At 36.2% G+C, this 144,179-nt stretch overlaps 7 protein-coding genes across 10 annotated transcripts; 3 read left to right on the top strand and 4 right to left on the bottom strand.

The window, feature by feature from the left end:
- Positions 1-5,452: 5,452 nt before the first annotated feature.
- Positions 5,453-28,424, bottom strand: LOC129258235 (peroxisome proliferator-activated receptor gamma-like). Its single transcript, XM_064097076.1, has 9 exons — positions 27,763-28,424; positions 20,201-20,639; positions 14,779-14,921; positions 13,266-13,342; positions 12,325-12,478; positions 10,502-10,701; positions 9,888-10,162; positions 9,086-9,252; positions 5,453-8,555 (listed from the first exon to the last, which is right to left on the bottom strand). Exons 2-9 carry the CDS (start codon positions 20,515-20,517, stop codon positions 8,233-8,235), a joined length of 1,656 nt encoding a protein of 551 aa, XP_063953146.1. The 5' UTR covers positions 20,518-20,639; positions 27,763-28,424; the 3' UTR covers positions 5,453-8,232.
- A 1,881-nt stretch (positions 28,425-30,305) lies between these two features.
- Positions 30,306-38,382, bottom strand: LOC129262912 (demethylmenaquinone methyltransferase-like). 3 transcript variants are annotated; one of them, XR_010293081.1, is made up of 6 exons: positions 38,017-38,382; positions 37,252-37,374; positions 36,226-36,364; positions 35,253-35,345; positions 31,316-34,257; positions 30,306-31,191 (listed from the first exon to the last, which is right to left on the bottom strand). XR_010293081.1 is itself a non-coding variant. In XM_054900918.2 (5 exons), exons 1-5 carry the CDS (start codon positions 38,146-38,148, stop codon positions 34,028-34,030), a joined length of 717 nt encoding a protein of 238 aa, XP_054756893.2. In that variant the 5' UTR covers positions 38,149-38,382; the 3' UTR covers positions 30,306-34,027. The 3 variants fall into 3 exon arrangements, 1 of the variants encoding a protein (XP_054756893.2); XR_010293082.1 differs by having other exon boundaries at positions 30,306-31,315; positions 31,440-34,257; XM_054900918.2 differs by having other exon boundaries at positions 30,306-34,257.
- A 3,466-nt stretch (positions 38,383-41,848) lies between these two features.
- Positions 41,849-49,804, bottom strand: LOC129262802 (uncharacterized). The gene is made up of 4 exons (XM_054900829.2): positions 49,541-49,804; positions 45,636-45,784; positions 44,609-44,806; positions 41,849-43,650 (listed from the first exon to the last, which is right to left on the bottom strand). Exons 1-4 carry the CDS (start codon positions 49,611-49,613, stop codon positions 43,423-43,425), a joined length of 648 nt encoding a protein of 215 aa, XP_054756804.2. The 5' UTR covers positions 49,614-49,804; the 3' UTR covers positions 41,849-43,422.
- A 3,093-nt stretch (positions 49,805-52,897) lies between these two features.
- Positions 52,898-66,400, bottom strand: LOC129263821 (COP9 signalosome complex subunit 8-like). The gene is made up of 7 exons (XM_064097057.1): positions 65,965-66,400; positions 58,592-58,662; positions 58,027-58,075; positions 56,852-56,987; positions 56,300-56,407; positions 55,157-55,219; positions 52,898-54,447 (listed from the first exon to the last, which is right to left on the bottom strand). The coding sequence occupies exons 1-7, from the start codon at positions 66,019-66,021 to the stop codon at positions 54,368-54,370; spliced, it is 564 nt and encodes a 187-aa protein (XP_063953127.1). The 5' UTR covers positions 66,022-66,400; the 3' UTR covers positions 52,898-54,367.
- Positions 66,335-90,767, top strand: LOC129258222 (MPN domain-containing protein-like). The gene is made up of 13 exons (XM_054896537.2): positions 66,335-66,479; positions 73,695-73,882; positions 74,508-74,654; positions 74,960-75,031; positions 75,574-75,760; positions 77,743-77,827; positions 79,696-79,792; positions 80,824-80,896; positions 81,860-82,105; positions 82,702-82,772; positions 83,692-83,781; positions 84,777-84,869; positions 85,740-90,767. Exons 1-13 carry the CDS (start codon positions 66,476-66,478, stop codon positions 85,815-85,817), a joined length of 1,431 nt encoding a protein of 476 aa, XP_054752512.2. The 5' UTR covers positions 66,335-66,475; the 3' UTR covers positions 85,818-90,767.
- A 20,311-nt stretch (positions 90,768-111,078) lies between these two features.
- Positions 111,079-130,083, top strand: LOC129258209 (cell division cycle protein 27 homolog). The gene is made up of 19 exons (XM_064097042.1): positions 111,079-111,154; positions 112,593-112,740; positions 113,202-113,327; positions 114,421-114,518; positions 114,942-115,114; positions 115,747-115,955; positions 116,456-116,558; positions 117,109-117,227; positions 117,858-117,939; positions 118,711-118,945; positions 119,170-119,342; positions 119,688-119,840; positions 120,422-120,502; positions 121,525-121,652; positions 122,073-122,190; positions 124,243-124,371; positions 124,809-124,883; positions 125,273-125,447; positions 127,024-130,083. Exons 2-19 carry the CDS (start codon positions 112,652-112,654, stop codon positions 127,125-127,127), a joined length of 2,370 nt encoding a protein of 789 aa, XP_063953112.1. The 5' UTR covers positions 111,079-111,154; positions 112,593-112,651; the 3' UTR covers positions 127,128-130,083.
- Positions 130,084-132,618: 2,535 nt separating this feature from the next.
- LOC129258194 (E3 SUMO-protein ligase ZBED1-like) lies at positions 132,619-143,347 on the top strand. Of its 2 annotated transcripts, none has more exons than XM_054896528.2 (5): positions 132,619-132,997; positions 136,719-137,093; positions 137,778-138,320; positions 138,980-139,243; positions 140,156-143,347. In XM_054896528.2, exons 1-5 carry the CDS (start codon positions 132,788-132,790, stop codon positions 140,672-140,674), a joined length of 1,911 nt encoding a protein of 636 aa, XP_054752503.2. In that variant the 5' UTR covers positions 132,619-132,787; the 3' UTR covers positions 140,675-143,347. The 2 variants fall into 2 exon arrangements, with proteins under 2 accessions (XP_054752503.2, XP_063953110.1); XM_064097040.1 differs by lacking the exon at positions 132,619-132,997 and adding an exon at positions 133,059-133,157.
- The last annotated feature ends 832 nt before the right edge of the window (positions 143,348-144,179 follow it).

The following is a 144,179-nucleotide window of genomic DNA, read 5'->3' as shown; positions in this document are numbered from 1 at the left end:
ATTTGTTATGCATATAGACTTTTCTTATTTAGCATAAATTTATCAGCAAAACAAGACCAGGAAGGATGTTCTTGGTCTTAAGAACACATAGGCCCAAGATGATTTTTCATACAATCATAAATCTCAGTTTTTCACATTAATTAAGCCTTTATAATCAAGCAAATATTGAATATAATACTAAATCACAACAAATTCAATTGACTGAATATGGGTAGAAAACTCAACTAATTCACAAGAATGGTCACATCAAAATAAATCCGAATAAATTGTAAACACAATATCATTCATGTAATCATTTATAGATTTTTGCTGATTATAGATTTATTTTGTTTTCGAAAGATTTATATATATATAAATATATATGTATATATATATATATATATATATATATATATATATATATATATATATATATTGATCTAGCGGTATATTTTTCAAAAAATCGGTCATTGGCGGTTGTAGAATAGGGGAAAAGCATCAAGATCAACAAATGAAAAGAGATTAAAGAAGACGGAAAAGAGATAAAATCCGATCGATGTTGAATGAATACCAATCCCTTCATGTAAGATGTAATTAGTGCTATGGCGAGTAAGTTTTCACCTGTTAGTGGTTGATGTGGTATATACGATTGTCTGGAGTTAACATAGGCGCTATAGAGATTGGAGAAGTGATGCGAAAAAAGCTGACCCATCATCACACCTTTGTTTTTTTTATCTTATGGAGTAGGTCAACACCAACGTGAAAGCATACTTCTCTATCTTTCTTTCACCCTTTCTATCTTCCCTTCTTTTTCTCTCTTTCTCATACTCTCTCCTGATCTAATTCGTCTTTTTGTCTCCCTCCAGCTTCCAAACACCCCCATCGCCTTCTTTTAGCCCCAACTTCTCCTTCTCTCAGTCTTTGATATCGCTCGGTTTCCCTTTTTCTATTCTATTCTCCATTTTCCTATCTATCTCCTCCACGCATATTTTCTTTTTCCCAATGTTAAACTGTTGAGCTTTATTTTGCAGGTTATATCGCCACTCCCTTAACTATGCTTTCTTAATGTTTATATTTTATTTCTTATGACTGATTTTCCTACATTTGTAAAACGATTCCTGGAATAATATCTAAAAATCGGTTGTATTCCTTTTGTATTATAAGGTTTTTTTTCAATTATTTTTTAGGTTTTGCTATTTTATTTTCTTTTTTCATTTCTGTTTCATTCATACATTCGACTGCTAAAATACGTAAATATACACTCTTAAAATTATAATGGGAAACAACGAATAATGTAAAAGCGCCTTTGATGTAGGTGCTCCCATAAAAAAATTATTATGAATGATACGTTGTTGGGGGAAAAAGGTAATTCCCAATCACCGGCCAACTTCTGAGTGGTGTGTAGGTTATTTTTCTCCCTTGTTTAAGATAAGGAGCTGGTCTTTCGAAGCACATTTCGAATTTCTAAAATAAATTTGGGTAGAAAAGAGATATTTAGGGATATCGTAATCATTAATGAGGACCTGCCTCTTATACATCGCTAATCTTTTGGTTAAACATGTTTAACGTTTATATTATTGGTATGATGAATGTTCTTCTCTAATATAACGATGAAAGAAAGTAAAAAAAAAATACCATCGTCTCCATCTCATGAGGGACTCTTGCAAATTGCATTAAGGCGAGTCAGGTACGGGTCATGTGACTCACCCTTTGTGTCATGTGACACGACCTTTAGGTGTCACCTGACAATTTATGCCGAAAGTCTTGAAGTAAACTCCAGGCAATGCGCGATGTCCTGGAATTTCTGTTGACATTCTGATTTCTTGTAGCGTGAAATGTCAGACTGACAGGAACAATATTTACATCTTCAGGTCATGACAATCGATCTGCTAACATGAAATATTCGGGATATTTGCCCCATCTCACAAAGGAGTGTCATTGATCCAATCAATCTCAAATATGAGCGGCTGGCGACAATATCATCTAAAAATGCACATAATTATTATGCCCTTTCAAATTAGGTTCTCTGAATAGAAATACCAATGCATGTGTCATTGTTTAGGTCCATCAGCTAGATCCCTTCGTTTAAACGCTTATAGAAAAATGATTATGGCTGTGCAAGCTTTCCATATTTGAAATTGATCAGATCCATCACATCCCTGATGTGTAAGACGGGGCTTATGACGTCTTCGTTGGTATAATCACACAACAATAAGGAGGAAAGTGATTGAAGTTCCACAACACAAATGTTCCTGATAAGAATATTAAATGGCTAGAATGTTCGCAATAACATCTTGCTCCGTCCAGATGCCCAAGTGTTGATTTCTTTTTTTACACCCACAGGGGTAAAAACAGGGGACATACTTAAGGAAAAGCATCCAAAACGTATATGGTAATACATATATTCAAATGATTGTCTGAAAAGGATAAAAATAAACCAAGTCAAAAACAATTCTAAGTAATTCAATTATAAAAACAAATGACACATTTGTGATGCTTTAATTCGAAGTTGATCAAGCCATAGGCATTTTTCTGTGATCAAATTACATGGATAGACCTAATCTCATCTCATTCCCAGATGGCGTCTTATTTCTTCACACGTTTGTTTTTTAGAGCAAACATTGATATATCTATAAAACAATGCCAAGTGTTTTTTAACTTGAGATTACGCACTTTGGGGTTAAAATTCCTTCATGAAAAATGCTGTTTACTTGTATATTTACGTAATAAATTTTTGTTTTTGTTTTACTTTTAATCGAATATTAGGTATTTTAGGGTAGTAATGACGACTTGATGGAAGAATACCTGAATGATACTGGGCGCAATGTAGCGTGCACCTGTAATCCAAGTTACATGTAGCAGTTTCGAATTGATGTAGTAATGTAGAGGTTCGAGGTTCGAGCTCTGGACTCAAGTAATTTGGGTGGTGACGTTATAAAGGTCGGTCCCATGCGTAAATAATCATATCTGATTGATAAATAACTAAATAACTCGCACCATTTTATTGACTGAATACATGTCATTTCTAATAAACGCACAACACACACACACACACACACTTACACCCAACCTGTTCGTGCGAACCGAGTCGAGGTTCGGACCTGAACACACTTAAAGAAGCCCATTTTTTCTTTGACCAGGGACAGCGATACATTGACATACGGATGAGTGCATTTAAACAAATATTTCTGGTTAATCTGCATCTTTATATATTTCCGACTATTTGCCACTGTCACATGGTATCGTCTAAAGATAAATACCGTCTGAAGAGCGGGAAAATGAATCCTTACGCTAATTTGGACTTTTTATTTCACGATGACAGACGGTAGGTATCATTTAGCGGCAGTATTTGACAAAGCATTCCATATAGGCTCCTGTATCGTGCTAAGAAAAAAAAACCACTACGCATCCCAGTCATGATTCCGAAGGTAAGACCGGAAATATTGCGTTAAGGTTCTCAAGAAGTGGATTATAAAAGTATACCTACCTCTGAAGTTAATACTTGATCTGTCGTTATTAGCTGTGTAACGCCCCATACCAATCTTTCCGTGATCTTCAGGTGACGAGATGTTCCCTAGCACCACAGGAATTTTGTGCACCGCGCAGAGTCCTTCCCGTAGGCGTAATTCGGTGGTGTTTTCGTTCTTTATTGTTGCGGCGCCATTTAGTGTGTTTAGTGATTAGTTCTGATCTACGGTTGATCGCTTTTCTTTGTTTGTGGAAGTGATAATCTTTTGCCTTTCGTCCATGACCGTACACAGGATTTTTTTGGGGGGCGGGGGCAAGGCGTATATAAACAAATTTTCCAAGAAAAATGAAAGTGTCATAGAGGCGTTTTCGCACTATCGAAAGTGAAATTTTGTGTTTTCGTGCACACGTTTGGTGATTTTTTTGGTGAAACTTATCAGTAACGTAGTGATAGGTTTCAAAATTTATGGGTAGCAACTGCCGCCCTCCCCCCGCTACGTACGCCATTGTACTTTTTATCTTTAAGAATCATACTCATACCCCATTTTCAAAATACCATAACTGTTTGACGTAACGAGTATGTGCAAAATGATTTTTTTACAGGAGTATACCTGCCGTCAACTATATTATATAAACTTCTGCGTGAAAATGTGAGCGACCCGTCAAGTCATGCATGGGTGAACATATTTTTACGTCACATTTAATTTGCCTAAACAATATATAGTAAATTAATCGAATTCTTATATCTTACAATTCTTATATTCGTTCAACAAGTGAGGATAATTTTGGAAATATTTTATTTTATTGAATGTATCATGATGACGAATTTAATGTCACTGACTACTACAACTGTTTGAGTGTCTGCAGGGGTGGCATCGGGAAATGATATTGGGGAGGGGGCTAGACATACTGAAGGTAATGTCTTGTTTTTTTTTGGGGGGGGGGTTCTCAATTGAACTAGGGGTATTATAGAAGGGCAAGACGATCTTGATGTGACGTCATATCATTTTTTATCATTTTAGTTAAAGTTATTATAGTAACATTGCCCTGACCTAATGTTCCATACTCGTCTTATCTTTCTTCCTTCCAATTGCTCTTGTTTCCCATCTATACTTGAAAAATCATGTGATAATTAATTATGAAGTGTTTTGAAGTCATCAAAGTTGGCAAGTAAACGAGACCGGATCCCAGATGATCAGGATTACAATTTATCAGTTTCATTCCAATTGTCATCCTCACTACAGAACCCTTTTAACGACAATCGAACGGTTCCTACTACCCGATAATTCAGCTTCAAGACTATGTAGTATGTACATTGAGATGTTACTTCGCTATTCAATCGCCTTAAATTCATTTTCTCCGATCTTATAGAAAATTGCAGGATCATTTCAAATAACACAACCGTACAAAGAAGCTGGATTAAATTATCGAATTATGCTGGATTTTTGTCTCAAGACTTGTAAATTTTAGGGGGAAAAACGCCAACAAGAGGGCGCACTGCAATAAAAAGAATTAGATGAGACTGAGCAAGAGAATGTGTATTGATTGTCCATTTCCTTTTGCTGCAATAATATTCCTTCATTTTCTCCTCTTTTATCATTCTATTTCGACATATTTCATATTGTTTGGCACTGTGTGTTCTTTTTGCATTTGTGCATATTTTACGTTGTATGCGAATATGCTTTTTATCATAATACGTAACAACACTGCAACTTAATGAACAAAGAAAATAGAAAATGGCATAAATGTGTGTACACGTAAAATAAAAACGCAAAATTAACTATGTTATCGGTAATTCCACGTTATATATTTATGTATTGATTTATTGTCATATTGTATGTTCCATATTTTTGTTCTATTGGATGTTGCCTTTGTAAGCCAGCCTAGCACCATAATAAGTTGGTGCTGTCTATGACTAAATGGAAAAAAAAAACAAATCTAAATGAGAAAAAAAACGTTTTTGTACGACTCCCTTCATAAATAACAAACTAAATAAACTCAATCATAATTTGCAGCATATCTTTAATTCAGTATTCCACTCTTGTTTAAAATGTTCGCAATAATTTGCATTGTAATCAAATAATAAAATATCAAGATTTGTAGTAAGAAAGCCTTTCGTATTTACAATTACAGAGAAATTCGAAATTGCATTTGAATGAAACAGTTCATATATACTAGACAAGAAAATATAGTACAATTTAGAAATTCAGATTCAGAAAACTGAATTATTTATGATTTATTTTTCCGTTAGGAGTGAGTCCCTTGTAAGAAAATAATAAATAATAGGAACTTTGACTTTCAAAAAGTAATAAAAATGTATGTAATATAGATAAGTCTTCCAGTAGATATATTTATTTCTCCCCCCCCCCCTCTCCCTCTCTTTCTTTATTTCTTTCTTTCTCCCCCTCTGCAAAAAAGGTAAATTTCTTTCTAAAGAAAATGAAAATTCTTAAAACATTGTGCAAATCATCCTCCTTTGAAATTTTAATTGTTTTTAAAAGAGAGCACACTATGTGCTTTTTTTAATACTTTGGTCTGTTTTGTTAGCCATGCAATGGTGTACCTTCCAACAGCTCATCTTTTCACACATTTATTTGCCCATATGGTATTCAATAAACATCCAAATTATATTGGGGTATTAGTAGAACTATAAAATACTTCAAACTGTGAAATGCTGGGAGGATTTTTGTGCGTTGTTGCTTTTATGTGTGCTTAATATTGAAACACGAATTGTGTAATTGGTACGTCATAACACATAAAAATTTAAAAGATAAATTAAATAGAATAGAACTCCAAATAACCCAAGAAAACGCCAACGCAGACAAAACTTTATACATCAATTATCCTCATAATAAAGTGAGGATGGAATGTCATAATTGTAAAATGTTTGTTCTTCATGAATATGATAACGATGATATTACAAAAAAACATATAAAATATTTCGAAAAGGAACTGACCTAAGTAACCGATGTGTAGGCAAGGAACAAATAGTAAAAAAATCTATAAATTTTAATGGTTAAATTATAGGTTGATTTTGATTAGGTTTTTTTTATTTTTTTTTTTTATTTTTTTTGGGGGGGGGTCGGACACAATCTCACCAACGTATTGGTTATTTCACAAACCCCTATTAAGGAATTATCTGTAATGAATCTTTCTATAGACAATGCATCATTATATAATATCATTACAATTTCAGCATAAAGCTGAAATAGAAAATGTGTAATCACTCAAATTGCTCTGTGTATTATTTCTTATGAAGCCATTTCAATTTGCAATGATGAACTTCACGCACACACTAAAATGATGATTTCTTCATGCATTACTAGGGTTCGTCTCACAAAGGGGTGTGATTGATCGATCCAATCAATTCCATTTATGGAAAGCCAGCAACGTCATCATTCAAAAGGTATACACTCATCCCATTGTATAAGGGTCATACTGCGATACTGATGGACCAAAACAATCACAATGCACAAGCATTCGGTCATATTTCAAGGACATGACTTAACAGAGCATGTATCTGAATCTGAACAAGTGAGTCAAGAAAATGTCTCTTGATGACACATCAACGCTAACTTGATGGACCAAGTCTTGCAACGTGTGTCTGTAGAATGACTGATTGAAGCTGTTTTAGTCTTGAATTGAATGTGTTTCCAGAAAATGGCTACTACCAATTGAGAAGGGGAGGTTGTTCCAGTTCCTTACAGTGTTCACGAACAAAGAATCCTGAAAAAACGCTCGTGGCGAACCGGGTTGCAAGTTTGATTGTCTCCCCCTTGTAGATCCTGTATTCTGTTATTGACCAGTCCGCTATTCATCTTATACAGCATTCAGAGTCACTGGTTTCTTCTTCTGGTCTGACCAAGAACTCTTAGTGCTTTAGTGAGTGACAGAGCCCTCTTCCCTACGATAGTCACCGGTACAAAATCTGGCGGCTAGTCGTTGAACTCTTTCTCATGATTGGATGTTTACCTCGGTGGATTGGTCCCAAGCTGCTGATGCGTACTCAAGCAGTGGTCTCACCAGCATTAGGTACATTCTAGATGTTGGTATCACTGGCTTTCCATATTTGAGACTGATTGGATTAATCAAACTTCTTTGTAGAAAGAATCCCCGGTCATTCATGCTCTCACTTTACGAGAGGAATTATTTCAGTCACAGGTAAGTCTTTTGATTGCACGTGTCTTTTGACCCAGCATGTAACGTGAGATACAGTGAAGGCATCAATATGTATCTCTATAAAGGTAGACGAAAGACTAAAGGTGACGTTGTACGTGCAAATTATGAGACAGGGCACATAATTTATGGTCATACAAATTTAACAAACGTTAAAATGTTGGTCATTTTTGTCAAATCTATTACAACATAATGAAAAATACCAAACGATTTGGCTCTGTCCTTTCACTCGCTGGAGTATCCAATGGTTTCCATATCTGCACGCCACCCATATCATCAATTCTATTATTGAACAGACAGCAAGGAATTATAATGTCTAAACTGTTAAATTCGTTATATCAAGTGGCATTTCTATGGGGGCAGGGTGCTATATGCCTCTGGCGCAACGGAATCTTGAGGTGAGGAATAATAAGGAAGAAGGGGGAAAGGAAAGACCACTTAAAAGTGTAATATCTAGCTAGTACTGGCGTCAAAACTTGGAACTGGTGCAATATCACTGCTAACCACCTTGTCAGAAATTGGAAGGGGCGCTGTTTGGGTGTCAAGTATCTTCACTCTACATTTAATATTACGTCAGTGTAAATCTAGAAAGTATCAAAGTCTCAATGATCACAGTGGGTTGCCTGTTCCGGTTGTTCCTGCTGGCATGGAATTCGAAGGCATTTCTTCGTCTGTCTGCAGCCATACTATACTCCCGTAAACCTCGTTAAGCAGTGGACTAAGCTCTGCCGGCAGGTGACCATTGCATCGCATCTTGATCTGTTTCAACCGCTCAACGTGGTCTGGGACCAAGGAGCGGAGGGCTACAGCAACATCCATGAGCTTGGCATAGACGTTACCTTGATGGTTCTTCTTGACCTCCCGGTATAGGGTTTGTGCAAGGTGTTCCTGATGATGCTCCACTACCTCTCTGTCTACGAGACCTTCTCGATCTGTACAGGAAATGAAAGGATTCAAGAAATGTGTCATGAAGAACTATAGAATAGAGAAGATCTTTCATGCACCATACAGAAAGAGACAAATCACCCCCTTTAAATCGGTGCCAGAGTATTATCCTGCATGATTCACAACAAAGCGAGTCAGAACAAAGGAAGACCTTCAATTGAATAAGAGCTAGAATATGTAATTTACAATATGACTATCTTTTCACTGCTGTTTAAAGACTACGACCGTCTTGAACTATCGCATAAAATCTCCCTATTCTTGTACATTTTTACCTTGCGCTTGACTCCTATGTTTTGTTTTGCACCTCACACGGTCAAATCACTTAAAGATTAAATAACTTGTCATCAATAAGGTAGATAAAGGATCATACTTTTTTAAAGAAAATACAAAGATACAAATAAACCATTGGATACTAGAGCAAATTGCAGTGGGTTAACCTTTCTTCAGAAATTGACAGATCTTCCTAGAAAATTTGTCATGTTTGTGGCTAGAGCAGGTTAGACCTATAGCTTATTACCTGGAGTGTAAAGAAGGAATGTGCAGAATATAGCCTTCTCTTTGTCCGTCAAGCCGAGATCGTTGAACATCTCATAGAACACCATCTCTGTCGTGTATGGGGTCACCTTCCCAAAGGGGGAATTCTCCGCCACGTCTCTTCGAATGTACGTGTTGATCTCTGGGAACCTAATATTAAAAAAAAAAACAATGACAAGCGTTAATAATGTACTGTGTATCAAAGTTGTACATCGGTTGTGAAAGCATGTATAGAACGATACCGTTGCTGAAAAAAAATGTTTGGCTTGCTATGACCTACAAGTTCAAGGGCTTACTTTTTCAGAATTGAATAAGGTAATATTGCTAGGCCTAAGCATCGACAAATGCCATGTTATGCCGATCTTAATTGACAACTGTGATTATTTACGGAAATACAGTTTGGTCAGTATTATCATTGCCGAAATTGTTGCCACTTTCTGTCAATAGTCAATGATTACTTTTGGGTCGGCATGTTGGAAGGACGATAAGCGTGAGGACTGCAGAATCAATCAAGTCACTTTTGAAACAATCGTACAAATTATATTTTCCTTTTTATATAGCTATAATTCATCGGGACGATGTCTCTAACCGATCTTAGATTCATTGGATTCTGGTATGATAATAGGCAACTCAAGTGCAACGATGCCCCATTGTTGAAGGGCTTTCTCAGGTATTAATAAGTAAACACCCTTTGGCGCACTCTCAAGAGGCCTACCGATCCGGCTCACCAACACTAACCCGGAATCGCCGTCGGACGTAACAAACTTTTAGCACGAAATTCTCACCTGTAGACACCATGGTAGTACCTACTGGAGTTTAAAGTGGCGCACACCTCCAAGGCAGCCCCCTTGAACAGTGTCAGTTGGTCCGCGGAGGACAGCCGTCGGAACTCGGGAAGCTGTTTGGAAAATGTAGCGAACTTCTCGATGATGACTTCCATACTGACGAAGCACTGCTGAGCCATTTCAGCCCGGCTGGTGATCTCCCGAGGTGGGCCGTCTTTGTCCAGTTGCATCCCTTCAATAACATAGGTACCCGAAGGCATGTGAGCAGTAAAAGGCTAATGGGAAATAAAAGCAGAAATACACGAGAATCATATCTTAGTTATGGACTAGAGATTTGTTTCATGTGAACCCCGATCAACATATTCATGATATTGGTACGAACATGAAGTTAAAGAAGAACATTTCTATCGATTGACTCAATATCCATTCTGTAACCATTCAACATGGATCAGAACAAGTGTTTATTTCTTGTGCATATACAATAATCGATGGAAAGACTACCATCGTTTCCCGATCTTTGTTCATCAGAAGGTTTCTTACGCTGCAAAATGGTATCATTTTGCCCAGAGTCAAATTTCCAGGACAAAAAAAATATCCAGTAGCTTTCAACTTACCCTTGAACATCGCTTCCAGAATTTATCCAGGTCCTGCTGTGTCGTACCACAGACGATAGCATTGAACTGCTCCGTAAGCGAATCGACGAATGTCCGATGTGCCTTCTGATCTTCTGTTTCATGTAAGACATTGTCCTTTTCGTCCAGCTCCTCTTTGAGTTTCAGGACTTCTTGCTTCGGAACACGTCCCATCCGAACGGCTGATTAACATTAAAAAGAAAATGGATTTGTCAACTTGGTTATTTCGGCGAAAAGATTGGTGTGGGCTTTTTTTTTGAGGGGGTAAAACTTTGTTTAAATCATCCAGGATACTGCGTATTAACCGTTAGAAAATTGAGATTTAGCATGTTTGGATTCTAATTTAATGAATGGCGGAAATATATCCTGTGACTCGTCTTTTCATGTACTGTCATCTTCCGATTACTGGTATTCAATGGATCCAAAATGGATCCACATCATTATTTTGTTCGGGCACGCCTGTTACAACTGAAAGAGTACAAACGTGTAAAAACTGTTCAAATACGGGCGCGTAATTCTGACTAATGCCATCGACGATGTGTATTATTTGTATAATCATAATCTCGGTATACTGGGAAGTTATTACTTTTAGATGAACTTCGTTTTTTCATTATTTTGGTAATTGGGAAAATAAAACCAACACTATTGATTTATCGAGCATTTTAGTGTCAACCCAAGGGGGTGACACGGTCTTTGCTTCGGCAACGATCGCTCTAGGTTTTATTTCGTCTAAGATACAGGTTTAGGGTAAGGATTACAATGGGGTTCTATTGTAGGTTTAGGGTATGGCGTTAAATCCAGGGTTAAAGTTGGTAAATCCATTAATGTGTGGAATTTGCAGCGGAGCAATTGTCGCCGGAGCAAATGTCATGGAACCGAAAAAACTAACTGGAATACTACACAGGGAGTATAGAAAGTCCAAGAACCGACCAATGTTTAAGATAAAGTATTATTGCATCTTAAGCCCATAATAAACAATTAATATCACTATTTGTTTATAAATGCCTGAAAAATGTTCAAAGGCACTTATATTATAATCCACAAACTAAATAAATTGGAATTAATGTGTGGAATTTAAATTCGTTTCAGTATTTCAAATTTCATTTAATGTTATTATCCATGTATGATTTTTTTTCCTGACAATAAAACGAACTAGTAGCTTCGGCTCAATAGCTCCAAAAATTATCTTACATCCCTCCAAAGTTACCACTTCATTTAAAATCAGGGAGGGTGCAATTTTTCGCTCCTCCCAACCCCGCCCACTGCACTTTGGGCACCTTTGACCAAGCTGCTATCTATAGGTTAGCGGCAATGGTCAAGCCCAGCTTTTCCATACACACTGAGAAATATGGGTTAAAATTTGAACCCTAGGGATTGGTACAATAGCAGTACTACAATGAGTGCTAATAAAGTGTTCTTATGTTCATTTCAAGGTGCATTTAGCGACATTAAGCACCTAAATAGGGTGCAAAGATGAACCTTTTAATAAAGGTGCATATTACAACCGTTCTTAACATGTGAACTACTATCAACCTTAAGAGGAGAAAAGATGCACCTTATAAGGATAATTTCTTGGTGCAGATAATAAAAAGGTAAAATTTTGCACCTATTTCCCATTTAGGGTTCAAAATAACACCCCCAAAGGTGCTATCAGTTTTATATTTCATTTAGGGTGCAAATGTAGTGTGTACTGTGATTTAAAAACTCTTACCCCATGATAAATAATCACATCATGGACACGTCTAAAAATACCAACCACCCCCCCCCTTGGCCCTTGTGTGGAACACAATTTCCCAGGGTCTTACCTGCAGAGGACATCCCAAGTACAAGACATTTTTGGTATCTGCAGTATTGGCACTTGTTCCTTGTACCTATGTTGACGATACAACCATCGGGTTGCCCCCAGTATGGACAAGGTTTATAGTCAATCTTCAATCGCTGCGTTCGCCTGAAAAATCCCTATAAGAAATATGACGAAATATAGATGAGTATGACAGTATCGGTCAATCACTACCTTAAACACTCAGATTGAATTGAATCAATATTTGGTCAAGGTCAATTGAAATTGTATTTGGACAAAGCTATCGTAGCAATGGAAAATAGGCAAAGTTCCAAAAGTTAATTATCATCACTTGACTTTCTTGAACTTTGTTAGGTTTGGATTAAATAAGAAATTTTGCAGCTGTGGGTCGTCCAAAGTTTGCCCGCAAGATTTGTGTTTAAGATCTCTTATATATGGTCCAACTGTATTATGAAATTCAGTAATTTTCACACTCATATATTATCTAATATGAAATCTTTAATTAAAATATCATTTAATAATCATTTTAGAAATTATCAACTTTTTGATAAGGAGCTTATCAACACTAACAACACTTTTTCCGATTTATACACTTTACGAATATAAGTTCAAGACGGTATATATATATATATATATATGATATATATGTAGATATGATTATTTTTTCAATTAAAAAAACGAGGAGAAAGGCGGGGGAAAAAACTATAAACAAAATTCTGAGTCGTCCGTCCCCCCTATCCCCTTAAAAATACCTTATTTCGGCGACGCCCATGATTGTAGAGAATATGTCTGGATATTCAGGCCTACAAGTAAGTATTCCATAGCTTGTAGGGATAAATCGATATTAAGACTTGGAGTAAATCTTGAAAGAGTTTTTTTGATGATTTATAAAACAAATTATGATAATCAGGGATTAACTAAAAGTGGCATTGACAAGTTGCTCACCTTACATCCTTCACACGAATAGACACCATAATGCATGCCGGATGCTTTATCGCCACAGATCTGACATCGGATTATATCTAGTCATGAAAAGAGTAATCAATACTTTACAACGTTACCAATCCTTTGATTTTTATCATCCTAATATCTAGTTTCATGCGATGGAAAAAAATGGCAATCAATAGCTGCAATTGTGAGAAATATGAAATAAGCGTGTGTTTTTACCGGTACATTCGTTGATGATGGGATCGCGTTTGAAAACCAAGTAATTTTCAAAAAGAAGTATAATCTTTGAAGAATCACTGAGTTGAAAATTTAAGCCCACAATGTGAATCGAATTTCGTCAAAGAGCAAACTGATTTGACCCTTTGACACCCCAGAGCTATGACAAAATATTACTGAAAATATTACTCGCTCGTTTTATCATCTCGCAAATTTTCATAAATCCAAAACTCAACCCTATAATTATGTGCACTGTTGTGGCACTGTGTACCTTTTAGATGAGAAAGGAGTCCCACTAAATTTGATTTAATTTGATTTTATTTCATTCTATTTAATTACTGCATTCACATCAGAGTTGAGTATGCAACATGACATAAACAAATTAAATGAATAACAGAACTTTGCTTCAATGGTCCTACAATAAGCAATGATAAATAAATATCAACAAAATGGATTATTTATTCAGCAAAGTTATAATTAAGATTTAGATAAATGCAGGAGACCACCATCGTGAGCGATTGTATTTGATAATGATAGCGGCCTCATAAAATGGTACGTGTATTTCTTCATTGATCAAGTGGGTGCAATGGAGTTGGTTATTAAAGCTATAGTCGGAATGTTACCAGCAACTCTCCAAATTAATGTAATTTGAGGTCCACTTTAAAGTGCGATACCTGAAGTGCCAAGTGATGTTAATCCAAATTATCCGCTGACATTTGACCTAATTTTTGATCAAATTTCAAATAATGTCGTTAAAAAATCATAAAATTATAAAATGGACGCATGTTTACAACACGAACATCAAATGCCAATGCATATTTCATCGTAAGTTAATGCATCTATTTCCACATTCCTATTTTCCAGACGTTTCCTATTAAAAAGTTTTCCGTAACTTCACAAACAGCTTTGAGAAACACGAACCCACAGAGAACTGAATGAGCCCCTTCCCCTCCCATAAAGAGGGGGCACAGCACGGCCGATGAAGCAAAATGTATGAAAATTCGAGAGCGATAGAAATTCCGGACATTTTTTAAAACTAAAATCTTATTTTGTGATAGATTTTGACATAACAATCAGCAAATTATATAATATTTCCCACTTTATCTTTCCTCCTTTTTTATTGCCATGGTCGTGAGACTCACGGGGGTTAAGTGCCCCCAAGCCGCCCCTATCTATACGCCCGTTACAGTAATCATGCTTGCTCAGTGGGATAGCATACTGTAAGACTGCCCGGTTTTCCCCATATTATTTGTATCCTTGACCTTTTTTTATACTGAATATAGTTGTTATATACCTGAATACACCGGGTTATCTCCCTTGTTTCTTTCCTTTCTCGGTTTTCTTCTACACGTCGGCTTTGTTTCGTCACAAGAAGATGTGCATTTTAATCTCTTTGTACGAATTGGCTCTTTCTTACACTTGCATCTAACATCTTCCCTACAAAAGAAAAACAACAACAATGGGATGTTGGCATAGTTCGTAGTTACTTAAAAGGGTTTAGTGTGATAAAGAATAGAAGAATGAATAGACAACATACCAAAGGCAAACTACAAGAAAAAAAAATCATCGAATATGAAAGTAATAACGGTTGTGGGGTTTTGTATTTTTCCACTATCTCATAAACCAGTGCTATGTTTTCAAAGGGATGGTCCGGGCTGAAAATATATATATCTTAATACATAGAGTAGAATTCACTGAGCAAAATGCCGAAAATTTCATCAAAATCGGATAACAAATGATAAAGTTATTGGAGTTTAAAGTTTAGCAATATTTTGTAAAAACAGTCGTCATGAATATTCATTAAGTAGGCTAATGATGTCACATCTCCACTTTCCGTTTTCTTATGTTATTACATAAAATCATAATTTTTTCATTATTTCATACGTGTGTTAATAATATGTTTTGATTGATTGATTTTATTTGGCAAGTCACCATAACATATATACAGTAGCATTAAAACAACAGGCTTGCACAGGATGACCCACGAAAGCTCGAAAGCTTATTTCCAGTGGGGTCCTCAATATACAGAATTAAGATAATAAAATGTTAAAATTATACTATTTACATATTAAAAATGAAGAAAAAAAATCAGAATTTACTATTACCAATAAATAAGATATATACAAGAATATAACGAAGAAGAAAAGAAGGAGAAGGAAGAGGAGGAACAGAAGAAGAGAGGGGACGAGGAGTAGAAGGAGACGGAAGAAACTGATAACGAAGGGAAATAAATAAGGAGAAGAACAACAGCATAAACGTGACGACAATAACAACAAGAATAGGAGAATAGGAAGAGATAAAAGAAATAGAAAGAATAGAAGAAAGGACATATCGAAGCTTCAATCAAACTATGTAAAATACATAATATCTAGTAGAGAAGAGAAAAGAACTAGGTCAGTATTCAGGCTAAATCAACCGTACAACATATCATTTGCATCTTCTTTTTGACTCTCAAGTGAAAGATATTCTTTCAATTTCCTCTTAAAATGCAAAAAGTTTCCTATTTCTTTTATATCATTGGGAAGGGAATTCCAATGTTTTATAGCATTGTAATAAAATGAGTTACCAATACTACCTACCCTTTCTGGTAAGCAAAAATTGAAATGGCTGTTTCTTGTATTATAGTTATGTATTTCGGTAACTAGATTAAAGTTTGATCCAATGTAATGATTCGATCTATTGTGATAGATTTTATGCACGTGGTGCAAAATAAGCTGTTTTGATCTTTTGTTGACTTCAAGAAAACCTGCTCCAGAGAGTTCGGTGTAGCCAACATGGGTTCTGGGACCAGAACAGCTAATGAATCTAACCATTTTATTCTGTATAATTTTCAACTTCTTTTTATCGAGTTCGCTTATGCCACTAAACCAAGCAGGGTTGGCATAGTCAAATAAACTCTGAATAAGAGCAAAACAGAGAATACGCCTTGCTTTTTGATCCATACAACTTTGATACCTGTACAAAAATTTCAAACGGGCATTCGCCCTTTTTACGATTGATTCTACTAAAGATGAAAATGAAAGGGAGCTAGTCAACTCAATGCCTAAATACTTTACAGATTCTTTCCTATGAATTATCTTATTATTGTATGATACTTCAAATTCAAATGAAGTTTTATGATTACTTTTAGAACAAAACAGAATGCTTTCGGTTTTGCCTAAGTGTAACGATAATCTATTATCAGTCATCCAATCGACACATGTAGACAGCTGTTCGCTAAGTTTTTCCTCAACAAATTTTGGGTTGGCATTTGAACAAAGTAGTACGCTATCATCTGCATACAATAATAATTTACAGTCAGCTTTTAAACAAATAGACATGTCATTGATATAAGTTGAAAATAGGATTGGGCCTAAAATACTTCCCTGTGGAACTCCACACGTTATAGGCATAATTTTGGAACAAATATCGCGAATAGCCACTACTTGATGTCGATTCGACAAGTAGGATTTGAACCATGCTACAGTAGCCTGGTTAAAACCCATTATTTGTAATTTTTTCAATAAGATGCCGTGATTAACTGTATCAAATGCTTTTTGAAGATCTAGGAGTACCATCCCAACGAATTGTCCCTTAGACATATTTATTCTCAGATAATCAGTCAAGTGAATAAGGCATGTCTCAGTCGAATAGTCATGTCGAAAACCTGACTGATATTCGTAAATCATATCATTTTCTTTAAAATATTTTTCGATCTGAACACATACCGCCTTTTCTAGAATTTTGGATACTATGCTTAAAACACTGATAGGTCTATAGTTTTCAACAGCAGTTTTATCTTTCTTCTTATGAATAGGAGTTACTTTTGCAATTTTCATATCCTCTGGGAAAGTGCTAGTAAAGATAGATAGATTTATTAAGAAATTCAATGGTTTGTACAAACTCTTTGCTCCTTCTTTTAGAAATTTAGCAGGTATCAAATCTAACCCAGTGCTTTTTGATACATTTAATTTACGCAACTCATTAAAAATGAATTGATCACTAACAGGTAATAATTCAAATTTATCTTGGCTTATACCCTTTTTTTCATAAAATTTACGAATGTTTTCACTGTCTGCACTGAAAATGTCTTTGCAAGATGGAAGTTTATCTACCAACGTAGCTGCGACATTTGTAAAATAGGAATTGAATTCATTGGAAATAGTTATCTTATCATGACATAATTCTCCGTCAATTGAAACGACTAATTCTTGGTCCTTTCCATTTTTCTTTTTTAATCCCAAACTTTTTAGATTCTGCCAAAGTCTTTTAGAATCATTTTTATTTTCTTCTATTTTATTTTGTAGGTATTCTAATTTGGCCTTTTTCACCTCTCTTTGAACCATATTTCTTAATTTCTTGTATCTTTTGGAAAGCGTGTCATAATCCTGATCGCTTAGATTTTTCTTCATTTTTTTATACGCCACATTTCTTTCTCGAATAAGAGAAATAATATCTTTAGTCATCCAGTTTTCTGATCTCTGTTTAATTCTAATCCGTTTTTGAGGCGCTATCATATTCAACGTTGAAATAAAAGTATTTTGAAAAACTGACCAAGCCTTATTTACGTCAGTGCATTGGGTTAAATCTGACCAATCAACGGCAGACAGTTTAAGATTGAAAGATTCTTCGCTATATTTTTTCAACGATCTGATATCAGTGGTTCTGTGAACACCTATAGCCAGCCTAATTTTCTTTCGTGTACAGAAAGTAAAAGAATGGTCACTTATACCAAGATCAATAACACCACTTTGACTTATTTTTTGTTCGTTATTACAAATCACATGGTCCAATAAAGAAGAACATGTGTGAGTGACACGGGTTGCATCTTTGATGAGTTGGCTAAATCCATGAAGACTCAATAAGTCAGTATATTTTTTAGCCAGTGGAGATTTCTGAAAAAGACAAACATTCATATCGCCTAAAAGTATAATTTCATCATCTTTCTTTAATATATCGAGAATATTTGACATCTTCTCAATAAATTGATTGCTTTTCGGAGGCCTATAAATGACGCCAGCAATAATTGGTTTTGATCTTGGTAGAAGCAAATTAATCCACAGTGATTCAGAATCACCTGTACTTAAAACATCTATGATATTGAATGCAATATCATTTCGGACATAAAAACATACACCACCCCCAGAGCCTGATAATCTATCATAATCTATGTCTCCCTTATAATCAAATAAGTTGCAGCAATAAATATCTAATGCACTAAATCAGTTGTCAATCCAATTTTTCTAGTTACATTTACACTCTCTTAAAGGGAAGGTCCGGGCTGAAAATATTAATATTTTGATACATAGAGTAGAATTCACTGAGCAAAATGCCAAAAATTTCATCAAAATCGGATAACAAATAATAAAGTTATTGGAGTTTAAAGTTTAGCAATATTTTGTGAAAACAGTCGTCATGAATATTCATTAAGTAGGCTGATGATGTCACATTTCCACTTTCCGTTTTCTTATGTTATTACATAAAATCATAATTTTTTCATTATTTCATACGTGTGTTAATAATATGTCTCCCTTATAATGAAATAAGTTGCAGCAATAAATATCTAATGCACTAAATCAGTTGTCAATCCAATTTTTCTAGTTCTTGGAGGAAAAAATTGAATAAACCTAATTTCATATAATAAAATACAAAAGAATAAGTGGAAAAGAAAAATAATCATAATCTGTCAAGAAAGCAAATTTTGAAGAAAAAAATTTGAACATGAAAAGAGTTTTACTTTTTTTTTATATCAACAGGTAAACTGTTCCATTCTTTAATACAGGATATTATGAAAGCTCGGGGATCCAATTTCTGCGATTCAATCCCATTGTGCAGTTTCTTAATTGGATGGGATATCGTATCATGCTCTTGATTAATTAATATTGGATAGAAAGTGGTGGGTCTTCACATTACCATGGTAACACATATTTACATCGATCTATCTATATTGTCTCCCCTCTGCCCTCGCCCCCTCCCTATCTCTCTCTCTTTGTCTATTTCTATATCTCCCTCTCCCTTTTGTCCATTCTGTGTCTCTTTCCCTCCCACTATCTCGAACTCTGACCGTATCCCACCCCTATCTGAAACACTTGAATATTGTTAAGCAAATTCATAAATAATAGTTATTGCTATTGCCATAATAATTGTGACGTCATTATTTACAAATTATGGAATTATATTCACCATCTATATACTCCAATAAATATATCTCCTTTTAAAACCATTGTTATCATAAATCTGTATGAATCTACAAGAATTGTAACTTTCTGAAATGCTTTCAGAAGTGGATTAGTTATTGTCAATAAATTTACCAAAAAGGCCCCCATACGACTCTTATTTCACAAAGGAGTTTTAGAAAACCCACAGTTGAGTCCATGGTTTATGCAGATTTGAAGAGTGGACTCATAAATAAAAACAGTGGACTCATGAATAAAATAGTGTATCTAACCATGGTAACAGGCGTCAATTTGGCGCACAGTGACAAAAGCGCGCATGAGAATTGGACATTTTTTATACACGCGCCAGATACGCGCTAAATTAAGCGTAATTTATACAGGAAATCTGCATAAACCATGGACTCAAGCGTGGGTTTTTAAAACCACTTTTGCGAATTCGGGTCACGATCCCAGCGTAACCAATGAAGGTCATGACAGAGGTCATTAAAAGCACCAGACCATTTATTCTAATCAAAATTAATAATTTACGGAATCCCCACCTCGACACAAGTATACATGTACCTATTTGGCGATTCCCCTCTCGAGCTTGAAACATTCCAAGTCTGCGACGGCAGTTCAGCCTTCTCCGTCATCATCGTCGTTGTCGTCGTCATCGTCGTCACTCTATCAGACACAATTTCCTTTGTGATCGAGTCATCCGAACTTGACGACGAAGCATCCATGTCTTCGACATCATTGTCCACTTCGATGCAGTGGTGCTCTGGTTTGACGTCTACGAAGAAGTCATTGGCGGTTTCAATGTTATTCATGTCGGATTTTCCGATTCGGTCTTCTTTACTTATCCGGAGACCGTCACACTGTATCGTAATGGCGTCCATGGGTGTGTCAGTTTATATTGTGAACTATCAGTCGTAGCTAATGACAATATTTATTATCCCTGCGAAGTCATCAAATTAAATTTAATATTCTCGTTTCCTATACGATCACCTGTCATCGGGTCCTGAAATTAAGAAAAGAAGAAAAAATGAATAAATAAGTCATTCTGACACTCTTGTATTCATGAATTTTTCGAGGTAAGCAAAGCTATTCCTACAATTCATTGGAAATGGAAGTTTGACATTTGACGCAATGTGCTAACCTAGGTCATTGTTAAATCATTATGACCAAAAAATGAAACAAAATCACTTTGCAATACTACGGTCACCTATCAGTCAAGCTACTGATATATTACTTGAAGCGATTATACAAATTATAGATTTATACTTTGGGAAGTTAATGACATTCATTTATATCTTTAATTAGCAGGCTGAAACTCTGCTTCTGAACTGCTGGAAGGGAGTATTATGGAAGGTTAGCAGCGTTTCAGGAATTTTACCTGATTTGAAACTGATGAAGTTTCTGAATAGCAAGATAATTATTTCAATTTATTCCCGGATTTCCACATGTTTTCGTGGACTCCCATCGAAATAACCCAAGCCACGGTTCTCAGAATTGCCTCATTTGCCCGTCACACTCGCGGTCTTGTTTCCACTTGCCGTCTACAAGCTAGCCAATTAAAAGCCTCCCGACTTTCCCCTGGTTTGGGGCATTTCATCAAATTCCCTGGTTTACCCTGTAACTGAAAAAACGCGAATTAATTTTCCCTGATTTTCCTGATGGTCTGGGAACCCCTTACATGGTCGGCCACGCAAGCGTTTCAAGCAAATGTAGAGAAAAGGGTGTCAAACTGCTACTTCACGTTTGCACCAGATTCTCTTAAATAGCGCTAAACCTGCGCAGATGGTCGAAGCATCGCCAGTTGTCACTCGGGTCAGGGGAACGACCGCCTTCCCCCCTATGGTTTTTTTTTTTTCAAGAAGTGATAATAGAGACAGGGGACGAAAAAATGGACAAGTGGGAGAAAAATTAGAAACAAAAAAGAAGAGTATCAAAAAGAGTGGAATAATTCATGGGACTTTCTATCAACCCTGTTATTCAAGTGAGAATTACGCCACCTTTAAGGCCCCCATCTCACTAGGAAGGCGATTATGGCGACCATGGCGATCTGTGTAAATCCCGCAAAGCGTAGCAGAATCTTCCTCGAATTCTATTTTTAGCCTGCGAGGCGATTGCACTGCAACTTCTCTGCGACCGACCTGCGCTGAAGAAGATGGTAATACGCTGATAGTACGACGATGCCACCCTCTTGCCGCGATTCAAGGCAGATGTGATGCGCTGCTTCTGCGACCAAAGCAACCGTACAACGAGGCTCATACGCTAATTAGGACCTCGGTACGGTGGTGCTACGAATGGAGCGATTGTGTTACGTTCATGATGGGCTCTTGAAACGATTTCAAGCAATCGGCGTATTAATCGCGGCACATGAGACATTCTTCAGTCGATTGCCAACCTCCGACCAAGATGGATGTCCAGAATTTGGTTGGACTTATACATCTTAGCATTCTACAACAACATCAGTTAGAAGTTGAATCATTAACAAAATTTGATATTGTCTACTGTCACTGTGGTTAGAATTCAATCTATTTTTAAAACATAGTCATTTCATATATTTTTGCAGAGGTAACCCATTTCGTCATCAAAACATGTCAGCGTCGCTTTTTCTATTTCCAGCTGGCTCAGCAGTAATATTTTCATCCTCCTCCTGTACCCCCTCCTCCTCCTCCTCTACCACCACCATAACCTCTTGTTCTTCCTCTTGGACCGCCGACATGACATGGGTAGCTTGGGCAGCTTTCCCTTTTTTGGTCCTTTTTCTGGGAGGTATGTTTGAAAACGTCGTGGTGTCGCCTCGAAATCTGTTGCAAATGTGATAATCCGCCATCATCGGCACGGCGTTTTATAGCAGCGCGGACGGTCGTTGCGCAATCGCTGCCCAGTCATCAGCGGCGCAGCAAAAGCGCAACGCGAATGCCTGCAGCGGGCTAAGATCGTGTGCCACATGCCACCCGAAGAAGAAAGCGTCGCTGTGGAAACGCTGTGAAGCGTGTCGAGCGCAAGGCAGTCGCCTTGTAAACGGAAGCAGCGTAGCAGTATTGTCTTGGGAACGGGCCTGAAAACACGGGCGATCGGTGCCGATTTTAATGCGCTTCTACTACGCTTTATGCGTTGGAGCTCCGTTACAGCTACGAATATGTCGTTTGTAATACGCTCATGACTCGATTGTGATGCGCTTTAGAACCTCCGCGCTCTCGCTACGTAAGTTTTGAACATGTTCAAAATTTTGTGGCGACCAGGAAGATGGTGACGATTCTTGCCGCTTCAGAAAAGATCACGGTACGACGGAGAAGATTCAAAAGATCAAGCCACGATCAAGCTACGTTATACCACGCTTTGTCGATTTTTGACGATCGCAGCGGAATCGCCATCTAGTGAGATGGGGGTATAAGATCACATTGCCCCTCCACACCTTCTTTGGCACATCCCCTGTCAAACGGAAACCAATATCAATATGACCTTTAACTTTGACCTGCGAACTCTGAACTTGACCTGCATTTTCTTTTTAAGTTATCTACCAAGCCTACACATCAAAAATATTCCAAATTCGCCAATCATTTTTCGTCTAATTTGAGTACGTTTTTTGAGTACCTTTAACTTTGACCTGCGAACTCTGAACTTGACCTGCATTTTCTTTTTAAGTTATCTACCAAGCCTACACATCAAAAATATTCCAAATTCGCCAATCATTTTTCGTCTAATTTGAATACGTTTTAAGCCGACCGACCTGCGGATTCCGAATTCAAACTAGACTTATATTTGCGTGATTTACAACTTTATTATCAGCAAACCATAGTTTCAAAACTCTTGGTGGGGCAATGCCCCCCCCCCCCCCCCGCTGCATACGGCCATTTGTGAAGGATTTGTATAGAGCTGTGGTTATTAAAGGGTATTTGTAACTTTGTCATGCATTGATGATTATTTCTTAACAATTCTTTTTATGATTGTGACACTGACATATGATTATGTTCGGGTGGATAGACAATGAAGAATGTGAAGGGTTTTTTAAGGAAAAGAATATATCATTATCAAAATATCGATTTTTAATACTGTAATTCATGTTATGTTCACTGGGTGGCATTTCCTTTGAATAACAGTGCATTCGATGTGCAACGTGATAAGGGGAAGATAATCTGGAAATTATGGGCACCATTTCATGCACATTTCATGCATGAAAGTTGTCTGCAATGACAAATCGTCTGATAGTTGCCATAGTAATTGTCAGATTTAAGTGTTTCTCAGCCAATCGGCAATAGCGAATCTAATCAGCACTGACGGCCAGCAGATGTCTTTTAAGTAAAACAGTGTCAGACCAATATCTTGAAGCACTGAATAGCATTATAAATTGTGTATTCATATGAGAACTCGTGCGTTTTATTCCAACCAAGCCTACACATCAAAAATATTCCAAATTCGCCAATCATTTTTCGTCTAATTTGAGTACGCTTTAAGCCGACCGACCTGCGGATTCCGAATTCAAACTAGACTTATATTTGCGTGATTTACCCGGGCCTTGCTCCCTAAATACTTATTATCACATAAAAAATAACAATTCCTATTACAACTTTATTATCAGCAAACCATAGTTTCAAAACTCTTGGTGGGGCAATGCCCCCCCCCCCCCGCTGCATACGGCCATGATTTGTTACTGTAATAAGTTTGTTACTGTGTGTATACGTTATAAACAACATTTTTTGTGTAATCCCGAGGAAAACAATTTCAATATATAATGAGATGTGGCTCTTGAATTTTGATTACGATGGGCTCGACAGTGTAAGTTGAAATTACTGGCGTCCCCTCTTCTGAAAATACATAAACAAATTATGCTGAAACAATATTGAATTAAGCGATGCAAGCTAGATATAGATACGAGACCACAATGGCCATTCCATTTGTCATTTCCTCCTTGAAAATGATTTGATGCTGGCAATCTTATTACTTTTAAGCCCACTTACTTGTCATTGTTTCTCGACATCGTGCAGAACAAAAATATTAATTTCAGTCATTCAGCTGAACAGATATGGTTATTTAGACCACTTCGCACAAAAACAGCTAATAAAATCCCTATTGGAGTAATGATGACTATTGACTTTGGATGGACCCAATACAATTGTCATCAAGTCTACTTTTAAGCATGAAAAACAAATTTTATTACAGGAAATGTGTAAGTTCTCATATCCCATAAACCATGTTTCTGTAATTTTACACAATATTTGTGCACTAAGGTTAAAGGTGTTCTCGAGACGCTTCCACGGGAACTTTTTGCGTATTTCTGGGAGGTGTTTTTACGGAGAAATTTTGTAACAGTGTGGATAAATGAAATACATAATAAGTACCAGATCATTCTATAGTAAAGTGAGTTAGAATAACCTTTTCATTGCATTTCAGGTTGATATACTTGTGATGACTTGCCTTCTGACTGTATGCCTATATAGGGAAGAGCAAGATGAAGTGGGAGAGATTTGCTTCAATAAAATAAACACTAGATTATTAAACATAAAAAGGGATGGTTTTAAAAAATTGTTCCAAAGAAAAGGAGTAAAAATATCTACATAGATCAAAATCGCAATAGGGCTGTGGATGCACTTGTGAACATTGATGACGAAAACGTATTGTAGTATACTAACTAATAAATGGCTCATTATTTATTAAGTTTGAGGTGATGTCCTTGCTCCCCTGCCACAGTTCAATTACTTAAAATTGCAAGTAATTTCTGATTAGCCGAAATAAGCACTGGATTCAAGTGCTCTCATGTGCGTGAATTGTTGACGATTTTCAATGTTTAATTTTCCTTTTATTCATGTTAGTCGCGGGTGGTGGTGGTGGTGGTGGTGGTTGTTGTTGTTTTATGGTTGTCGGAACTGATAGAATAATGCACCCATATTTTAAATACCCGTTCTCAAAATAGGCCTACTATTCAACTTGCCTGTAAGAGAATCAGTACATATACATAATCAACACAAGTCATGACTTTGTTTGAAGGGATATCTATCATCTCAAGACAGAGTTCACACCATTTGAACAATATTTTAAATCACCGCAATTAATTTGTATAATTAATCAATATCAAAAATTACTAGAATTTGTCGATATAATGGAATACAAAATCATTATCTGTGTTGCTTTCGTTACAGATTCTTCACACTACAGTTGCGCTATGATCTTGGGAAACAACAGTTCTTTCATTTGAGTAGCATAGCAAGTCGGCGCAGCATATAAATACAATATACCTTCGTGGATTCGGGTTATGTTTACATCTGACCTTGAACGCAAACGCAATTCATATTTGCTCAAACGTCATAGACGCCACATTGTGAAGGATTTGTATAGAGCTGTGGTTATTAAAGGGTATTTGTAACTTTGTCATGCATTGGTGATTATTTCTTAACAATTCTTTTTATGATTGTGACGCTGACATATGATTATGTTCGGGTGGATAGACAATGGAGAATGTGAAGGGTTTTTTAAGGAAAAGAATATATCATTATCAAAATATCGATTTTTAATACTGTAATTCATGTTATGTTCACTGAGTGGCATTTCCTTTGAATAACAGTGCATTCGATGTGCAACGTGATAAGGGGAAGATAATCTGGTAATTATGGGCACCATTTCATGCACATTTCATGCATGAAAGTTGTTTGCAATGACAAATCGTCTGATAGTTGCCATAGTAATTGTCAGAGATAAGTGTTTCTCAGCCAATCGGCAATAGCGAATCTAATCAGCACTGACGGTCAGCAGATGTCTTTTAAGTAAAACAGTGTATGAATCAGACCAATATCTTGAAGCACTGAATAGCATTATAAATGGTGTATTCATATGAGAACTCGTGCGTTTTATTCCAACCATTAATAAAGATCATCCTATATGGAATACATTTTTACTGCTCCTTACAGTCAAGAATCTAGTTTCGAGTTGAAGAGCGTGCATGTGATATCATCATCATTATCATCATGGGTAATAATGGTCGTACATCATGTACATTGTACAGTATAACTCTACCCAATTAACATTGGTAGAACTGCACATGACCTGCGTTGCGGCAATGATAAGCGCAATGGGAACTTGCGTACCAGTCCTCATAATAGGACGTAAATTTGTCTGTCCTCTTGCTGACCAGAAAATGGTCACATTGAATTCCTATCCATTATGGTTTGCTTTTTTAAAAACACTTTTGTGGCAGAACATACCCATTCATCAACACATGTTTTGGCCAATCCTTCGTAAAATTGAACAAGTCATGTTAAAAATCATATAACTTTACCTTCAATTCTGGTCTCATGTCATGCATGGTATAATCCTAATTCGTCTGCAGTTCGTCTATATACTACTGCTGGCAATATGGTCTAATTGCCATTTGATCAATATTACCTCTTTTTTATCATTTCTAATTAGGCTTTTCCCTCCATCATCCTCTTGGTCTTACGCTACTTAGTTTATTCGGTTAAGTGAATTGTTTATCAACTTAATTTTTATTTGATAAAGTAAAATGGGTGCATTCCGATAGCCATTGTTTAGTTAAACCAGGTTTAACTTGGGCCACACTCCATCGATTTATAATACATAAACCTGAACTACAATAAAAAACGAATATAAATGAACAAAATGAAATTATATCAAATCAAACTGAAACATACAATAAAAAAAAAAGTTTAGTCGAATCGAATCGAAATGAACTAAACTGACTTGGCATGAATCGAGGTTGATAGATCTAAATTGAATTAAATTGGATGAATTGCAGTTTTGCCTATCTGGGCTGAATTTTACAACACAGTGATGCACTGCTGTCCTTGTAACTAGCTATAGCTAAGTATGTTTGCTTCATGCAAACATAATGAACAAACATGGATCTTCTTGTAGCCGCGGAGCAACGTCACCAATCAATGTTTTGAAAAAGCCTTGCCTCGTATAGGCCTTAGGAATATACACCTTGTTGTTAGAAATGAATATATAGAAATGAGAGAACCCATACGTGCATGACAACTATATGCATTTACATGAATGATGAATGTCCAAGTTGGTGGCAAATGTTTTTTATACCAACGTATGTGGACAGTTGATACACGTTAATTTCCTCGTTATGATAATATTTAAAACACGGAAACGATTAGTAATATTATACTTACAGCTTGCATGCGATGGATGCGAACAGGCCTATAGTCATCCTCGGGTATAGATCCGTGTCATATAGTCTCCGTGCATAAAGATCAATGAATGTCCATGATTTTAATATAGCATGAAAATGATACCAGCGCCAATCCTAACGAGTTCATCTCATTGCCGTTTGTGTGCTTATGAAACAAGCCCTGTCGTTGGCTACTGTTGGTGGTTTCATTCTCGCTTTCCTTTATTGAGCATCCGAAAATAATGTATTTCTAATTAGTACGGACATCGCTTTAGTACCAATGACTAGGATAGTTTTTGCCCTGGCAACCTCTCCCTAGTGTTGTCTGAAAAGCAAGTCCAATGCCGTAAAACGGTGAAAGCCTGGAGCCATATACGCAAACATGACACTCACCGGGGAGAGTCACGACAATGATATAGCAAATGAAGAACTATTTTTAGATCACCATTAAATTACAATGTTGCAAATTGCATGCGATGGTTATATTATATCAAATACTAATACATTTCAGCAGTGGTTCATCGTTTATAGGTGACAGTTAGTAGGACCAAGGAGATATCTCCTTGGTAGGACTGCACTGAGATGTAGGTCTACGCTTGATTAAGTTTAGCAAAGAAATACACCGGGTGGGTGCCTTCGGATATATTAATGACGACTTGTCTTGTACTATGGGGGAGGGGTGGTCGGGAAGAGAGATCTTTGGCGAACAGCGTACACAGGGAAACAAAAATTGGGAGAAAATATGCAATTAGTGATTCCCTAATTGCAAATAAAACAAAATCTCATGACTGTTTGTGGTGATATACATCAGATTCAGCAAAACAACAATATTTAAAGGGGTGCATTGTCATCATTTTTTAATACATTTTAATGGTAAAATATACAAGTGAAATAAAAGAGAGGGATTACTAATAAAAGAACAGGGGAATAATTATGTTTATATGTTAAAGAAAGAACTAAGAGATGGGGATATGAGTGGAAGGGGGAGAGGGTGAAAGAATGATGATCGATATGTATGAACGTGAAGAGAAAAAATATAGGGAGGCAGAAATCTGGAAACAGAAAAGGAGAGACACAGAAAGACATTAGTATACCATAATACAGTATACTGCATTATAAGAGAAGAGAGGGAGTATGGAATATGAATGAGTTATTGTGTTGGGTTTGTTATTGACATTATAAAGCAAACGAGAGATCAAAGTGCTTGTTTGGGTGCGAACAAGCGACATTGAATTACTGAAAGACACGGTGATGATACAGCAAAAAAGGGAACTTGCCATGCTTACAGAGCCCTGATGTATGCATTAAAAGTCATTTTCATCACAATGTTTAAAAAGTACGGTATGGCTTTGCGGCTTTGCGGTAATTATCATTTCTAACCTCTGAAAATATGATGTACGATTAAAGGTTGGCCAGATAATATGTAAATTGGGAACACTCCTCTCAAACTACATGCAGAGGCTGCTAACACGGGCGCAAGATGGGAATAGCCCCCCCCCCCCCCCACAAAAAAAAAAAAAAAATACACCACAAAAATGATTTGTGTAAAATAAGATATATTTACAATAATAATTTTCATCGAATTCCATTGATTTCAATTAGCTGTTTCGAATTTTAACGAAAAGAAATAACTATTAAGCCCGGGTGTTTATATGCCTAGGCCATATTTTCAGTTTTAAACCTTTGCAATACCATAAGATAAGAACTGGTCAACAAATTGTTGTTGGTGGTGATGGGGGTGGAAAGTGAGTGAGATATACGGGGGTTGTAGACACCTTGAAATGTTTTAATTCAAAACAAAATTCGTATTAACACCCCCTCCCAAAATAATAATAATAATAATATCAAATGGTGGAACTTGCACCAGCTACAAAGTATTACAGATATTCGGATAACAACCTGGCGATTTCACGGTTCTATGAAATCAATAGAGGATTAAGTGGAGAGGATCTAAGGCGCCCTCTACATGTGTACTCCATTTGTAGTTGTTGAACCTGTCGGACCTGCTGAAATGGGATGTTCACCCTGACGTTTTTAGTAAAAATAGCACAAAAAAAACATATTTTAAATATTGGTGCAAGTTTGAGGAAAATCCATTAAGCATTAAGAAAGTTATTAGAATTGCATTTTTTATTTTTTACGTCATAAACGAGCAGCTGCCTCATATGCTATGTAATTATAATACATAAACTTATCTTTTTAATGGTGCGAGATGACTTCTCTTTCTATTTTCTTTTTAGGAGCGCGTGTGAAATGATTTGTGTATTGATATACTGAAGGTACAATAAAAACTTTTTTTTTCAATTTTCTTAGTAAATGACATTTCATTGATTTTTTACCATACGATGTGTAAAACAGCTGCTACGTCACAGGTCAAATTATCAGAATTCTAATAACTTTTCTATTCTCTCATGGATTTTCCTCAAACCTTCGTCAATATTTGTTTTGCTATTTTCACAATATTTTGTTGTTGTCAGGGTGAACTTCCCTTTTTAATAGAAGACAGTACAATATTACCTAGAATCAGTAATGTCAGAAGGAGTATTAGTATTAATAAAATGTATTTATTTAATAAACATCACATGGTATCCCAAAGGCAGATGATTTACATGAACTTAACATTTATCTTAAATTGAATAAAATGTGATTACACATTTACATTGAGGGTCGATCAATTGTTAAAATTCACACAATATGAAGTATTGTTACCCGCATAAGACATCTGGGGATTGCAGTGGCGGATCCAGGGGATGGCGCAGGGGGCGCGCGCCCCCCCCCCCCTAATATTTGAGCGGCGCCGAAGGCGCCGCTCAAAAAAAATAAAAGAAAAGTAAAAGAAAGAAAAGGCGCTGCTTGAAAAAAATAAAGGAAAGAAAGGAAAAAGCGCCGCTTAAAAAAATTATACACTGATATAATATTAGCAACAGTAAGGAATGACTATCCCCCAGCAAAACACAATCATATCATCTTCCTTATCTTTCCTTTTAAGTACCCTTTTCCCAACAACTTCGCCGGTTAAAAATAATCAGCAGTGCGCTGCCTGCATATAACTGGCACCAATCAAGAATAATCAGCGCCACCTTAATCTAAATCGGCGCCGGACAAGAATAATCAGCGCCATTTGGTTATAAATCGGCGCCAGTCGAGAAAAATCGGCACTGCTAGAGTCTTAACCAGCGCCGACCAAGGATAATCTGCTCCACCTAAATCTAAATCGGCACCAGATAAAAATAATCGGCGCCATCTGGTTATAAATCGGCGCCGGTACAGAAAAATCGACGCTGCCTGAGTTCTTAACCGGCGCCGATCAACGTGAATCAGCGCCACCTAAATCTAAATCGGGGCCGGACAAGAATAATCAGCGCCATCTGGTTATAAATCGGCGCTGCCAGAGTCTTAACTGGCGCCGATCAAGAATAATCAGCTCCACCTAAATCTAAATCGGCGCCGGGCAAGAATAAACGGCGCCATCTGGTTATAAATCGGCGCCGGTAAAGAAAAATCGGCGCTGCCTGAGTTCGTAACCGGCGCCGATCAAGAATAATCAGCTCCACCTAAATCTAAATCGGCGCCGGGCAAGAATAAACGGCGCCATCTGGTTATAAATCGGCGCCGGTAAAGAAAAATCGGCGCTGCCTGAGTTCGTAACCGGCGCCGATCAAGGATAATCAGCGCCACCTATATCTAAATCGGGGCTGGTCAAGAATAATCAGCGCCATCTGGTTATAAATCGGCGCTGCCTGAGTCTTAACCGGCGCCGATCAAGAATAATCAGCTCCACCTAAATCTAAATCGGCGCCGGACAAGAATAATCAGCTCCACCTAAATCTTAATCGGCGCCGGACAATAATAATCAGCACCACCTGGTTAAAAATCGGCGCCAGTCAAGAATAATCGGCGCCTCCTGGTTCTAAATCGGCGCCAGTCAATTATGAATTGCCGCTGCCTGAATCTTACGTGACGTCAGTAAAAATAATCAGCACTACTTGTTCTAAATCGGCGCCGGTCAAGAATAATCAGCGTCCCCTAGTTCCAATAAATAGGCGCCGGTAGAATAATGAAGAAGGGCCTATTGCCAACCAAATCTAGATCGGCGCCGGTCAAGAATGATCAGCGGCACCTGGTTATACATTTTATTGTTGAATGGTCATAACAAAGCTTATCGCATGCCCTTACAGAGTGGACTGGGGCGGGGCAGTTGCCCACAGAATGACAGATGTCATGAAATCTTTAAAAAAAAATTTAATCCCAGAATCATACAAAAGCGTAGAGCAAATCCTTTAATTTTGATCTTGTTTTCCAAAGCTTTAATAAAAAGAAGTTCAGTCACTTTTCTTCTTTACACATTTCTACATTGTGCCACCTCTATGGCCTTTAGTTTAAGACAGCTACTATAGTGTTTTATGAAGATGATTCGATATTTTAGCCCAAAACTTTGCTAAAAACCCGTTGCTAGTACCGGGAGTGTATAATTACGCAACCAGTCGTATATTGAGATTGAGCTACACAACTCGTTCTTTATTTAAAATCGTGCTTAAATTATCCGCTCCTCAGATTGGAATATAAAAATTTTCAGCTCGCGCTTCGCGCTCGCATCATTTCTGAAGCAAAACCCCATACTTTTCATGATTAAATAGGTGAATAGAATGTCCCTTTTTCAGGACTAAACGTCAAAAGAACTCCCGCTTCGATTTGCAATAATCTTTAGCTGGATATAATCTTGTTCTTTATTACAAACGTCCATTAAACTGTCATTCTTTTTCAGATCGAAATATCAAAAGTTTAAGCTCGCGCTTCGCGCTCGCATCTATTGTTTTTTTAGATACCCATCTTAATCATTGGTACCAAAAATTGATAGAATATCAAGCATTCTGGTCAGAATATAAAGAAAATTCAGCTCGCCCTCGGAACTCGCATTGTCTGTGTAGTGAGATATGTATCCTCCTCATGAGTTACTACAAACAGTCCTAAACAGGCACCTTTTTTCCTGTTCTCAGGTCAGTATACTAAAAAATTTCAGCTCGCGCTTCGCGCTCGCATTAATTTGTTGGTGAGATATGTGTATCTATCTCATGAGTCATATAAATATATATATATATATGTGTGTGTGTGTTTGTGTGAGTTTGTTCGTTTTGTGTGATATCGAGCGCCTTTGGAAAGTTGATTCATGATGTTGCCCCCCAAATCTTAAAATAAGGATCGACGCCCCTGTATATATATATATATACATATAGTAAAAAAAACTTGTATCTCTATTAATATACAAAAGTATTGGCCTCATCGCAATAAAAGGGTTAATACACGATATTTTGAAATCGCACATAACATGCACTGATAATTTGTGTTACTTTTTGCTTGTTTCTTTCTTTAATAAGTTTTTCAATCTCTCTCTATATATGTTTTAGAAAGATTATATGTTTAAATTGATGTATATTTCTGTTATAATGAGATATGTTTAAGTGGACTTCAGGGAATAGTCGTAGGCAGCAAGGGGGAAGGGGGGGCACATTCGCGATCTGCTGTTGTGAAAAACAATTTTTTTTCCCCTTAACATTTCATGAAAACTATGAAAAATGTGCAAATGTGAGATGTGCACCAAATTTTCGAGTCTTCCCCCCCCCCCGGAAATATTATCTGCGAGCGGTCATGCAAAATGGCATGACTGGAAATCCTACATTTTGAAAAGAGCATTTGACAGGGTCAGACTTTACCCCTTTTTCAACATTTTCTTTTATGGCGCCGGTGAAGTGCAAAAATATGTGCGCCACTCGGCAGTGCGCCCCCCCCCCCTTTCGCCAAAAGCTGGATCCGCCTATGGATTGTAACTGTAGGATAAAACGGGACTTGTCGGATAAAACGTCCGACAAATCCTTTCATGAAACGCTCCCCAGAGCTGGTCATTTACAAAACCTTATTTTCCTAGATTTAATATCGGGAAGGGATATTTGTATTTTTGACAAACCTGATACAATAAAACTCTATTCTTAAAAGAAATAGCTCTATTTTCATAATTTTGCTCTAGATATCTGATTTGGTGATAAAAATATGATAATAAAAATATTGACTGGCTCTTCTTTCGGGGAACATCAAATATTGTTGCCCTTAAAAAAGCCATATTGCCCTCGTCTAAAGACTCGGGCCAATATGATTCTTTTTCGGGCAATATATTTGATGTTACCCTCAAGACCAGGCAATAATTATATCAAGAATTAAATCTTAATCTGGATGTGAATACAATGTCACATGGGCCAATTAATCAATCAATGTCAATGTTTTAATAGTTTCTTCATGGTAACGACAACGCCATCTCCCTCAACGGCTTCGTCACCCTCTGCCACTGGCACGCCGTTCGGTTGAGTATAGTAGAGTCCACTGCTGTCCGGCAGACGCTCCCACCGTCCACTGGTTAACAAGTCGTCTAAAACAGCCTTAACGTTAAAGTTTTCTCGTTCCATGTCGAGTCGAGATCGGCGGATGAATATCATCAAGTATCCACCTGATCAAAAATTTGATTTTAAAAGGGAGGATACAATGCATATGGACTGATTACTTTCATGAGCAAGGACGATTAAATGAAAAATACATGAGGTTGAATATAAGAGATAACCAGTCTTGAATAGAAAAAAGTAATTATTCAGTCATACTATCAGTGATAGTGTCATGACCCTAAAATATCCAAGAAGCTGTCAATTGGATGAACACAAATCTAATGGTTTTAATTGGACTGAAAATAACTGTTTCTATAGTAGTGGCGAACTATAGGACAATAATGACAAAGGTGAACTTCAACCCTTCATTTTCACTGATGGCTCATAAGGACAAAGGTGAACTTTAACCCCTCTCCATATAGGGTACAAGCGTTACCCATGCGAAGTGATGACGGAATATGTGCATGTTAATGACCTCATTTGCATTATGGCTCATAAGGACAAGGTAATCTTCAATCCCTCATTTGCATGTGGCTCATAAGAACAAAGGTGAACTTTAATCCCTTTCTATATAGGGTACAAGCGTTACCCATGCAAAGTGATGACGGAATATGTGCATGTTAATTACCTCAATTGTATATGGCTCATAAGGACAAAGGTGAACTTTAACCCCTTTCCAAATAGGGTACAATTAGTGTTAACCATGCAAAGCGATGTCGGAATATATGCATGTAATTGTTAATGACCTCATTTGCATATGGCTCATTAGGAAAAGGTGAACTTCAACCCCTTTCCACAATCCGATTTCGATGCAGGACTGCAGCCCATGGGTTTATATTATCTGAATATAGTAAGCGCGAAACCCATGAATCGCAAAACTCTAGTGTTTGATCTGATTTTTATTGCTTTGAGTAGCCTATAACTTTGTGAAATAACATTTACATTGAAAATGGAAAAGAAAAAAGATACTAGCCCAAATTCCTGAATTACTGAACAAGCTGGGAAAAATGTCTTTTTTATATTGATATAATATAATTTTATAATGTTATTGAATTGTTATTACCTGGTGATAAAAGTCCGTCTAGCTCGTATAGTGCAGTGGGGTTGATGGTATTAGGACCAAGTATAGATACCGCCATGATGACATCAAATGAATCTGAAATATGATATATCAACATGCTGATAAATAATATATCGCGGCTAGACTGATCAAACCTCCGTATCTCAAACTTTAAATATTTTGATGACAGCTCTGAATAAGCTAGTTTTAGAGTAATGACATGGGTAGCATCTTCCTTTGGCCTCAAACGAGTTCTTCACAGGTTCAGGAGACTGTTTTCAGACAATATGAGACTGCCACCATTGCTATATTTTTTTAAATACAGCCTTTTCTAAGCTGTTTTTATCAGCCCAGCCAGGATATATCAAAACAATCTTGTCAAAGTGTAGCAGATGATTTCCCCAAAAAATCATTTACCCTTTAGCCCCGTAAAATTAGGCCTGCTCTCACCTTTTACATTTTTACACAATTATAATGAACATGGTTTCAAAACCCCCGATATATTATTGTCTAAAAGAAAAACAACGAGATTCGTTGGAGGCCGATGTGTGCTTGTTTTTTTATTGGAGCCTAGTACGAAACACATATCCAATCCATGGCCATGTGAAGCGCCCCAGCACCCCAAAGATTTTCCTGGGGGCGGGAGTGCTGCGTGTGTTATCCTCCCTAGGCAGCAACCCTGGAAATCTGGTAGGTGTGGTCAAATGTTAAAAACGAGCTACATTTTGTAATGAAAACCCTATTTGGGGGGGGGGGGGGGCTTGTCATTTTGCTTCTCAAATTTACATCAGCACCCCCTGTAAGAAAATCGATCTAATCTTTTATCTCGTAATCCTCATAAAGTCATTTTTACCACTGAAAGTTTGATAATTTATACTTGTACCCAAGATCTGTGCTTCAACAGGCAGACGTCAAAGCCCTCCCACAAAATATTCACACACAAAATTATCATAGAAATTGATATTTTGGTACGTACTGTCACTGTAGGGTAACTTGAGACCATTACCGAATCTATGCTCTTCAAGTTCCAGATATACTCCTTTCTCACGACTTTTCTCTAAGAAAGAATCACTTGCGTCCACGCCAAATATGTTCATGTATCCCAAAGACCTAAGCTAAAAAGCGAAGATTCAAGAAGAACCACGTACAAAATTCACCGAGTATCAAAACACGAAAAACATCGGAATCCCTTTGCGTTAAAGGTTGATACTGTTGAGAATTCAGGGGATAATACGAAAAATACTTGCTTGTGTTTTACAAACTTTCTTAGGTGATTATATCACACAAAACATTACAGCGGAATGCCATCGACAATTTTTTTTTTAATCGGAGAGTAGGAAGTGTTCGCACTTCGCACTGTGACGTACGTAGGATTCAAGAATATAATGTATAATGCACCTCAAAGCCTTCATGGCAAAGAATAACCTAGAAATTTTTTTTTTTTCGAAAGTTGATGAATCAAAACAGCATTCTAGTCCTTGACTTTGGACAAACTACATTTTTTTGGAGGGGAGGTTGCAATTTTTTGTCAACTCCTACATTATGACGAAACAGCTCGTCCGGTTCACCAATTTTCGACAAAGAGCTATTCCTTGTCAATGGCGGCCATGTTCAGTACATTTACTGGGTTCACGAATCCTACGTAGGGTAGTACCTTCTCAAAACCTCTCCCTAGCTTCTACAAAATATAGCTACCATATTTTTTTTTTCAATTGCCCCTTCTCTTTGAAATAAGTTATACCTTCTGTGTAATGCTAGGACCATCCAAGGCCCTGTTTAAAATTTACTTTATTAACATTAATGATACAGAACTTTTCAATTACCCAAGTTTGGGTCGGTGCACTCAACCTTTTCTTTAGAATTGTTTCATGATATTCTTTTTACTATTTTTCAATATGATTTTTGGATTACTACGTCTAAACATTTTGTTAACATGTTTTAAGTTATTTGTAGAAAACAGTACACTAAGAAACGCCCGTATTATTTGCCCTATATATATTACCTTTTCGCCAAACAGGCCGGTGCCACATCCGACATCCAAGATCTTAGCATTCTTGTTTGTTACAAACTTAATGACGTTTTTTCCCATTACATCGTATCCTCCGTAACCTAAGGTAATCATGTCCTTAAAAAGAATGACAAAGAAAAAACAAAAAATTACAAATAAAAGAAAGAGAAAAGAACAACTATTTTCAAAGTGGAAAGAAAAAAAGGAACAAAGAAATGAAATGAAAAATTAATAACGAAATAAAGAAAGAAAGAAAGAAAGAAAGAAAGAAAAGGAAAGGAAAGAAAAGTAAAGTAAAGAAAAGGAAAGGAAGGGAAAGAAAAGAAAAGAATGATTGGCTGTGTGAAGAATGGTGTACTTGGAAGGGGGTTATGGAGGGTGTGTGTGTGTGTGTGTGTGTACGTACGCGTACCAGAGTGTTTTGCAAATGAAATATTTTGGGGAAAAGTACAATGAAATCGTAAATTCAATAAAATGGCAATAATTTTGGATCAGATAATTGGTAGGGCAGTGAACCGGAAAAGAACGAGGGACAAACTGATATTTACACCAAAATCATGGATGATATGTGAAATGGACCCTAACATACATTTTTAATGCTCAAGATTTGTACTCACTTTTTCCGGTGGCGCGCACACCCCTCAGCTCGAACCCTTATTAGTTTGTACGTTCCCGTTTTTTGTAACAGCAAATTATATCGAACTATGATTAATACGATATATAAGTATCAAAATGTAGCTTACCCGTATATAAGCTTACCTCGTCAAAATATTGTGCCCATGCGTCATAAGCTCTCTCTGTATCCTCGCCTCGAGAAGCAATAATATCATTTATTCTTCCCCTAGCAGGGCAGACGGGGTCGTCAATTCCAAGATGACTACTGCCGGACATTATGGTTGCGATAATATGGTGTAAGATCAAGGAGGTATCACCTCTATCTCCTTAGTAAGATCGACTTTTTAACGATAATAGTGTTGGTTGTGGTGATTAGATATGTGTAGGTAATTTCAGCAACGCAACGGGGATTCGAGAATAGAGTATAACCAATTCACCAATTTTCGACGAGACATACCGACGTTCTTTGTATTTTGAAGGTTATTTAACAATGCATTTATTTCGTTCTTTAGTCCTCTGTTATGCTGCTATTATACACTACGAATTTTTGTTCCCGATTTCATTCGATCGTGCAAATTCGTGACCGCTCGGGGCACCAAGCGCCTCAGTATAGTTCGCGTTAGTCCAGGATAGAAGAGGCATAACCTTGTTTTTTCATATAAACGATAACTTTTGACGGTTTCTTGTCAATTCGAGGGTGCTGATTACGAATCTGAATGATGCCACTCGTGAAACCTTGTGAGCGTTTTCCGCAAAATTTGCAAAATCCAATATGGCCGCCAAAATATGCATAATACCCATGAAAATCATAGAATTGCCAGCAAATTGGCTAGAAAATGTGTGTAATTGTGTTGCAGGAGTGAAATACTCTCTGAAAAAAAAAATTGACAAAATATTTATTTCTTGATATTCAAAATGGCCGCCACAGACCTCTGTATGCCCTATTATGTACATTATAAATAGGGAAAATTAGTTTTTCACAAAAATGATCACTAGACTGCAAGTTATTGTGACCTATGGACGAAGTGATATATGAAAATCATCAATGCTAACATGATATATAATTTATTATGTCATGTGATTATTGTTGTATTTAATATTCAAAATAGCTGCCACTGGCACAAATAGTATTATTTTCTATGGCAAAGTGGCCAACAAAATCGCAAGAGTGAGCACTAAAATGCATATTATTAAGAGAAACGAGTGGAATACTGACTAAAAACACAATTGCTAACGAAATATTTTATTAACATGCCATGTATGTGATATTCAAAACGGCCGCCAAAGGCCCTAACAGTATTATGTACAATGAGAAAGAGGACCAAATAATTCACAAGACTGAGCACTGAAATGCATTTATTTGTGATGAATAAATGGGATACTGTCTAAACAACATAATTTTTAACGAAATATATCATTCAGGTTTAAAGTTTGTGTTTAATATTGTATTTTGACTTTCAAAATGGCCGCCATAGACATTGATTGCATTTTGTACAATGCGAACTAGGAAATGACACGAGTATAAGCACCATAAATACACGTAATTGTGATCTATGAGTGAAATATTGTCTGAAAGCATAATTTCTAACAAGATATATCAGTTCTTCTGCCTGGTAGGTGATAAATACTGTATTTTGAAAGTCAAAATGGCCGCTACAGGCCCCTACAGTATTGTGAATGGGAATAAATGATTTTAACAGATTTTGGCTTTGCTTGACTAAATGGTGTGGTATGAGTGAAAATATTGAGAGAAAGGGTTACTGAAAACATGATTAGTAACGAAATATATCATATCATCTAAAATTTAGGTGATAAATGTTCTATTTCAAAATTCAAAATGGCCGCCATATGCCCTTTTGTGAAAATTATTTGTCCTCATTCAAATTGTACATAATACAATAAGGGCCCATGGCGGCCATTTTTCATTTAAGAATGCAGCATTTATCACCTTAAATGCACCAGATACGACATACCTCGCTAGGAATCATGGTTTTAGACAATATTTCACTCTTACATCATAATTATATGCAATACTTATAGTCAAGCAAAGCCAAATTCTGTCAAAATTATATGTCTCAAATTACAATCTACATAATACTTTTAGGACTTATGACAAACATTTTGAATTTTAAAGTACAACATTTATTACCTCCATGACAAAATTTATGTGATGTATTTATTTAGAAATCATATTTAAGACAATATTTTTACTCATACATCACAGTTACATGCATTTTATGATTCTCACTCTTGTGAAAAGTAGATTCCCTATACGCATATGACATAATTTAGTTAGGGCTTGTATCAGCCTTTTTGAATGTCAACATACAGTATTTATCACTAACATGGCAGAAGAAATGCTATATTTCATAAAATTCATGTTTTCATATAATGTTTTATCATACAACAGGATTTTATGGATTTCATAGTCAAGTATATCCCAATTCTTACAAAATTACATGTCCCCATGGCCTATAGTGCCATTTTGAATTTCACAATAAGGCATTTATCTCATGCATGACAAAAGAAATGATATGTTTCGCTAGAAAACATGTTTTCAGACATTATTTACTCGCTGATCACAATTACATGCATTTTATAGTTCTTACTCTTGTGAAAATTAATTTCTCCAATCGCATTGTACATAATGTATAATGGGCCTATGGCGGCCATTTTGAATGTCAAAATACAGCATTTATCACATTAATTGCATTCATATTTCGTAAAAAAATATGTTTTTAGCCAGTATTCCACTTGCTTATCTTAATATTAGTAATATTCATTTTAGTACTCACTCTTGTGATTTTCTTTTGTCCCCATTAACATTGTACATAATACTGTCAGGGCATTTGGTGGCTGTTTGAATATTGAAATGCTTCATTTATTACATACATGACATAACAAATGATACATTTCATTAGCAATCATTTATTTTATCCATTATTTCACTAAAAATCACAATTACTTGCATCTAGTGCTCACTTTTGTAAAATTTAGTTTTCCACATTCATATTGTACATAATATAGAATACAGGGGTCTATGGCGGCTATTTTGAATATCTAGAAAATAATTTTTGTCAAAAATCGTTTTTTCAGAGAGCATTTCACTCCTGCAACACAAATACATACATTTTATAACCAACGTGCGGGCAATTTTATGATTTTCATGGGTAATTTGCATATTTTGGCGGCCATATTGGATTTTGCCAATTTGCAGAAAATGCTCAAGGTTTCAAGAGTGGCATCATTCAGATTCGTAATCAGCACCCTCGAATTGACAAGAAACCATCAACATATATTGTATATATGAAAAAAACAAGGTTTGGTCCATTTCTATGGGGCCTATCCTGGACTACGTGGGCGGATATCCCAGGAGGGACAGTTTTGGAAAGGGTGGGGGCACAATATTAAATGCCCCCCCCCCCTCGCACACACACACACACCCTCACACACACCACCTCACACACTATGTGTGGTCATTTATGATGAAAAAAATACCGTATGATTCAAAATCAAAATAACGAAGTCAAAGTGCTTACATTCGCCAAATTTTGCATTATAAAAATGCATAAAAACAAATCTCGCGCGGTCGTTCCACTCCCGCGCTCCATTCTAATCTTACAAGATTTTGGCCATGATAAATCCATACGTTAAGCGTATTGCAAAGGTTTTATCCTCTGCACCGTGAAAGTGTGGTTGTAATACTTCCATTTATGAATTGTATGATACCAAGGACTTTTAAATGTGGTTATAAATTTGATCATAAAGCAATCAAAACGTCCTTCGAATAAACTAGCGTAATTTGGGGGCACATCCTAGAATCTTTGTTGAAGTGGGGGATATAGACATACCCTATACTTCAAGTTAAGCGTACGATGAGTTACTGATGACAATGACCAAGTCAATGCCGTTAATGAAACACTGAGTCAGGTGAAGACAACAAAATTTCTCACACCGTTTACAATTTCATCCTTTTACCATACTTATAGAACACTTTAAATCACATTTATTCCATAACAATCTAATAAACATTTCATATTAATTTTGTTCGAAATTTTGAATGTTACATCGTCTCCCAATATAATCTTAAATATTATTCATAATCTTTTCTTTCTGTAATATTTTCATTTTAATTTGCATCACTGTAATATTTTCATTGTTGTTGTTTTTTTTAGTTTATATTGTGGCCTGTAATGGCCTATAATCATTTCATATGCTCCCTTAATCCCGATAATAATGATCCCATTTTTTTATCATTCATATCTCACCTTTAACTAGTGAGTAAACGAGTTTTTAATTGAAGAAAATCTGGACTGTTTAATTTTCCTTAAGTTTAAGATATTGATAATTTACCGTTATCATTCTCTGTAATATGTGCAAAAAAATCTTAAATCGTACTTCCGATCGACCTTCCGCAAATACAGCGGGGGTATTTTCATAAAATATTTTGAGCTATCCCGATCTACCGATCCGATAATGAAAAAGCATTAGTTGATAAATTCAAAGAGAGATATATAAAATATTGGAAAGGAAGTCTTGAATAAAATAGTAATGAATGAAATAAAAAAAACTCAGTGTACACACTCTAAAAATTATTAGGTAAAAATGCTCCATTGGGGTAATTATGTGTCTAACCAACATTGGGCATATTTATTTATCCAGTGTGATGAAAATTTTGCCCATTCTAAAGTAATTGCTGCATTATTTTTAACCTTACTGGACAATATGCTTCCAGCATTGGTAAAATACTGTCCAAAATTGGTTGGACACAATCATGATTACCCTCGTGCTGGTTAAAGTTTTACCCAATATTTTTTACAGTGCAGTAAATTAAAATATAATTATGAAAAAAGGGATATTACAACGTTCATCAAACTCAGAATAAGCGATAATAAATTAATGATCGAACAAGAGAGATACAGATAGATTCCAGTAGAAATAGGCTCTGTCCTCTTTGTCATCTTGATGTTGAAGATGAATATCACTTTATTACCAAATGCAGAAATCTCGATAATACCCGTACCAATTTGATTGACAAGATAAAAGACGTAATACCAGATTTCATTAAATACAATGATGTTGAAAATTTTAAGAATCGGATAAAATTGAAATATGCATCACTGGAATGAATGAAATGTATGATTTGCGATCAAAGTATATCAATAGCATGGCCTCTAATTAACGCAGTTATAATATTTCACAAATTATATAATATGCAGTTGAAAAATTAGAACGACATAATAGTACCTGATGATTATTGTTTTGTTATGAATAATTATGCCCTGTAAATTGACAGATAGTCGAGCCAAACAGTTTCTGACAGCATATAGCTTATGTTTTTATGTTTTAGTTTTGTTACGTTTTTCCTTTTTTACGTTTTGTTTAATTTGTGACTCTGTTTATTTTTAGAAATGTTAATTTATCTATGTAACTTTGTTTGATAATTTGTAAAATTGTTTATTTTATTTAATTGTAATTCTTTATGTTTGAATTTGAAATCAATTGAATAAACTTGAAACTTATTTAATAAAAAAAAAATGGCTAGTAATGTCATCTCAAATCAATTATCCATTCGTCTGCTCGTTCTGTTTGTGTAACAGTCGTTATAGAGGAAGAGCTAAAGTAGTGATGATATTGTTCCACTTCGCAATTACTTGTGGTAGTGAATACTAATTTTGTTGACTTGGTCAATACGTCACTGCAGTCAAGTTGTACAATTTGAGGAGTTGTTGTTATACTTGTAACAGACACGCTGCTTCTTATCTTCCAAGGTGTGATCTGATGTGGAAACAAAAACAGAAAGAGATATAGCATAAACTTGGGAAAGTTGCAGAGACAAACAAACACATAACATAACGACATGAAAGGGTTCGTTCGATAGAACGATAGAATGAAGGTTGTGGCGTACAGGAACCCCCCCCCCCCCCCCACCCCCCATCAAAAACAAGGAGAAAATGGAGTTAAGAATCGAACGAAACATAGGAGGTTGGGCCCCGACGTTTTCTATTGTGACGATAGTAGCTATTTAAGAAGAAGGAACCATCGGAGTTTTACAGATTAAACATTATTTCCCCGTTTGGGAGTTATTTCAAGGTTGTATACAACTTGAAATTTAGCGAATTCCGCACCCATCTCCTGGTATCGTTTTTGTCAAAATTTAATAGAATCATAGCAATATACTTTAAAATCGGGCAGAGTGCTTCTTTTGTCCGAATATCTAGTCATTATAGTTGAATAGAACAGTCATTTGACTAAACTAAAGACGATTCTCGCGAAAAATGACAATACTTCTCAGGGATTCTTGTCATCTTAGGTTAAGATTCTTAACCACAATCGTATGAATTTTGTTTTTTCTTCCAACATGATATTTGTTGACTATAATTCCTTGTTCTAACATTCACATGAGAATATTGGGAAATGGAAATCTGGGGCCCGTCTTATAAAGAATTGCGATTGATCCGATCAATCACAACTATGGAAAGCCAGCAAAGTCAACATATAAAATGCATACATTTGTTCCCAAACCTTTTCTAGATATGATTTACATTCATAACTTCATCGATTTCTTGACAATTTGGTGTGTTCTCCTTTGTTTACAGAGGAATTTTTTGCAAATTTCTTGTAGAAAAAATTATGGCACTGATGGATTTCCATAGAGTTACCATTGATTGGATCAATGGTAATAACTCTTTGTAAGACGGGGCCCTGAAGTTTGATCATATTCGTACAACTTTACCAGGAATACTTTGCTAAGGGTACCGTCCCCTTCCACGAATACGTCTAGATTTACGGCATGTGTTGCTACAACGAATGCGATTTCCAAAGGAGATGAATGGTAACTTGTTCTAATGGTAGCCGTCATTACGCCAGTACCCTCCGCAAGAGCTAGATCGTTACGTTTGTGTATTGTCTCATCCACTTCGAAAACATGGAGCTGAAATATAAAAAATATGAAAAATAAATAAACTTTATTTCTTTAGAAATGGTAATACTGATTGCCTGGTGTTTCATAAATGAACACGAGAACTTTTTTCTAAAGGTATAGGCCAAAGAGGATAAAAGGATCCAGGAATGTAATATTTCAAGGTGTCAAGATAAAGGCAATGGTGATTTTTTTCCAAAAGAATAACTGTTTCTATCATTAGGTAGGAAGAAAAATAGATTTTAGTATTTGCCTATTTGTGACATAAAATACATAGTTCTTAAATAATGATGAAAAATGTTCATACATCAGCCGCGGGTCCATGATTTAAAGTCGGATGGGCATGATGGGGTCAACTTATCCTTCTAAATCCCCCCCCCCAAAAAAAAGGTTATCCCTACTCAGGGGATATATTCTAATCATTAAAAGATAAAAGAAGAATAATTACTTGTATGAAATATTCAAATAGGTCTAGTGACAAGCAACCCCCCCCCCCCCCGATCAGCGACAGCATACACAAATTACTCATGTTATATTTGTAAAGAGGATGTGAAGATCCGTGGAAATAGGGAATCCATAAAATAATATATGACGATGGTGATTATGTTAATGGTCGTGAATGATGGAGATTGCGTTGATGAAGTACTTGTTAACAGGATAAACGATGATAATGACGATTATGATGATGGTGGGGTGGTGGTGGTGGTGATGATGATGATGACGGTGGTGGTGGTGGTGATGATGATGATGATGATGATGATGATGATGATGTGAGAAGTTAGTACTAAAATCCAGAAAATAGAAAAAGAATCATAAAAATACATTCCAAACCCAACCATACCTTATTTTTATTCAATATTTCTTCGATTGTTCTTTCATGACATATCGTCAGTGGTTGTTCCTCCTCATTATAATACGCCGTCGTCGTCGTAGTCGTCGACGTTCGGCCTTGATGGGAATCACACATAAGCGCCTCAACTCCAAGACATGCTAGAGAAGGAAATACATCAGAAAGTACATGGATGAAGGAACAGTTTTGAAATTACCAATCAATTCCGCAAATTATTAACAATTCATCGCTTACTACATTTTATTTCATTTCATTTTCTTCCTCATTAAAAACCGTATAAATCACAGAAATAAAAAGCTGTTACATATAAGAACTGAACATACAGAACATAACACAAACAGGTCAGAAATTTGGCCGGGTCTTCCAAGGATTTAAAGGAAAAGTCCACCCCAACACATAGTTGATTTGAATAAAAAGAGAAAAATCCAACAAGCATAACACTGGCAATTTCATCAAAATCGGATGTAAAATAAGAAAGTTATGGCATTTTTAAGTTTCGCTTTATTTCACAAAATAGTTATATGCACACCCTGGCCGGTATGCAAATAAGGGAACTGATTGTGTCATCCACTATATCTTTTGTATTTCATTATATGAAATGTGAAATATTCTAAATTTCTCCTCACTGCCCTGTAAAACAAAGTTTTGTTTCTTCCTTAAATGTGGAAGTACCATTGTTTGAACATTTTATGGTTCAGTCAAGTTGATCCTTACTGCCAAATCTGTAAAATAGAAAATATTGTGCAATTCAAACAATAAAGAACCGAAAAAATAGTGAGTGGGGGACATCATCGACTCTCTCATTTGCATGTTGCTGAGTTGTGCATATAACTGTTTTGTGAAAAATAAGCGAAATTTCAAACTGTCATAACTTTCTTATTTTACATCCAATTTTGATGAAATTTCCAGCACTTTGCTCGTTTGATTTTTCTCTATTGATTGAAATCAACACTTTTCTGGGGTGGACTTGACCTTTAAATACATTTAGAGGTATGTTGGTACCATTTTAGACTGTTGTTCCTATTTTAAATGAACTGTTTAAACTAAGAATAAAATCACAGGAAATAAAGGCCTATAGCAAAAAAAATTGTCCATAACATTCTGTTTTCAATATTTTGGTATGGATATAACCAAAAATATCAAAATTAAAATAAACGAAATAAACATGTCCGAACTAAATATCAAAAGGAGATTAGGACGAAATCCTATACCAGTAACTGCTGAATGTACAATCAACTGTCATGGAACGCCAGTGCAAGGTCTTTCTCAGAATTCATTTCATTTCATGGGGGAGATGGAAATGGGTAAATGTTCAAGAAAATGTCATCTAATGTATGAGGCGATCGAACTGACAGATCACACTGATGTTTGTGGAGGGGGGATTGAAGAGGGGAGTATTTGAAAGATAATTCCAGAATTCAACTGTTTTAGTGGTTGCTTTGAAACGTTCCCACGGAAAATGAGGTTTAAAGTTCCATTCACCACATTCATGGCATATGACCAAACCTACCAAACTTAAGATAAGTGGGTCAAAACAATATTTTTTATAATACTGTATAATGTTATATTATTATGATATTGATGATGCAGAAAATAAAGCTTCTCCCTCGGATAATAGATTGATTAAATCATGAAATAATAGATTGACACATACTCCCAACATAATCATATGTAAATAGAGAAATTCATTCTACTAGGAATAATTAAGACGGATTGCTCCTTTTATAATAAAAACATAATCTTGGTAGATTTTTTCCAAATCAGGCCGGGGCCTACGCAAAAATTAAAAAAAGATTGCCTCATTTTTGTATGTTTGTCATAGTTTTGAAAAGGAAATTCTAAACACAATTTAGGGAACCAACTTTTTTTGATTTCACGATTATTTTGGGGAGGGGAAAATACAAAAAAAGCAAGATAAAAACGATTTTCTGCCTCTCCTCAAATATCAAGTTCTGGATCAGATCCCGAGGAAACTGCTCAACCCAAATTAAATAATGAACAACAAAGAAATAAAGATTGCAGAGGAAAAGGTGGGGATTAAAAAAAAAATTATAGATAAAAAAATTGCAACACTTCGTTCATATTATTTTCTCAATAATCCTCGATAGCTCCAAGCTGCCTGGCTTTGCTGAGAGTCTGCTCAGGACCTGCGCTCCATAATGACATAAAGTATATCGAGATAGAAATTTTCCATAATAAAACAGAATCATTTGAAGAATCAAACATTTGTCATTTTCGAGGGCGTTGTTAAATATCGCCAAATGGTTGACAAATATTTGCATTTATCAGGCTTTTCCCAAAACTGTGCAGCCTCAATGAAATGAGTCTGGATAGCATGTCTGTGTGAACGTGAATGGGATATTTTATAATTGTTATATGTGTATTATGGTGACAATTGTAAATATTATAATGTTGGTCATTAATGATATTCATTTTTAAAAATGGGAGAGGAAATTTATTTTAGAGCCAGCGGCGTTATAAACATTGCATGGTTACATAATATACCACCACACATATGTAATTCTTTTTTGTTGTTGCTATTTATGATTATTATACAAACAAAATATCTCACCAACGAGTCTTCGTTATCAAAATATGATGTCTTGATTTTATATATTGTTAGTACTCTCTTCATGTTTTTCTCTTTCTATTCAGTTCTCTCTTTCCCACTCTGTTTTTCAACCCTTACTCTATCTCTCGTGTTCTTCTTTTACCTCTTATTTGATGTTCGCATCATTGAATGTATTCTCTTAGCAAATGTATAATTTTGTATCATGTGTATGTATTTTTTTCTTGGAACATCGTTCTCTGGCTCATAGAGCTTATGATGCTCCAATCATGTATATATATATATATATATATGAATGATAATACTAGTATGAATATTATGTAATGTTGAAAATGATGTATATATGTATATGAATAAATAAATCAATAGAGCGGCTACTCACATGAGATGTAACAAAACATAGACTTTGAAACTTCATCATTTATCTCTAGTTTTTCCTCACTGAACGTCAGTCTATGATTGTTTTCCTTTATATCTTACTGCGTTAATCAAAACCAATTTGCTGCCATAGACTTCCTCTTATACATTTCAGTGACATACATGACAAAGGCGTTTTGATGAGAATGTGTAAACTTTCAAAATGTTGGGCAACATACTGTCCACACAACAACTGATTAAAAAAATTATCCGACTTTGGGTAGTTTTCAACCAATACTGTGTAGTTTTTACCAAAAGCACACATAATTGGTTTAAAACTACCCAGAATTAGATACATTTTTAACCAATTATTGCTGTGTGGACAGTATATGTTGCCAAACATTTTTAAGAGTGTAAGCAAGATACAATTTTGATTTAATTTGATTTGAATCCATTGAACTCATCACTCAATCCAATTGAAACTAGGTGGATTTTTTTAGGGGGCGGGGTATCATTCTGACAAATTATTGACTAAGTGATCATGACTAGCATCGTTGAATATACAAAGCTTAAATAAGATAAAACTTAAAAAAATGTTAAGTCAAAGCAAGGACAAATATAAGCCCTTTGTACTTAATATTCAAATATAAATAAACATTAAATCATCATTCCTAGTTCGATACAAATGGGTTTTTTCCTGTAAAATATTAAAGCCACTGATTACTTTGGACACGGTAAGAGTAAAAGGGAGGGGGTGGATAAGTGGAGAGCGTATAGTTGAGTTTTGAGAGAAAATTATGCCATGAATTAAATATACTTTTGCCATGGAAAAACAGTAATAAGCCGGTTTAATCATACTAACAGGTATCCGCGGTAGGTCTCTATATGTGGTTGGAACTTTTTTTAATATATTAGAGACGGCACATTTATCTTTCTACTATTAATGAAAAATGATTGATCATATACTTACAGTTTGTAGCAAACCTGATGATGGTGAATATTGTAGTGTAAACATAGCATGCGTGCAGGCTTAACGGTGACATGATGGTTCTTCATGTATGACACCATTTATATCTTTACGACTTTCTAACATGATATACCAAGTGCATGAAGCCGACCAATACTTATTGCGCGAATAATAATATACAAAACGACTATCTGCAACGTGTGCTTATAGTGGATATTCACTCAACTGAAAGATCTCCTTGTATGCCGTTTGGCATGTTTGTTGGTTAGATTAATATGCAAAATATTAATATCTCGTGTGACGACAGCTGTAGTGAAAAAAAAATTGATTTTCATGGGATTCATGGCATGAACACAATCATGACAACGGGACAGAGGGTTTATCAGTGCTTGGCACAGAGTAAAATAATAGTCACGGTTGTGGTTTATGCTCTTGTTTCAAGGTGCGCGGGTGGGGTCGTATCATTATAGGGGGGATGGATGTTGTAACTTCCTCGATGTACATTGCTTATAATAACGTACATCAAATGTTACTGTGACCTTTGGCTGTTTTCAAGTGCAAACCTGTTTCCTTTATAATGACATCACTGTTGACTGGTCAACATGTATGTAATAGAGCAAACTGGGAAGCGATTTGCAAATATCTTTTTTTTTTAATTGTAAGGCCACGGGCAATATAACAAATACTTAATTTAACAATTGGATAGGAAATCTATGACGTAGGCTTATTCTAAAGATTGTGTTTCCAAGACAAGATGAGGGTGTGGATGAGTCCTATGAAGAATGACATTGCGGTTACATTCTTGGATCAGAAATAGACAGAGTAGACAAAACGGTGACCTAAGCTATAGTGGCAACATCATCTCATGAAAATATGCCGTTACTTTATTTCACATTATTTTGATAATTTTGTTCTATTTTATGCTGGTGTAATTCAACTTAAATTGCTGCTGGTAGGAGTTTGCGTTTTACAACTGCCTGTATACGCGATATATAAAAAACTAAGTGAATAGCCACTGATCATCAACTTGATCGCTATAATATTTCTTTCCTATTCATTCCTTTTATTATATACCTATCTATTATTTATTGGCCAATATCATCATTAAGCTGGTACTTCACACTCCCACACCTCAAAAGTTATCACTGCCGTACGAAACCCACTTTTTTATGTTGAGTCAGTCAACCGATGTATTGACCTTCCAAATAATTCTCACTATGATATTTTCTCTTCTTTTTTTTTAATGGAGAAACGTACGGTGTATAGGTTCATTTACGTCTGTTTCTCATACAATATTGATATAATATAATGCATCAAGGTAGCCGAAGTTTACACCGAGGTAAATAGTGAATGAATTTATCCCGGGGGCACTTCCACTAGCTGACGAGTGGATACCATGCGTGACCCCCCCCCCCCCCCAAAAAAAAAAAAAACACGTTTTTCAAGATAGGGCACGTTACGTAGTACGTAACGTAATAACTAATAAGGGTGTCAAAGACACTAAAATATGGAAAAATGGTATATATTTCGCCAGGAAAATTACGTGTTTACGGTCAAATTTACGAGGGTAAAAAAACTAAACAATAAAGGATGTACATTTTGCCCCAACACTACGTGTTTAGGGTCCGATTTGAGCGAGGTGTGGGAGGTGGGGTACGGGTACTAAACCCGAAAGTAAAGGTAAAACCGACGCCCGTGACATAACAATTATCGCTGTACTTGTTTAGCATGTTTAGGGGGTCAGTTCAGGGAATACTTGTCACCTACCGTTTTGTTTCCAATACTTGTTAAGGGTAGGGTTTCACACATTGGCGGCGGAAGCCAAACAATTTAGGGGGGACCACCAAAACAAATTTGACATGCAAAAAAAAAAGGTTATATATCAACCAAAATTTTAGGGGGGACCGACAAAAACTTTTGACAAGCAAAAAAAAAAAAGGTCATCAACGAAAAATTTAGGGGGGTATCGTCCCCCCCCCACCTCAAATTTAGGGGGGGGGACACGTCCCCCCGCTTCCGCCGCCTATGGTTTCACACGCCAATACTTGTTAAGGGGTGTATTTTCAGAACATGGAAAATACGTGTTAAGGGTGCTTTTCGAAACCGGCCCATGGTCACGCATGGTATCCACTCGTCAATGGAAGTGCCCCCCTCCTCCCCCTGGGGAATTAATGAAGCATATTCACAACGGTAAAACACACGGCCATGTGAAGCAGGGATGCTGGCTTCAGCACCCCAAGATTTTTCTTGGGGGGTGGGAGGGGTACGTTATACACAATAGGTATCACCTCCTGGAATCTAGGTCAGTAGGTTATTTGACCACATTATTCATATCCCTCTACCCCTCCTAGGAAAAGTTCCGGTATAGGCTATATAGTGTATAGCCCTAGATTCCCCAAAGAATTTGTAACATGAGCCCCATGGGAAAATCCCCCCCCCCCCTTCCCCATCCAGATTTGCTTCCGACACACCGGTATAGAAAAACTATAATAATGGGAGGGATATTTTGAGTGAGTTTTTCACGTCCCTGTGAAGCGGGGGTGTTGAAGCACCTCCACGATTTTTCAGGGGGGGGGGTGCTGCGTGTTTTATTCTCCATATAGGCAGCGCGCCCCAAAATTTTGGTAGGTGTGAACAAATTGATAAATGTAATAAATATGGCCTTCATTTCTTAAGTGAAACCTTATTCGCTTGTCAAATTCCTCGGGACCAAAGTTACCTTCATTTTTTTATGACCCCCCAGAGGGGGGGGGGGGCTTGTCAGATTTATAGGGACCAAAATGACCGTCTATTTTTAGTGAAACCCGTGCCCCCCCCCCCTTTTGAGAGGCACAATTAAAATTTGTAATGTAAATATGCCGTTAAAACAGAAGTGTGACCCCCCTTTCGAAAGTGAAGACCTTTTTCTTTTTTTTTGCTTGTCAAGTTTTTCCTTGGGGAAAATGTGTGCCCTACCTTTCAAAAAATCCTGGATCCGCCCCTGACTAGGTTTCTAGGCGCAAGAGATATAACATACAATTTTAGAGTGCATGTTACCTTGCCTTGCTGCACAATTTTGCACTCAGATAAAAGTGCAAAAATAAAGAGCACATATTCAACTCATTTAAGTGCACCTATTTGGCTACATTCTTTGTTTTATCATAGCAAGAGTTTTCCATGATCTATGATACTGATGTTCTCAAAGGATGTACCACAGACTGCAACGCATTATCAATTCCTCTAATCTTCCTTACAAACACAATTACCTCCCAATGATCAAATGGCCCTTATCATGCACAATGTAGTTTCTGAAAGTTATCGGCTTACCAAAAATATCAGCGTACAAAATAATGGAACCATTTACAATTACAAGTTTAAACATATGTTTAACATATTTTAATAAATTTCAATAACATAAAATATATTTACAACTCCATTTCTTCAGAGTACATAATAATGTCTGAAAATAATTCTCTTAGCAGTCAAAGGATTAGGAACATGTCCATAACAATTCTGATTCTTTAGCCAATACAATGGGTGATTTCAAGTCCAGCCTTGGTGCTTTTATTGGTTGGATGCAAAATTTTAATTGCCTTCCAAACTCACTCACCTAATATGAGTTTACAAAAATGGTCCAAATTACATTATTGATAGCTCAACACCAAGTAAGACTTGTTTCAAGACCAGTCTTTTATTTAAATTGGTGCTAAGCTGATACAAAAATCTTTCCAACACCAAAGGGTCAACGCAGAAAGAACTTAAAATCACCAGATAAACATTGAGCTTAAAATCATCAGATAACGTTGATGAAGTGAGAAAAAGATCACTGATTATCAGTTCTAAGGTAACAGTACATTCCCAAACAGTCTTGATCATTATTCAAAAATCCATTCTTTGATCCTTCTGATGCAAGAGATGAGTAAAATCTTATAGTCTATCATTGCTTATGAGTAAACACCTAAACCACACATTAAAATCCTTTCACTGAAAAATGAAGATGATTCAGCTCAAAAGTTCTGCTAGCAAATGAGGTTTTCTGTTTCTATCAGCCTTCAAAAAATGATTACATGTGCAATTTACTTACATTACTGACTTTTTTCTTAGAGAATTCAGGGCAAACTTATGAATGAGCGAATACCAACCAGTTCAGAAATCACCAAATGAATTAAATTTACTATGGCATTTAGATACTGCATGCGGTGGTGCCGGAACACTTTGGCCAAAGGTTTGGTAGGTGAGCCATTGTGGGCCATTGATTACTCGCACATTCACTGAAAATGACGCTGTCAGAGCTTTGACATTTGACTTGTCAAATAATATTGAATCAACTGACTGAATTTGCTTAAGCAGGTAGCACAATTTATTGAAAAATATTAGAAAAAAAAACTATTGGGGGTGGGAGACATTTCATATAAAGCATCTTGCAAGCAGATCACTGACAGCTTTTATAATGTACTGAAATCCTAGCACCTGAATGGATCAAGTGCAAATCTTTAGATGCTTCATAAAACTATCACCAGGTTCCTGTTTCCATAAAGACATACAAATTATGGTAATATTTTAATTACAGTATTGAACACAGCTACCTTGATATTGATTGGCTGCTGAGTTCTGTTATCATTGTAGTTAGCACAATAGCCTCCGGGTCTCCTCGGTTTGGTTACTGGATGAAGGGCATGTCTTCCAGGAACATCAAAGCACATCTCCAAGCAGATATTGGCTGACTTTGAAGTCTATTAGTCTTTAAATTCAGTACATCCAATGAGTGGAACACTGGGCAAGCCTACCATGCATCCACATGATATGTGTAGGCATCCGATTCTTGCCTCTGGTGTATCCATCTAGGTCCTTTCAATTTTCTAAGAAGGCTACAAACTCTGTTAGTTGAGCTATCTGTTGTTCACTGGGTATTGGGGCTTCTTTTGAGGAAACTGCATGTCAGCCAGGGAAAGAGAAGCAAAGGAAAAGGAGAATTAACACAGTGAGCACTATGCCAAGGGCAAGGGCTAGGGATTATGGAAAAAAAGTTTGGATCAATCAGATTTCCTGAGAATCAAAACAAACACTTCCATCGGACTTTAACTTGGGAAAATTGTTACAGTTTGAATTAAGAGTTAGTGCAAGGAGCTGTGCATCTTCTATTACAGAAAAGACTTTCTATTGCAATCATTACAAGATCAATCAACAAAGCCATTTTTAACAGTCATAAATATTTATATAAAAGAAATCGCTCAGTGAAATTTCTTTTCCAGACCCAGACTTAAGATTACAATCTGTCACTGAACTCATGACAGAGACCTGATTTGAAAAGAAGTTATTTTTTGTAATAGCCTGGGGCTTATTTTTCTACATTACAATTCCTATAACACCCAGCAGCAATCTATGGAGGGGGAAAGTCTTGAAAAATGCTGGGACATTTAAGGGGCAGTTGGTAACAAATCAGCCCTACATATTACATATTTTAAATAATAAAAACAAGAATGTATTATTTTGTCAATATTTTTGGGTCCTCTTGTCATTTTTTTTTTTTTGGGGGGGGGGTTAAATTATGTCCCTAAAGTGCCAAGATAATCACAAAATGATAGATACAAAAGGCTATTATTCATTAATTCCAATTACTGTTCACCATTAACAACTTACCTGGTTTAATGGGTAAAATCATTTGAGCAGTAGAGTTGTATGACCAACCTTCTTCTTGGACAGCTGTTGAAAGTTAATTATTAATCAAAATATAAAGAGGTATTCAACAACAGTTTCACTGAGAATTTTCCTTGGATAAATTAATTTAAAACAGACTTTTACAATTCAATATTGATCATCTTTCATAAGTCAGCCAAATTAAAATAAAAAAAATCTTACCGAGCATATGTTGCACTGTTATTAAAAAACTATTATGTTGCATATAAAGTATGCATAATTCTGTGCAAACCAATGAACGAAAGTCAAGACCTATGAAAATTTTGGCTTAAATCTCCATGGGGTGTCTTATTTTTCCAATAAGATGAAATCATAAGCAAGTACCATATGTAGCTAGAGGATTTACAGATATTTTTTAGAATAGATATTTTTACATGAAAAGTTGCTGCATAGATTTGATATCAATTTCGTACACACTCTCGGCAAGTTCTCATTAAAGATACATCCCCACTTTGTAGGTCACTATCACTATGCATAACGGGCATGCACACACAGATTGGTCATAAGAAACAAACTCGTGCATTCTCTTAACCCTTGACGAATTTCGTCACTACTCCACCGCATGAAATTTTTTCGACCGCAGCGCTTGGTGACTGTTTACTTTAAATTCTTGCTCATCTTTTCAGACCAGATTTGCGGCGCACAGGTTCTTGGTTCCGAAGTTACAAAATAATTTGTAAGTGCATGTCAGACCCAAAGTTGCTCCATAAACGTGATTCTTTGTACAAAGTAAATGCAAATTGTGTTTTCAACCAGAAAATCCAAGATTATTTTCACTTTTGTTGGTTTAAACATGAATCCCAAAAGAGGGATCAATGTCTTGAAGCAGTATCATAAAAAAAAGAACAAGTCAATCAACAAATACATCTGGGAGACTAAAAATATTTTCCGATGTAAAATTATCATTGTTCAGAATTTGTGTAGGACGTCAGTGTATTGATGTAGACTGACCACATCAAGAAAGATTGGCCATAATTACTTTTACTGAACTGAACCAGGAATAATTGTGAAACTTCTTGGCTGGACAATCAAGAAAACTTAGGCAGTGTCCCCAACTGGCCTTCTGAACTACATACACATGCTTACCATTAATGGCTTGCTCCTTGGACATTCCTAGATACGATGCAAACTGATCGGCTTCTATTGAGGTGTATGCATTCCCTACAAGTTGGAATAGTCTCTGTTTGACAGAATCTGGGATCATACAATAAATTGCAGACACAAATGTAATCAGGTTTTGCATTTCATTGATTTTTGTTGTGATTTTAAAAAAAAATTGTATTGTACACTCTTTCTTCTACTCAGACTATGTATCACTCAAAATGTTGATTTTGAAACATATCCCTCTTTAATAGACCAAAAGGGCTAAAAGATAATTCTACAGGACTTCTTGCAACAGAGAGTCACTTTTGAGTGATGATAATTCTTTAAGAAAAACAAGACATGTGTACCATCTCCAAACACAGGTGGGCCTGCGACATAAGTGGTTGCGAGAAAGACTTTTATGAAGAAGTACCAGTAATCATAAATGCTCCTTGTTATTCAAAAATTTGTTTTTTTTTCTCAAATGCAGGTTTGCTTACATTGCATCCTACCCAGACTTCATGTCAGAAACTAAAGGGGGAAAAAAGGTCTTACCTGAAAGTGCAGAAACTATTTCCTTGATGCCATCAGACCATTCTCTGTTGAGAGCACTGTACAGTTTGGACGATGAGAAATCCCTCTGCCACATGTTCTGACCAATATCCCATATAAATCCAAGCTCTGGGTCACCCTAGTTGGGAATAAATAATAAAAATCATATTATGAATTACCCAGAGTAAGTCGTATATTGCTAGGCTCCTCTTATTAACTAATTCAGGGCAGATCAAACTAGTTTTGACCTGGTCGGTCTAGCTCAGTAAGTTCAATCAGCTTCAAACTACCTTGATAGAGGTCAGTCTACAATACCTTGATCAAAATTGCTTAGGAATATCCAGTATTATCTACATGTAGGAAACTAATCAAGGGAGACAGACCCTTATTATATAGCTAAGCTAGACCAATACTACATATATAGCTTGATCTGGCCAGATAAAGTCAAAGTATTAGCATATTTCCCATATTCTGGATTTATCATTTTGTCCAGCATGACCAGTACAAATTTCTTCTAGAAGTAACAACCATAACTTCAATCTGAATTTGAAAGCAACTAAAATTTATATCAATCATTGTTTGGAATAAATACAATGAAAGAAATAAAACTCTAAGTAGAATCACATGGATGTCGTCTGTTCATTTTTTAACTTTAATGGGCATTTACACGGTAACTGACGTTACACGGAACAATTTTACACACTTTTCATTGTGTGTATGATTATCTCTAAAACGACAAATGATTGGAGTTTGCTTTTTAAGCAAACTCCCATCATTTGTTGTTTCAGAGATAATCATACACACAATGAAAGCAAACTCCAATCATTTGTCGTTTTAGAGATAATCATACACACAATGAAAAGTGTGTAAAATTGTGCCATGTAACGTTAGTTACCGTGAAAATGCCCTAATGTATATCATCTTCAGGAATAAAGTTTGAACAAGAAAACAGATTATAAAAAAAAACGCACATTTCAGTTAGTTACTTATAACCAGTTTTCTAGAACAAACTGAGTTCTCGAAGATGATCTAACTCAAACACACACACAAAAAAAAGGTTAAATGGACTCCAGCAAAATTTCTCTACTTGGACTACTTCATTACATGTGGTAATAATGGATTTTGACATATAAATGTACTGCATGAAAGAACAAGAAAAAAACAGAAGACTGACTTACTGTTTTAACTGAGGCTGGAATTCTCTTCCACAAGAATTTGGCATTGTTTCTGAAGGAATCAAAGCAAAGATATCAGGAAGAATTGGTAACAACTAGGTTGTGTACATTAAGCAATAATAACATGTCTTCAGATGCAATGTTGGTCTGTAGCATGATCCAATGCCATTGGTAAACTGAAAAAGAACATCAATAGGCAAAGTTCTTTTCATGTTCCCAGCCTATGTGGATATGGCAGGTGATTCAATTATTGTTAATAATCAAAATATTTATATTCAGTGTAATAATGGATGTTCCTTCCAGCCAAAGAGATAGAAGTAAAATGAGGAGAACTTACAGTTAAAACAACAAGCAAAATCATATTTTAAAAAAAAATTCACCAATTTGAATTAGAGGTTAATTTGAGTACAAATGCTACCTGAATTAGGTATCACTAGCAATATTTCCTGACAAAAATAAAACAAAAAATACATTGATTCTAAAGACTAAAGAGGAATTTACATAACACAATGAAAATTTGAACACCATAAGTATTTGGGCATAAAGCTGTAAGAATAGGCATACTCACAGATCATTTTGCAAAAGGTAAAGAGCAAGCAACTTCTTGTAGAGCTCTGAAGTAGCAACACCTCCTGGGGCCTAAACATGTAAAGTTTAGAATTCAGATTGATGAGGAAGGAAGAAAAAGGAAAAAGCAGACAGAAGAAAGGAGTGAGAAAATTGACAACAATATCAATCATATGTATTGCCAGATTGAGGAGTTGAAAATCACCTTCAGCTGTGAATGTACATGTATTTTGCACAGAATGTTACAGAAGCCAACTGAACAATGCTACAATACAATATCATATAAAATAATCTGGCTTTTGCATATTTTGGGGTTTTGGGGAAAATAATAAATGTGCACATGCCATAAAAGTAAAGTAAAACATAATCAAGTTCACATTTTATTTATACATTCATGAATACTAGATTGAGATTACAACAAATTGGAGAAAAATAAATCATAATTTCAAATCTCAAGATCAAGATTAATTTGTTTGCTTACTTTGTTTGGGTAAGAGATATATCACATCTTAACATCTGAACAGCTCACATCTTAAACTGGTAATTGTGCACTTGACTGCAATTTAGTTTCCTAAACAGGAGACTTTCATTCCTTAGAAATTGTGTCTTAAGTCATAGTCAATCTCTCAAATGGGAGGTATAATGGTGGGCCCCTAGTCTGCGCACCTAACAATTTGAGTTAAGATTTAACATGAATTTCTTCTTATTTCACAAAATATTTCAGTTAATAATGTTCCTTATATTATTGTTAGTAAGTGTACCAAATTTCTCATTAAAAAATGAAAAAAAATATAGGATTTTCTTGAAAAAATCTCGGGCTGTCATTTTCAGATTGAAGAAAAAAATGGTACCCCATGTCTGCACACTCATTCACTTTGCACACGATTCAGGGATTTTGTTGAGAAAGGCTGCATTTTGAGGCCGTCACATGAAATGCCCTAAAATTATTATTTTCCCATCATTTTGAGTCGGATTTTTTTTGTGAATACCTGTCTATGTATTGCATGTGTAGAGTTCGTGCTCGTTGCGTATTTTCTTTTACTAGAATCGCGCAGATACGCGTGTGCGCAGACAAGGGGGACTGCGCAGACTTGGGGGAACTTGCCATAGTACCTGTACCTGATGAAACTCTCTTGTAAAGTGTTGACAGTTATGTGCACGATAATTGACTTGACATAAATAGTTCAGGAAGCGTTAATGCTTCCTGAAACCACATGTCAACCCCATTCAGTACATGATTAGCACAATAACACACATATTTTCTAATATCATTAATATCATTACTTTGGGTGGAAAATAATATGATTTGGCAAACACCTGAAACAGAACACAATACACATGGACATCCGACATGTAATAACAAAGTTATCAACATCTTAAAATGTTTGAATTATTTTGGTGAAATATTTTTTTCAGATTTGTCACCTCCATTATAACGTTATACCATATAACCAATTACAAATGTCATGTCTGGAAATAATTGTTGAAAAAAAGAATGGAATTGAAATTTGAATTTTGTATTGTGATTCGACAGCCCCAGCCCAGCCTGCTCAACATTACACTCTCACACCATGACCCAAGTGAAAGCTTGAATCTTTAGCATCCACATCAAGTTCATAACTTCCTCCATATCTAGTTATACTTCAGGCACACGCACGCCCGCATATGGAAGCAGGAGACCGTCAAAAACACGGATATACGTCGTGTCGTAATTCAATTTACTACACGACGTAAATAATTACGTCGTGTAGCAATTTGAATTACTACACGACGTAAATAATTACGTAGTGTAGTAATTCGACTTACTTCACGACGCAATTCCGTATTACTGCCCAACGAATTAATGTCATGACGTTAAATGAATTAGTGTCGCTACATCAAATAATAAAGGTCGTGTAGTTATTCGAATTACTACACGACGTAAATAATTACGTAGTGTAGTAATTCCAATTACTACACTACCTAAAGAATTACGTCGTGTAGTAAATAATTACTACACGACGTAATTCCGAATTACTGCTCAACGATTTAATGTCATGACGTTAAATGAATTAGTGTAGTGACGTTAAATCAACCAATGAGATCGTTCGTTATATGAGCGCAATGCGAAGAGCTGAGACTACTACAGAGTATTGTACCGGAACGTACCGGCAGGAAGTTAGTTGGATGTTCAATATTCAAACTGTGAAGTTGGTTTAATATACAGGTTCGATATTCAAACGCCTGTGAAGCTGGACCAATATTCGTTATTCAAATATTATGGGTTATGAAAGCTAACAGGTTTTACAGGTGGAGCACGTCTCGGGCAACCATAACAACACTGGCTTGCCCAAGTACGAGGACATTTAGGGGAAAAACGTCAGTGAATAAAAGGGCATGACATTTTTACTTTTTTATTTTATTTTCGAGGGGCCCCCTGGGATATCCCGACGGCCTGCGCAGGATGCGCGTTTCCGTTTTACACCCTGGCGAAGGCATTTTCCGCAAAATTAGCCACGAAGCGACTAGTGAAGAGTCTACACACGTCGCTGGTTGCAGCGGGTATACCGTTGCAGCGTGCGACACAGGCGAGTCCCACACCACCGCATGCAATCTGCACAGTTTACTGATCAGAGCATAGAGTTCCTCGGCACTTCATGTACAGAGAGCAGTCATATGAGTGAAATCCGAACATGCCTTTGCAGCTACGATTTTTTATGAAAAGTTATGAAAAAGTTTTTTTTCTAAATATAAATTATTAACTAAATGAATAGAATGACAGACAAAATAAAAATAAACAGATACATATAATAGAAAGAAAATTGAAGTTTGATGGATTGATACACTTAGATGCCGAAAGATAGATATAGAAGACTGATAAATAGATAGAGACATACATAGATAGATAGATAGAAGTAGAGAGAGAGAGAGAAAGACAGAGAGATGTATAGATAGATAGATGGGGGGAGAGAACTCAGAGATGGAGAGGGGGAGAGAGAGAGAGAGGGAGAGAGAGAATTTGAGAGAGAGGTAGATGTTAGATGGATAGATAGATAAAGAATGAGAGAGACAGAGAAGATTAACAGATAGATAGATACTGCAGTTACATAGATAGATAGAGATAGATATAGATATAATTTGAGAGATAGATATATAGACGGATAGAGAGAAAAAGACAGACAGATGGATGGAGAGAGAGAGAGAATTTGAGAGACAGACAGACAGATGAATAGAGAGAATTCGAGAGATAGATAGACGGATAGAGAGAAACAGAGAGAGAGAGAAAAAGACAGACAGATGGATAGATAAAGAGAATTTGAGAGAGAGATATATATATATATATATATATATTTATATATTGGATTTTATTGCAATAAAAACTATCAAAATACAATCACAAGCAGTCAAAGACTGAAATAAGTGAATGTTTACATACAAATAGAATCATAACAAAATATAAAGTAAACATTATAAATAAATATCAAATACAATACAAATTCATACAGATGAAAAAGAAATGTATCATAAATAAATACAAAAGGCTAAAAGTACTACAAAGTGTCACCAAAGAAGAAAAAAGCGGAATGAAAGATTAAGAAGAAAGAGGTGAGAGAAGGGAAAGAAATTGGGATAAGACAAAGAGAAGGGAAAACAAGAGGTGGAATTTGAAAGAGAATAGGAGGCAACCTTCAGAAAAAAAACTCATTATGCAATACAAGACATTTAACAATGGTAACAAGTAAATAAAGTAGTAGTTGAATCGAATCGAGCACAAAAAAGGGAAAAGTAGAGCTGAGGAAATAGACTCCCGAAGGAAGTCGAAGCAGTGTTGATATTGCACATGAGTAGATTAATAGATGGATAGAGAGAAATAAAAGAGAGACAGATGGATAGATAGATAATTTGAGAGATAGATGTTAGATGGATAGATTGATAGACAGATAGATAGAGAATGAGAGAGACAGAGTAGATAGACAAATTAACAGATAGATATATCATGTAGTTCCATAGATTGATTTATAACATAGATAGTAGTGGATAGATATAAGGATAGATATAATATGAAAAAAAGTACTTATGTGTTTTATTTTTCAATATTTTAGCTATTATTCGTTTTCATTCATATAAACGATCATGTGCGATAAAGTAAAAAAAAAAATCATGAAGCCAACGTATATAGTTCAGCGGAACAACCAAAATACAGAGACTGAAGCTTTTGGTCTATAAGCTCAGCTGCATTAGCACGTATGTTCTAGGGATATCTTCAGTGCTGACTTTTGGATCGCGCGCCCAGCTGATTATGTAAACAAACGTACACGTAGACTCTTCACTAGTCGCTTTGTGGCTATTTTTCCGGAAAATGCCTTCGCCAGGGTGTAAAACGGAAACGCGCTTCCGGTACAATACTCTGTAGTCTCAGCTCATCGCATTGCGCTCATATAACGAACGATCTCATTGGTTGATTTAACGTCACTACACTAATTCATTTAACGTCATGACATTAAATCGTTAAACAGTAATTCGGAATTACGTCGTGTAGTAATTATTTACTACACGACGTAATTCTTTAGGTAGTGTAGTAATTGGAATTACTACACTACGTAATTATTTACGTCGTGTAGTAATTCGAATAACTACACGACCTTAATTATTTGATGTAGCGACACTAATTCATTTAACGTCATGACATTAATTCGTTGGGCAGTAATACGGAATTGCGTCGTGTAGTAAGTCGAATTACTACACTACGTAATTATTTACGTCGTGTAGTAATTCGAATTGCTACACGACGTAATTATTTACGTCGTGTAGTAAATTGAATTACGACACGACGTATATCCGTGTTTTTGACGGTCTCCTGCTTCCATACCCGCACTCGCACAACGCCCAGTTGGGAAGCAATTTTTTTTTTGTAATCCTGAGTTTTAGGGGACTAAATTTATGTGACCGCGTTCTTCATTAGAATTTTAAAACTGCCATTAATTAAAGGGACCTCTGTCCCTTTCCAGGACAGCGTGTATGCTTGTTGGGAGAGTACTTCTTCAAGTTTCAAATTGATAGCCGTTTCCCCGACTCCACCCCCCTACCCAGACTCCTGAGAGGCAGTAGACTAGAGGCACCCATGGAAACATTACATGCACTGTGCACATGGAAATCACAGGCACAACACATTTAATTTCATCATGGGATGGGCTGGCAATTATTCACATTAATCGTTTGCTAAATGACTTTAACTTCAAATACCAGTACTGCTATAGAACTTATTGAATGATTTGAAGCCACATTACTTATTCTTTCTTGAAATTCTACAGATTATCTTTCTTAATGTTTATGAGAGTTGGATTCCACTCAAGGAATACCAATTTCTTGCCTAAAGATTGCATGCAATTTATATTCATATCAAAGACACTACAAGGGAAAAACTAAGCACTGAAACAATTTTACATGCAAATTGATGCAAAGCATTACGAATATGAACCTTCTCCATGTTTTTATTTTCAATTATAGTGGGGGGTGCATATGAAACTCTTGCCCGAGCATCAAGAAAAATAATTTGGAGAAATCAAGAGAAAGATTAAAAAAAGCAGGAAATTGACTTCATATCATTTGGTAAGTTTTATGCAGTAGCCTAGTTTGAACCTACTAACAAAGTGATTTATAGAGAATAGGCATAAGAATGTCACGCAATCTCAGTCATAGAAGCGTTGCATGCATTGTGCCTGTGATTTTCTATGCACAGTGCATCCATGGGCAGTCTTTTCATTGTATAGACCTTGGTGTAGATCTACAGTTTGTTGACAAACGAACAAAGGCTTTATCAGCTGGTTTCGTTCAAGCCTCAAGGCACGTAGAATTTATATAGGCAATATATATATTTTTTTTAATTTATGAGTATGACTGCTATAGTGCTAGCCTAGACCGGTAAGACCCTGTCATAAATTTTGTCATATCTTTTGCTTGCATATTAGGATTATCATTATGCGCATTAAGGACGTTCCACAGTTATGTTTGTGCGCATTATGATCTGCGCATAGTTTACACTCTACGCGCTGACGTCACAATGGATGAACAGGTGATTAATTAGCTGCGGGTATGTGCTGATTTTTCTCATCTTCTGCACTTTAACTGCAGATCCGATGCGTTATTTCATGAAGCTAAAAAATGGAATTATTCCATGGACCATTCAAAAAAAGATTTTCTACAATTTCAAAATACTTTACTCTGCAGTGCTGCCAAGAATCACGAATATTACCCCGAGTTTGAATAAATGGTAGAGTGGTTTTGATTTTTTCTTCACATAGATACAAAGCATTCGGCGCATTTTTGGTGTTTTAAAAAGCACAATTGCTCTAATAAAAATACTGATAGTTTAAAAACAAGCATATGAACCCCTATTTTTTAATGCTGTTCCTCTTAGGTATACCTTCCTCTACAACTCTACAAATTTTGGTGAAAATGACATGGATTTTGAATAAGGTGCAGCATTTATTGTACTTTTGTAGTTTGTTACTGAAATTTCACATTTTTTAGATTGGGATTTTGTTATCTTTTACGCCATTTTTAAGAACTGACAGTGCTGTTAAACTTAAAATTGCAAACAAATAGCACTATAAATATATTCTCCATTCTAACGATACAATTATTAACTCTCTTGCGAAATTTGATGACTTTTTCATGTATTTTGACTGAGTAATACAGGTTTAAACTCATTGTAGTAATCTTGGGCGGTCTAAAAATGCCAAATTCTTTTGAATGCGCAATTCTTAAGAACATCAATTTGGGTGAACTTTGAAGTTCTATAGCAAAAAATCAAGCACATGGACCTATGTTAATTTTTGCATATTTCGAATATTAAGGTTCTAAAGTATCTATGTGTAAAGTTTGGTGAAAATGACATGGATTTCACTTTAACTGTGGAACGTCCTTAAGAGCCACATTTTTCGGGTTCACACAATAAAAGAGAAGCCAGAAGGGAGGAGAGAGAATAACTTAGATCGATTTGAGACGAGACAAAAGTCAAAATTATTTTTTATGAAAATGACAAAAGTTCATCAACATACCAATTTTGTCATAGATCTCTGAGAAAAGACAAAATATGGAGAAAAGACAATGTTCAGAATACTGCCCAACAATTAATACTGTTCTTTTTTTTCTTTTATTGTGCCTAATAGGCTGCCTATAGCCCTAAAAAAGTTACTTGCATCTAAATCCAGGCGAGGGCTTACACAATTTTCAATAATGTGGGACCACACTCACGACTATGCCGGTACCATTCACACAAGTCAACAAGGTTAAATAAAACTTAAACTAAAGAACCTAGCAACCCAGAAAGGTTTTTTTATTTCATTATTCTACTCTACAGTCTTATCTGGAAATTAAATAGTGGAAACCTACCTCTAATTCTTGCTGCTCGCACTGTTCAACTAGCGAAATCGCATCAAAAGAAGCCATTTTTGGTAGATGGACTAGGGATATCAGATTAAATCAGATACCCGGTACGTTGATTTAGCACAGAGGGTAACTAGACTCGGCTCAGGGACGGGACCTCCTTGGAAACTCTACACTCCCCTCTAAATAATATATTAACATGATTAAAAAGGTAGTCAACAAATGATATCATATGACTTAATCGAAAATATATCGTAATATTATATATTGTTTTTATCGATTTCATGTGTTTTAAACATTCTTTATATTCACTTTTATATTCTTCAATTAAAACTGAACCCCCAACCCTAAGCGATTGAAAAAAATGGAATGAGCCAGTTCACATGAAAGAAAAACAAAGAGAAGAGATAGCATGCGGCTCATCATCCATTCCTGTCTCCACAGAATTAAAACGGCCACTTGAGTTGACTCTCATTGATTTGATTTGGTGATACATATCCTTATTCGGAATTAATTCATGGGTAACTTGAATTATTTAACGATCATGACTTTAATGCAATTACAATTTTCTGACAATGTCAATCAATGATAATGATTTTTTGTACTTGAAACTTAGTTAGGTAAAGTTACGTTCCACAAATATTGCGTGCGATTCTCACACACATATATCGAACGTTAATTTCACGTTTCTGTGTGAGAGAGTATATGAATTGCACAGGAGCTGAATCGCCTGGTGTACGTTCAGTACATGCCCGTGTAATTGGTATGAATGTTCATACTTGGCCATTTTGTGTTCTGCCGGGGGGGGGGGGTGTAAGCTCAGTATAAATGTATGATATATTAGACCAAAAGCTTCGGTCTCTGTTCTTATGTTGGTTGTTCCGCTGAACAACACTGTTTTTTCCCACCCAAGGGTTCATTACATGCCGCCGCGCACAGAAAAATCAAGCCATTGAAGTCGTGTGTTGTGGACCCAAGAAGTGAGATCCCAGCAGGCGCGACCCACTAGTTAGAAATCCACTGCCAAACGCGGTTCGTGGTGCGAGGTTAGTATACTAATGCTAACCTCGCAATACGTGGGAGTGGTTTTTTCCCCTTATAACAGTAGAGGCGCACGGCCAATATGGGAGACTCTCTCCAATAGGGGAGACAATCTCCCACATTGGAGACTTGCTTTGCAAAAGGACAAAAGAAACAACACCAACAAAAGCATGATTTTTTCCACCCAAAATTTTGTCTCACTGAGGTCAGAAGCCCATTTGTTTTGTGTGTGATTGACAACAAAAATCCTTATCAAAACAAAAGTAGACGGTGAATATTTAAAGTAGACGGTGAAAAGGGGTAATTTTTCATGAGGAATCTGCTTATCACATTTTTATTTGCCGCCAAGGTAATCCTTTTGCAGCAAATGTAAACAAAGGAAATTCGACTCCAAAACTGGAGACCGTCTCTGAAATTGGATACCCAAATTCTTTACAAAAGTCTCTGATATTGGAGATAATCTCCCACATTGGAGACAGTCTCCAATATTGGCCGTGCGCCTCTACTGTATAATAAGTTTATTTTTCCCCGTTTTGGTGCATTTCAGGCCAAAACGGAATAGCAATATTTATTTTGGTCCAGTTCTTTTTATATATTTTTATGAAATAAAGACAAAAAACCTATGAGCCCCATCGGGGGGATTTTTCATTGTTTACCCCCTAATGGTGGCTGCACGATAGCGAGCCGTCTGTGTATGAGGAGAAAAAAAATGTTAAAAAACTCCTCGAAACAGACGGCTGCCAGCTGTCTAGATATGTGTGTCAGTGCCGCGGTTGAGACCCCAATTTTTAGCCTAAATTTCAGTTCCATAGCATCACCAATACACCATAACAACTTAAGCAAGGTTTAGTCTTTAGAGATCAAGTCTAGTATAGCTATCGTTAATCAGAACCGCAGTGCATTATTTATGGGATAGAAAAGGGGGCAAGTTAGCTAGCTCTGCAGACAGCTTGCTTGCCCCTTTTCCACCCCATAACGCATTGCGGTTCTGATTAGCGATAAAATAAACCTTATTCATTAGAGGCGCACGGCTAATTGGGAGTCTCCCATGATGAGTCATGACATTGTCATTGGGAGATTATCTCCAATATCAGAGACTTATGTAAAGAATTTGGGTATGCCCCTATCCAATGTCAGAGACAGTCTCCAGTTTGGGAGACCAATATCCTTTGTTTACATTTGCTGCTAAAGGATTACGGCAAATTAAAATGTGATAAGCAGATTCCGCCGGGGGGGCCACTTACAATTGACAAGTGGATACCATGCGCGACCAAAAAAACACGTAAAAAGGATGTCTTTTTCAAGATGGGGCACGTTACGTACGTAACGTAATAAGGGTGTCAAAAACACTAAAATGATGAAAAAAGGTATCTATTTTCGCTAGTAAAGCTGCGTGTTTAGGGTCAAATTTGCGAGGGTATAAAAAAATTAAGACACAAATGTTTTATAAAGGATGTACTTTTTGCCCCAAGAGTCAACATTACGTGTTTAGAGTTTACGTGTGGGGAGGAGGGGCTGTACACCCAATTATGTAGGTAAAGAGAAAACCGACGACCGACGTCGTCCGTGACATAACAATTGAAATATCGCTGTACTTGTCCGGGGTTCAATTCAGGGAATACTTGACAAGAGTATCGTTTTGTTAAATTTGTTTCCAATACTTGTTAAAGGTAGTTTCATACGTCAATACTCGTTAAGGGGTGCATTTTTGTCTCGCCTGCATAGCAGAGCGAGACTATAGGCGCCGCTTTTCCGATGGCGGCGGCGGCGTCAACATCAAATCTTAACCGAAGGTTAAGTTTTTGAAATGACATCATAACTTAGAAAGTATATGGACCTTGTTCATGAAACTTGGGCATAAGGTTAATCAAGTATTAGTGAACATCCTGCTCGAGTTTCAGGTCACATGACCAAGGTCAAAGGTCATTTAGGGTCAATGAACTTTGGTCAAGTTGGGGGTATTTGTTGAATTACTTTCATAACTTTGAAAATTTATGGATCTAGTCCATGAAACTTGGACACAAGGTTAATCAAGTATTAGTGAACATCCTGCCTGAGTTTCAGGTCACATGACCAAGGTCAAAGGTCATTTAGGGTCAATGAACTTTGGCCAAGTTGGGGGTATTTGTTGAATTACCATCATACATGTAACTTTAAAAATTTATGGATTTAGTTCATGAAACTTGGACATTAGGTAAATCAAGTACCACTGAATATCCTGTGCGAGTTTCAGGTCACATGACCATGGTCAATGGTCATTTGAGGTCAATGAACTTTGGCCGTGTTGGGGGTATGTTAAATTACCATTCTAGCTCTGAAAGTTTATGAATCTAGTTCATAAAACTTGGACATAAGAGTAATCAAGTATCACTGAACATCCCCTGTGAGTTTCAGGTCACAAAACCAAGTCAAAGGTCAGTTAAGGTCAATAAACTTAGGCCATGTTGGGGTAATTGTTGAAGTGCCATCATAACTTTGAAAGTTTATGGATATTAGAGTGAATGAAATGTGGACATGGGTGTAGTTGACAGTCTTAAGTCTCCGTTCAAATGTCATTTATGGTCAATGAACGTGGTATTATGTCATTATATGAATGATGTTTTTGTGAATGATTATTTTATAGTAGTTTTCAAAGTTAGCACTGCTGCTATATTAAATTGCGTAATGCAGGCGAGACTGCCAGAGGCGTTCCACTTGTTAGAATATGGAAAATATGTGTTTAGGGTGCTTTTCAAGACCCCATGGTCGCGCATGGTATTCACTCGTCAATGGAAGTGGCCCCCCGGGCAGATTCCTCATGAAAAATATAACCCCTTTTCACCGTCTATAAAAATTCACTGTCTACTTTTGAACGATTTTGTTGTCATCCACACTTAAAACAAATGGGCTTCTGTCTTCTGACATCAGTAGGGCCGTCTGCACCATGCAGCCCGAGTTTTCAAAATGGCGCGCTATTTCTGATCCGGCAAACTATCCCGATCTGAACAATCTCGATGAATTCTCAAGATTATTTGTAATGGAGACGCAATTATCACGCTAGTTTGCTATCCTGAGATTGCAATCCCAAGTCAACTTATTATTTGCAAAATGCAACTTAATGTTTGCAAAATAGCGCACTATTCACAAATTATCCTGCTAATTCGCAGGTGCAGACGCACTCAGGATTATTTATGCACGGCGTCAGACCATGATGCCTCACTCGAGCAGGAATCGCTCTTCTTGCGACGGTGGATTTCTTGAATCTCGAGATTAATCGCGAAGAGGGCCGATCGGGCTAAAATCTTGAGATTGAACAAACTCGGGCTGGTGCAGCACTGCCTAGTGAGAACATATTTTGGGTGGAAAAAATTATGCTTTTGTTGGTCTTGTTTCTTTTATTTTTTGCAAAGCAAGTCTTCAATATAGGAGGTTGTCTCCCATATTGGAGAGAGTCTCCCATGTTGGCCGTGCGCCTCTACTGCCAATTCAGAAAGCCAGGCCATACATGTAGATAGAAATTCCCATTTTTCCCGTTCCGAATTCCGGAGACCCTCAAATTCGTGATTTCTCGCTCCAGAGAGCGCCTGTCATGATTTACTCAGCCAGTCAGAGTGGCGAGCTCTATCGGCGCGGAGCCATTATGCCGGCCCGCTGAAGCTCCCCGCACCGGCCGCAGCTTGCTTGTGCTGGCTCAATACGAATCTAGCAAGACGCCCGCACGTTTTTTTACATACATGTAGCTGCTACCCAATTACGTCCGCCTACGATCTAATGAGTTCCAGAGACCCCTGTTTTAAGCTCATCCGGCCCGAAGGGCCAGATGAGCTTATGCCGTGGCGTCCATCGTCTGGCTTCTGTCTGTCGTCCGTCCACATTTTCAAAATGATGCTTCTTCGCCATTTCAATTCTGTTTGCTTTATATGAATAGCACTAGGTGGGGGATTCAAAACTTCTACACAGAATTTTGAAACTCATTAAATATTCTAAGTTATGCGCATTTTTCAAAATTCACAAAAAATGCTTCTTTATTTATTGACCGATTTTGAATTTTTTGCTTCCATCTGGTAGAGCTTTATCAGGTTCACCAAACTTCTACACAGAATTTAGAAATTTTGACTAGAACAATTTTTATGCTAATTTATGCAAAATTAATTTATGCATGTTTTTAAAAATTCACATAAAATGCTTCTTCTCTATTTGTTGACCGATTTTGATTTTTTTTCCTTCCATCTGGTAGAGCTTCATGAGGTTCACCAAACTTCTTCACAGAATTTTTAAATTTGGAGTAGAAAATTATTTATGCTAATTTATGCAAAATTCATAAATCACAGAAAATGCCTCTTCTTTATTTGTTGACTGAATTTCAAAATGCTTCTTCTTCGTCATGACAAAAACCTCCATTTGAGAATACTATACCCCAGTTTCTTTTTCACCAATTCTCTTCTCCAAGTACTATAAGCCCGGACTGTTCCAAGCAAGCCATTTAAGTATCAAAACACCTGTTTCTTGACCTCGGTCCGAAGATAACAAGTGCAACTTTTTTCTTCTTTCTTCTTTTCTTTCTTCCTTCCTTCCTTCCTTCCTTCCTTCCTTCCTTCCTTCCTTCCTTCCTTCCTTCCTTCCTTCTTTCCTTCTTTCTTTCTTTCTTTCTTTCTTTCTTTCTTTCTTTCTTTCTTTCTTTCTTTCTTTCTTTCTTTCTTTCTTTCTTTCTTTCTTTCTTTCTTTCTTTCTTTCTTTCTTTCTTTCTTTCCTTCCTTCTTTCCTTCTTTCCTTCCTTCTTTCCTTCTTTCCTTCTTTCCTTCCTTCTTTCCTTCTTTCCTTCTTTCCTTCTTTCTTTCTTTCTTTCTTTCCTTCTTTCTTTCTGTCTGGCTGTTTTTTTTTTCCAACGTTAGGACTGTATCAATGCGCGAGTGAACGGCATGCATCCCATATTTTCTTGCTGGACGGACAGAAACTATGGGATGCATCGCAGCGCTGAGGGCGGTCCCTGCATGCAAAGCATACCGTAATTTTTATTCGCTTATTTTCCTTATTTCGAGGTCGATTTTCTTCGTTCGAAATTGAAAAAGGACTAATATTGGATGTCTGAATACAATATGCCTTTGGAAACGTGATTAAATATCGAATACAATAATTTCATTCCGAAGGTCCTTCTACAGGCAGAGAAGTCTTACGTAATAGCACAGCTGTTGTTTATCATTTCGTCCTTGGCTTTACTGGCCTGTGGAGGTGAAATTGAGACAACGGGGATTACCTGGCCAAGATGGGTTTATCGGGGCTTGGAAATGTTCAAATGAAAAATGAGAGTTTCAAATGAAAAATGGGGTCTAAAACCGCAGTTTGCGATCCGAACTGCGGTGACGCCTCAAATGGGGTATTTTCGTAATGGTCATTTCAAGTCTGATTTCAATTCTGTTTGCTTTATATGATAGCATTAGGTGGGGGATTCAAAAATTCTACACAGAATTTTGAAACTCATTAAATATGCTAATTTATGCGTCTTTAAAAATTCACATAAAATGCTTCTTCTTTAATTGTTGACCGATTTTGATTCTTTTTTCTTCCATCTGGTAGAACTTCATGAGGTTCAACAAACTTTTACACAGAATTTTGAAATTTTCAGTAGAAAATTATTTATGCTAATTTATGCAAAATTTATTAATAAATCACAGAAAATGCCTCTTCTTAATTTGTTTTCTTTCATCTGGTAGAGCTGCATGAGGTTCACCAAACTTGTACACAAAAGTTTGAAATTTTGTCTAGAAAATTATTTATGCTAATTTATGCAAAGTTTATTCATAAATCACAAAAAACGTGTTTTCTTCTTCATTTATTGATCAATTTCAATTTTGTTGCTTTATATGATAGCTCAAGGTGGAGATACAAAATTTCAACACAGAATTTTGAAACTTACTCATTAAATATGCAAATTTATTCATATATTTTCAAAACTCACAAAAAATACTTATTTAATTTGTAGATTGATTTTGATTATTTTTGTTTCATCTGAGAGCTACATGAGGTTCAACAAGGTTCTACACAGAGTTTAGAAATTTTGACTAGAAAATTATTTATGCTTAATATATATGAAATTTATTCATAGATCACAAAAAATGCTTCTATGTCATTTCTTCATCAATTTCAATTCTATATTCTCAATTTATGTCACCAATGTAATTCACTACAGTGTAACTGGGCTGAAATTAAAATTGTGTTAAATTTCGTTGCGAGATGCCGGATGAGCTCCACATCATTGATGTGCTAGTTTATGTAGTCCGCTCCAGAGCATTGGCATACATGTACTTTAGTCCTGCCTAGTACAATGACGAGCAGTGACTAGATAGTGAATACCTCAATATATAATTTTTGTTCAGGTTGCATTTGAGTGTAGATATAACTAATGTTTATTTGAATAAGTCACCGTAAAATATTATCTGAAGAGGTTTCAGCTCAGTTTGAATCATGTACTAAGTTTTAGAAAAAAAAATGCATGGGGTATTCAGGTAAGTCTTCCATGTTACATGAAAGATAGAAGAAATTGGTAAACAGACAAATCTAGCTTTTTAAATACCAATCAAATCTACCACACTTTGCAGAAATTTGTGATAGTAATGATACATGCACCAGCGTCCTCTAATAGGAGAGTCTCCAATATTGAGTGTTCACCCGAAGGGACTAAGTATGATCATTAAATCCTGATATTTCTTTGTTCAAAGACCGCAGGGATGTGCTGAAGGATGATGAGGCCGCAGAGACCATGTCTGAAGCTGAGAGTCTAGACTCTTCTACTACAAGTCCACCCAAGAAAGAGAAAATACTGACAGGGAGAGGGGTCACACTGAGTATGCTCATGAGTGATGGGGTAGTTGAGGCTGGCAAAGATTGTCTCTCCATTGAATACCTTGTAAGTATATAGCCTAAAGTGGATACTCTGAAATTCCTTTATCCAAGGCAACACAATATGATTTTGTTTCTTTTTATCTCATTAAATTTTTAGACACTAGCTTTTTTGGAGGCATCATAGTCTAGTGGTTAGACTCTTGTCTTTCAATCTGAGGGACGCGGGTTCGATTCCCAAGAAATTTACCCACATTGTGCTGCACTCAGCTCAGCCCAGGTGAGGTGAATGGGTACCCGGTAGGAAGAAATTCCTTGAATGCTTGAGCGCCTATATGGTGGCTCGGCTACAGCCAGGGTAATAATATTATGATACCAAATGTAAAGCGCAGTAGAGTATATTAATATAGTTGCTGCGCTATATAATTGGTCCATATTATTAATTTTTTTAAAATAATTTACAATGAATTGGTGGGATTGCATGCAAGGCTCCTGTGAAAGAGCTTAGAAATGATAATCCACTACCATTTTATTTGTGAATAGTGTGACAAGCTAAAATATTAATTCATTTTATTTGGAGAAAAAAAATTAATTAATGATATAGATGAATAGTAACTGAATCATGATTACCATTAGTTCTAGTCACTCATACCTGGTTTCCACTTCTTTCCTCCATCCCCTTTGAATATCAGGGGAGTAAGTTTACTGCGGACCTGATGACTGATGGTAGAATATTCTGGAGCAAAGAAAAACAGATCTTTAACTCGCCAAGTGCTTGGGCAATTCACATCAAATCTATCCTCAATCCTGGCAAGAGATCTGGATGTGGTTGGGCTTCGGTAAGCTAATTTACAAAATACTGCATGGACAATTGCACCACATTATATAATCATGATTATAAAAAGCATTTCTGTAGCTCTTATTGAAAATAGATAAATGCTTTACATATAAAAACTTCATTATTTAATTGAAATTAAAGATGCATGGTATCCACGAACTTACATGTAGTCTATGATAATCAGTTAAAAGTGTTGCAAAAAAAAAAAATTACTCAGTGTAATGAGAATGTACCCACTTGTTGGTAACAATCAATTTGTCTCAGATGTTATTAATTTTCAATTTTTTTATCTATTCATTTGAACAGGTTAAATACAATGGCAAGAAACTTGATGTTGTCAAGTCACAATGGTTTAGAAACATGAAGATTCCTTACTTGGTAAGAATAATATTTACTCAGTGAGTACATCAAATATTTATTGGATAAGTCTCTGTATAGTATGTTCAGTAGCCTTTGTAATTGATTGGATGATTAATGTGTTCAGTTTCTTTCTAAAGTTTGAGACTATGATAATTATTTTCCCCATTTCTTGATGAGTTTTGTTCACAATCGGTCAAGTGAATTTGCTCAAGTTAAAGACGAGCTTTCTTCTTCTTTTCTCCAAACTGAAATACTGACAAATAGCTAGTGCAATAAAGTTCATTTAAGTCTGTCAAACACTTCCTGTAACAATAGTGCAATAAAGAAAGCAGGACTGACCGAAAAAATATATATATAAAAAGAAAAACAATCTTATTGATCCCTTCAGAATTTCTTCAGCAAAACAAAGAGTTCATTTTGTGTGTACGATCCCAAGGATGTTTATTTAAATTGAGTTATTGTGTTGTATACATCTATTGGTTAGATAACAATTTATTCACCTCTCCAAGGCAATGTACATGTATGGTTTATGTATTTAATTTGTTAATTTTTATAAATAGGATGATGACAATGGATCCAATGACAACTCGAGCTTGCTGGAAAATGGTAACCAATCTCCTGGTCGGCCAGGTGATAGTGACGTCGATGAGGAGGTTTCAGAAGACAACAAACCCTGTCCACCGATGTCAAAGGTCACCAAAAATCGTAAGAGGAAACTTGGGGATGAAAATGATAATCATAGAATAGGTGGGTATTGTAACGTCCCTTGGATTTCCTTTTTTATTCATTCATAACTTTACCAAAGCTTTATGAAACGGCTTACCTTTGCCATTATTTCCATTCAATAATTGCATTGAGTAAAACCGATTGTTTTTTTCGTTAAGAAACTTCTAAATGTCATTTACAATTAAGAAATTACATTTTAATAAGTATACCAAATCAAATGGGATTTCTCATAGGGAATAATTTGATTGTTACTTGTCACTGAAGTAAAACTCCAAAAAAATTGTTTATTTTGCTGAAGTATTGATTTGAAACAATTTGGGGGCAGATCTCCCTTTGTTCTCTCCACACTCTTTTGCGAATTTGTGGGGGAAAAACTCAGGTAAAAATCGCGTAAAAATCTTGGGGTTTGAGCTACTATGAAATTTGACTCACACATTGGTATTGGGGTAAAGAAGGGCAAGACATATTTTTTTAGCATTTGTCAGAAATTGTGTTGCAATGGTAACCACATATTATGACCAAAAATCAAGGAAAAAACATTGTGGATCTAACTACTTTCCCAGGTTTTAGCCAGTGCTCATGGAAGTTGGCACAAATATTCATCTTGTGGTAAAGACATGCAAGATTCATTTTCTACATGTGTTGGAAATTGCATTACCATTGTAACAGCATAGGGTGGGAGGAATTAATCATTGTAGTGGAGTACTCCAGGCTGAAAATAATATGATCACAACAGATAAAGAAAAATCAGACAAATAAAAAACAGTGAAAATTTGATCAAAATCAGACAAGGAATAACGAAGTTATGACAACGATTTTTATTATATCAGTGAATTAGTTATATGCATGTCTTCATGAATATTCAATGGGCAAACTGATGATGTCATATCACCTCTTGTTCTTTTGTATTTTATATTACATGAAATTATCCTCCAAGAACTTTTAAAGAATATGGATTGACAACTGATTTAAAGCATTATTCATTGCTGCAACTTATTTTATTATAAGGGAGACATACACATGCATGTATGAAAATTTGAAATAAATATGATTTCATGTAATAACATAAGAAAAAAGAAAAGGAGGATGCGTCAGTCCACCTGCAATTAAAGGAGAATGAAATCTTTGGAACAAAATAGCTTGTGTGAGAACAGAAAAATCAAAGAAACAGATCAACGAAAGTTTGAGAAAAATCTGACAAATAATAAGAAAGTTATGAGCATTTGAATATTGCGATCACTAATGCTATGGAGATCCTCATATTGGCAATGCGACAAAGATGTGTGATGTCACTTGTGAACAACTCTCCCCATTACTTTAGTGTATATTTCACTTAAACTGCCTCTTTTTTCACATCTATCAGTAGAGCATATATTCTTTCTATAGGAGGGCACGTAATACAGATCTTTAAAGAATACATCATGGATAAAGAGTTTGTATCACCATAAGAAAAAGCAAAAAGAGACATTTTGGGGGTATTTTATAGTCCATCAAAGGGAAAGTTGTTCACATGTGACATCACACATCCTTGTTGCATTGCCAATGGGAGGATCTCCATAGCATTAGTGATTGCAATATTCAAATGCTCATAACTTTCTTATTATTTGTCAGATTTTTCTCAAACTTTCTTTGTTCTTATTCTTTGATTTTTCTGTTTCGACACAAGCCTACTATTTCCAAAGGTTTCATTCCCTTTTAATATTTATGACGATGTGCATATAACTATTTTCACAAAATATTGCTACACTTTGAAATTTGTTATTTGTTATCAGATTTTGATGAAATTATCAGCATTTTGCTCAGTGAAATTTACTCTATTTAAATACAATTATTTTCAGCCTGGAGTATCCCTTTCACTGATATTTTTAGTTTCTTTTACAAGTATTTTGTGGCTGCTATACATTAAAAAATATTACCTTAAAACTTGAATGAATTATTTGAGATAAATATGGGAAATTATATCATTCATATAATGTGCTTTCTTTCACATATTTTTCTTGAAGATCTTCAGAGGATGAAACTTGGCAGCAGCCCTCCTAATACCAAAGCCATTCCATATTCATCATTAGGAAAGAAAAGTGCAAATAAGTAAGTATATATGGTTATTGCCTTTGTGACAATTTGACCTGTAACATAGTCGTATCACACTCATTCATCATCCATTTGTATACTATTTATCTTGTTCATGACCATGAATTAAATGTCTCCATGACGATACATACAGTGTAGAGCACTATAACAGTAATTGCATATCTAGGCAACGTGCTGATATAAATGTCCCAATTTTCTGCATTAATCTTTACTTATATAATTGAATAACTCATCTATATAAATACTCTGTACTTTTGGGGTTAGTCATAATCCAAGCATCTGTTTCATGTTTGTTTTTATTATTATTATTGAAAACTAGAACAAGTTTGCTGCAATAATGAAATAAATAGATTGTAATTTTAGCTAATCTTGGGAGCTGGGCTGGGCTGGAACTTGGAGACCGGTGAACTGTGGGTATTTCCCCCTGGCCAAGCAGATCCAAGTTGCTTAAACAACAAAAATCAGAAGCTGTCATGTCTTAGAAAAACTACAAATAAACAACAAGATAATGTGAACCATTTACCTCCATGTGTGAACTGAGCTCAGACGTATTCCCAAATATTTTAAACTTAATCCTTAACCTGGATTTCAGCCACATCGAGCATCTGATACTGCTGTAATTTAGCTTTGATCTCAATGTCATTGTTTGAATTCTCAGTCACACTTCACTTTTGCTGTAATTTTGATATGATTTGAAGTAAGCGACTGAATTTATGCGAACAGGCGGGCAGGACTTTTAGTCGATAGTGTCAGCCCATATCAAAACTAGTATACGGCAGAGCGGAGTGAGGGTGTCTGATTGAGAATTTGAACGATGATATCGTTAAAGGTAAATTCCAGTTCTGGTAACGATCTCAAAATGACTTTTTACAGAATCTAATATAATGACCACCCAAGTGTCTGTTTGTATGAATAAAAAATATGTGCCAAAGGATTCTGGAAGAAATTGTGTAATTGCTGAGAAATAAGCAAAATAAGCGTGGATTCGGTCACTTCCGTCGGGTCTTTATTCCAGCAATAATAATACACTGTCCCACGTGTGCCTATCTGTGTTGGCGATCTTCAGTGTGATCGTATTTCAGCTTAGATTTTATGATTTCACAAAGTTCAGTTTATGTAACTGTACCAGATCTAGATCCACGATGATATAGTCATACTTAACCTTGGTTTTACAGACTTTCTCACGAAATTAGTGTTTTACTGCAACTACTGTAATTTAGCTTTAAGATCAAAGCCAAAATAAAGCCGTTCCTTATGCTTGATGTGGCTGGAAATCAGGTTTAGGATGGATTAGATGCTTGGGAATAAATTGGGACAAAAATTGAGGTAAAGTTAGTTTGCTAATATCACCAAGTGCGAAAGTGCCCTAGCACTGCAGATCGAAGGGTAGATAAAGGCAGCATAGCTACTGTAGCATGCGCCAAGCAAGGTCAGACTGTGATGCATCACTAGTGCTAGGAACAGTTGCAGCCGCAGTGTTTTGCTGTGACCCCAAAATCCAGGCCGTTCCAGAACCCGACAACAAATTTTGTTAAACCTTCCTGTTCGGATTCAAGCCGTGTTTTCCTTCCGAGCCCTAACATTGATATTAGCATCAGAAATTGATTTTTGTCTGTTTATAACTGGTATGCACTGTCCTAGGACACACATTTGAGCACAAATATCTTCTGTGCTTTGCAGAATTTAGCTACGGTGTGCCCATCTTGTTAATAGGTAATATCTGATGAACTATATTCACAAATGGAAAGACATTGATTTACAGAAATTTACTGTAACAAAATAGATGTAATACATTTTCTAAATGAGAATGGTAATGAATTTGTAAAGATTATCAGCAAGTCATTTCTTTATCTTGTGTTTTTCAGAGATCCACATAAATTGGTCAGATGTCTGTCTTTCAAAGAAATGGGCAAGCTCCAGCCTTTTACAGTCTCCATCACTACAAACTGTCTTCTTATTGTTGTAAGTTCTTTTTCTAAAACTGGAATTTTGTGAGATTTTTTTTTTTTTTTTTGGGGGGGGGGATAATAAGCCCAGTAACTCAAATACTAGCAATCAATTTTAAATTTCAACCAGTGACTCGGGTTATTTTATAGTGAGTATGTGAAACCACACATTCATGGAACTGCAAATTTTATTAGCTGTTCCAAATTTTTGGATCTATAGTCATTTTTGTGTTACACGTCATATGCAGTCCTACATTTGCCCCTGGGTTATTTCCTAACAGCTCTTCATCCAAAGATTTTAGGATAGGAGTTACCACGAGTTGTTGTTTTGTTTTTGTTTGTTTGGGGGGGGGGGGGTTTGGGGGGAGTTGTAGCATCTCTAGCGATTAGCTTCATTGTGTTTGAACTGCAGTTGAGTCAATGGCCCATATTCTGAACTAGGGTTTGATTTAAACTCTGGTCTAAAGTTGTAGAGAGCCAATTGTGTGACAGGTATCTCTAACAGTACAGGTTCAGTTTGTTAGCTCATTTGACACTCAAATCATTCATAACTGAGTTGAATAATTACTGATATAGTTATCCTCATTGTCAAAACATGAGGAAAGAGCCAAGTAAAGATGGGGAAAATATAATATAAATGCAACTTTGATATTTTGGCTTCCCATAATTTTAGCACGTAGATAGACAATGGCCTACTAGAGTTAAAGTGGACTTCAGAATACAAGCCAATATGTTTCGTCCAACTGGTAACCCTATGAGAGCCGACAAATCGTCTTGGTTAGGTAAATTATGTCCCTTTTATGTGGGGTTTGTATTCATAAAAAAGGATTCACCTTCAGTCATTGACAGTCTTTTGTTGCTGTAGGTAAATTCAATTCATTAAGCAATAAAAATGCATTTGGAGTCAGATATGTAGGATTTCAAAGTTATCTTAATACAAGATGTTTTGTAAATACTTTCAATGCTGTCACCTTTTCTCTTGACATCATCATATTGTTTGTGACATTGTTGTGTTTATTTTGTTTCTTTCGTCTCTCTATTTGGCAGGACTTCCATTGTCATCTCACCACTAGTGAGGTCATAGGTTATTTAGCTGGAAAGTGGGATCCAGAAACACAGCGTAAGTCTTATAACCGTGAAGGGTGTCGGAACAAGGGGCTATGTATTCTATATTCTGAACTTGCATTAGGAGGATGACAGCTATGGACCCAGGTTTATAAAAACTTGATTTTGCACCAAAATCAGTAATAAAGTAATTTACCAAGCTCTTGCATCTGCTCTGCAGAGTGCTCAATATGCTAATAATTATCAATATTTATATGACACCCAGATAGATCTTTGTGATTTGATTGGTTGTTTGATATCGTTCATTCAGCCCATTTTGCAATGACGTCATCATCCGTGCAATTTTGGATCCATTCATCGTGCAATTTTGGATCCATACGATTTTGTCCATTGCACTCACACAACGAGACTGCAGCTGCAGGCACCAGCAGTGCGCATGTTGTATACGTAACAATCGACAGACCGAACTCGCACTGCATGAGCATGTTTTGCATCAAAATTCATAAATTTCATATGAAAAAAAAATTGATTTTTAGGTGTCATGTAAACCAAATAATGAATGTTTGTTCATTCGTGCAATGGACAGAATACTTCATTCGGTGAAAGATGAAATAATGATCCATTCAACTCGGCTACGCCTCGTTGAATGGATCTTTTCATCTTTCACCTCATGAAGTATTCTGTCCATTGCACTCATAAACATTCATTATTTGTATATCTTTACCCGAATTTTACCCCAGCCACCATCCTGGTGCACAAGCATGGTAAGAGTGAATATCTTTTCCAGGTACTTTTACTTCACCTATTTTGAGTGAATGAAAATCCGGATGAATTTCTTACTGAATGAATTTAATGCCATGGCTTGCATTAGAACCTGAAACCCACTGATTGAGACAAAAAGCGAGAGTATATAACCACTGTACCACAATTCGTATTAATTTATTTGTGGTTTACTTGGGTCACTTTTTCTCCCTTTCTTTTTTTCATATGGAAATTTGAATTTTTCATGATTTCATAGATATGACCATTCTGCAGGCTTTCCCTTGCCGTTGTCGACTGGGTGAGAAGCAGAATGGTGCTAGCGTTGAGATGGAGATCCGTCAGTCGATGAACAGTAGAGGGCTCCAGCTCGTTGGTTGGTATCACAGTCATCCATGTAGCCCCGCCCACCCGTCACTAAGTGATATAGAATGTCAGATGAACTATCAACTCAAATTGAAAGGAGATGGGATGTCGTATCAACCTTGCCTGGCTTTTATCTGTGGTAGGTTCATCTCTCCTTGATGGTGATTTCAACATTTGTTACCATATTCATCACCAAGTTTGTACCATCACCACCATACTACCTACAGTTGGCAGTTAAGTAGTGAGATTAAATCATAAAAGTGAGCTCTTGATTGGCCTTCTAGAAACAATACATTACCCTTCAAGACAGAGACCATGACCTGGATGATATCAAGACACCCATGCTTCAAGTATCCCTAAATTACTGTTTTATTTATTTTATTTATGCATGTCCCATTGTCTAACTTGAACTTCTCTAAAAAAAATCGAAAGCTGAGTTGGAGTCACTTATTTATTTTCGGATGTCACTGGCTGAGAAATTAAGAAATTGTGAACATAGACTTTACTATTTTATACTTTACTTGTTGAACATGAGAATGGCCCTGCTTTTTAATACTGAACATACCTGGAAATTTAGTTGTCCACCAAAATTGGAACTTCCTTAAGCCATTGATAATTGAATGAATTTATTCAAATAGGCTATGTACAGGGAACCCCCAGGGTGTAGTATACAGTAACATGTTACTTTTTTTTAAAGAAGTGTTAATGTCGCATGTCTGTGTTTTGTTGCCACAGCTCCATATAACACACACAAGGCCATTAAAGACTCACAGTTGAAAGCTGTATGGGTTATGCCACCCGAAGAGGTAAGCACTAAGCGGGACCATCAGAAGTCATTGATTCAGTTGATTCAGCCAAAACTGTGTCAGTTCTCATGCCACGGTACACCATACAATGTATTCTTTTGTGGGCATATTTTGGTCTTGGAAAGGACCACCCAAACCTGATGTTTAGACAAGCGTGATCTTCGCTGATGTGGTTTACGGTACACCATGTGGAGTGTTATAGAAACAGTGGATAGAAGAAGAGAAGAAATGGATGGGCGAGAAAGTGGAGATTTGAGAGTAGAGTATTCTTTCTTGAAAGTAGTCCTGAAGAGGACTGTAAACCAGGAAAGATTGATGAGTTGAGAACAGCTTGAGTAGTAAAGCTGATGAGGAGATGCTGGCTTGAGTCGGGGAGTAGAGATGATGAGTAGTAGAGAGACTCGACGTTTCGGACAGGTTGACTGTCCGTCTTCAGGAGTGATCTTGTCGTCGCCAGGAATACATGATGTACAGGGAAACCCACTACACTCTTCTTCTTTACCATGGAAACCTTCAGAAGTTACATCAATTCTCATTTATAATGCCTATGTCACTTCAAAATGTTTTCTGAATTTATAAACTCTTGTACATACAATATTATTAAGTTAAATAATTAGTATGCTCTTCTGATTTTAACCACATCACAAAAATGTGTTGGTTTCCTGTAATATATTAAATTTCTCTAAAGTCAAAATACAATTTATGTTGTTCCTGTGCCTTAGTACTTGGGCAAATTTACTTGTTTTTATGGATTACTATCGGGCGTTTGCAAGAAACCTACATTCAGTTTTAAGTCAAGTTCAAGGAAAGAAGTCAAGTTCAAGGAAAGAAGTCAAGCAGTGTTGACATATACTTTTCTCAATCTGGTATTCAGTATTGACAATTTAGCAACCTTTTTCTCACTTGTTATTCCTACCAGGAGAAAGCCAGTCTGTACGGTATGCCGATGGACATGACTTTCACAAGACAACAGGATATATTCCTCACTCAAGAAGTATTAGCTGAGATGGTAAGATTGCCAAGGGCAGTGCTCAGTATATCATTTTATTTGAAATTGACTATTTTTGTGTGTTTCCCATTAGCTGCTTAAATACTGAGTCCAGCTTTTATGAGACTTCAAAATGAATGAACACAGTTCTTTAGTTTTAGTCAGTGAGTAGAAAAAAATATAAGGTAGAACTAACATACTTTAAACTGTTTTATCAAGATGAATTAATAAACAAAGGAGAGGTGAGAATTGGATAAACCTATGACAAGTTTTCAGACTAACATTGTCCAGGAGAATCCAAATTAATTCTATTTAATTTCTTGTTCTATTTCCTTTCAGTTATTGTTCATCTGTATATTCCTTTCATTGAAGGGCCATGAGTACTGAAAGGTGAACCTGTGTGCTATATAAGTAGCCACTATTATGAAAGACATGGACACACCAAAATTCCTTTTTGTTTGTAATTCATGTATTAAAAAAAGTTTTAAACATTGTTAATGGCTAGGGTTCAATTTCCATAGTTAAAGTACAATTTGACAGTTTCGAATTGCTTCTAAAATAAAGTGAAAATAACTTGAAATCATGTGTTAAATATCTGATGATCTCACACACATGTCTTTATATTGAAGGCAGATTTTCAGATCATTGATTTTGTTGTTTGGTATTTGTTTTGCTGTCAACTATTTAATGATTAGCTTAAAAATAGAGTGTGTAGTCTCTTTGTATCAGTGTTACTATTTTTGTACAGGTTTGATCTTCTATCCAATGTTAACTTCATAAAGAATATCCTAAACTTATCAAAAGAGAGTTTTGAAATATCCATATCCAGCATGCTTATTCATATCAAATAGTTAAAACCCCCCAAATGTAATCATAAGACCAGCAGTAGAAAAAAAAACTTTGCTGTATGACTTGGGTGTGCTGCTTGATCAAAAGGGTATGACATTTCCTACTTCTTACTTTTCCTTTGTAAAATTGTATTGTATTTTGCTTTCAAAACACCCCTCCGTTTTCAGAAATACCTAGTGGAATATTATAAGGACAGTTCTGATATGGTGCTTTTGAATGAAACATGGTTTGAGACAGACACCTTTCTGGACAAAATGAAGGTTAGTATATGAATGTGACTGCCCAGCTTTACCCTAAAGCCGCTGGGGGGGGGGGGCAACCATTCTGCTGTGCTAAATTTTTTGAATGCGCTGCTAGCTGAATTTTTACTTTGAAGTCTTGCCCATCTTTTGAGACCAAATTTACGATGCCTGGGTATATGGTTCGAAAATTACGCAACATTACGTACATGTAAGTGCATGTCGGACCCAAAATTGCTCTAAAACGTGATTTTGTGTACAAAGTCAATGTAAATTGACTTTTCTCATCTTATTCATAAAGATATTATTATTTTTACCTTCACCAGCTGAAATTAATTGATTGTAGCATAATTATGCTTTAAAAAGGCTCTGCAATAAATTTAGTAAAAAAAACAAGGAAAAACAAAAGTTCAAAAAGCATAGAAATACATAAGAAATTCATAAAACAATAAATTATATAAGAAATTCATTTTCAAACCAGGATTTTTCATTTGTAATTGGTATAAAGAATATGTACACCCAGAATTAGCATTCTATGAGTTTTTATACTGAATTATAGCAAAAAGTATGATTTACGCATAAATTAGCATGATTAATTCATATACAAAAAATTTTGACGATTTCGGAAAAAAAGATAACATCCCACAAAATTATCATGCCAATTTTCATGGCGTTTGCGCCATGGTAGAGTCAAGAGATTCTGTTGCTCTCCTGGTCCACCAACTTTCGACAAAAGCCTCTCAGCTCTCCATTGTGATTTGACTTGCATTTTCAAACGAATTGGTGCATTGTAGAGAGTTTCTCCGTAGTAAATGTAAAAAGTTCGGAATAGTTGAATTCAGTAGCCAATGAGTTGATTGTCTTGTGTTTTTCCCTACCTTGCCTCTTTAGGGATCACTCTCCAAGAAGTTTCCCAAGGACAGATCAGACAAGAGGTTGCTGGATTTCATTGACAGCATTCTCACATAGCAAATCTGGACAGGATACAATACAATCTTTCTCTACACAGTCCAAGTCAGTATAGTGTATGAATCATAAGAGTACTATTTTTGATGAAATGTATATTTCAGGTTTGTCAAAGGAATATTTGAGAAAAGGGTTGATAAAGCAAAAGCCAAGGCATGTTTGGGTCTGGGGGTTCATATGTAAGCTTTAATCCCATCCTCGATGTTATGTCAAGTGTAGAGCTATCAGACTGAGTTCATCTGTAGAAGAATTTGTCAAGTCCTATCTGCATGTGATGTGTAAGACCTTTGACTACTCTCATGATTGTATGTTTCAAGACAATTGATATACCATCAGAAACATGCTTGAATTTTATTTTCTATCTCAGCTATTAATAAAACAATATAAAATCTGCACTAAAATAGGGAATAGGAATGTTTCAAGAAACAGGCATTTCCATATTTTTTTGTGTGTGGTATAATGAGTGCACAAATATAAATCCATACAAAACATGCAGCTGATTTTGCATGTGAATATGTCGTTCTGATTGAGGATGATTACTAAGAGTTTATTGCATTGCAATGATGTGTAAGGTAGCTGGGTAAGATAAATTAATTACATGAAAGTTGCTTGGTCTTGATGAAAGGCAGTGCGGTAGTGTGACTCCTGCAGAGAAGACTGCTTTGGTAGTGGATCAGCACATAAAAATCTATAAATTGCTCAACTGCTCTGTTCACGCATTGAAATCATTCCACATTTGAAACAGACCCACTTATTTTACAACTGCACCAGGTTTGCCCTCTCCCAATATCTTGGTTCCCAACTCCATGGATTGACTCATTGTATTCATTAATTTCAATGATATAAAAATGGACAAATCAGGTTGTATCTTTGTGTTATGTCCTAATTATTAATTGTCTCCATAGCTAGACACATATTACAGTACAGAATACTAATGAAATGGTGCAAGATACATGTATGATGAGAGTAGCAGATTTTATAATTTGTATTGAAATGAGACTTTGAGAAAAGTCAGAAAGAGATATTTGTCTGAAATACCTAATGAAGCAGAAATTAAGAGTAACTTATGAAGGATGTATCATGGTAGTAATATGTATATGGTGTAAGATATTATGTAAATATGGAGTATATTGAAACCATTCATCTATTCTAATAGTTGTGAAGTGTGTGTCTTTTAGAAATTGTACTAATTTTTTGATGTTTCATATCTAATTGTTGATTCCATTCCAAGTTGCCTTTGTAACAAAAGAATAAATCTATTTATCTTCCTAGATGCGATATTTTCACCACCATTTCAAGCACTAAGTGCAACATTTTTAGAGATCAAAGATTCATCTGTATACATGTGGGCGCGTCGTGGTCTAGTGGTTCTGACTCTCGCCTTTCAAACAGGGTCGTGGGTTCGAATCCTGGCCGTGGCGTGTTTTCCTTCAGCAAGAAATTTATCCACACTGTGCTGCACTCAACCCAGGTGAGGTAAATGGGTACCGGCAGGAAATAATTCCTCAAAAAGCTGTGTGCACCTGAATCGGTAGCCTAGCTTAGCCGGGTAATAATAATAGCAGGGCCCGCTGGGAGAACAGTTTTTGGAACTGAAGTGGCTACCCTGGGTAAATATACCGTTATTATTATCATTATTATTATTATAATACATGCATTGATTTAATATTTAATTGAGACATCAAACCATTTTGCATGTACGTGTAATTGTAAAATCACTGTTTATCTAGATGCTCAGGCTACCTGTTGAGGCAATATTTCTAACAGTTCTATTTCAGTAGTAATACAGTTCACCTGGTTGCTTGATATGCAGGAGAGTCTGCCAAATTCAATTCTCTTGGAACCACAGCAGTCTGTTTGACTTAGACAAGTGAAATTTGACTTAGAAGTGGTAAATAACGTATGGCACATTCTGGTCTGAAGAATTTATTCCACTCGGGTGATTACTTGACCTTATGAAGGTTGACTTGCTGACTCTATATTATTGACAGGCATATGAAATATGATATATTGTTGAAGAACATGAGGGTTTTGCAATGTGTCAGACCACAAAACCACTTCAAACTGCAAAAGTCCTTTTGAAAAATACATCATACAACTCGGATATCATCCCCATTATCCTACTTACCAAAGCCTAGGGGAAAGGGTCTTGAAACTTTTTTGGCATTTTCTAGAGAAAAAAATATTACTGAATATGAATATGGTTTGATAATTATTTACTGGGGATTTATTGCCTTATTTTGGTATAACAGAATGGGATGATCAATAGCCCAATTATACAGCCCTAGTTGCTTACAATAAAGTCAAGTAGCAATTGTAGCTATGATTACTCTGCCTTTGTTCAGATACACCTTACTTCTGTGAAGTACATGTAAATTCTATCTGGATCCCAACTTACAAAGAGATGTTATTGATCCAATCAATTTTGACTGGAAAGTCTGAGAGATCATTGTATTGAATGATCATGTCTATTCAAGGTTTTCTTCTTTTTTAAACTAATACATGTTCTTTTTTTTTTACCAATTAACCTGTTCATTTTTGTTCATAATGGGATGGTGTGATTGTGTGAACACATTATGACACAAATTGTTTTCTATAGTTGAGATTGATTGAGTAGATCCTTTCCAATTAACCTTTTGTTTGAAGTCTTCAGTTTCACATAGAGTTAAGTGTGACTCAATTGCATTTGAATTTCTAAATGTGTGCAGTTTCATTGAGCTACATAATTAAGCTTTTAGTCAAAAATCATCCATCCATTAATCCATCATATATAATGAATGGTACCTGATCTGGCTATTTTGTATTTTGTACTTTTGCAGAAAGCAATCATTCTCAGGCCTTTATATGCATCAGATTATTAGAACTGAATAAATTTGTAGGTAATGATCAGTTTCTGTAATTCATCTCATTGTGCATTTGACTGTATTCATTTGCAATATCATATTGTCAGTACATTTTTTTCTGTAATTCACATAATTGCGCATTTGACTATTTATTTTCAATATCATATCAAAGTACAAAATTAATATTTTTCAACCTAACGCAGCATACCAATAAGAAGTGTCCTATTTGATTGTTTAATGTGAAATGGGAATATTAGAAGGGAAACAGTTATGAGTGTGATCAAAAGTGGCTTTTCATTTTGGTGTGCTAACTCAAATATGGCTCGACAAAAGAGATTCCATCTGCTGTAAGACCTTGAGGAAATTGAGCCGAGTGCTGTGAACCAGAATCAGAACTAATAATGCCATACAATTGGGGAATGTCATAAAACTGAATGTTTTATGTAGTTTACGTTGTACAATACTCTCATACAATATACAGTACTTCATGAATGTAATGATAGCTGGACTTATACCTAGGGTACTTTTTGCCAGATGATACCAAGCACAACTATTATTACCCCATATGTAGCTCTATCTATCCCCTTGTCTGTATGATCTGCACCCATTAACATACATTTTGTACACAGTTTGCCATAGATGTACAACTATGCTTACTAGTATTGTACAGTTAATTGTAGATTTTATGTTAATATTACAGGGCCTTGATTACTTGGTGTCTTAACGTTGAGTTTCAAACTTTCTGATCAATTCATTCTACCTTGAATCTTTAGTGTGTGATTTATCCAAACATTCATTTGTTTTCTGACTATGTATTCATCAAACTTGATTGCCATTCAAATGTCAGTTTACCTAAATGCTTTTTTTCAGTGCATAGGGATCAAGTTTTTTTTTATTGAAAAAAGAATTGTATCAAAAATAAACAAATGAAAATAAATTTAACAACCTAGTATGCATTGCATGTTGAGAAAGCTTTCTCGATATAAAGAGCAAGCTATGATTCAATATGTAGGAAAAATGCCATGTGAGTGAGTGGGTCATAAATATATGGCATGATGGGTAGATATCATAGAAGGGGGTAACCATACCTGGTGTAATTTTCCTTATGAGGATTACTTTCTTGGGGTAATTTGGAGTCCCAAGTTTCCTAAAATGTAAATTCTTTTTTTTTTTTCAATGTTCTTTCTTACCCTCAAAGTTTGTGGCCTTCGGTGATATGTACGAAAAATTTATATAGTAAAGCAATGGTAATCAGTGAAAATCTAAAAAAAGTTGTTTCCATCATATATAAGCTATCGTCCTTGCAGTTGTTGTCCTTGAGGGATTACTGTGATTTTCGTTTTGATCATTTGAAGGGGGACGTTGTAATTGTTTAGGACAGTTTTCTTATTTTTCCAATGGGTGATTTTGTCATTTGGTAAATTTTCCTTACATTTACATTACCTCACACCCACTCTCATTGTCTGAACAAGTACTAGTAAACTATGTAATTCTGGTTCATACTTTAATTTTCACAAGGAACCGGGCTACTTTGAAGCTTTTCAGCCATGATTTAATGTGTATTCATGATTGTGAACAGTATTTACCTTCCATATTCAAGAACCGATGTCATAACCCAAGTAGAAATGATTGTATGATTACTAGCAAATTTCATATTCTACACCAGCATGTTTAAAAGTAATATCACACTGTTTCTTTTTATTCATGAAAGTATATTTCTCCCGATCATGGTTATGCCAAAGATTTTCTGTTAAAGTTCCATGTCGGAAGAATAAAGATAAATGAATTTGTCGTGAGTAATGAAGATATCATTACAACTATGAAACAAGGTTAAGTCTGTAAACATCTAATAGTAATATGCTTTCAATTTGTGAAAAGTGATGTGTCTTGTTGACTAAAAATATATTTTTCTTTCTGTCATTCCGTTTTCTTATGGATTGATCTCTTTTTTTTTCAGAGTGATTTTGTAAACTTCTCAAGTTGTGTAATTTGTATATTTTGTATGAATATTAATGCATTCCATTGAAATTACTGTCAAACAGTACTAAATTTTGAATTTTGTGTGTTTCTATGCAAAGGATGTTTAAAAAATAAAGATGTCAAACTTCTACTTTTCTTTGTGTAGAGTGTCATTTTTGTGTGTATAGGCTCAGTTTAATTGAAATATTCACAATGCATGCATGAAAGCGGGGGGCATGAAGCTGTTCATTAATTTGTGTACAGTATGTCACAGACCCTAATGGGTTCCTTAGTCAACATTTCAGCACAAGTTCAGCATCATTACTCAGTTTTCCTTCATCTTAATTCGTCTGCAATTTTAGATCATCATCGTCTTTTTGACCAACTGGGGGTTCCATCTGCAAAATTCAAAGTTATGCATAAATAAATTGGAGTATGAATTTCCACATTTATGAGTTGTGGGTTGTTCCTGATTCAAGGTTGCCTTATATATCAAATTATTTCATCCAAACTTATAATATACTTTGCAAATTGCAACACCACAGTAAGAATGTTAATATCAGCCGCGGATCCAGGTAGGGGGCACATTCGGCCCATGCCCCCCCCCCCTCCCCTTTTTGAGAGCCATAACAAATATTTGTTAGGGGATTTTGTCGTGCATACACAAATGAAGACCCTTGTTTGCCGCTTGTAAAATTTTCCATTAATTGGGAGAGAAGGCCTTTTGGGGGGGCTTTTTAAATTTTTTCTGTACAAAAATACCCCCTTTTGGAAAATCCTGGATTTGTCCCTGGTTAATATCTTCACAATTTAAAATGCTCATGAAAAGAGAAACCACTATATTGTCTATTCCTCAGCCAATGTAAAGTCATTTGTATCTTAATAAGCAGTTTATGAAACATTTTGCCCATGCTTTTTCCATTTTTATCCACCCTCTTTTATGTGCCCCCCACCCCCCAAAAAAATTAAAAAAATAAAAATCAAATACATGTAGGCCTACAGGCCAAATAATGATGTTCTAATATGCAATTTTATGAGACTTAAAAATATATTTGCCAAAATACTCATCTCAGATTTTTCTCATTTAATTACATTCAATTTAATCCATGGCTTCGAACCTTTCTTCGTGTACTTTTTAAAATTGAATTTCAGGAGGGAGTTTACCACTTGTCCCCCCTCCCCCAAAATCCAACAAAGTAGGCCTATAAAGAGTTTGAATGACCAAAATGATTTGTGATATGTTCCGATGTGTTACACCCATGCAGCTTCTCCATATGTTATAAAAACTAAAGTCATAAATTGCAATTATTTGACGGTCCATCAGGTCTACCGAGAATATATATGGTTATCCCAGTCCTGACAAGGTTTTCTTAGTACGGTACACCACTGCTTCCAACCTATCTTCAGTCATGTAAGTTTTTTCTTTCTTTTTAAGGCACCCCCTCCCCCCCCCCCTTTTTTTTTAACAAGCAGCTCGAGAGACAGACAATATTAACTTATCAACTTTTTTGTCCATGATGTTATCTCATTGTTTTCTCTTTTTCTATTTCAGTTTTTTTTTTTTTCTCATCCCACCATTCACAATCATTATCAAAAGAAAACAGTATTTAATCAACCAAAATAAAACAAAGCTGACAAAAATAGGCCTAACACGTCCAGTGGACCTTGCTTCGGGGTGGATCGATATCTCCAGCCATGGGCCTGGTCTGCTGTGCAAACCCTTTACTCGAGTTAAGGGTCTGAATGTGCAGCCTCCTCATGCCTTGTGTTCTGAAGGCACTCTTGCTCAAACAGCAAGTTTTGTATGTGCTAGTCTTTGCGTGGAGACAGTCTTGTTGATCAACGTTTCATTCAGGGTCTGTGAGGGTCTGTGCCTGCAGACTACCATGCTCTTCAAATTCAATCTATGCGCATGCGCTGCTTTTTCAGAATCCAAAATGGCGGAATACACTGTGATTTTGGACTGCGATTAAATTTGTAAAAGGACATTTACAACAACTAATGCTCACGTTAACGTCATTTGATAAGATAAAAGCTGCATAGTAATTAATTTGCCTTCATAATGGTAATTCAAGAGCCCGTTCAGGTAACTATTTTTCCCACCGTAATCGTAAAATAACATTTTGTAGTTCTTCAGTTGGCGTTTGTGCAGTGAATGTGACTCCACTCCAGTGTCGGTGCAGTGCCAGTGAACTGTCTGAAATTGAATGAACGTCGATCGTGAACGAATGCATGTTGATGAGAATTGAGATGATTGAATGAATGGATGGACATTGATGGATGAATGAGAGCAAAAAACCCCAAACCAAATGAACTGAGATAATATTCTGAATCTGAGGAAGTTTCATCTTTAAAATATTTTAAATCTAGTCTACAGTTAAAATTGAAATTGGGGGAAAGAGATCCTTTTGACTTTTTTTTTTTTGTTTTGGCACACCCAAAAAAAGTTGAAAATAATATTTTTTTTAAATATTAAAAAATTATAAACAACATTAGGCCTAACTCAGTAACTGTAACGTAGATCTAACGTTAGATGTCTAATTTACTTAGGCCGAGACGGTGAGAGTAACATGCCCAAGATTCGACATGACAAGCATGACAAGCTTTTCTGCAATATTTTTTTGTTCTAAAAGTAAAAGTAAAATTTCTTTTCACAAAATGTTTAAATTTCCACCAGTTTGTTAATAAGGGTCTAGACTCTAGGCCCTATAGGCTATATTTGTCTATTTTTAATTGCAATGTTGATTTTCCATCTCAATAATTCATAAAGTCTTGAAATGTATCGCCATGTTTCACGGCCGAGATTCGACATCCCCTACCCTTCGTTCGACATAGCGCATCACACGTTCAAAAGTCAATGCGTGCTAGATCAAAGCCGCTGAATTGCATCACACCACATGCGATGTGCAACCTGGAAGTTGCAGCTGTCATTCGCTCCCGCATTGCAATCTGGACCCCTGTCGAATGAAGGCTTGCCGCACGCTGTCGTCAACTTGATTTCTGTGCAAATTCAATGCCGTTGAATTTTTCTTTTTTTATTGGAAATTTGAAGATACTATCCTAAATTTTCTCAAAAGTTTATGGAACTTGGAACAGAACCAAGAATTTCTTAATTCCGGCTATTTTAGGGAAAATTTTGACTTTTTTAAGGTGATTTTCTAGATAAAATGAGGACCACTGAATCTACCCGGTATTGTTTTCTGGTGAAACAGGTAATCAGGCAGTCAAAGACTTGTGAGTGACTGGTCTGTATGGTTGGAACTACCCCTTATCCACCACCTAATTTTCTAAGCATCGTATCTGCGAAAATATTTATCACTTTTACCTAGAATTCATCTAATTTGTGCAGAAAATTTAGTATATCAGATTCCCACATTTCGATCGATGACTCCGATTCTATTCGCGTATATATCGGCGAACAACAAATGCGACGATTTTACATTTGCTCATTTGCACCCGTCTTTTGAAACCGATCACCCGCGATACACTAAGTTTACGGCTGATTCTTGTCGCGTTGGTGAAATATTTTTACTCTTCCAAATCAGTTCTATGATGTCAACATGCTAATTGATCGTCTCACTACTTCCACTGCGAGCTCCGGCACATGATTCAACGATTGACGACGGATATTTGTTCTAAAGTTGTTTCCTTTCGGATTTTTGGTATGAACAACTGTTTTTCGGCGGGATTCGGGTCTGGTCAATGATGAATTCTACTAAATTTTTACATTTCTTTTGTCGTAAAATCGATTCTTACCGTTCCTATGGACACTGCGCCTACTCTCCCACGCGTATCATTTGTAATACGCAATAATTTTAATGCGCGCAAGGTGGTCGGTTTCAAAAGAGGTGGTTGATATGGGGTGGTCTCACTATACATGTAAGTGATAGTGTCTTTTTTTATAAAAATGTGTTTGGTGTGTGTTTTGGTGTTTGACAGTGCTGGCTTGTAAAATTGGTTTGCCATGTCGAATCTGGGCACGTGTCAAATTTAGGGTGTGTTACTCTTGGTCTAGAAAATATGCTCAACGATCTCAACACTGAAAGTAACAAAGTAGGTCTGAAGATCAACATGAAAAAGACAAAAGTAATGTTCAACAAATTTGCTAAGGAGGAAAGAATCATAATGGATAATCCTGAAATCGAGAAAGTAGATCATTACATGTATATCTACCTTGGGCAACACGTCAGAATGGATCATGAACAACTGGATGAAGTTAAAAGGAGGACAAGAGCTGGATGGATCGCTTTTGGGAATTTCAATGACATTATGAAGAGCAATATGCCAATTTGCCTTAAGAGAAAAGTATTTAATCAATGCGTTATACCGGCAATGACCTATGGTTCCGAAACCTGGTCTGTAAGAAAGAAAATGGAACAGAAATTAAAAACCACTCAACACATGAACAGAGTATGGAACGTATAATGCTACGGATATCAAAACATGACAGGAAAACCATACAATGGTTTAGGAGCCAGACTTGAGTAATAGACATAATCAAAGCAATTAAATCAACGAAATGGGGATGGGCTGGCCACCTTGCAAGATCACACGATAATAGGTGGACCAAACGCATCACAGAATGGAGACCATGGCTAGGATCACGAAATCAGGGTAGACAAAAATTGAGATGGAGTGACGAGCTCACAAAATTCATTGGCATAAATTGGATTGCTTCAGCACAAGACAAGCACCTTTGGCACCAACTTGAGGAGGCCTTCGCCTTGCAGTGGGCTGAACATGGCTGATATGATGATGATGATGACTCTTGGTCTAGTAATAAGGTTATGGATAAGGTTCAAAATAATATGGGAATACATTGTACATACCAAATTATGGCTTTGTTCCGTCAAATTTTCGAGCAGGATCGAATGCGTGTAATTGTCCATAGATCTAGATATTGGATTATTTTTAGCCAGGGGCGGTATTCTGAACATTGTCTTTTCTCCATATTTTATCTTTTCTCAGAGATATGACAAAATCGGTATTCTGGTGGATGTCATAACTTTTTCTTACAAAAATTGTCATAAATTTTGTCTCTTCTCTTTAGCGCGCACCAAAAATATGTTGCTTTAAATTCGCGTAATCCTTTTATACAAGCAAAAGATATGACAAAAGTTATGACAGGGAGTAGCAGTCATAAATTTTGTCATATCTTTTAGTACCAAATATCCCGATACCCTGCTGACTGAATGTCAAGCATATAATGATAATATTTAGATTAAATTGTAGTATTAGTTTCACTCATCATCCATGACAATTTTCAAAGTTATTTTTTCATGCTACAATTACTTAGGCCCTACATATTAATTCCTCTCTTTTTCTCTGTTTTCCTTCTTTTTCTACTTCTCTAAAATCCTTCACAGCTCCCTGTCTCTCTTTGTAATTAAGCGCATCAATATTTGTGTAGTTGCGCGATGCCACCAACTGTATTGGGGATACGCCCTACCTGTCACAGGGCCTTCCTATTGGCTAGAAGGGCTCCCACTGGGAACTAACAATGATTTTGATTGGTTTGCTTCCGAAAAGATGGGTGGGAACTTTGAGAGATATGATAGGGAAAAGACAATGTACAGAATACCGATTTGTAACAATCATAGCGGTGTCACATCTGGGAGAGAAATGACAAAATTTATGACATAATTTATGACTGTTTCAGAATACCACCCCAGGACTTCTAGAACTCTCAAGATCTAAACAATATAACATTAGAGGCGCTGGTCCAAAAATTGGGATTGTCCCAGAAAACAAAGATATCCTCATTAAGTTATGGTACTTAGGGGTCCCAAAGGTACGCAACACTCATCGCGCATGCAATGTCAAGTGCAAAATGTGCACTCTGTGTTGGAAGCTGTGATTGAAGAGTGACGAACGATTCCTATTCTATTTTTTCTACAGAGGCTGCAATAAATCACTAAATGCACAGAAAACCAGCAACTCTTTGGAACTTTGGTGTTATAGACTTATAGTCACTTCAATTTCATATATCCTTTAATGATATGAACATATTTTAGAAGTTACTGCATAGGAAATACTATTTCTTTGCATGATAAATCAAGTGCGTAGCTTTAAGACCCCTTCTACATCGGCCTTACATACATGTTTATGATGGGGTCATAAAACTACGCACATTGTTTTCAAACGATAAAAACTATGCCAATTTTAATATTTGAACAAATTATCTTTCACTAATATGTAATAACTATTCTAAAGATCCTTAACCAAGAAGAAAATATTTTTTAAAAACCTCACTAATACGAAAATCCTGCCGTGTTTTCCGAACACCTCTTGATTTCGCCAAAGGGGTCTTAAATTTACGCACTCGATTTATCATACAAAGAAATAGTATTTCCTGTGCCTCAATTTCTAAAATATGTCCGTTTTATTATAGGAAAATCTGAAATTAAAGTGAATATAACTCCTAAATTCCAAACATTTGCTGGTTTTATCTGCATGCAAGGATTTATTTCAGCCTCTGTAGTCTGTAGAAAAATTGAATAGAGATCGTTCATCACTCTGCAGTCACAGCTTCACACACAGAGCTAGAGTGCGCATTAATTTTGCCATTGAAATTGCATTCGCAATGGAATGGTGCCGCTGGTGCGTAGCTTTAGGCAGGGCTTGACATTAGCATTGGCCCGGTGTCACAGGGCAACCAAACATCAGAGTAGGGCCACCAAAATTCTGCAAAAGCCCACGCTTGGTGGTCCAGTTGGGCTACCAAAGTTTTGAGAAATTGTAATGTTTTCTATTGTTTAAGGGCCACCAAATTTGCCTTGCGAGCCACCAAGAATGTGAAATTTATAATTTTGGTAAACTCTTCGGGCCACCAAGAAAAAAAATTAGAGTGAAGCCTTGCTTTAGGACCTCCTATCTACATTGACTAATGTTAGCGCACTTGATGGATGTCGGCACTTGACAGGTGAATAAACTTTCCTAGATTTCTTGTGTGGAGAAATCTTTGAAAACAGGTAAAGTGGGACGATCCCAATTTTCTGACCAGCGCCTTTAGTGGTATGATGAGGTGATCATAATTTGCGCACATTGTAAAAATTATCATGAAGTTGGTTTTCAATTAAAAAAAATTCAAAGTTCACACAAAATTAATCGAAATCATAAATACCCGCCAAGATCCCAAAGTCAAATTCGCTTGACGGAATTATAAAATAGGTCGAGGGTTTTGCTGGTATCACGATCTCAAAATTCCATGGCTATCGACTAGTGCGCGGTCGGCTGAAAAGTGTCATACAAAAGTGTGACCTTAATTTGCCAATGATCGTTTTGCAAAGCTTTTGAAACGAAATCAAGCAGACAAAGATAAGTTAATTATATCAGATGGAGGTTAAAATGCCATAAATTGGTTGGTATCACATCTTACTTACTTATTTAGAGACCTCTGCTTGCAAACTGGTGATTTCTTGATGCTTGTCAAGAAGATCAAATTTTCCCGAAGCAGATGCAAAAGGTAACGAAATTTGCCAATGTTTTGCCAAGATTTTCACAAATTGAGACATTACCTTCAAGAAAATAACCATACTGAGTAATTTTGGGTCGCTTTTTCTGATATCAGTTTTTCAAGATATTAATTAGATATAGAGATATTCGACAGTGCGCAAAATTAGGTAACGCAGGAATTAAAGGTATAGTGTATGATTGGTTGATCTCAGACAAGGGCAATGAATCAATTTTGAAATTATTACATTCATTAAATACCTATATTATTGCTCTATTTTATCACGGAAAAGAAACTTGCATAACTTTTATATTCTCATGATATTGAGGGGTGAAACATATATTATAACAAATGTCGGTTAAACGATAAAAGTTTGAACTTTCTTATTGACGCCCTCTCGGGTTAAAAAATAAATTGATATTAGAACACCGTTCGAATCATGCATATTCATTACGACTCATGCATATTGATGAAATACGTCATGGCGCATGCGCAGTATCAAGAAATCCCCGTATCAACAAAGTGCAGTACTCTGTGTGTGTAGCTGAGTAGAAAGCAAACATCGAACGGTGCGTGCAAGCTCAATGAGCCGATGCTAGGCGGCTAGCGACATGCTTGCGCTCTGCATTAGTTTCAGTTATAATCCACTATTTGCGATAGCACACACAGGATAAGAATACTATATTGAGCTATATCCATAAATGTATCGTACGCGTGAAAAAGGATTCAGACACGTTGATTATCTGACGTGAATGACGAAGCAAAGGATTGCCCAATACGGCTTACTTTCGGACTCTTATGTCATGAATCTGAAAGTACTCCAAGACTAAAAGAGATACGAGAATCCCAGAGATGGGCAAGGGCCGAGTTCCGAGTTTGATCTTTATTCATGTGGATTGTAGCTCTTTTATGCACCTTTCCCTTCATGTATAGCTTGGCGTGATACATATACGGGAACTACAGCGAGGCGCTATAGCGCAGCTCACTGTATGTATACTCTGTATACTGACTCCTTGGCCCTCCCCAAAGGAAAGGGGGAGGGAGGAGAGAGAAGAAAGAAAGAAGTGGATTGGTGAAAGAGAATCAGGAGAGCCATCATAAAGGGATATGGATACAACATACCCTAATTTGATATTTTGGTGTTTTTTTATCTTTCCTGAATGTTTCAGTCAGTTTCAGATTATTTAGATCCACTCGCAAAGTACAGAGGAGAAATTGGAAAAAAAAGTTAAACCAAAAATATTTAAAACTCTAAACAGACGGCCACCACCATTCTGTCTACAGCCAAGCATGAAGGGAAAGGGCGAAGAGAAAAACGATTACTTTCAGAGCAGGTTCTACGATATAAAACAGGGTTTGTTTAATACGGGGTTAAATATAGGCCTATAGTAAAACATAACGAAGATGCAATCATATATGCCTATAGTAAAACATAACGAATATGCAACCCCAATGCGGGGTCAAATATAGGCCTATAGTAAAACATAACGAAGATGCAACCCCAATGCGGGGTTAAATATAGGCCTGTAGTAAAACATAACGAAGATACAATCCCAATGCAACACTTGACTACTCTTCGTTTGTTTAGATTGAACTCGCGAGGTCAAAAGGTGAGCTGAGAAACCTGTTGATGCGAAGTACGTACGTGTAGTCTACATTGTGTAGACCGTGATAGCATGAATGTGACCAACGTACGCATCAAGTTGCTAATTTCTGTTATTTCTGTGCCGAGGTTTTTACCTGACTGCTAAGAAAGCACGAATGCCTGTGAGCAAGCAACCAGGGGACCAACGGCTCAAGGTCGAACAAGCAGAGTAAAGGCGTCATGAGTCAAAAAATGAGGGGGGGGCAGACATGACGTCAGGGACAAGATTTCTGGGAAAACTCTTATTTTTGCATCCACACAAGAAAGCTTGCATCGAGATATGGAAAAATGAGAAGTTGAGTATTGCGCGGTGCACGTGCTTCAGAGTTGTGATTTCCAGGGCCGACCAGCATGTAGAGTCTTACAACAGAACTTTACAAGGCACGCCGTGGGGCAAAGTGCAACAACGTATGTGAAAGAAGACTAAGCAAACCTGGAGAAGCAGCAAGGTGCAACATGTACAAGGGAATTGTGCATGTACATTACGTCTGCTTTGAAATGTGTACATGGGTCGCCGAGTTTTTATGTAGTATGGGGAGGGGGTGGGGGGTAGCCTATAATGATATAGTAGGGCGCTTTATACTTTATACAATCATGGACCTATTAGGTCCATACTACATGTATAATCAAACCATCAGCACGACCGGTGGATGGATGACTGAAAGAATGGATGGATAGGCATATATAAATGGATCATCCAATTGATGTATTTTCCCAAGAAATGGATGGTCAAAGAGAAATGGATACAAATGATGCAGCAATAGATAGGGGCACCCCATGGGAGATCAACTTGCTACCCCTTCATAGACAGTAAACAAGTAGAAAGAATTGATAAAAAGATGAAATTTTATAACGAATGAGAGGAAGAAAGGCCTCCGGGAAAGGCCTATACGCATACAGAGTGTGCACGAGCAGTTCAACCGTTGAAAAAATGTGAATGACTGCGACATGAGCAGGACAAAGACATTACTTGCATCCGGGACTTGCATCTTGATTGGCATAACATTTTAGACTTATTTATCAATGGAATTGTAACTCCCATTTCCCTGCTATAACTATAGGAAAAACGAATGATAACTGTTGTTTTATAGACGTGGAAATTTATGCTTCATATTAGGACCAAAGAGATTCTGGCGTACGTGTCAATATTTCAAAACTCATGCGGGAAAATAATATAATCATTTTTTATGATTGAAAAAAAAGTGCCAAGTTCACACTGTCACGATTTTTTTTTTTGGTGGCGGTGCTGAGGAAAATTTGACAAAGCAAAAGAAAAACATTAAAAAAGGTTCCAATACAAAATGTTGGTAATTTTCCTACATTTATCCAATTCGACACCTATACCAGAATTCCAGGGGGAGCTGCCTACATGGAAAATAATGCACGCCGCACCCCTTTGTAAAATCTTGGGGGTGCTTTGCACCCCCGGTTCCAAGGGCCTTAATTATAATCGCGGAATAATTAATCGTATCAGATCAGTCGAGGCGATCGTATTGATCGTATAAATAGTTGGAATGGTTCAACTATGTGGTGATGTGGCTTTTTTTGCAGGATTTTTTTGCATTTATTGGAATAATATACAAAACAAATTTACAATGCTTGAGACATGATCATAATACAAGTGACAATCGTATATGTAGTGACTGGAGAAATACAATATATAAAAAAATATATATATAATGAGTAAAATGCATAGGCAAACTATATACAGTAAGCAAATATGTGCTTGAAGCATATAGCAGCCAAAATAAAAATGAAATTTCGAAACGAGACAAAAATAAAATTTTTATTTTGGGACAAGCCCCATCTGGCGAGGTTTAATGGGTATACGCTTTTTCTGATCATGGACCCTGATGTACTTAATTTATGATGATGTAATTAATGCACATGTGCTGCCGATGAAAATATAATATTTTGCCTTTATGGGTTTTTTACAACTCCAGGGGGATCAATGAGAATACAGTAATAGTTCTGAATACGCACTGAGAGAAGTGAAGGCCGGGGGGGGGGGGCACTTCCATTGACGAGTGGATACCATGCGCGACCATGGGGTCTCGAAAAGCACCCAAACACGTATTTTCCATATTCTCAAACTGCACCCCTTAACAAGTATTGGCGTCTCAAACCGACCCTTAACAAGTATTGGAAACAAAACGATACTCTTGGCAAGTATTCCCGAAATGAACCCCTAAACAAGTACAGCGATATTTTATTGTTATGTCGGGTCCGTCGGTCGTTGGTTTTACCTTTACACATCATTATTTTGGTTTAGTACGGCCCCATGCACCTTCCACAACTCGCGCAAGTCGGACTCTAAACACGTAGTGTTGGGGCAAAAAGGACATCCTTTATAAAACATTTTAATTTTGTTTCATCATCCCCGAAAATATTACCCTAAACACGTAGCTTTCCTAGCAACATAGATACCCTTTTTTTAAATATTTTTGTGTTTTTGACAAAAAGACATCCTTTTTACGTGTTTTTGGGGTCGCGCATGGTATCCACTCGTCAATGTAATTGCCCCCCCCCCGGAGTGAAGGCAAAGCGGTCATGGAGCATGCAAGCAAACGAGTAATTATAATTCCTTGAATAGTCATACCATAATAAAGTTGGAGAGGATAATATTGAAATAAATAGAAAAATAACATTAAAAAATGCGAACATAAGGAATACACACAACCCCCAACCCAAGGCTAGGAATTGTGTAAACATCGAAAAATACAGAAAGATGTTAGGAACCTTGCTTGAACTATTGGCGTAAATAATAAACGTAAAATATATGAATTAAGGGGCCAGATATATGTGTCGGGCACAAATCATTTTTTATCGGTGATAGATTTTGACATAATATTCAGATATTAGTTCCCCTTCTCGCTTTCTTTTTGTATTGGCCGTGACAAATTTGGGAATCCATATAGCCCCAATCCTTCCCCATTATTTTGAACGCCACTGATTTCAACTGGATATCGTCAAAAAATATTGATTGATTGATTTTATTTCGCAAGTCACCATAATATATATACAGTAGCATTAAAAACAACAGGCTTACACAGGATGACCCACGAAAGCTCTAAAGCTATTTTCCAGTGGGGAAATAGGCTTTACCTTGTAAATAAATATTACCTTGGAAATAAGCTTTACCTTGTAAATAAATATTTACAAGGTAGTCAAACTGACAGCAGATGCAGCGTGTAAACACAGTATGAATTTCATTACATGATAATAATAAAATGATAATTACGTAATGTCATGGGTGGTGAAACAAGGATGGGACGTTTTGTAATTCGCTACGCAGGCTTTTGATAGTAAAGCTGATGAAATACAGGGTTGAAAGTAAAATAATGTGAAAGACTGAAATGAAACGATCTATTCAAAATATAAATTCCATGAAAGAGAAGCGATTCAAACAGAGTATGATATTGCGTTTACATTCCCTTTGATTCATATTATTTTGATTCCCTTTCAACAATCTACTTCTTTCTTTATTTCTTCTCTCTCCTCCATGCCCCCCTTCCCTTTCTTGGGGCGGCGGGGGTGGGGGGGGGGGGGTATCGGATATGAGAAAGCCTGCAGTTTAGGTGTTATGGCACACTCGGACAAGTTCAATTTAGTGGCCTAGTAGGTCCATTGGTAAATTGCCAAGTCGTCGACTGCCAAGTGCCAACTTGCACTCACCACATGGTCTGATTTAATTTAGTCCATATCCATTCCGTCCATCAATATTTCGTCGAACAACTATTTGGTCCAGTATCCAATTCATTTTCATTCATTTTGCACAATAGCACGTTGTCCAATTAGACCAAATGGTATATGGACTGAATGGCTATTGGACCAACTGGTTACTAGACGATAGTGGATGAACATAATTATGGTAGACTTTAATGATAGTAGGCGAGTTGGCAATTTGACGATTTGGCATCAGACGAAATGGAAGTAAACTGATCCATGGACTTATATAGTATCACACCGGTATAGATAAAGAGGTACAAAAGTGGAAACGATGCCCGACGGACATGCGCATATCCAGGATTTTGCACCACGAGGGGGTCACTATTTTTGCGCCCCTGTGAACTTTTCGGAAAATTGCACCCCGACCCGACCACTCAGGCAATCAAAGTGCCTAAATGCATTTTGAATTGTCTTATTCCACAACCACGTGAAAAAGGCAATCGAAGACCATTTTTTTTAATGTGTCCATAGTGTGTCCATGTAAAAAAAGATCAAAGTTGTATCCACTTCTTGAAAAGAATAAATGCGACCAGAAAGCATAGAATTTTTAAGCGTTTTGGGGTTTCAATTTAGTTCAACTTTTCATCAGAGTGGTAGACCATATTAAAATTATGTGCGGGAGCTGTAATTTCTTAACCGGGGCTAGATCCAGCTTTCGCCAATAGGGGAGGGGGATATTTTCATCTGTTTTCCGATCAAACATTCTACGCTTTTTGCAACCGTGAACATGATATGTATATGAATTATTTAAACAATTATTATTGATACGAGCGCGAAACGTGAGCTGAATTTTTTTTATATTCTGACCTAAAATTTGAGGGGAAAAAAATCTATGAGCACTTTTGGCAATCAAGAACAGGATGAGTATCTATCAACATTTTATGCGATCACGAAGTGCGAACTGACAATTTTTGAATTCCCAATCCAACACTGGACATCATAAGCACTTTTTATAACCATGAACAGGATGGGTATATAGCTAAATAATTAATGCGAGCGCTAAGCGCGAGTTCAAATTTTTTGATATTCAGACCTCGTAAATTTGTGCGAGTGCGAAGCGCGAGCTTAAAAAGTGATTGATATTTTGACCTAAAATGTGGACATTCTAAGCACTTTTGGTAATCATGAACAGGATTGTCATCTAACTAAACATTGATGCGTCCGCAAAGAGCGAGATGAAATTTTTTTCATATTCTTACCTAAAATTTGGACATTTGAGTAAGCATTTTCGGTTATCATGAAAAGGATGATCAGTAACAAAACATTTTATGCGATCACAAAGTGCGAACTGACAATTTTTGAATTCCCAATCCAACACTGGACATCATAAGCACTTTTTATAACCATGAACAGGATGGGTATATAGCTAAATAATTAATGCGAGCGCTAAGCGCGAGTTCAAAATTTTTGATATTCTGACCTCGTAAATTTGTGCGAGTGCGAAGCGCGAGCTTAAAAAGTGATTGATATTTTGACCTAAAATGTGGACATTCTAAGCACTTTTGGTAATCATGAACAGGATTGTCATCTAACTAAACATTGATGCGTCCGCAAAGAGCGAGATGAAATTTTTTTCATATTCTTACCTAAAATTTGGACATTTGAGTAAGCATTTTCGGTTATCATGAAAAGGATGATCAGTAACAAAACAGTTTATGCGAGCGCGAAGCGCGAGCTGAATAAAAATCTATATATTTTGATACAAAGTCAGATATTCTAAGCACTTATCTTACCATGAACAGGATCGCCACCTTACTAAACAATTAATGCGAAGAGTAGGATGAATTTGTTTTTATATTCTGATCTAAAATTAGGACTTTCTAGGCACTTTTGGTAATCATGAACATGATTGGTAATTGATGGGAGCAAACATGAGTTTGGCACCCCCTCCCCTCCCTAGGTAAATTGAACCTGAATTTGATGCACCGAGACAAATATCAAATTGGCGTGTGGTGAATATCCATTCGGCACCCCCTAGGTTGAACATCAATTCGGCGCCCCTATAATTATGTCAAACAGCAACTCGACAACCGTATATAGAAACAAATTATTCGGCGCCCCATCCCCAAGGTTAAACATCATTTCGGTGCCCTTCGGTGCCCCTATGTCGAACATCTATACGGCGCCCCGAGGTAAAACATTAATTCGCCCCCCCCCCCCCCTAGGATGAAGATCAATTTGGCACATCCTAGGTCGAACATCAATTCGGCGCCCCTAAGCAAAACATAAATTCGGCACCCGCTATATACATACTCTAGGTTGAACATCAATTCGGCGCATCCACCCCCCCCCCATGTCAAACAGCAATTCGTCAACCCCTTTTCTTTCCTTCCCTTTTCTCCCTATTTTGGCGCCCCCGAATACGCACATGGTAGAGCTACGGATATAGAGAAATAAGGACAAAGATGTAATGAAAATATAAAAACTCTTGAAATACTTTACGTTTTCTAGGCAAACAAGAATCCAAACTCCAAAGCGTATAATAACGTCCGGCTGAATAGACCTCCATTTGCATCCTGTTTGATATGCTTTCCTGTAAGTTCCATTGTGGGCAAAATAAAGGGCAAAAGTAAGTCTGCTTTCTTTGAGAGGGTGTAAATGATGATATATTCAAATACCAGCGAGTGCCATAGGTGACGGAATCATAGGCGACGGAACGTATTTTCATTTTTTTTTTTTTTTTTTTTTTTTTTTTGGGGGGGGGGACAAAGCGAAAAAAGGCACTTATATGCAAAAAATTGCATTTTTTATGCAAACTTATATTTTCACCATGAGATTATCATCTGTGTTAAGTAGTTGTGCGTTTTGTAGTAATTAAATTGAGCAAAACCTTTTCAAAGTCTTTTCTGATTGATAAAATATCTATTTAGGCTTTATTTTTCCGGGAGCGAGCGTAGCAAGCAAACAGTTTGAACATTTTCAAATCTGAAGTTGTGAAACTCGCCGCTTTTTGGTCAAATCGCGCAAATTATTGTTAAAAGAGCATTCTTGCGAGGTGTTAAGAGCGCAAATCGCGAGCTATAAATTCTAGACATTGCTTGTACTAACATGACTAATAAGACATGAAAATCAAACATTCCGAGCAATTTTGTTATGAAAAAGATGTGCATCTAATTGAAGAATGGACGCGAGCGCGATATTCCAACCAGAAAACTGGACATTCTAAGCACTTTTTTAACCCAAGAACTTAATTGTGTGTCTTAATAAATAATAATTGATGCGAAGCGCGGCGAGCCGAAAATTTGTAATATTTCAACCTGAAAACTGGATATTCTAAGCAGTTTGAAACCAAGAACATAATGTGTACCTTTGATGCGAGCGGAAAGCGCGAGCTGAAGATTTGTGACATTTAAACCTGAAAATTGAACATTATAAGCACAAGTTGTAACCAAAACAAAGTGAGTGCCTTCCTAAAAAATAAATGATGTGGGCGCGAAGCGCGAGCCAAAAATTTTGTGATTTCCAACCTAAAATGTATCGTTTGACTTCAAAAAGGGTATTTTATTTTGAAAAGGGACATTCATGTACATCATTTTGAAATAAGTGCACTCTCCATTTAAAAAAGGCATTTTTTCCTACTGGGATTTTTTTATGTATAGGGGGTTAAGTGCCCCTGCCGCCCCCCGGTTCCGCCGCCCCTGCTGCTAATATAGCCTCGGGTTATAATTTTTATCTAAGTTCAAACTGGTATTAACAAAAATATGTTGGTATGACTGCATTTTATAACGATGGTTTTCTTTAAAATATATATTTTTTACCATTTCGATCCATCACATTTTTGCATTTTTTTGTCCGTCGATATGCCCAGCGCTGAGAGGTCATGCCAAAACGTGATTTTGCATGAAGTACATTCTCTGAACCATCATCGGAACTTCGGAATCACACAGAGATGGAAGACCCCTTCCCCCAAATAGTTCCGCCTAGCTGTATGTCCTCGAATATATATATATATATTTAATAAGACATCAGAAATGCGAAACACAAATTCACGAGTAATGCAGTTTTTGCAATAAAATTTGCAATTTTATTATATATATATCACCATGATAAGTACGTAATTTTATTATCCGAGCACATGCAGCCGACCGAGGAGGAGTGGGTGGAGGGAGAGGCACCTAGGAGACGTCATACTTGTTCTTGTTCAGTATACTACCATAACAAGTTGAAAAGAAAAATGCAAAGAGAAACTTGGAGGGGGATCGATGTTACATGGTTATAACATACAGACCTACGCACCGGTATCATAGGCGGATCCAGGAGGCCGACGTTACGCCCCCCCCCCCCCCCCCGATATTGGCGGCGCAAAGTAATATGAACGAAAGCAGAGGGGGGGGGGGGGTGACAAAATATAAGAGGAAGAATGAATAAAAAAAGGTGAGGGGAATTCAGACTTGGGGAGGGGTGGGAGCCAATCATGTCACTACACAAGTATAAAAACAATTTAGCCCGCGCTTTGTGTTCGCATTGCCTGTTCGATGGAACATATATTCATCTATACCAATTCATTTATTGATTTATTCATTCAGTCATGGTTAAACAGGTTCACAAGTTCAGAGTTATTAGTATATAAAATCATAGTAACAAGTACAATGACAAGGTATAATTCATATCGAAATAGTATGAGACATAAAGAAATATTAACTGATCAATGTAATACAAAACACGGAAACATTGTTGAAGGGCTTATAGTAAAACGAACAAGGGAACTAAATAGGCCTTTACTTATTCAAATTTTTGAGCACCTTATCCGTCAGTGTGCATCTTAATTGTTTAATGATCATATTGCTCAGATCAATTTTCAGGACACAATATACACAGTCCGAAAATAATACCTCACGCTCGCATTTTTTATAGGGTTTAGTACTGTTACGACTATAGATTCCAACAAAAACTAGCTTTGAGCTGCCGATCGATCGGGAAAAATGTGGATGAAAATATTGTTCACCCCGGCCCCGTTATTAGTGAAAGCTGGATCCGCCCCAGAATATATTGTTTAAAAAAAAAGGCATAGGCCACGCGGTATTTGTCATTTTTTTGTGATAAATACATTGAGGCAGTATATTGACAAATAATCACTGGAAGAGAAAGAGCATCTTATAGGCCTATATAACGCACAAAGCAAAATAATGAAGAATGGCGGCAAAGCTAGTTCAATACAAAATGATTTCCTTTTCCTTTAAAAAAAAATGTTACAACACGTTATAATAATGAACAAATCAAAATACAGAACCTGAAGAAATTGATAACGATTCAGTGAATCGGAATCGAAACAAAAATGCGTATGTAAATATAATTATAAAATAGAAATAAAAAACGGGGAAAAAAATAAGAATAGCCCTTTCACAAGCAACCATAATTCTCCCTCCCTTCATACCCTGGACAAGTAAAGAAAAAAAAATACAGCTAGAGAAACGAAGCAAAGATGAAAAGCAAGGAAAGGGAAGGAAGCCGTCTCTCGGTACCTGGTACTCTGCCCAGATATCAAGATGTACGTCTAGGACCTATTCTCCGCGATTTGAAAAACAACGTGCATAACATCACAATTATTATGATGGTCATTTAAAAAAGTTCCTTGGTTGTTTCCAAGTTATTTAAATTGCCGTCGAGGGACTGCGCGAATGCACACGCTCCTACAGGATATGAATGAAAAAGTCGCAAACAGACTCCGCCGTTCAATCCGATACTGTACTGTATAGCCGGTATACAGATCGGCACGTGAGACAAGCGCAGAGGCGATGGATATGAATATTCATGAGCAGGTATTGATGTCATTTGGTCTCAAGGTGGCGCTCTTCATTTTTTATATCAATTTCAAAATCTGCATCAAAAGAAAGCTCACTTGGCAAAATTTCTCTTCTTTATATATTTTTTTGAGAATAAAAACAGTTCTTTTGGCCAATGCAATACATTTTATGGACTCAGAACTTGTTTATGAGTATTTTGAAAAGCGAAGAGTGAAATCTAAAAGAAAGTTTTGAAATAAACCAATGTCACAATTTACCTTTAAGGTCACACCACCATAAAGGGTCTGAAAGCCTAGACTAGTCGAAGTATCGGCTTATGGTCGCTAGAAAACCCCTTCCGCTATCAGCGCTTCTCCCTAGCATAGCGGGAAGAATCTTGACTGCAGTTGCAACGACTTGAGTTAAGAAACACTAAAAATAAAAAGATAGATCTAACGTGAGAGAAACAGGAAGTGAATGAACCGGAAGTCTCGACAACCTTTTGTTATTTTGGGTGGCTGTCGCAAGAACTCTTTCCGAAATTGGTATTCTGAATAATTTGATTCTGAGAAGCATACAGTAGCATGGGAGGTCCAGTGTCCGGACACTTTAAAATTTTGCCTTCTTTTTTGTCTTGACTTTGGATTGCACAAAAAATATGAATTCAGTAGTCTAGATCTAACTTTTTAGTGGTAAGATGGTGGTCCTTAAGTCTGCGCATCTAATAATGAGTGAAGATATATGAATTTCTTTTTCTTTCACAAAATCTTTCAGTTAATAATGTTTGTTATATTATGAGTAAGTGTACCAAATATCTCATAAGAATTTGAAAGAAATATAGGATTTTCTTGGAAAAACCTCGGGCAGTCATTTTCAGATTGAAAAAAAAACGGTACCCCATGTCTGAACACCCATTCACTTTACACACGATTCAGGGATTTGATGAGAAAGGGTGCAAATGGTAGATACATGTAATCTATTTTACATGCATACACAGACAATATTCACTGCAGTGTCATTGCAAATTATAGGCATTTTTTAATGTTTTGTTATATCTCATGTTATGTAAAAAGAAATATAAAGAACAAACAAATCAGGATTAAACAGAACAATATTTTTCATCAAAAACTCAATTTACTCACTGGTTAGAGGTGAGAAGAGAACTTAGAGAAGGATAATAAGATGGGATCCTGATTATCAGGAATAAAGTTGCCTTGTGACAGGCCATCACAGACCGCAATAAAAAATTCCAAAAAAGTGGAATAAGCACAATGATGCAAATGAAAAGGAAAAGATTGCAGAAAATACAGATTTTGAATGATTAAAATCATATTCAGAGATGATGCAGCTTTTAAAATTCTGGACAAAATATCAAATGCCTTTGCATTATCTTTTAAATTGTTTGTCAATTAATAGATGTAAAAATTTATAAAGATATGGGAAATTTTGCTGTCCTTTAATGTTTTAATAGTGGCATTAATTTGGTCAATGTCATCAATAACTAATTTTACAATGTACATGTAATCTACCTTGAAAAGTGGGGTAGGTGACTAGGCGTATGTTTGCACTTTGAACAAATTGCCCTCCACTTCCACAAAGATGCCATGATATGAATTACAATGAATATAGGCCATTTATGCACTTTGGCAGTGCTTATTTATAAATTCATGTATTACATTCATGCTGTCTTGAAGGGGGGGGGGATGGGTGATTGTACAGGCCATCCTTCCCTCTCTGAAAAGGTAAGGGGATCTCCCCCTTCCCCTGGCATATACGGGAGCGAATGGTCACTGCAACTTATTGGTTGCATACATTCATTATGCGCGGTGCAGTGCAAGTCAGTGACTCTCGCATGCAGCACATCTTAATTTCACAATTTTCATGTCCTATTCACGTTTCTTTCCTTTTTCAGGCGGCCATCTGGCAGTGCTTAAACCATTATGCCTACGAAGATGCTACCTTTCTGGCAGAGAGACTTTATGCTGAAGGTATGTGTGTTGAAATACAGTTTGTCAAGATGTAAGGGCAGTTTAGCCCCTGAAATGTACAAAAAAAAAATTGAAAAAGACTCAGTAAGTTGCAAAATGGCCCAGGTAAATTATCGGTTATCGGTGTGTACCTATTTCATTGATTTTTGTCTCTCCTGCATAGCAGAGCGAGACTATAGGCGCCGCTTTTCCGACGGCAGCGTCGTCAACATTGAAATCTTAACCAAGGTTAAGTTTTTGAAATTTCATCATAACTTAGAATTATATGGACCTAGTTCATGAAACTTGGACATAAGGGTAATCAAGTACTGAACATCCTGCTTGAGTTTCAGGTCACATGACCAAAGTCAAAGGTCATTCAGGGTCAATGTACTTGGACCATGTTGGAGGAATCAATATCAAAATCTTAACCAAGGTTAAGTTTTTGAAATGTCGTGTGTATCACTGAAGATCCTGCCTGAGTTTCAGGTCACATGACCAAAGTCAAAGGTCACTTAGGGTCAACAAACTTTGACCATGTTGGGGGTATTTGTGGAATTGTCATAACTTTTAAATTTTATGGATCTATTTCATGAAACTTAGACGTAAGAGCAATTATTAAGTATCCCTGAACATCCTGTGTGAGTTTAAGGTCACATGGCCAAGGTCAAAGGTCATTTAATAGGGTCAACAAAATTTTTATAATGTTGGGGGTACTTGTGGAATTGTCATCATAACTTTAAAAGTTTATAGATCTAGTTCATGAAACTTGGACATAAGAGTGTCCATGTATCCCTGAATATCCTGTGCGTGTTTCAGGTCACATGACCAAGATCAAAGGTCATTTATGGTCAATGAACTTTGGCCGTGTTTGGGGTATTTGTTGAATTGGCATCATAACTTAGAAAGTTTATGGATCTACACAAGTAGTTCATGAAACATAGACATACATGTAAGGGTAATCAAATATGAATGATTATTTTGCACACGTCTCAGGTCACATATCGTGGTCAAAGGTCATATTGGGTAAATGGACATACATGTAGTATTTTATTACACTGTTAAAAATGATTTAAACAACGCTGTTTACTATGTGAATGGCACAGTAGTTGTTTAAACATTTTAAACAAGTGTTTAAAATCTTCAACAACAAAGTTTAAATTCAAATTTAATTATTGAAAATTCAAGCATGGTTGTTTAAGATTTTAAACACTTGTTTAAACTGCTTAAACAACTACTGTGCGATTCACATAGTAAACAGCGCTGTTTAACTTATTTTTACCAGTGTATAATATGAGTGTTTTCTTTTGTGAATAATTATTCAGTAGCTGTTTTTAAAGTGAGCACAGCTGCTAATTCGAATCACGTAATACAGGCGGAAGAAATGGATATTTCTGAAGTGTAACATGTAGACCCATTTTTTCCCCCCTGACCATATATCACATGTTCTTTGTTTTAGTTGGGTCAGATGAGGGTCTATTCCTTCTTGCCACCTGTTATTACCGGTCAGGCCAGCCAATGAGTGCCTATACCTTGCTACAGACCAAAGGCTGTCCGACTCCAGCTTGCAGATTCCTTATGGCCAGGTGCTGCCTGGATTTAGAGAAGTGAGTATTAAGTATGACATTTAGGTACTATAGTTAGAAAAGATTTATGCGAGAGTAAGAAGAATTCAGAAATTCACACATTATTAGTGGTTGTCAGATTACCTATTTTTTATATATCATTATTGTCGATCACCAGTGTAGTACACTATATACCAAGTCAATTTTTGCATAATGAGGATTTGTGTGTTTCATTTTGATTTATTTGCTCATTCATGTTGTTATTCCACATAATTTTCTACAACTTAAGTCATTCGTTTTGATTCATTCCTGAACATGCCTTTTTTTATGGTCAATCATATTGTCTGTAACTATGCACAACACAGAAGTACATATTTTACCAATTGTGGAAACGTAAATAAGATTATAATATGCATGTAATACTTCATTGTAATATAGGCAATTATTTTTACCTTGTTCTATTATTATCATTATTAATTTTTTTTTTCTTTAATTTTTTTAAGGCTATCAGACTGTGAAACAGCATTATCAGGATCACCAATAATGAAGCCCAATACGTGTGATGATGTCGTATCATTATTTAAAGAATCAGCACCCTATGCACTCTCAGTACTAGGAAAATTATGCAGGTAATATGTGGCCCCTGGTAGCACAATGCTTAGCAAGGGTTTTACCCCCCGGTAGTGCTGATTTTCACAATTTATTGCATTGATCATTATGTGCAATCATCAAGTGTATGATTAATTACTAAGCTTTGTGTTATGGGCTTCTGGGTTCCAACCCAGCTTCCAATGCCAAACTTGAAACCACCTGTTGTGGTAATTGTACCAGTGATATGCTGAAAAGTCACTGATAACAAGTTACCATTTTCATCGGGTCCCAGTATATTTTCACAGCTTTGTTTGATTATTGAGTGTGAAATGGAAAGTGATTAATACATGCATGCCTTTTGTTTGAAACCTACCTACCTTTCAATAAAAACAATAATGAAATGAATTATTAACGACAGTTTTATTCATTTAAACCATATTAGAATTTACAGTGGTAATTTCTGATGGAATATTCCCTTATAAAATAATAATATTGTATGAATATTTTTATTACAATTATAGTGCATGTATTTTTAGAGTATCATATTCAGCGAACAAGAAGGTCAATTAGGATGTGTTGAATGTTGATTTTTCAAAACGCAGAACTTTATCATGATCATCGGTGCACCATACACAGTCAAAAATTTAAAGCTGATTTATGTTGATTATCTAAATTCCCCTGTTCCATCAGCGCAGCGTACGGCGCAGTTTGACTTGTCACAAGTTAGGTCAATTCTGGCGCACACTTTTCAAAATAATGTGTAAGCTTTCACTGTAAGAGCCCATTTAAAAAGACGTTTGAAAACTCAATTGATTCAGTGTGGCATTTTTTTGCAATCGCAATGCTGATCTTTTTTCAAAACACACCTTTTTCGGCTTTTAATTTTCCTCTGAATCTTATTCTTTGGACAGTCAATAGGGGGCAATGGACACACCCTTTGTTTCTTGTTATATCTGTGTTTTGTAATTGCATGGTTCATGTAGCTGTTTAAATTTGAAAATCAACACTGAACACATCTAAGTCAGTTGGGGGAAGACATTGCTTCACTTCTTTTGAATACTGTTTATATTTTGGATTGTGCAGTGTCTTTGCTTGTTGTCATAAATGTTTTACTTCCTTGTATTAATGCAGTGAAACAGAAAGGTTATCTAAATCAATAGAGGCACACAAGCTAGCTCTGAAGCACAACCCTTTCCTGTGGAGTTCCTTTGAAGCTATCTGTGATTTAGGTAAGCCACTTTTGCAAGTGTCCCGGCCACTTTTGGCTTCATCTTTCAAAAGGAAGTGTCTTTTTCTTCTGATGTCATTTCTTATAGACAAAAATAATCAGGAATCGGGGAAAGTCATGCGTGTGGTGGTGATGCTACAAAATAATAGTTTACCCTCCTATTCTTGCGGATGTCAATATTTCCGGTAAATTGATATTTGATTTCAGGTAACGTTAAACAGGTAGAAGAAGGGACAAAGTTAAAAAGAAGGACAGTAACTGTCTTTTGAGGTCCTTCCACCACACCTCACCCCAGTCATCTTTTAGATTGGCTGTTTGAAAAGGATGAGTGGAATAGATAATATCTGTTTTATGTGACAGGTTTCTGTAGCATATAACTATTTAATCTTTTTTCTTTTTTTCTTCCATCCAAATCAACCTAAAGGTGAGAAGGTGGATCCCGAGAAGACGTTTCACTTTGTTTCCACACCAACTGTCACGACCACACCCAATCAGCAAGATTCCTACCCCATCTTGGACACAGAGAACATGGGTGGGACCGGGCACCTCAACACATCAGCAACTGAAGTAACACCAGTACCATCAGAAACACCTCAGGTACGTACCATGAACCATTAAGAATGCTTGTTATCCAGTAAGTAGGTTTTGTTGATGAAGATACTTTTTAAACAAGATAGGTAAATGTTGTGATCTTGGTTCAATGTCTTAAAATGCAGCGTTTCAAAGAAAAGACTATCTTATTTGATACAGCACTTTAGAAGCCCATTTTTTTTTCCTTCACATTTAATTTTCATGAGTAATAGCATTATTATTCCAATATTACAAATCAGACGGGGTGTTAAGCACTTTTAGATTGTTAATAACACGCCAAAAGTGACAGCAGAGGGTGTTTGGTCTGTTTTTAAGGTACTGAGTTTTGGTAATAGATTTATTATTTGATAAATCAACTTTGTGGCCTCTCATCATGGTTGATGAGTAACATTATGTGTTAGGCAAAATAAATGCCTTTTCACTTGTGTGTAGATAGGCAATCATTTGATTAGAATCCACTTCATCATCTTAAACCTTTTTGAAATCCTGTATATGTTGTTCTCTGCACTTGACAAAAATAAAAGAATATTTTATGAAAATGTCGCCTTATGAAATCCTTAAACCATGATCTACATTTAGGCTCAATCAAATGACTGTGTATTTTGAAATAACAATGTTCTTTTTCTTCTCTGGATTAGGACCAACTGATAACCCATCTCTCTGGTATCAAGCCTCTACCATTGACCGCGCCCGATTTCAATAGTGACCCTGGTGTTACCCCTGACAGCATGATAACACCCTTCACTATACCCAATGCACCCCTGTCTTCCAGGCAATCTCAAGCCAGGATAAGTAGACTGCACCTCTCTTCCACCTCATCATCACCATATAGTCCTCTTACGCCAAGGTGTGTGAAAAATGTTTAAATTGCCCTTAACCAGTTTGAATATTATGTTGAGGAAATTGATATGTTGCACTTCATGTTTACTTTTTGGTTAGGTAGATGTGCTTTGTGACAGCTTGGTCAGTGACTGATTGGACATGATGTTTTATTGAGTAACCTATAAAATTAGAGAATATGTAATAGCATATTTCAGGGAAAATATTTCTACAATCAATATTCTGTTTCCATGAACAGGATATGTATTCTTATTTGCACTTTATTTACAAGTTACTCTACCTAAGTTGAAATTCTTAGGACCACTGCAATTTTTTCAACCCCATAAATTTGACTGAGAAAAGGTAAATAATGCATGTTTGAATAATATGTTCTGAAATCTTTTACTCCACTTATGTGGTTATTCCAATAAGGAATGTTAACCTACAGAAATGTAACTGTATCTTGATATCTAGATATTGACTTTATACTTCAATCAACTAATTTTCCATGCTTTTTTGTTGTTGCAGCTTTGGTGTTTTACCTCTAGATACACCCAGTCCTACCCCTGCCAATCAAACATCATTTACAGGAGATAGTAATTTACCTGATGCCAAGGCACCCATCAGGAGAGTAAGTATCACATATATATTTTTCCTCCACCAAACTGTTAAAGACTCATTGTTGATTTTGTGGAGCAACGTATGAATTTTGAAATAGCTTTTTCCTTGTTACGGTAGTGTGGCTAATCTTCTTATTTTGGTCGCTACAATTTTGTTGCACGTCTTACAATTAGGTAATTTACAAAGTTAATAGGATGTACATGCATTGCAGTGCAAATCGGTTTATGAGACTTTCTCATGAGGTCTATAACTAATCATGGGGTATACTATAGAAATTATTGTACAATGTGAATCCTTGAAAATTCTTGTGGTAGATTTGGGCCGATAAGGAAGACAAAGGTCCTCCCAAAGATTAAGGATTGATGATATTTGGGTGCAAATTAGGCTGCAAAAGGGTAGAATCACCCCTCACCATGGGTTATGTTCTTTGCTATTGTTGAGTACTGTTCAAACTTTTAGACAAATCCTTTAAAAGCATTGATGTATGATCTTCCCACAATTCTTTAATGTGTTCTAAAAAGAATAATCCATGATTTGAATATACTTGTTTCTTTTTCAAGGTGATAACGAGAAGAGGCCCGCAAGGTATCAAGCCTCCTGTATTCAGCCAATCGGGTAACAGCAGTAATACCAAAGACCCTGCCCTCACCTCACTCCAGCAAAGTCCTGCCCCGGCTGGGTAAGAACACACAAATCACTGTTAATGATCCTCAAGAATTTATCAGAATTCTTGATGCAAACTCTAAATATGAATCCCCACCCCTCGATCAAAGATTCCCAGACAAAGTTTATTATATTTTTTTTTTTCAGTGTTTTCTATGTCTTTCAGTAACTTATCTATTATGTAACACTTCATTGTATGGCATATAACAGAATTTATTTCACAGGGCCACACAGCCTTATTTTAGTTTCCCTTTTTTTCAACTGATGAATTAGTATGTTTTACCCTTTCTTTTTTATTGAAAGGCATTGTAGTGACATTCTGTAATTTCTTTAGATGTATTTTATTTGTATGAATAGGTATATGCTTGCATTCTTTTTATTTACATTGTAATGACCTGTTTTTTTATGAATATGAAAATAAATTATCAAACAAAAATACAAATTCAAAAATCTGTCTACCTATAATTTCTCTTTTGTGAGACTGTTTATTACGCCTAACATAATCATTTTATGTACATGGTCATTTTAGCAAGTTACGATCAATCAATTATATGATATGCTATTTGAGATCTCTGAAACACTCCTCTACATATCACAGTGTGAATGACTGAAGAACCTCTATTTTTTTCTTTCTATTCATATATAGATCTGCAGTACAACTACTCTTTCCATCAGCTCATGGGGTCAGAAGAAGTTCTCGTCTATTCAGCAATGCTAACTCAGTTAAGGTAAGTTTGTCTTGCATCTCAACCAAATTGTTACATTTGTGCATGTTCTGTTAATGCTTCAGTACTATTGTGTGAAATTCATAAGGGAAAGTGAAAACAAATAGACAATGACATTGGTTGGTAGGGTATGACTTACAGTGCTAAGCCCCTCAATTTTCGCCATTGATGCTAAAATCTTGGTAAGAAAGCATTTGAAGTGATATCTAAATGAATGTGTAATGTTTTTGTGTACATTACATGCCATGCATGTGAAGATAACCATGTGAATTCAATTTAGGTAGAGAAATCATAACATTTTGCAGCAAGGAACTAAAATATTTTTTGTCAATTTCTCATACTGTAAATTAAAAGTGACACTCATTGTGTGAACAGCTACAGATTTCTAACATTGGATGTAATCCTGTGGCAGTAATGTTGTCTCTTTAATAATTGAGTTGTGAGATTCAACCTAGATTCAATCCAATCCTGTTCAATTTAGGAATTTCATCTATTACAAATAAAGACTGAAAAACTACCATATTTGAGTCGAGTGTTAAAGCTGTTATGCAAATGCTCCTGAATATTAAAAAAAAAAGCATTTCAGGTTTGAGCACGTCCTTTTCATGACCTTTCTTTATTATGAAAGAAGAAAGAGGTACCATTAAGCCTCTTCAACAGTTCTACAAATGAAAATCTTCAGAAGTCACACAGATGTTGTGTACATCTGTCGGGAGTTGTTTATTTGAATTCACTTTAAAGTTTGGTTGTTTTCGCCTTCTTCTAACTTGACAGGAAAATACAAGTGCAACAACCAAGACCACCGCCAATAGAACAAAAACGGGTGTTAGTAAAGTGCAGAAGGGAAAGACGAGAGCAAGAACAACAAGAAGTTCAACAATTACGAAGCCTCCGGATACGGATGATATAACAAAGCTAGAAAATCAGAAATCAAATGAACTCAATAAAGCCAATAATGCTGCTGCCAATTTGCAGCTCCAGATCGCTGACATGCAGAAGACATCAGCAGGTAACAATGTCACATGCTTTGTACATGCATCGTCTTTGTGTACTACTCATATTTATACATAATCAAACCAAAATGCTTTCTACAACTGCAGGCAAAAACTTGTATAAAAGTAGATGATTTTGATAAATTACACCCCTCTCAAAGATTTATTTGTTATATAATAATGAAGTTGATGATGAAGTCAAAGTTGAAGGTGTTTATGATATTGTTATGTTAATGTGCAGAGGGTCTTCTTCGCTTATTACGGGACGTTGGCAAAGCATACCAGGCTCTTAGTCGATATGACCTGAAGAAAGCAGTAGAGCTCTTCAAATCCCTTCCACCTCAACACTACAATACAGCATGGGTGCTATGTCATGTTGGCAAGGCATTGTTTGAGATGGCTCAATATCATAAGGTAAGCTATTTTCATGTAGCTAGAAAACATCATCTCATTCTGATATTGGATTCATTATCTAATTGTGAGATGTTTTTTTTCTTCATATTTACAACACCCACCTCTTTCTCAAATAGTAAAAAAATATGGTAAAATGTGGTGATTCAGTTTTCAGTGATTTAGCTCCAAACATGGTAAGAATGTGCTATACTTTTCTGTTTTTAAACAATTTACATATTAATTGATAATCCCTTTAATGTTATCAGAATATTCATATGTAACTTTATGTAATTATCCATAATTGAAACACTTCTTCAGCCAATTATAGAATTCATATTTTGTTTATTTTATTTGTTTATGTTTTAGGCAGAGGCAATATTTTCAGAAGTACGGAAACTAGAACCCCACCATCTAGGTTATATGGAGATCTACTCAACAACGTTATGGCACTTACAGAAGGAGACCGCACTGTCTGCCCTTGCACAAGACCTTACTGATTTTAATCCAGAGTCTCCTCAGGTGAGATGAAAATCAATAAAGATTATTGTTGCGTAACGATTATGATAAATCAGCTTGTATGTAGGGCTTGATACATCATGTCTCTAAGCATGTTACCAACATTATTTCCCTGGTCATATTGTAGCTTGTGTGTACACAAATATATGCACTTCTTTAATTCTCAGGAAGCATTACGGCAATCGCTACTGTACATTTTATTTCACATTATACTGGATACCCATTTAACACGTGGGTAAAGAGTGGCAAAGTGTAGATTAATCATGTCTTGCCAAAGGGGGCTAACGCTGCATTGTGATTTCAACACACGACCCAGTCTTAGGGGAGATTTTCAGAAGAATCTTTCATTGGCTTTCATGGACAATTGTTCTAAACTAACGCAATTCTTGTGCTGATCAGCTGAGAACAATATTTTCTCTGAGAATCACTGGCATGACACTATGTGGTGCTGACTATTTCTGAGTATAATTGCTTTCATTCATACCAATAATTTTATGTTGTCTTGACAGGTCTTTATCCTATGAAAATCTTGATGTAACAATTTGCTGTGATAACACTTTCTTTTCTATCAAAAATGTATTTAGGCCTGGTGTGCAGCTGGTAATTGCTTCAGTTTACAGAAGGAGCATGAATCTGCTATCAAGTTTTTCCAAAGAGCAATACAGGTAGGTCATCAAGCAATATTTATCTTGTAAATATACAGAGAGAGTATGTAGTGTTCATTCAGGCCTTGCCATTGCAATCCATATGTCAGACCTGCCAACCAAGTACGTTTTAGCCGTATATAGTACGTTTTTTCTTTAAAAAATATGTTTTTTTTACAAAATCGTAATTTACTGAGAAAAATCATCTCTATATGTCTCTTCATAAAACGTACACAAATATGGTTATTAGATCAATGTAATTTCAGGTAACTTGTTTTTTTTTCAATCATTTTGTAAAAACCAGGGTGAGATATACACAAGTTTCAATGGGTTTTTTTTTCATCTGCAAGAGCAGTGCGCATTTTAGCTTGCATGCAGCTTGAGCGCCATGATGGGCGAGTGCGCCAAGCATTTTATTATGAAATACACTTTTTTAGGGAAAAATATAAAATATTTATCTCACACGGTAAAATTACTGATTTTTTTGTCAAAATACTGATTTGGGGGATAAGAATACTGAAAATGCAAAATACAACTTGGCAGCTCTGATATGTGACTATCAACTTATTACTGAGAGATAATCCTTGCCCACTTTACAATTAGAAGGATGTTCACACCCTTTGAAATTTACATTTGAGAAATGAGGGAATAAAGTTTGTCACCCTTTTGAAACACATGATCTCATTCAATTACAAACTAAGGTGGAAAAAAAATATATACAAAATCTGTACAGGACGGCAATGCCCCCCCCCCCCCCTCCAAAACCACATGCTGTTCATTGTTAACATTACAAGAGCAAGCTCACTTTACTTTTATTGAAGATCAAAGTGAGAGCAGATTTGGGGGTCATCAAAAAGAAGAAATGAAAAGAAAAATTAGATTGAATGGTGCATCTCATTTTACAGTACAATATAGAAGGAAAGTATAGCTCTACTCTTTCAGAAAGTACCTTTCAGAAATACTTATAATGAGGGGGCTACTTGTACTCCTTTTTCCCATCTAATTCTTACAACTTTTAAAACCATTTTCTGTCCATTATCCAGGTTGATCCCAAGTTTGCGTATGCGTACACGTTACTAGGACACGAGTATGTAGCTACAGAGGAGTTGGACAGGGCCATGGCATGCTTTAGAAATGCTATAAGGATAAACCCTAGGCATTATAATGCATGGTGAGTTATCAAATTCTATACATATATGATGGGGATGCCGTCTTAAACACAATATCTTATTTACATCTATGTTATTGTACTTTGTAACCATATTGGATTTCAATTTTGTAAATTGACCTCTTCAGGCTTTCCTGCTGGACAATATTTTCATGTATATATACGCAAAAAAAAAATTGAAAAAGAAAAAAAAAGAGAGAAAAAATTAATCCTAATTTTTCAACATATTTCACCCTTTAGGCTTATGTTTTGTGTACAGGTACATAAAGTAAAACTTTTGAATGTTTTGAGCCTGAATATGCGGTGTGGAGCCATTTACTTGCTGTGCAGTCAAGGTTGTGAATCTTGTTTTAGGTCATTGATTCCACTCAAGCATGTTGTTTCAAATATGAATCCTGTTTTTTTTTATCTTTCTGTCTCCAGGTATGGTACTGGTATGATCTATTATAAGCAGGAGAAGTTTGCCCTTGCTGAGATGCATTACTGTAAAGCACTTGCCATTAATCCTCAGAGTTCTGTACTACTCGTTCATATAAGTGTGGTAGGTATTATTTACTTTACTTGGATTACTTTATTACATTAGGAAGCTTTTGTCAGTAATTCATCGCATTATACAGTTCATTTGATTTGGGAATAATTTTAAGGTTTGTTTATTTTTCATTTACTACTTTTTGTCTCACCTGCGAAGCAGAGTGAGACTATAGGCGCCGCTTTTCCGAGGGCAGCGGCGTCAACACCAAATCTTAACCGAAGGTTAAGTTTTTGAAATGACAACATAACTTAAGAAATATATGGACCTAGTTCATGAAACTTGGACATAAGGTTAATTAAGTATTACTGAACATCTTGCCTTAGTTTTAGGTCACATGACCAAGGTCAAAGGTCATTTAGGGTCAATGAACTTTGGCCAAGTTGGGGGTATCTGTTGAATTAGCATCAGAACTTTAAAAGTTAATGGATCTGATTCATGAAACTTGGACATAAGAGTAATCAACTTGGACATAAGAGTATCACGTAACATCCTGTGTGAGTTTCAGGTCACATGATTAAGGTCAACGAACTTTGGCCAAGTAAGGGGTATTTGCTGAATTACCATCATAGCTTTGAAAGTTTATTGGTCTAGTTCATAAAACTTGGACATAAGAGTAATCAAGTATTTCTGAACATCCTGTGCGAGTTTCAGGTGACATGACCAAGGTCAATGGACTTTGGCCATGTTGGGGGTATTTGTTGAATAACCATCATAACTCTGAAAGTGTGTGGATCTGATTCATGAAACTTGAACATAAGAGTAATCAAGTATCACTGAACATCCTGTGTGAGTTTCAGGTCACATGATCAAGGTCAAAGGTCATTTAAGTTCAACGAACTTTGGCCAAGTTAGGGGTATTTGTTGAATTACCATCATAACTTTGAAAGTTTATGGATCTGATTCATGAAACTTGGACATAAGAGTAATCAAGTACATGTATCACTAAACATCCTGTGCGAGTTTCAGGTCACATGACCAAGGTCAAAGGTCAATGAACTTTGGCCATGTTGGGGGATATCTGTTGAATTACCATCATAACTTTGAAAGTTTATGGATCTGATTCATGAAACTTGGACATAATTATCACTAAACATCTCATTCGAGTTTCAGGTCACATGACCAAAGTCAAAGGTCATTTAAGATCATTGAACTTTGGCCATTTTGGAGGTAATTATTAGATTGCTGTCATAACTTTCAAAGTTTATAGATATAGTTTATAAATTGTGGATATAGGGGTAATCGAGTATCACTGACAAGTCTTAGGTCGCATGATCAAGGTAAAATGTCATTTAGGGTCAATGAACATAGTAGTGTATCATTATATGAATGGTGTTTTTTGTGAATAATTATTTTATAGTAGTTTTCAAAGTCAGCACTGCTGCTATTTTGAATCGCGCAATGCAGGTGAGACTGCCAGAGGCGCTCCACTTGTTTTCTTTTATATCAACAGTAAAGAACAAAAGCTGACCATATTAACAAAAGAAATCCAATGTGCCAATCAAATAGTTAATTCCATATTCCATCAAACAAACTATTTAGATTTCGAAGAACTAAGAAAGAGGCAAATGAATGTATAAAAGGAAAAATAAATATAATGAATGTAGTATGCTAATTTGAGAGTTGTTGGAAGTGTATATATGACCCTTGAATGATGTTATTAGACCTGTTCATGTTGTCTATATATAGCTGTGCCCTGATCAACCACAAGTATATGGAAATCCATCAATGTCACAAATTTTTCTTCAGGAAATTTGCACAATGTCCTTTGTAAACAACGAGAAGCACACTGAATTTTCAAAAAAATATATGAATATACATCATATCTAGAAAATATTCTAAAAACATGTATTTTAGATGCTGACGTTGCTGGCTTTCCGTAGTTTTGGTTGATTGAATCAATCGTAACTCTTTGTACGACGGCCCTTGTGCTAATATAAAAAGCCCTGAGCTGAACTGATTGTTTATTGGATTTCGTTCCCATATTATTCCACATAAATCTGAATAGTAGGTATGTTGAATAGACATTTGCTATTATTAATTTTTCTCTCTCTTTAAAACCAGGTTCAACATGCCCTTCACAAATCTGAACAGGCCCTTGCTACTCTAGCCAAAGCTGTACGCCTTGATTCAAACAACCCTCTTTGTAGGTTTCATCGTGCTTCAATATTATTTGCAACTGAGAAATACCAGGTAGGATGCTTCGTCTAACATTATATTATGAAATTTTTGAAAGTCTTAAAAAGATGCTTGTTCACTCCAACCACTAGTACTAGGAGGTCATATGAAAGATGGAGATAGGCAAATAAAGGTTCAAGAGCATGCAATGCGAATCAACTTTAATCAGTGATCACACATGGAGGACAATTCTAAATTTGATGATGGCGGTGGTAGTGACGGTGGTGATGATGATGATGGCGGTGATGATGATGATGATGATGATTTTTATTCACTATTAACATAAATGAAGACTTTTCTATTCAGGATAGCTTTGTAGTGGTTTCAAACTCACTATGAAATACAGGAAGTTTAAGTATTTCATGGTGAGGATGATAGCAATATTTATAATATCAATGATGATGATGATGATGATGATGAGAATGATAATTTTGTACCTGCTATCTTTACAGGATGCCTTGAAAGAGCTAGAAGAAATGAAACAGATGACACCATCAGAATCATTAGTCTACTTCCTTATAGGAAAGGTATGTGTCCAACAAAGCTCTCATACCAACAACAACAATTGTTATTTGATATCTATATTTGTTTGATATTTTATCAATTTGTTTCACCTAAAAGATAACAGTTGGGTGCGTTTCCACCTCATAGTTCTTATTATAGAACAAAATCATTTTCTACAATGAAATCTTAATAAAAAAATCATAGTAATTCTCACCGTAATCTTTATCCTCATAGTATTTTACTTCCCATGAAAATGCATATCTTCAGAAAAATGAAAGCAAGAGCAAATGTCTGGGATAATCCCTGCTAGCATGGAGTGTTTTCTTTTGCAGGTCAAAAAATGAACTAGTTTATCTCCAACACTCCAAAGCCTTATATACTATACGTAACAGCTATCTTCTTGCATTTACAGGTATACAAGAAGCTAGGTCAAACTCATCAAGCCTTGGCAAACTTCTCATGGGCCTTAGACCTAGATCCTAAAGGAGCCAACAGTCAGATCAAAGAAGCTCTGGACAAGCATTATCTTCCTGAGGATGATGAACCAGCAGTTGCTGCTCTAGCTCAAGCAGACACACCCAGTCAAGGTATGTTAAATCTCAATATATTACTTACATTACTAAAGCAATGACATTACATAAAACATTTTGGATTCTATTTCTTTGTGGAGCATGATGAAAAACATCCATAGCCCAAATGGAGTGGTTCATCTGGACCCATATATTCGCCTTGTGAATACCTACTTAGCCGCATTGAAATCAGTGTAGATTGGCCTTTATGTGATCATACCTTTGGCCATTTTTTAACCATTTCATGTCAGATTTGATTTTTGGCATTTTTTTTTTGTCGTCTGCTACTGAATTAGGGTCATAAAAATGCTGAAATTGAAATGAAAAATGATGAGGACATACTGAAGTACTCTGTATGCAGTAGTAACACCATGTACATCAATTCCTTACATCTGCCTTTTTATTTGGGGGGGGGGGTTTATTCCATCAATTAAATAATATCCTTTCATCAAATTAATGCTGAAATTGATACGAAAAAAACATGTCATTCAATTTTCCTTTCATCATTTCAATTATCTCACAAAAACAAACACTATGCTTCTTCTTTATCATCAAACAATTTTCGATCTGGAACACCCGCTTGAGCTAAAACACTAGATATTGTAAGTGAGCTGCTACAAAAGAAATCAGAGTGATCATGCATTGGCTTCAGTCACTCAATGACCTCGTTCAATCATTCTGCAAGATATGGGTTTGGAGGGTTTTAGAAAGGTTCAGTTGCCTCTTGTCCAATAGTAGATACAATTTATCAGTGCTTCTTTGAATAAACTGCAAGTTTTACACATCTTACCAGTGGGATAAGCATTAGTTTGCAGTCAAGTCCTGCTCTGGCACTCAAGTCTAGTGCATGTTGCCGTGTCCATTTTTTTTTTATGTGCGGTATTGTTTGTATTCATTACCGCCAAGTTAGATGCTTCCACTCTTTTATTGTTGACAAGATTAATGCTGAGATGTAGTCAGAGGTATTGGGTCATGTTCTTGGAAATGAGAAGATTCAATGCGAAGGCAGAATTTTTTATCTCGACATCCAATGGTTCACCATGGCGTTATGTAATTTCTTGTATGAAAACTGTACAAAATGTCTCTTGAAGGAAGCGTATATGTGGGGTCAAACATGATTAGCATTTCACAGAGCCCATTTCTAAAGGTTATAGATAGGTTTCATATCTTGGGTGAGATGGTTAGCAACAGCTCTTGTCAATTCTTTGGAACAGGTGCTGGTGGGAATGGAAGCCATTAATCTTTTGAACATGTCCTTTGAAATTAAAAAGAGACAGAAAGAATGTTATTTGTTATATATTACATCACCTTAAGATGTTAATGTCTACACACACACACACACACACACACAAATATAAATGAGCATTTGGTAATGTGTAACAAAGCATGCAAAATTAAGTGTTTAATTTGACAATTTCACTTTAGGATCATTGTATGTTTTTGGTGAATTTGTTAGAAATAGGCACTCCATACCTGGTCTCGATTGGTCTAGGGTTGATATAATCATTGGTATGAGAATACCCACCTTTCAGTTGAATATTATGTCTTACTAGGTTCCTCTTTTTTACCTCTCTTTTGATTCCAACATACATAGGAGGTGTTGAAGATTCTGATCCTACAGAAGACACGTCAAGGGATAGCATACTGGATGGAGAGGACATGCAACTCCAAGCTAATGAGAGTGATGAGAGTTTATGATCATCAACAAACATCTAATGCATGCATGGACTAGTGAAATTGAATATGAATGAGAATACCCGACTTTAAATGGTTTTATGCAAGGACAAAAACTGATGTAGAAATGATTTATGCAAACACACCGATCATGAATGAAAATACCAAACTTGAAATGGGTCATGCAAGGCAAAATTGTCATGGGAGTCTCTGTGTGAGCCTGCTCAAGCATTACTCATGAAAATATTAGTCAGATGGTAATCCAAAGTTTTGAATTTGGCTTTGTCCCCTGTTCACTAGGGTAGCCGGATTTAACTCATACTTACTGCAATTGCCCATAGCCCCTCCTCCAATGTCCCTGCTTTCAGAAGGCAGATACCCCATCCTGCCACTTTGCCCAGTTTAGCATGTCCTCTTCAAACCAATCCACCTCAATGGGATAGCACCCCCCCCCCCCCCATGCCTGGATTGATAGCATCAGATTGCCATGTATGACACCAACATGGCATCAGAACTAATTAAGGTTGGAATTACTTTAAGCATGCATAAAGAATTTGAACTAGAAGTTCTGCATCAAGTTATCTCTTATTTCAGTTGTGAAGCAGCCATATCATACCCAGAAGGAACTCCACGCGCCTTTCATGTCCCCTTCCCTTGGAGCGTACCTGGGTGGGATTCTGAGATTCAGAACTGCCCAGTCTTGCTTATTGTCTGATCGATTTATTGTAAATGTAATGATTTCAACCTGAAAAACTACATGTACCAACTGTTCAGCATCTACCCAATTTCTCATTAAATACCCTCTGAAAATTGAATACAGGTAATTTTGCTCAAGTTGAATCTGTTGGGACCAAACAAATCCGTTGACTTAAGACAAATTTGATTTTGAACAGGCGTATAACAAGTTTTGCATTATCTGGTTGAAGAAATTGCTTGGACTCGGGTAAATATATGACTTACAGAGGGTCGATTTATAAATGCAAATTTACCTGTGTTTCTGTTTCTTGCTCTGTTCTGTGATTTCTCTGGGGTGGCATGGGTGTCATGGAGTTGAAGAGGTAGTGTCTTATGATACACATGTTTAGCAATTCCAGTTAGAGCCTCATGTTCAAAATATCACTGTACTTAATTTAGATATCATTTAGGTGATATAACATTTAAGAAGTTGCATTATGTATCCGCTAAAAGATGGGGGACAAATAACATAGTTATAAAGGTGTATGACTCTGATCTTGTTACAGTAACTGGTGTTATAATCTTGCTCTGTTGGGGGTCTGTATACACAGACTATGTCATGAGTAAAAGAATAATCGTGTTTTCATCGATCGAATATTGGGTTGAGTTGTTTTGTCTCAGTTAACATTGACTTATGGAACTTGTGAATTTGATAAAGTATTCATAAATCTTTTGAAGAAATTGATAGAATAATTTTTTTAATGACACTTGACATTGACAAAGTGACAATTTTGCCTTTGATGTGACACAGAAGTTAGTAAATAAGGGTAGAAACAGTCTATGTGAATTTGCTCGAAACCTCTCAGTTAAGATATTTAACTTTGAAGTTTTGAGCAAAATAACTTATGTCATCTTCATGTAAAATTATGTTCCTGTTTTTATTTCGTTGATATTCTTACTCTAATGAAATTATGACCTAATAAAATCAGCCTTCTTTTCTATTTCCCCTGATATATGAAATAAAATACTGGTATGGTCTACTGAGTCTGGTAGCCATCATGAATGTAATTTGGCCATAAGGAGAGTCTATTTTTCCATGTCCTATGAATATGTAAAACTTTTCTGAAATCCTATGAACAAGTTTTTGTTTAAAAAAAAACCAAACATATTTTGAATTTTACTGTTTCATAATTATTGTCACCCTGTTTTCCCTAAAAATTTACGTATACATGTAGTTTTTATAGAAACATTCATGGTGACTTCAAGAGGCAGGCATTCATGTGAAAATTATTGCCAGTCACTTTCCTATGTTTTGATATTTTGTGCTGTTACAATATTACCAGGTGCTACTTCCATGGCTCTGTTAAGCTTCCATTCTTGACACTCAACAATATTTTTCTTCCTACATTTATCAGTTAATGAGAGAGTTGATGATGTAGTTGAATGTTTTGTCAAATGACAAAGTTTCACTGTCACAGCAGGGATCAAGAACCCTTTTCTTTTTTGTCTTATTATATGTAGCTATTAAACCAAGCTCACAAGTTTGTGTCAAGTATGGATATTTTCTATCAATTTTTACCTTTGATTTGGGGGAAGGTGTTTGAGATATTCTCAGAAATAAGTTTTAAAGCTAAATGTGAGAAAGTCTGTAAAACCAAGGTTAAGTATTACTATATCATCGTGGATCTAGATCTGGTACAGTTACATAAATAAATAATAAATAATAATATCTAAGCTAAAAAGCAAGCACACTGAAGATCGCCAACACAGATAGGCATACGTGGGACAGTGTATCATTATTGCTGGAATAAAGACCCGACGGAAGTGACAGAATCCGCGCTTATTTTGCTTATTTCTCAGCAATTACACACTTTCTTCTAGAATCCTTTGGCACATATTTTTTATTCATACAAACAGACACTTTGGTGATCATTATATTAAATTCTGTAAAAAGTCATTTTGACATCGTCCCCACAACTGGAATTTATCTTTAAGGTTTTGCAACATCTCTTTCACATAATGTGCCATTCAAGTATAATTTCCATTCATATATTGTTAATACTAAATTTTTATTTGTAGGCATTCTCAGCCTAATGAGTTGTATAACATGTTATCGTTGTGGCAAATAGCCTGGCAAAATAGGATTGTGTACATGTGTAAATATTGATGCTAATCGTATAGTAAACTTCATTGTACTGCAGAATATTATAAGTAGGATGATGGCAAAAGATTATTTACCATCAAATATATGTATCATCTATATGTGAAAATGTAATAAAAAATTGAATCCATGGTAATGGTAAAATTTCATTTCCATACTTTGATTTTTATTTATGTGTGGTTAATCCTATCCCTTTTTACCTCACCCCGGCAAAGTTGCAATCAATATTGAAAGTACTTTGAAATTGATAGTAGTCCAGGCTTCCTGAAATGACATGAAGAGATTATCTTGATATTGAGTAGTACTAGTCATATTTCATACTATATCTCTCAAGATATTATTCAATATATTCTCTCATAAAAATATATACCCGGTATCGAGAATATTCTCCCATGGGTCATGTCATGCATCTAATTGGGAGGATAATAATCTGACATGGTCATAGTTCACAGATGTCACTGTATACCTAAAATGTTATATTCTTGTAGTAACCATAGAAACTTTCAAGGGACCAACTTCAAACTTACTTCATGCATGCATGAAAATCTGCAGAATGCATAACAAAAAATAGCATTTGCTTGACAAGCAATCACATATTGAGCAACTGTTAAGCCAAAGGTAGACATCAAGTGAAAATACATGTAAGCACTTTTTTGTTTGCATTTTGCATTCATGTGTACACTAAGGAAGAAAATATTGCTTAAAGGTCAAGTCCACCACAGAAAAATTTTGATTTGAATAAAAAGAGAAAAATAAAAAAAGCATTATGCTGAAAATTTCATCAAAATCGGACGTAAAATAAGAAATTTATGACATTAAAAGTTTCGCTTATTTTTCACAAAACTGATATGCAAATGAAACAGTCGATGATGTCCCTCACTATTTCTTTAGTTTTTTATTGTTTGAATTATACAATATTTCATTTTTTACAGATTTGACAATAAGGGCCAACTTGATTGAACCATATAGAATTAAACAATGCTAATTGCACATGTTCAGGAAGGAATTAATCGTTGTTTCACATGACAACAGGGAGAAAATTGGAATATTTCATATTTCACATAATAAACTACAAAAGAAATAGTGAGTGAGTGATGTCATCAGTATCCTCATTTGCATACCGACAAGGATGTGAATATAACTGTTTTGTGAAATTAAGTGAAACTATAAAATGTCATAACTTTCTTATTTTACATCCGATTTTGATGAAATATTCAGTGTTATGCTTGTTGGATTTTTCTCTTTTTATTCCAATCAATTTTATGTTGGGGTGGACTTGTCCTTTAAAAGGGTAGACATATTTTGCTAACACTCTCAAGGAACTGATAACAAAATAACAATATTAAAATATTGATAATTTGTTACCCTAGGCTGAAAGTAATATTACTTGAAGTTACAGGAAAATTAGACAAAACTGAATTTTCAATCACAATCAGAATAAAAAAGTGAAAAGATTTGGATTTGCATTATTTTGGTGAATCTGGGGACCGTTTCAAGGAAGGACTTGTTAGATGTTTTATCTGACAAGTACTGTTTTATCTGACAGTTACTATGGTAACGGCGACTCTCAACCAATCATAATCACGGAAAGTTGTCAGACCTGACAACTTGTCAGACAAAAACATTGATGAAACGCTTTCTAGTTCTATGCATGATGTGTCTTCATGAATATTCAATGAGGAATCTGATGTCATATCCCCATTCTTTTGTATTTTATTACATAAAATTATTGATTAAAATCTTCCAAGAACTAAAAATATGGATTTCCAACTGATTCAATGCATATATAAGGTATTCATTGTATTCACATATAAAAAATGTGACATGATTATGATTTCATGTAATAAAATAAGAAAAAGGAAATGATGTCACATCAGAATATTCATGACGACATGATAACTGTTCAGTTTGCAAAATATTGCTTGACTTTAAAATGCAATAACTTTATCATCAGATTTTGATGAAATTTCGATCCAGCATTTTGCTCACTTAATTTTACTCTATTTAGATATAATTATTTTCAGCCCGGATTACTCCTTTAAATTGAATAATAGCAATGATATGATGATAATGATCATAGCTATATGATAGGAGGCCGGCCTAGAGAGAGAATGGCTATATATATGCATATATATGCCTATATACAGGCCTATAAGAAGTCTACTTGGCTTGCTATTGTTTGGATTTCGTTCAGTGAAAAAGCCCATACTGAAATTCCCTAAATCCGGAAAAAGGGGTAGATCGACAGCCTTTATTGTTGACATGATGGGGGGGGGGGGGTATTTCCCCGGGTCAAGATATAGAATACTTAACACATCAACTTGTTATGACATATTTGCAATAATATTTTAAACCTATATACTTAAGACATTTGATTTAAATGATAAATTTGTGCAGAAATATTGCATTTGTTATACAAGCCTTTATTTAAAAAAAAAAACAGGCGGCCCCTTTTATATCCTTCAATTTGCAGACATCCCTAGACTTTGTGCCAGTCTGAAATTGAATAAGAAAGAACTTTGTGTTATCGTGTAAATTGAATAATTCCCATTTTTGTCTTGAGAAATATTTAATTTCCGAACATTTTTATTCAAATGAATTTATATATTAATAGACATATGTAAATACGAATTTTCGTTAAATTCCTTGGCCTCGATGAACTTTGATCCGGTTGCGCGCGCTGCATGTAATTGTATTTACGTCGTTTATATAGACTAGACTGCTCCTCTCGATCATACGTCATGCACGTACGTATATCTCCGATATCAGATCGTGAGCAAGCGGGAAGCCGACACATCGAAAATTTGATCGATATTTTTGACCGAACAAATTTCACTAAAGTTTTAAGATGGAAGAGACTAAAATCTCCACGATTATGCCGAAGACACCGGGGAAAAGAAACACCCCAACCAGGTCTCAGGTCTGGCAGTATATTACCTGCGATATAGATGCGAAAGTTGCTCGATGTAATATTTGCAACAAAACAATGAAGTACACAGGCGGCACTACAAACTTGCGTTATCATCTGACTGCGTCCCATCAAATGCAAGAATTCGAGGTACGTGCTTGATGTGTATTATATCGCGTGTAGTCGTCCTATCGCGACACGATCGACATGTGAATTCTAAATCGGTAATTCATATCGGTTACGATTAGATCAGACTTTGTAAATCAAGTCGAGTTTTGAAAATATTCTAGAGTGCTTTTCAGTGTGTTTGGTGAGTGAAAAGTCGTATTTTGAGATGCATGACGTATTCTGGGTGACGAATTTAAGATGTCCACCGCATGCAATTGTAATCGTGTGCGCAGCTAACGAGTAACGTTTAGCTGTCGCCGTGTCGGATCGAGTTAAGTCGAGTCTCGGCCTCAACAGATTTCTCGCCTTTTTCCTAGGCCTAGGGCTCACGCTCAGCTCGGGCCCCGCCGGTGCCGATGGCGTGGCGCCCGAGCGGACGGGAGCAAGCTGGGAGCAAATCCCTGCTGCTGTCCTCTCGTGTTATTTAACTTAGCCTAGGGCTAGGCCCTAAGCTAGTGGCTTTCACAATTTCATAAGCTAAGTGATAGTTTGCAATCACTTGGTCACAATAATATAGATGTACCGTATACCCAGTTGTTGTGTGTCCGGACAGGTTGTGTCAAATGTGTGTCCGGACGATCAATTTAACTTAGTCTTAGAACGTCATTTGGAAAAATTTACAAATACAAGTGAAGTTTCATCAATTTTTATTACAAAATGTTAGGAAATATTATAGAGAACTAAATATTAAGATGATTACAACTATCGAATTCATATTTTTAGTGCAATCCAAAGACAAAAAAGAAGGCCTCAAGAATATATAATTATAAACTGTCTGGACACCCGACTCCCCATCCTACCGTATGCATGGTATGATGGGGTGTCCAAACTTCGCGCACTTTTCAAAAATATTCATCAGGTTTAAATTTTTTCACAAAATATTCATAAATCATACAAAACCAATTCAAGAAATAGTAACCACATTGACGGCAAGATCGTAAACTATAAAATCATGGACGAAAATGTAAAGTAGGTCAAGGGAATTCGCCGGTATCGCGATCTCAAAATTCTATTCCGATCGGCGAATGCGCGCTGTGTTGGAAAACGTTCAGAAAAAGTGTGACCTAACTTCGCGTACCAAAGTTTTGGTGGACATTTAAACAAAAACTCAAGCTCAAAAAGTGAAATATTTATATCAGATTGATGGCAAAATGCTATAGAATTGGTTAGTACCACATTTAACTCACATTTTTGATGATTTCTGCTTGCAAAATGGTGATACTGATATCGTGATGCTTGTTGAGAATATCAGATTTCTTCAAAACGGGCGCTAACGGTGACAAATTTGCCGATCTTTTGCCAATATTTTCATGAATACTGAACTCATCCTAAAGAAACTTACACCAAAGGGTAATTTTAGGTCGCTTTTCACGTTGATGATGTCAGATTTTAAGGATATTGGCTAGTTTTTTAGATAATGACCGTCCGCGAAGTATGGACACGCGCGAAGTTTGGACTCACTGCCATACTTGGTAGTGGATCGTTACCGAACACTTTTCATGAATTCAATCATAATTCATATCAAACACATTATTAATATTATTCTCATGAAATTCACCAAACTTTCACCATAATTTAAGTACACAATTACCTACAAAATATAAATATGTAAATATTTTGCCAAAATTGTTTTTCTTTTTTATGATATTAGCTTCCAATGCAATCGGACCCCTCTTCACATGTGAAATATTTTGGTCACTTGAAAAAGGTATCGTATATTACCAAACGTGTGTTTTCTATGGGAAAATTTGAGAAAACAACAAAATCACTGATGAGCTATTTTGACCATTTTTTATTATTTCTAGAATATTAAGACTTTGAAAATGTATTTTTGACCATTTTTCATCATCTTTCTTTTCAAGTTCCCTTTGGATGATGTTGCAAAGTTTTGAGCGTATGAAATTATTTTCTGATGCGTACGATGCGCCCGTTCGATAATACAAGACCGGTCGGTAATACAATCACTCACTATGCTAGATTTACTAACTGACAACTGTTATGTTTATAGTCGATCAATGTTGCAATTGCACAGAATCACAAGTTACAACTTTAGAACGCGCCAACGCAACGGTGTATCTAACCCAGGCCAGGGAGCTCCAGGAGTCGACTGCAAAATGAGGGAGACACTAGGGTAGATTGGGGTCTCAATAGACAAGTCAATAGTAATCTTAAATTAATGAAATGTGGAAACAGAAATTATGCACTTACCAGTACCACGATTATATGGATGAAGGTCTATCGTGACACACAAATCCTGACATCGAGGCACAGACTGGAACCTAAAAAAAACAGAAAAGTTCTGTCGCGAAACCTCTCCTTTCAAAAATTCAAAACAAAATGGCCGATCGAGACCGAGACTATATTTTGTTTTTTGAGGTTCCAGTCTGTTCCTCGATGTCAGGATTTGTGTGTCACGATAGACCTTCATCTATATAATCGTGGTAAGTGCATAATTTCTGTTTCCACATTTTATTAAGATTAGATTACTATTGAGACACCAATCTACCGTGTCTCCCTCGTTTTGCATGGTCGACTCCTGGGCTCCGGCCCACTTCGCGAGCCAGAGCTTTTTGGGTAACGGTGTATCATGTTTCATGTACATAGACGGATCCAGGGGGCCCGGGCCCCCCTATTGGCCGCGCAAAAAAAGGAAAAGAGTCAAAGAGAGGACAAAAAAGAAGAGGTGGAAGACGAGTGAATAACATAACATCAAAATGGGGGGAAGATTTGGAAAATAAAAAGAATCTTTCATGTCACTATATAAAATGTTTCGCTCGCGCTCGCATTGCCTGTTAGGTGATTTACATAACTTGTTAAATATCAAGTTTGGAAGTCAATATACAAAACATATTTCACCTCGGAAATCGAACTTTCGTTATTTTGTGTGATTTACAAATTGATTTTTATAAAGTGCTCTGTAAAAATGTCAGTTTTATTGTCTGAATATTAATATTTTCTGCTCGCTCGCAAATTTTGATTTATCAGATACTTCTATTTTCTTGTATTCCATAAAGTTTTCAAAATACCCTTTTTCAGGTCTGATTGTCAAAAAGTATAAGTTAATATAAGCCAGCGCTGCACGCTCGCATATTGATTGGCGAGTTATAGTACACTGTATACCCCCCCCCCCCCCTGAAACAAGTTTAAACTAGAAAATTCCCTTATCAATTTTTTTATCATTTGTGCCACATGCTTATAAATATAATCACAAGTTCACAACTAGAAAACGATACCCATTTTTTTGCACTTGTTCAGAGGGGCATCTTTACAACAATATATTTAAACACCTGTCATGACATGTAAACATTTGGTGATGAAGTCCTTTGTAATCTTCTGTAACTCCACTCCTCAAATTAACCTGATATCCAAAATGTATAATTAGTAAATAGAATTTTCAGACTGATGGTGAGGTTTGAAACTTGACACATATTCAATTCTTTAAAAGAAATATGTTCTGTTCATTATTTTTGTCTTCAAGTCATAATCATGTACTGTTGAGTTGACTTACATAAGGATTAGAAAAAAATATATAATGGAACATTTATAGAATTTGACTGATGATTCTTACAGTTAAAGGGAAAATAAATAAAAGAGTTAGTTGAAAAATATGAGATCCGGACACATGTTTTATGGAGAAATTCAAGTTCATAATTGATGAAAGCTAAAATAGATTATTTTGTTTTTTACTGTCTTGGTCATGAAGGTTAGTGGGCCATCTGCAAGAGTTTACAAAGAAGGGGGAGAATGGAAGACAGGAAGAAGGGTTCGAACAATCAAGTCTGGTCCAACATTCCGTGTAGGTGGATCCCCATCAAGCAAGAGCTCTTCACGTGGGCACAATGTAGCAATGCCGTCCACCTCAGCATCCGGCACCATAGCGAAAATTACCTGTGGCCCAGAGAGATCCAAATTTATCCACTCGCATGTTGTGATGCTCCTGGCTCAGAGCCTTCTACCAGTGAGCATGGTTGAAGACGAAGGGTTCATCCGGTTTATCCAAGAGATGGAACCTGGTTATCCCATGCTTGGCAAAAAGGTAGCTCAGTCAATGTTGATGGGAAAATATGAAGAGGCACAGGTAAGTCATGCATTGTCTTGGAAAAAAATGATTTAATGAGGCATTCTTTTGTTAATGGTTTTGTCTTAATTTAATGGATCCTATCCAAGGATATCATGTTCAAACCTTGTCTTTTATCTCAGAAAAGGCCCCCATGATAGAGTCTAATGGAAGACTGTTCAATTGGACTTGGTGATTTTTAGTGGGGATGGCAGCCTTCATATATTTCACTCGCCTGATCATATTTTGTCTTCTTGATGACACTATAATATAATGTATTGCCCAAGAAGAAATGCGGGTATTGCCTTCAACTGTATTTGGGTTGTTAATTCATCAAATCACCTCGAAGCAGAAAAAATAAAAATATTTTCTTTTGTGGACAAATCTCTATAGCTAAACACACATTTAACCTTTACCAAACAGACAGCAACATTTTGTGGGTTATAAATATCTCGTTATCAGAGCTTTTTAAAAACAGATACTAAAGTGTGCAATACCATTCATCCTCATCTTATTTGTTAGCAGTTCAAAAGAGAGTGAGATTGTAATAAATTTGCAAATAAAACAATGTTTATCTGTCCATGGTTGAACATTGCATGTATGTCATTTCCATTTTATTGTACTGTGGACAATACAAAGATCTATGTTCAAAGATGTCAGATTTTTTAGAAAGGCTCATATGAATATTTTTACTCCTCTTACCAGGAGAAGCTGAAGATCTGCCTCAACAAGGATGCCAAAAACTTTGGTCTCGTGTACGAGATATGGACTGGTCATGACAAGAACAATTACCTTACTGTCACTATCCACTACCTGACACATCAGTGGAATCGGGAGTCTTGGGTGCTGGGAACAGACAGGGTATCCACCAAGCCCTCCACCACAGAGATAAACATGTGCATCCGTAACTTGATCAGTCAATACCAACTCTCCCTGGAGAGCATAACCGCTGTGGTCAATCGGCAAGGGATACTCAAGGTTACACAAATCAACAAGGTTGGGGAAGCTCTGCTCTGTGACAGCATGAGCTGTGCAACGGAGAAGCTGGAGCATTGTGTCTCGATGGCATTGCTGTTGCCTAGTGTGAAGGTAGTAGTGGAGGGTGCAGCCAAGATGATCAACTATTTCTTGCATAATGAGGATCCCAATGAGAAGCTGAATAAGGCAAAAGCAGAGAGCAAACTGAACATAGAGCTACAAGACTACAACAAGTCATCATGGTTGGGCATTGCAGATATGCTACAGAAGGTGAGAATTTTCTCATGTTGGATCTGTCAATCGTTTAAACTTGTGATACCAATTTAACTCTCTGAAACACACACTAATAGCGCGTAATCAACCGAAAATACTTTCTATCAGTATCATAGGATCTTCAGGAATTCCAAGAATGTATTATTTTTAAAAGTGGTAATTTTTAAAAGGGGAGGTGAGACACATAGAATAAACTTTCTTTTAAATAGATACTTTCTTTGATACTCTGGTAACTTTGTCTAATTCAAATATGTCTGGACCACAGAGATTATTTTGTTTTTTACTCATAAATGAATACATTTTTCATGTTGTGTGGTTTGAATGGCAGATTGACTTGGGAGATTTTTAAATTATGGAGGGTTTAACTACATTTATTCACAGCCCAGTATTCCCCCATGGTTTGCACAAGTGATGGATGATTTATAGCCAGAGATATCCTCCGTACACAAGGTTGATGAAATCCTGAATGATTGTCATTTGTAGAGTCCCATGATTTCAATGTTTTGAAGATTTTTGAAGATTGAACCAAGTTGGTTGGACCCAACCATTCAGATCTTAAGAACATTTGATTAGGCTTACTGGTACAAATTACAGGACCATCGATTCTCATCGTAGTCTGACATAATTATTTATTCATATTTTTCTTCTCATTCTAGGTCCTTGCTTTACAAGACGAGATTGAATCTGTGAAAGCCCAGGATGAGAAGAACCAGCTGATGTACCTCCATGATTGGGAGGGTGTCGCTCAGTTGGTCCATTCGCTCCAAATCTTGAAGGCAGCCTTGACAGTCTTGGGTGATCAGAAGAGTGGTTCCGTTGCCTGTGTCTTGCCCGTGGTTCACAGCATGCTGCAGCATTGCGAGGGTCGAGAAGATGATGGCTCCATGCTTTCTGAATTTCTCACAGTAATTGCCAAGGAGGTATATTCAAATCATTGTTCAAATGACCATCTTCAGTAATAAAACAAAGCAAAATTCTTTTTTTTTATTTAATCATTGTGAAAAGCAATATGTTATTTGCCTGTTAATGAGAAGCTATTAAGGGAAATGTCTCATGATTGTGCAAAAATTTTGAAGTTGATTTCCATGGGGGAAAATGAACCAATGATGTGATATTTGATATTGTAATGATTAAATAAAGAAATTTCATAATTTATGGACTCCACCAAGGCACCCCCCCCCCCCCATTCCTTTGTTGACTTTACTGTGGAAGCAGAGATTTTTTGCGTTGGTTTTATTTTCCTTGGCTCTATGCATCAAATATGAATAATTTGTCCCTTATTTGATTTTACTACTCATGAAAACAACACAGGGATTGTGAAAATTAGAACTCATGAGTAAAATCCAAAAAAATCCGAAATCCATAATTTATTTTTCGAAATAGACATGAAATGAAATACTCTGAAAATTTGCTTTGCCCAATTGATCGTGGGCCCGGCAGCCGCTGTGCAGCGCCAGATCGACGAGGCTCTATCCCTTTAATCGTTGAACGCCAATCAGGGTAGCAGCAACTGCCATCTTTTAACGTCTTTTGGCTGACGCAGCCGGGGTTTGAACCCCCGACCTCCCGGTTGTGAGACGAACGCTCTACCAACTGAGCCAACACACCGGTGAATGTTGACTTAGTCAAAAGAAAAAAATCAGTACACCAATATATTTGCTTTATTAAGTGTATGAGTTATTTTCACAGATTCACACAGGATCGAAACAATGTAAGGTCTCCTGCTGAAACAAAGCTTTAAATATGGATCTAAAAATTCATTGCTAATGTACATGTACATGTAGGGAGGATGTGACTATGATATGTCTTTTAATTATTGCACTTCATTACAGGTTCGGGAGAAATGGGATTTAAATGCCATCATGCCTTCTTCAGTCACAATGCTTTCGGCACTCCTAGACCCACGTTTTAAGCAACTCAAGTTCATTGCAGATGATGATAAATTGGATGTCATCGATGCACTCAAGCAGCTGGTAGTGGCAAATCATGCCACTGCAAATCATGACTCTGAGGACTCTGCTACCAACAGTGTCTCGCCGTTCTTGTGTCTGTTCGGTGAAGACGAGTTCAACAGCAAGCCAGAGACTACCGATGCAGAGGTCACAACTTACCTGTCCTATCCACCCCTTTCAAGAGACATGTGCCCATTGGACTGGTGGAGAATGAACCAGGGTAAATTTCCTGAGCTGTCGAAGATTGCACGATGTTATCTTGCCGTACCTGCTGTTGTCCAGTCCTGGAGTGACATCATAACAGGATCATCCAAGATGGATATGAAAAGGGCCCTTCTGGATGTGGACACTGCTGGGCCACTCATCTTCTTGAACAAGAATTGGTCCATCCTTTCATAGGCCAACTGCTTAGGACATGGAAATGGCCCCTTCTTTATAAACAGACACTGCTGGATCACGTATCTACTTGAACAAGAAATGGTTCATTTCACCAAATAATGAAAACATACAGACACTGCTGGGCCACTCATCACTCTGAAACAACAACCAGTCCATCTTTTCATAGGTCAAGTAATTATAGGAAAGCTGAGTAAACCCATGGCAATCATACTGACTTTTTTTAAATAATCTATTGAGTCAATCATTGCAGTTAAGTGTAATTAATGCATAAAATTTTAATCAGCACAATCCATGTTTTCAGACCATGGATTTAATTAAATCCACCTACATGTAGCTGTGAAAATTAGGAAGCAGAACATACTGAAGAAAGAATCAGTTTAACATTGTGTTATTTATAACCAAAAGACGATACGAGTGTGTAGTTCTGAGAACGTTGCAAGCAATGTCAATTCTGATTTCTGCTGCAACAAGCCCCATCCCTCTCTCCCCTCTCCCCCCCCCCCCCTCCCCAATAAGTGAGATGATCAAAATAGCCTTGTACAGTGAAGTCAGTACAATGCATATCATGTAAATATGTTAAGTACATGTTCATACATTTATTATCTTGTCCTCATTCAAAGGAAATGTATGTATATATATGTTTAATTGCTGTACGTTAAAGAAATGTGCCTTTTATTTACACTCATTCAATTTCACCTATTTGTCAAAACTTTTACTTTTTAACTTTGCTATTGTGTAAGTGTGCAAACCATCCCCATACGAATATTGAATGCAGTTAAACTGATTGCTGTCATCATGGTCCATGCTGTCATTTACCTCTTTTTATTGGCTTATGGAAAACCCATTTTCTTTTTAATAACTTTCTTATATAATTTTAAACGACAAAGTGTTAGGGATTTTTACCCATTAGCAATCTTCGGCTTTGATCGTTGTGTTAAGTACTCTACAGATTTTGTTGATATGAACAGAAAGGACAAGTTCACCCCAACAAAGGTTGATTTGAATAAAGAGAGAAAAATCCAACAAGCATAACAAGTCTTAGTCTAGAAGTTACGACTCTCGTCTTTCAATCAGAGGGACGTGGGTTCAAATCCCAGTCACGGCATGTTTTCCTTCAGCAAGAAATTTTGATTTTCCCCACATTGTGCAGCACTCGACCCAGGTGAGGTGAATGGGTACCCGGAAGGATTCATTTCTTGAATGCTTTTAGCGCCTATACGGTGGCTCAGCTACAGCCGGGGTAATATATGATACCAAGAATCAAGCACAGTAGAGTATATCTGCAATTAGACTAGCTGCGCTACATAAATGGAACATATTATTATTATTATTATAACGCTAAAATTCCATCAGAATCAGATGTAAAATAAGAAAGTTATGATATTCTGAAGTTTTGTTTAATCTCACAAAACAGTTATATGCACATCCTGTTCATTATGCAAATAAGGTGGATGATGACATCATCCACTCACTATTTCTTTGTTTTGTTCTTCCCTGAACGTGTAGGATTACCATTGTTATAAAATTGTTATGTTCAGTCAAGTTGGTCCTTATTGTCACATCAGTAAAAATTGAAATATTGTTTTATTTGTATAATTCAAGCAATAAGAAACAAATATAGTGAGTGAGGGACATCATCGACTCTCTCATTTGCATATCACCGAGTTGTGCATATACATGTAACTGTTTTGTGAAAAATAAGCGAAACTTTTAAAATGTCATAACTTTATCATTTGTTTGTTTTTCTCTATTAATTCAAATCAACATTTTTGTGGGGTTGACTTGACCTAGAACTATCAGTTCATACTTTATCCTCTATGGAGGCTGTATGGATATATCCACCTACAAGGGCATGGAATAGAATACTAACTTTACAATGCACTAATTTACTATAATTCAGGGTTTTATATTTCCGCATGATAACAAGTTTGTGCAAGTATAGTGCAGATCCAATTTAAAAGGAATTTAAGTTGTTTCTAGGGATGGTAGTAAAATGTAACAAAATGTTATAGAAATCCCCAGAAAAAGATGTTTATTCCTGTCTGTATTTTTACTCTTAAAATCTTTGTGAAACAACCCTCTCCCCTTTACCTGCACATGTATGTTATCAATATACATGTAAGGCTCATTCAGATATCCTCTGGCAAACTCAGCAACATATGAAGTGCTCAGAAATGGCAAGTAAAATCACGCTGCTTGATCAAATTTATATTTATAAGTTTTCAACAAAGACAGTGTAATATTATTTGTATCCACTAGGCTTCCATGTAGCATCACAGTTTTACAATTTATCATGTGCACTTCAGCTCTTTAAAAGATTGTTAAAAAATGACATAATGATTTCAGTGATATCATGGGTTACGTTTCTGATATTTGTCAACGCTGCTTTGGACAACTTATTTAGTCAACAGTCTTTGCAGCAAGAATGTAAAAGAATCGTCTGCAACATTTTTTGTTGTTGATTCATTCTTCTTTGACTTTGCACGCAAAATGTTCCTTAACTTTGTTTTGCCAGATATGAATGAGCATTAGTTGCATGAGATATTTTAACAGTTCATATTGTTTTTATTATTTTATTGCATCAGAATTATGATAATTGGTGCTACATGTACATGTATGAAACTTTGAATGTGAATACATGTGAAATGTATTAAAAAGATACTTTTACTCAAACACTTTCTCATGCTTATTCGTTTTTAATGATTATTTTTTTTCTTCTCAAGAAAGGTTGCTGTTTGTATACTTTTAATTTTACATTTATATTAACCCTATCCGGGGGGGGGGGGGCTTTGACGATTCGCGCAATATTTTTTTACTGTGCCGCTCGCTGACTTTTTACTTTCAAGTCTTACGCAACTTTTGAGACCAGTTTTGCGACACACGGGTACGCGGTTTCGAAATTCTGCAACATTATGTACGTGCATGTCAGACCAAAAATTGTTCAAAAACGTGATTTCGTGTACAAAGTCAATGCAAATTGTTATTTCAACCAAAAATCATAAATGTATGATTTTTTTAGTTTTACTGGTCTAAATTTAAATTTTATGCAATAAAAAAGGAGTATGTTTTGAAAGAACTATTACATATTGATTGTTCGAAAGCGGTCGGAGTAGATGGCATTCACCCTAAGTTTCTTAAGCTGGCAGCAGAGAGTATAGCTGGCCCTTTAACCCATTTATTTAATGCAACTTTACAAACTAGTGTTATTCCAGAAGATTTTAAAACAGCAAGAATTACTCCTGTACATAAGGGAGGATCATTTGATATTGACAATTATAGACCAATTTCTGTGCTTCCAGTCCTGTCCAAAATACTAGAGAGAGCAATACATGATCAATTGTATAAGTACTTAAATGTAAATGATCTACTTGCAAATTGTCAGTCTGGCTTCAGACCGTCTTATTCTACTGCCACTTGTCTAACTGAGATTACAGACTTTTTGTATGATAAAATGGACCGAAAACATGTTACTGGTGGTATTTTCTTGGACTTACGCAAAGCTTTT

This window comes from Lytechinus pictus, chromosome 1, assembly GCF_037042905.1.
Source record: "Lytechinus pictus isolate F3 Inbred chromosome 1, Lp3.0, whole genome shotgun sequence".
NCBI lineage: Eukaryota > Metazoa > Echinodermata > Echinoidea > Temnopleuroida > Toxopneustidae > Lytechinus > Lytechinus pictus.
The sequence above is the reverse complement of the archived record's forward strand: the minus strand, read 5'-3'. Positions and strand labels throughout refer to the sequence as shown.

Bases quoted from the DNA above. Each gene is read 5' to 3' on its own strand.
- LOC129263821 (XM_064097057.1), bottom strand. From the start codon at position 66,021: ATGGCTTCTTTTGATGCGATTTCGCTAGTTGAACAGTGCGAGCAGCAA. The intron at 58,076-58,591 runs GTGAGTATGCCT...TGATTCCTTCAG, and splicing joins TACCTTTTGCAAAATGATCT to AAACAATGCCAAATTCTTGT. The intron at 56,988-58,026 runs GTAAGTCAGTCT...ATTCCCAACTAG, and splicing joins TTCCAGCCTCAGTTAAAACA to GGTGACCCAGAGCTTGGATT.
- LOC129262802 (XM_054900829.2), bottom strand. From the start codon at position 49,613: ATGTCACCGTTAAGCCTGCACGCATGCTATGTTTACACTACAATATTC. The intron at 44,807-45,635 runs GTATGGTTGGGT...TTTATATTTCAG, and splicing joins AAATATTGAATAAAAATAAG to CTCCATGTTTTCGAAGTGGA. The intron at 43,651-44,608 runs GTAAAGTTGTAC...TTTCCACATCAG, and splicing joins CCCTTAGCAAAGTATTCCTG to ATCACACCTTGGAAGATAAG.
- LOC129258209 (XM_064097042.1), top strand. From the start codon at position 112,652: ATGAGTGCCTATACCTTGCTACAGACCAAAGGCTGTCCGACTCCAGCT. The intron at 117,940-118,710 runs GTAAGTTTGTCT...CTAACTTGACAG, and splicing joins GCAATGCTAACTCAGTTAAG to GAAAATACAAGTGCAACAAC. The intron at 124,884-125,272 runs GTATGTGTCCAA...TTGCATTTACAG, and splicing joins TCTACTTCCTTATAGGAAAG to GTATACAAGAAGCTAGGTCA.
- LOC129258194 (XM_054896528.2), top strand. From the start codon at position 132,788: ATGGAAGAGACTAAAATCTCCACGATTATGCCGAAGACACCGGGGAAA. The intron at 132,998-136,718 runs GTACGTGCTTGA...TTGGTCATGAAG, and splicing joins ATCAAATGCAAGAATTCGAG to GTTAGTGGGCCATCTGCAAG. The intron at 137,094-137,777 runs GTAAGTCATGCA...TCCTCTTACCAG, and splicing joins GAAAATATGAAGAGGCACAG to GAGAAGCTGAAGATCTGCCT.
- LOC129262912 (XM_054900918.2), bottom strand. From the start codon at position 38,148: ATGTCCGGCAGTAGTCATCTTGGAATTGACGACCCCGTCTGCCCTGCT. The intron at 37,375-38,016 runs GTAAGCTTATAT...ATTCTTTTTAAG, and splicing joins GGGCACAATATTTTGACGAG to GACATGATTACCTTAGGTTA. The intron at 36,365-37,251 runs GTAATATATATA...TTCGCTTTTTAG, and splicing joins CCGGCCTGTTTGGCGAAAAG to CTTAGGTCTTTGGGATACAT.
- LOC129258235 (XM_064097076.1), bottom strand. From the start codon at position 20,517: ATGGACGCCATTACGATACAGTGTGACGGTCTCCGGATAAGTAAAGAA. The intron at 13,343-14,778 runs GTATATAACAAC...TTTCATGACTAG, and splicing joins AGATAACCCGGTGTATTCAG to ATATAATCCGATGTCAGATC. The intron at 8,556-9,085 runs GTAATAAGCTAT...TTTCCTGTACAG, and splicing joins ATTCCTTCTTTACACTCCAG to ATCGAGAAGGTCTCGTAGAC.
- LOC129258222 (XM_054896537.2), top strand. The intron at 80,897-81,859 runs GTAAGTCTTATA...ATGATTTCATAG, and splicing joins GTGGGATCCAGAAACACAGC to ATATGACCATTCTGCAGGCT. The intron at 82,106-82,701 runs GTAGGTTCATCT...TTGTTGCCACAG, and splicing joins TTGCCTGGCTTTTATCTGTG to CTCCATATAACACACACAAG.